At 41.5% G+C, this 136,744-nt stretch overlaps 6 protein-coding genes across 6 annotated transcripts; 5 read left to right on the plus strand and 1 right to left on the minus strand.

Moving 5' to 3' along the window:
* The first annotated feature begins 13,304 nt into the window (after positions 1–13,304).
* Positions 13,305–54,268, plus strand: arhgap21a (Rho GTPase activating protein 21a). The gene is made up of 24 exons (XM_070852630.1): positions 13,305–13,818; positions 18,414–18,602; positions 21,419–21,440; positions 30,333–30,425; positions 31,333–31,411; positions 31,761–31,815; positions 35,551–37,540; positions 41,754–41,903; positions 41,997–42,099; positions 42,363–42,399; positions 42,728–42,853; positions 43,206–43,505; positions 44,746–44,810; positions 44,923–45,071; positions 45,175–45,317; positions 45,458–45,616; positions 46,016–46,094; positions 46,221–46,294; positions 46,533–46,622; positions 46,707–46,832; positions 46,932–46,973; positions 47,243–47,348; positions 49,762–49,793; positions 51,380–54,268. Exons 1-24 carry the CDS (start codon positions 13,507–13,509, stop codon positions 53,060–53,062), a joined length of 6,204 nt encoding a protein of 2,067 aa, XP_070708731.1. The 5' UTR covers positions 13,305–13,506; the 3' UTR covers positions 53,063–54,268.
* Positions 54,269–57,362: 3,094 nt separating this feature from the next.
* On the plus strand, positions 57,363–60,066 carry apodb (apolipoprotein Db). The gene is made up of 4 exons (XM_070852631.1): positions 57,363–57,473; positions 57,566–57,687; positions 58,035–58,120; positions 59,289–60,066. The coding sequence occupies exons 1-4, from the start codon at positions 57,363–57,365 to the stop codon at positions 59,519–59,521; spliced, it is 552 nt and encodes a 183-aa protein (XP_070708732.1). The 3' UTR covers positions 59,522–60,066.
* A 628-nt stretch (positions 60,067–60,694) lies between these two features.
* On the plus strand, positions 60,695–61,742 carry otos (otospiralin). The gene is made up of 3 exons (XM_070853409.1): positions 60,695–60,757; positions 61,179–61,202; positions 61,427–61,742. The coding sequence occupies exons 1-3, from the start codon at positions 60,700–60,702 to the stop codon at positions 61,612–61,614; spliced, it is 270 nt and encodes an 89-aa protein (XP_070709510.1). The 5' UTR covers positions 60,695–60,699; the 3' UTR covers positions 61,615–61,742.
* A 431-nt stretch (positions 61,743–62,173) lies between these two features.
* Positions 62,174–67,045, plus strand: cops9 (COP9 signalosome subunit 9). Its single transcript, XM_070853235.1, has 3 exons — positions 62,174–62,329; positions 63,183–63,255; positions 66,853–67,045. Exons 1-3 carry the CDS (start codon positions 62,267–62,269, stop codon positions 66,888–66,890), a joined length of 174 nt encoding a protein of 57 aa, XP_070709336.1. The 5' UTR covers positions 62,174–62,266; the 3' UTR covers positions 66,891–67,045.
* A 2,556-nt stretch (positions 67,046–69,601) lies between these two features.
* Positions 69,602–75,892, plus strand: and1 (actinodin1). The gene is made up of 6 exons (XM_070853355.1): positions 69,602–69,674; positions 73,127–73,272; positions 73,940–74,362; positions 74,516–74,770; positions 74,891–75,124; positions 75,353–75,892. The coding sequence occupies exons 1-6, from the start codon at positions 69,602–69,604 to the stop codon at positions 75,890–75,892; spliced, it is 1,671 nt and encodes a 556-aa protein (XP_070709456.1).
* A 24,397-nt stretch (positions 75,893–100,289) lies between these two features.
* Positions 100,290–127,455, minus strand: tmtopsb (teleost multiple tissue opsin b). Its single transcript, XM_070853082.1, has 4 exons — positions 127,068–127,455; positions 119,575–119,903; positions 107,292–107,525; positions 100,290–100,586 (listed from the first exon to the last, which is right to left on the minus strand). Exons 1-4 carry the CDS (start codon positions 127,453–127,455, stop codon positions 100,290–100,292), a joined length of 1,248 nt encoding a protein of 415 aa, XP_070709183.1.
* Between the last annotated feature and the right edge of the window lie 9,289 nt (positions 127,456–136,744).

Genomic DNA, 136,744 nt, shown 5'->3' on the forward strand with positions numbered 1-136,744 from the left:
CAGATTAGAAACAGATTTAATGCTTAATCAGTTGCTCTAGCTCAGTCCCACCACCGTAACTGACTTCTTCTCCCACATCACACACACACAAACACAAACACAAACACACATAGCCTGCCCCTCCTCCCACCCACATAAGCAAGTGGCAGTCAGTTGGGTTTGCTTATGAAGCCATCTGGCCCTCAATCTGGCCTTGCAGTACCACCACCAGCAGCCCTTTCTCTTTCCCTCTTACAGTAACACATAAGCTCACACATGTGCCACAACCCAGTACAGACAATCACTGCTGAGTCATGGTTTTGGACCATTTCTGTTCAAGTAGTGCATGTCATCATTCTGTAGTATTAAAAACAGTTATGTCATATTCTTGTTAAGAGTAATTTAAAGGTAATTTTAAAGTTTTGGCCTCCTGCCTCTAGGTCTTCAGTGTGTTTGTCAGTAGCTGTTCCTTTAGGGGACAGGTTAGTGTCCCCTGTGTTTATTTGTATTCGTTATACATTGTATGTGTGCAGTGCATGTGGTCTGTTTTATTTCTAATGACTGCTGCAAGGCAAGTTTGTCTTGAAGGGACAAGCAGTTAAAGAAAATGATTAATAACCATGGAGAATTTAAATTTTCCACTTTGTTGGCTGCGGTGGTTGAAATATTTAGTATGTTGAAATCAGAAATTTGGTTTCCAGCACTGCTGAGATTGTAATGGTCACAATAAATTATATGTGCCTCTCTGTAGATGCAGTACAGTCTTTAAATACAGTGCAGCAGTGCATGTAATTGGCTTTAGCTGGTGATCTCACAGATGCACTGCCCTCTAACTCAGTCTCTGATTGTAAGTTAAAAGCAATAGGCACCTTTGGAGTTCCAAATAGTGGGTTAACTGATGTAGTAACAGTGAGTGGACAGTTTTGTTTCCCTGCTGTAGTTTTTTATCTCGGTCTGTGTCCTTGGAAATGATTTGGGGTGTTTGTAAAGCTGCCGTGTCTTGGATCATATGTGGTCTGTGGTCTTTGCTTAGACCTTGCAGATTACCCCCAGATCATTTGACAGGCTCACAAAACATTCATTCACACCAGCATGATGACAGCATACAAAACAAGAAAAACTCATTCTGGGAGTTGAGACATGACAGAAAACATCAACAACTTTATGCAAATGACCAGCCATGCATCGTAGTAATGGGTCGTTAGAGGGCATCGGATTTTCTTCTGCTGTAAAATGTCGTATGAGAGCTCTGATCATTCTGCTCTATGTCTGTAACAAAATCCAAGGCGTGTTAATGACACATTTTGTAAAGAAGCCAGCTCTTGGTAGGCTTGGCTATGAGGAACATATGGTACGCTTTCAAGCAACAGAAACGTACTGTATCAGCGACCAGAACCAGTCCATCCATTTTACTGCTGAGTGATTTTTGGCTGCTGTTAATGTCAGACACTTACATCAGGTAAGTGGACCTGGCTGAGTAAAACAGTCTGGGCTGGTGGACTGAGTCAACATTTTTTAACATTTATATAGACTTAACTAATCCTGCTTTGCCTGTCATGCAGACCACACTGTTTCGAATATCATCCACTGGTGCTGAGCTGTATCTTTACAGGGTGTCCTCAGGGGAGCCCATGATAATTTGATTAAATTCAAAATCCTTTACAGTCACACACTTGGCACTCTTAAGTTGCTGGACTAATCCGAAATGACTTAGTAAATAAGACTAAAGTGTCATGGTAAATAACTCATGACAATCTATGGATTTGGGGATGGTTACTTGTTTTTTTGCAACATGTCATTTTTGTGAGCTTTTTTTTATTCGTGAAGGTATCAAAATGATATTTATTGAGATGAAACTGCTTTCTAATGACAAGTAAACGAGCTGTACTTTGGATGCAGCAGTGATTTTTTTTTTTTGTGAAGGGTGTGTGTGACAGGAAAATTTGTCCCTCAAGAACTCTTATTATTAAGTGGTTCCTATAAAAGGTTACTCATCAGTCAACTTGGACTCATTTACCCCAGATTAAGAAAATACAGACAGACAGGCAGACAAACACACAGAGCACTGATTCGTCAGGCCTGCGGCTTCGGGGTCTCGGCCCCCCTGGACAAACATGGGAGGAAAACATTCCAGTGAATAATGGCTGAGCTGCTCCACGCTGCGGGGAGAGAGGTGGAGAGCTAAATAGTCTTTTCTTCAGCTCATCTGGCCCAGGTCCTCATTACATAACTGGGTTTTGTTGGACAGACACACGGAGAACAGGCTTAAGAAAAGCAGGGACTGTTGTAGCCGTAAAGAGCCTCTGATGTCAGCCGTTAAAGGAGATGCTGCTTGGGTAAATAGTCAACACTGACAGAATGCTTTGATCCAATTTGATATTTGTGTGATTGGCTCTTTTGAATGAAACAAGACAGGCGTTTCACTCATGACGATGCAAAGTGGCTGTCAATGCATCAAATGTGTCGAGCTACTTGTTAACACGCAGACAGCCGTCAAACAGCCGTAGAACTATTTTCCACCAAGTGACGCTAGCATTCAGCTGAAAGACGACATTCTTCTCTCCTCAGCTAATACAGGACATTACTGTTCGGTCACACCTGCCCCGCCCTGAATAAATCCCATGTCTGTCTGCATGTCTGCAGCAGGTCACATGAACTCGCTTGAACCCCACCCGGACCGGCAATGTTAGCCAATGTGGCTGATGTTAGCAACAGCTATGCACCATCCAAACCATTTTTCAGCTGAGTCCATCATCTCTAGGGGCTCTCAGATTATCTGCATTCCCCTATTTCACCCCGAATCCATTGCCTTATCTCACTCACTGCTCCTGGCACGCCTTCTTCTTCTGAAGACACTGACCCTTAGAGTCCAATTTTCTGTATGTATTTTCAGCTTCTTCTTGTCAAGTTCTTATCCCCATCTTTGTTCCCACCCATGAGCCCAGTCCTGTAACCCCAGTCTCCGGTCCCAGATCCTGCACCGACTTCAGTGAGAAGTACCAGCTGACATCAGACAGCAGCTCAGACAAGACGGGAAAAAAAACTTCTATGATTACAGTCGTGCTGATCCACAGAATTACTCTGGCCATAAATCAGACCTGCATCCCTCCGAGATGCTGCCAGATGAACTCAGAAGGAACGCCTTTCCCTGCAGCAACACGAAAGCAGATGAATGACATGTTTTTTTCTTCCATAAAGTTGAAATTAAACTATATGATCCCATCTCAGGAATCTGGTTGGGTTTTCTTAGGCCATGACATTTTAGTTTTTTACTCTCCATATCACAGTTGATGAATAGAGCTGCAATTATTTCTATCATCAATTTATCATTCAGTGTAAGAAATGTCCGAAAATTGTAAAAATAATGGCCCTAGTTCCCCACCGTCCAAGGTGATGTATTTAAAGGTCTTGTTTTGCTGACCAACCATCCAAAACCCAAAGATAATTAGTTTAAAAGACTATAAAACAGAGAAAAGCAGTATGTCTTCACAGTGGAGAAGCTGCAACCTTGTGTTTTCTCACTACTTTTGCTGAAATAACTTTCTGTTTTAATTTACACTTTGGCTCATCCATTGAACTGGATCTTAGCCACACTGCGACTGTGAGTTGGAAGAGTCATAACATCCAAACACCACCGTGGTCCATTTGATGAGATGCAACATGATGTCACTAAGTGAGTTTAGGGGCGTGCATGTCATTGTCTTTACTGATGAAGTTGCTGTGGCTAAACTCGAAGGTCTGATGAAGTGAAGGGTGCCTGCAAAAGGTTGGAGTTCAGAAGACACACCCATTGGCAGGAAAGTGAAGGATGAAAGGAAGTGGGGAGAGGAGGAGAGATCTACAGTACTGTATGTGCTCCAACTCAGGCCATGTGTACACAGAGGAAAGCACCATGGTGTTTTCCAAGGACCATCATTCCTTTGTCAGACACTACGAGCATCCACAATGACTCAGTGCACAGTTTCTTGAACTCGTCCTCTCTCTTTTTCTGTCTGTTTCTCTCATTTTCTTTCTCCCTCACACTCCCTCTCGGCTGGATCATAATAGCAGTGTAATTTACAGCTCTTGGTCAGCCCGGGGCTGTGTGTGTGTGTGTGTGTGTGTGTGTGTTGTTTAAAGGGCGTGTCCCACAGCCCTCATCAGTGTTGGCTCCAGTGCAGAGCGTCTCTCTTCATAACCAGTACCAGATATGTCCCATACCAAATCTGTTACAGTCTGCTGAAAGTCTTCAAAAAAACACAATGGCATTAATATTGCTAATTAAAATGTCTTTTGAAGTGGACTTGCCACATTTACCAAAACAGAATACATGCAGCATACCCATAAAAGCTAGAGCACCAGAACTCTGTGGTTTCTACACGAGAGAAGCAGGGTCTGAAAGACATAAACATGCACAGCGCAATTTCATAGAACCAAAGGCGATGCCTTCTAATTGCTTGTTTTGTCCGACAAATAGTCAAAAATCTAAATATATTCTATTTGTAATGATTTAAAACGGACAAATGCAGCAAATCCTTGCACTTTAGAATCTGGAACAAGCAAATATTGGCTTTTTTGCCTGATAAATTCCTTAAACATCAAGTAACACAATAGTTTTTGATTAGTTTTGTCCGACTGACTCATGAGCTCAGTGTTTAAGCACTAGAGAAAACATGAAAAAGTCACATTGAAGGTCCGAAAAGCCTAAAAACAGCAGTGTGACGTTCTTGAATGGAGACCCATCCTTCCCCTGTGGAGCTGTGTCAACCCTCTATCATGTGGGATGAGTTTCTCCAGTAATAATTACAATCAAAAGAATAGCAGCTGCTGTTTTGGCCGCAGTGTTCAGCAGCATACTGGAGCAGGAAGACATGCTAGAGCCACTGCACGTGAGAGAGGTAAACACCAGACATGGCGAAAGAGTTCATATCAACATGAATATTTCATATTCCATTACGCTGTAAAGAGTATTTATAGAGTTTGGGAGCATCTCTCCAGTCTCTTATGAATTTTAAATGGCAGCTGTGAATATTTCACCAGTCGACCAGAATAGCCAGACTGGATGCAAGAGATGACATGTTCGCTATTTCCTGGGTGGATGCAGTTAAAAGGTTTGCTAACTTCCCTGTACTAGCTTTTGCATGTCTGTAGGCCAGATTAGGATTGTTTTTATGATTGATTCATCTGTAGATTATTATTCACTTAATTTTTCAGATGTTTATGGTGTAAAATAAAAAGTAATCGTAAATAGATAGTTTAGCCCAAAGTTATTCCATTTATATTATAATAAACAGAGAAATGGGGGCTTCGTAGTGGTTGAGTTGTTTAGTACAAATGCGATTTAAGTTAATTGACACAGATTAAAGCTAAATGATGAAATCTCTGCCATCCATCTATTTCATTAATCCACTAATCATTTCAGCGGTGGGGGGAAGGCGAGAAACGGATTGAATCAAGAATCGAGAATTGGTTTTGAATCGATGGTATTACAATGTATTTTGTATTATCTAAATATGCTTGGGTGCCAAGCTAAATGTGGAAGATTAAATTTAATGAATGTTTTAATCTCCTTTCAATATTAATCCAGTTTTAAAAGGTTGTAATCACTGTAGAAGATCCCACTCAGTGTTAGCTTCACTTATATTCATACCACAGTTGCACTCATGGTCAGTGCATGTCAGCCATTCATTGAACCGGCCTGGTTTATTTTTCATCATGCCGCTCTGTTTGCATTCATTACATAAGTGCCTGCTCCAGCAGTTAGTACGTAGAGGTGACCTTGACTATTTAATCCCCTTTTTAATGAATAAGCATCTTCATAAATGAGGTTTCAACATGCTGAGCAGCACAGAAATATGTTTAAACTTCTGGAAGAGTGTTGTTCTCCCTCCATGTGGGCTGTCACCCATTCTACTGTAATTATGCACCCGTCAGGCATGCGCCTGGAATGAGCAGACCTTCCACCCTTTTAGCCTCCCTCCCAGTCCAACCTCAAACCCCAGCCAAGGGAACTCCAAGATCAACTTACAGTGCAGCTATATGGGCTCTTTATGAAGCACACTTTGGCTAACGGCTGTGTCACACTCTCTTAAAGGAGTCTTTTCAGATAGTTGGAAAGCCTGAGTGACTAAGTTTACATTCAGGGTGGACAGGTTAGTCTATATGTTCTCTTCTCGCACTTTAGTAGTGCAGCGTCTTGAATCAGGTGTGTGTCTGCCTGTCTCGGCGCCTGATTTATGACGCCAATGTGGAGTTTCCACACGTGGGCGGTTAATGGTGTTGGTGTAATGGGTGGTAGAATAGTGGTGTCTTTTGTAGGGTGAATCCTGCTCTACTACTTACTTTGGCTTTTTCAGCCTCTAGAATCACTTTAACACGTCAGACACAGGGTTTACGTGTTAAATCTGACCCATTCATAAAGACTTTTCCCCAAGGTTAATCCCTGGTCACTCACGCAAACACTTGCTCCTGCTACTGCAGCTCTGACCACTGCTAAATCAGGCCTGGTATAAATATATTTGCTAAACAGAGTTGTCAAATTAAAATTGGTTGCTACAGTGCTTACACTGGAAATAGCACATGGCTGACAGTGTGGATGAAACTGGAGTGTTAGGTGTTTATTTGAGGAGTTGTTAAAAGTTTGATACATCAGCGTACAACCTACACAATGTTCAGGAATATCTAAGATCTAGACGAGCAGAATCAGGGGTTTGAGGCGCTGTCAGTCACGATCTCTATTAGAGGGTCAGAGTTGGCAGGATTGCAACTAATGATTATGTCTATTGTCAATTCATCTCTTTATTTTTCTGGTTAATTAATCAAAGTGGATCTCCATTGATTTTAAACAGCAAAGTATATTGGGAGTCTTGAAGATTTAAGAGACAGAGCAAAACGTTTGTGAACGAAAATAATGTTTGGGTTTTATCAACAAGCCAAACCACGATGTGATTTGACTGTTCTACATTTATTTTGGTTACTATTTGGTTTCAATACATAAGATTTAGGAGTCAATGTTTTCTCTAACATTCTGTTGAGGGTTTGTTTTCAGTTGACTTATTTCCGCATGTATAAAAGTGATTAGCCATGATTATGGCTATTCTCCTGTCTGATGCCCAGCTGTTTTTCTGAATATTTTTCGATAAACCTACGCTTCAACAGTGTAATAATCATAATTATTAAAAATGACCATTCACTTCAATTCATTCATCCTCAAGCCAAAGATCTGCATTTTATAGAAGCATGGTTTTGAAGGCAGGTCAGATGATGCTCGTTGACCCTCTGAGATTGACCTCATCACATCGCTGTGTCGGTCTGACAGCAGTATGACTGTGTCTTTGTTAGTGCTTTCTGATGATCTGAGGCTCTTCCTTATCCTACCTCTCCTTAACCATGTGGTATTGTCCTGAGGGAAACCATCTTAAAGATGAGGAGAGATGCAGTAATTAAACATCAACACCTTTTTATTCAAGAGGTGTTAGAGATCGAGAATCGTTGCAGAGGGATGGAGCGGGGTACGGCTGTCATCAGAAACGTATTTTCTCCTATTTTTGCTGTCTGAGAGCAGCTGCTGAGGACTGAATGCAGGCTCCTGAATGCTTGATTGGCAGAGGCATTTGTGTGAAAGTGTCAAGGGACCTCTGGAGACAATTGTCCAGATCAAGCAGTGCTCCCTCACTGGGGAGCTCGCTAATACGCCAAGCTCATGCAGCCGCCCCCCTCTGGGCTTGGTGCTTTTGTCTTCCCCGTTAGTTTTTGGGTGAGTGTCCAATACACAACCTCTCCTCACTGCAGCCACAGCTCTGTCTTGAAGGAAATCCCCTACATTTTTTTTTTTTCTCCTGGAAGTGTGTGTTTCTTCACTGTTCTACACAGATGGTCTCCATAGCAAGCAGTGAATTTTGATAGTGTTTTTGCCAGTGGAAGAGAAGTGGTGCACTGGCTCATGAATATGGCGTGGACTTGACTCACAGGGAGTTAAACTGTTTGGTTTGAGTTGGAAACTTCTTCAAATGAAAGGAAAGCTGGTGCCAAAGTCCTGCTCACAATATAAGCATGCATGAGAAAAGATTACAGTCATTATTATTGTTAGTGATTTGGTGAAGGTTTGGGACTTTTAATGGTGGCTTTGAAATGTGTTGTAGCGTAATCCTTCTCTTTTGGTACATAGAGGGTTAACGCTGGTCCCCGCTTGAAATTAAATTTGTGTGCAGTCATGCTTCAGCCCGCACTAAAACATTTCAGGATATGTTTTGTGTTGCTGCTACAATATTTATTTTCTCCTTAAACTGACCAAAAGGAAAAGCTCTCCATACAACCTGTCCCGATTTCATATTTCTTTCATTGCCTTAAGCAGACTGTTTATAATATTCCCAACTGCAAACAGCTTCTCTCACTCACTTTCTCTTTCCTCATTTACTGTCTCTGTTTCTTCCCTTCCCTCCGGCAAAGAAAGTCTGGCATTGTATGTGTACACTCAAAACAACCTTCCCCTCCTCCTAAGAGTATTGGCAGACGAGAATGCAGTAAAATTATATTATATGCCCTCATATGCAGTACCTGACTCCATTATTTCTTCCCACATTGAGATTGAGGCACTTATCTGAGTCTGTAACAAGATCAGTGTACTCCAATATCTGCCTGATCAGTGCTGGGCAGCCTGCTACCTCCCCAGGGTAGTATGTGGGGTTCATACCCCTCGGTACCCCCTGAGGGCTGTATGAAGAAGGGCTTTATGGGTGTGCAGTGGTGTGGGCGCATAGTGGGAGCAGTCTGTTCCCTGGCCCTCATTAGCCAGTCCTTTGTTACAGTAAGCCATACCTCGCGGAGCCCAGATGCAGCATGTCCAGATTAGATCTTACACCCGCCAGGAGTCCTGAAAAGCCACCCTGAATCGAGCCTAATCCTCCTGCAAGACTTTCTCTTTTCTTCTCGCTCTCTGTACCACACACAGACACACACACACACACACACACACATGCACACATCCGCAGATACATAAAGTTTGTCACACACAAGCAACGATTGGAGACTTCAACATTAGTTATTGTAGTTTTTAGAGGCCTGTTGGTGCCTTGTGTCTTTAATCCCCCTCCAGAGATCCTGTCAGCTGCCTACGGACCACGGGCCTTTTTTTTCTTCCTTTGTTATACAAATCAGAGCTGTAGATAATCATCTAATAAATCTGAGACTCAAAGATTAAAATAAAACGGCATCATGAAACAATCTGAATGAATCAGTGTGTTGTGTTCTCCAGAAATGTAAACATCTGAAATGAGTTTCACATCTCAGAGAACACAACATTGACTGTTACAAGTTTTGCCGTACCACTTTCAGTGGAAATCTAAAAGACAGCAACTTTTCCTCTAACCAGTTTTGCTTCTTTAGCCTTTTCCAAATGCACAAACTGGACTTGTCTGCCTCGGTGTTTCAGCACACCACTAATGTAATTTCAGCTCAAAGATTCATGAGTGGTCTTGTCGATTTCTCCATCCTTGTCTTTATTTCACCACAGCCGCAGTCTGGATGTTGTCTTTGGCCCTGCATGTCATGTTGTGTGAAGCCACAAGGCCATTTGCAGAATTATCAGCAGGGGGACTCCAAGACTGATTTGCACTGTGTTGGGTCCAGCAGTGAGTGGTAACGGTGCAGTGAGAGCGACAAAGACCTCTAAATGTTACAACATATACATCAGTAAACCCTCCGTCTGTTGATTATTCACAGTGCCGCCCTCCACACAGACTGGTTGAATTTCACAGGCGGCTCTGGCCACACTCAAGTTGATGATATCTACTGCTCCTACGCCGGTTTTATTTGTTATTGCTGCATCATTGGGATGGACAGCATTGCTTATAATTTACACCTCTGTGTGATCTCATAAATTTCTTCAAAACACTTTCCTGGCTGGTGTTAAAGAGCTGTGGCCATTTTATTATGTGTCTTAACATGGCCACCATCCCATTAACCTGTTGCTGCTTTCCTCTGTTTTATATCAATCTAAACTGAATGCATTTGGATTTTGTGCTGCTGGACAGTCAAAATAAACAATTAAATGATGTCACTGAGAGCTCTGGTGGGCATTTCTCCCATCTGTCTTAATTTTAACAATTAGTCAACTCATTAAAAAAGGATTAACAGATAAATCGATAATGGAAAACATACCTCCACAATTTACCCTTGTTAATTCACATGCAGGTTACTCTTGTTTACATGTAGTCACATGTATGCATCTCTAACAGATGGATCTAATTGCATGGGTTTTCCCCATATCATTCAACTGTCATAGTAAGCAGAGCAGAAAAGTTGCTCCATCAATTGCAATTAAGGAAGCTAAACTTTACATACACTCAGTAGTGTGTGAACAGGGTCATAGTTGTTAATTGCAATTTACACTCTCATACAGTATATTTTCATACTGGCTATTTTCAGCATTTCCCTGATCTCTTGCTTACATCTCTGTAAACAAAGTTCTTGCATTGTTTACTCTGCTTGCTTTGCTCTGCATCTTAGGTATTTCTCTCATCTTAGGTGCTGCTTCCACCTAAGACGACCTGAAGTGTCCTTAAAGCTGCCCAGACATTAAAATGTCACCCAGTTTTTCCACTTGTAAAACAAACGGGGCACAGCTAAATCCAAAACACACACAAATCCTTCTTCTCTTATTTGCTTTGTATTTGCACATTGTCCTTCCTTAACTTAAGTAACTTGTTGCAACTCTCAAATCACCTCAACGCTGCTTTGTCGGCCTTCCCGACGCCCTTAGACACACTGATCTATACATAAACATGCACACTAAGACACACAGAAACCATGAAATCACATGGGCACCCACGGAGAACACCCCAGTCCAGTGGCCGGCATTGTTGTGGTCGGGTTTGTTGCTACGACAACGGCATAATATTTCTGGGCGGCATGTCTAGTTTTTGTGTCTGCGTGGCACCAAATCCACTTTCTAGCCAACAGGAATTCCATTCATGGATCGTTTTTCTTATCATGTGTTTTAGATTTAGAGGAATTTAGAGACGTATATGATGTGGTCTGAAACCTTATAACAGTCTGAAATGTATTAGTGGAGGTAAGAGGTATTGTTTGGCTGGAGATTTTAGCTCTAATGGTACAGTGGGATTGTAATGCTTTGTAAAAATGGAAACTATACATATTTTCACAATTTCTGAGACTCGATCCTTGTTTTGGCTCCCACAAGTCAAGTGTCTCAACCAGCTGTGTTTGGCGACTTCTATTTCTGCCGCCTTTTCCATACAGAATACCACATGCTATATCAAGCCGAGTGAATGTGGTAACAAGATGCTCATAACAAAACGCTGAGAGGGAACATTCCACGACTGTGTTCCTGATGTTGTTTTCATGGTCGCCGCTGTCTTGGATGGCAAATATTACCCTCAAAATCAAAATAGACCAGTGTTTATGTTTTCGCCATTCAGCAGGCGCTCTCATCCAGAGCGACTTTACAATAAAAAGCACACAGGCTGTTGACGGACGTGCATTAGCTGTCGTTGGAAGTTAACCAGTTAACTGAATGATTAAGGGACAATCTGTCCAACTAATAACCCACCCTGGAGACTAAAGATGGATCCCTTGTCCTTGAGCAATGTTACACAGACATAGTCAACATTAAGTAACAGCACAGGGTCCTGATGTTGCCGTTGGAGCAGCACAAAAGCTCTAGAGAGGTCTGAGATGAAAATGTGATTAAATATTAAATTGATGTTTTGGCCCTGCTCTCTACCAGAGAGATTTACTAAAAGGTATCAGGGCTGAGTCAATCCTGCTCCCAACCATTTCACTGCTACTAGGATAAAGGCAGTTGCCAAGCCTCTGTGGAGTTTGTTTACGTCGATGGATTGAAGAGGTATTCCCTTGAGGCACGGCTGGCCTCTTATGTAATACTAAAAGGCGAGTGTGAAGGGAGAATTGGTGGTTGCAGGTGGTGGAGCTTAGATTTACATGCTGTCTAATTCAGAGCAGGAGGTGGGGTTTCACTGTCATGGCCAAGGTGAGTTAGGTTTACCCCCTCTGGGACTGAATATGTAATCTTTGGCTTTGTGACAATTGTCTAGATTTGTTTCCATTGTTCCTTTTAGTATCTGCACACTGTCAACAGCAAAGTTTGAGATGCCAGAACTTGCTTGTAACAACTTTGCTGTAAAGTATCATCTGCAAACTTGTCGATGAAGATACATAATCTATAGTGACACATGAACCCTCAAAATGAGATTAAAAAACGGATGAAATTAGTCTAAATGTTGTTTCACTGTGCTCAGTCACTCTTATCAATTACACGTCAAGTCTGGTTGACGTTGAACGGAGCTATGATGGGGAAATAAGGTCGACGTCAACTAAACTCTGTGAATTTATAACAATGATGAATAGTATAAATTCTCCTGCTCTAGCAGATGCAGCAACACTAGTGAGGAAGATGTCAATCAAGCAGTCTGTAAGCAGGACAATCTTGAGAAAAGCCCTCTGTAAATTCAGTTAAAAAATCAAATGTCAGTTTTTTTGCTTCTCTAGTGGATGAAATACCACTTACACTATTGTAAATTGGTGAAAAGTCATGTTAGCATTAACTGGACTCCCTATATACGCTACATCTGCTGCTTGGCTTAGCATTACGTAACAATGTTTATCTGTACAGTCCATGTTAAATAAACAAGTAAATACGTAATACACAGGAGTTTGTGTGTGCTTGTGCAACTTGGTAGTCTCTCAGACCACAAAGTCTGCCACCCAGGCTGTAGTTCTTTGTAGCTGCCAGATGAGCTGCAGGCATGCAGAGATGACGGGGTCAACTCTACATTTTTGTGCCTTATGGATTTCACAGAACCCATATGCTTCCTTATCTGTATTAGCCCCACTTGACTTCCTCCACTGGCTGTGAAAACAATCCAAGTTATTCCTATCTGCTGGCAGAAAGCAGCTTTATACTGCTTGTGCTTCCTATTCTAAAGCTTTTTGAATGTTCCTCCTATTTGGCTTACCTTTGACTCGTGTGTGAGTCTTCTCTTCTCTTTTCATTTGTTCTTATGATTTATTGATTAGCCTCGACACGTGAGTCTGTTAGTGTGCGTGTGCTGGCGAGCGCACAACAGCTCAAACTTTTGAGAGGCTGGCAACGGGAGAGGTGAGTTAGAGAGATGGAGGAGACAGGAAAGAGAGAACTCACTTCAAGCTGCCTGGTGTGTGTGTGTGCATACTTCAGAGGGAGTTTTGTGTGGTGAGTGGGTGGGTGCCTTAGTCAGTCGGCCTAGGCTCTCTGCTGCGCACTCAGCCGCTGAGCTCTCCTCTCGGCTGAGTGGAAACATCATGTGTCTGTTGGACGCCCAGAGGAACAGCCCTGTTTCTCCGAAGTAAGACCAGAGTAAAGCTTTTAAGACGAACCGAGGGAGGAAGAGGTTGCAAAATGGACTAAACCAGAAGGAACTTGGAGTAGGTTATCTAGAAGAAAGGAGGAAGTGGAAGACAGAAGATTTTTTGGGGATAGTTTTCATCTATTCTGCCATTTGGTCTCACCACCTCAGACCTGGCTATGCCATGCTGGCCCAGAGGAACGGGCTACCGCCAGGCTGTCAGCCGGTTCCTCTGAAGGATCGCCCAGACCTGCGGGATGTGGACGTGAATGCCGAAGGGTGCTGCTCGCTCTCTCCCTCCCCGTCATCTGGAGGTTGTCCCTGGGCTCGGCTAGCTGGGGTGGATGGCTGCCTGTCAGAGCCGTACTGTCTTTGGTTCCAGCTTTTGGCCAGAGCGTACTGGGGAGAAGTGGAACTAGGGCTCACCAGCCCTAATCGCAGCGTGTCCTGGGCTCGGCTCAGAGAAGCCTCCAGGAAGAACTGTGTCCGATCTCGGGTAAGGAGAGTGATGTGTGAGGAAAGATGGAGAGCATCCTTGTCAACTGACATTTTAAGCAAGTTGTGTTAGAGCTTTGAGGCATTTAGGAATACCCTGACTGGCTGAAATGTGTGTGTAGGTCATATCAGTGTCTGGCAGAGGCATATAGGTTTACACAGGAAGCATTTGAGAGGGGGGGGCAGGTAGGGGCGCTACACTTTGTTGTGCTGTCTGAGGAATTTTGTGTGCGTCATCATGCTCTCCAGCAGTAGGGTAGTCCTGTTTCACTGACCGATATCTTTTGTAATGCGAGTGTGTCTGTGTGTGTGTGTGTGTGTGTTTGGGTTTTAGGTTTCGTTTATTGTTGCTCCATTCGTTTCAGAGTGACACTTTGCTGTCAGCGGAAGATATTGTTTATTTTCCGTGCAGCAGCCTCATTTTTTTAGAATTTCGTCAAGAATAAAGACATCCCAGCAGCAATTCAATATGGACTGTAGCTTAATGGAATAAAGTCATTGTTTAGTGATGGACCAAAGCAGTCAATTGAAGGCATTTTTTCCAGTGGTATAATGATTAAGGATGACTAATGTTAAAGTCTGTGGTCAGGCAGGGAGAGAAGTTTGGAAAGAAAAAGTGAGGGAGTGAAAGAGGTGCATCCATGAGGTCAGACGGCCCATGGGTGACTCACAGACAAAATAGTGTGGAGAAAAGCAGGGTCCACAAGTAATGCCATTCAAATTCTCATCTCATATACATAAAGAAGCAGGAACAGGCATGCAAATGCATCATCCCGCAGGCCACAGCACCATATGGCAGCACACAGATCAAACCCTCAGCCTGCACATAATGGTGACTGTTCTGATGAACAGACTGCATGCATAATTGAGTAGTATTTATCAGGTAATTGTGTGAGCCCGTTTGGAGCAGATTTACAGTATTGTACCTCTTTTGAATATGACCGTCTTTTACTGGAGACTACAGTAGCACTATGCAGCTGTACTCTCCCTTCACACTGTGCTCCACTGCTGCTACTCTTCCTATATTATTCAGCATGTTATATATATATATACACACACACACACACATACCTACATAGAAAGATGGAAAATGTGTGTGTGCAGTACCTCAGCCATGGTGCATTTGAACCAAATGGCTTAGCTATTGCATAATACGACATTAAAATTTAAGCATGAAGTCAAAACAAGCAGCTGAGTGGGACTGGCAGCTCTCCTCCCTCAGTCACATTGTGGACTATGGCTTACTTCCAGCTCCACACCACTGGGTATTGGTGGTGATTTCACCAGTCATACCATTAAGCCCACACCCATCCCACTCTCCGGAGGCCCCTACATCTGCTGCTCCCAGACACTCTGAGGAGAGAGAGAAGCCAGAGGGGCGACTGAGGAGAATGTCTTTGTTTTGGATCCACACCTAAGATGTATTTTGGTAGGAGAAGAGCCTGTGGAGAGATCTGGGTTGAGGCTGAAACTCTTGGCAGGCCCTCGTAGCCCGGAGTCACTCTGGTAGTGTTAGCAATAACCACTAACGCACGCCCTGTGGTGCAGTGGTTCAGCTCCATCATTACTTTGATGATGGATGTGACAGAAGTCTCACAGCTCAGAAAGCTCACAGCAGCAGAGACCAGAGTGCTTCTCAATAGAGAGTTGTGATAAAGAGTGATAGAATATGTGTCCTTTGTTCGTGGCTGTGATAAATCTGGGTTGCAAAGTTCTTTGGAGAGCTACAATCCAACAACAGTAGAGTTGAAGATCTGGATAATGTCTTGTGAGAGTGGTATTGGTATTCTATGTTTTGATTGTTGCAACACTTGACATTTTTTTGGCCTAAAACACCCAAAAATGCTTACCTCTCATAGAAAATGGTACTCGCAGGGCTGCAAGTATAGAGTATTTCCCAGAGCCTATTCTGACATTTTCATATTGATTGCTTTGTCCAACCAACGGTCCAGCAAATCTTAAATTTGAGAGGCAAGAACAATATTGTTTTGGGGTCAGTTTTGCTCAAAAAATAATAGTTGTAATTACAAATAGTTGATTTTAACCTCTGTTAAGCAACTAATAAATGAATGAACTAATAAAAGTATTTTGTGGCTTTTTGCTGTAAGCTAGCCTGATTTGTTTACATATGCGTTGTTAGAAAATGTGACTGAGGTCTCAAATCAATCATCAACTACTATAATCAATTAATCAGTAGACCAAATGTGAACACCTGCTGGGTTTCTTAGTCTTCTGTGGTAATAAACTGAATATCTTTGGTTTTGGGTGGTTAGTCAGAGTCTTGATGAATTATTAATGAAAGTAATTGTTAGTTGCAGCCCTATATCATACCATTGAGTGTTTAGATTAGATTTGGTATGTCACCACCCATACTCCCTCTGTGTGTGTGTGTGTTTGTGTGTATCTTTCCCCATCGTCAGTTAAACACGGTGTTAAATGTACACAAGAGTGCCTCACTGTATTTTCAGCTTAGCTACAGTTGCCATTTGAGGCTGTGTCTGCGTAAACACATTTTTTTTCCCCCTTTTGCTGTAGAAGTTGTAAAGTTGAGAGTTTTAAAGCACGTGTTGTCTTATGTAGGCATAACACGTAACACAACACAAAGTTAGGCGAGCTGAGAGCTGCCAGCATTTAAGGGTTGTTTTATCCTGTGTTAGTCACAGTAGGAATTTAGTAGATAAGTCTGTCATCATGCAAACACGCCAAATAGCCCAGCAAAGCTCCAAATGTGCAATAACTAAAAACATATGTATGGCTGTGTGGAGCTTTGGGCTGTACAAATGTGGCTTAAATGACAATCCTGATTATGTTGACAGATATTGTGATCACTGACATTAACCACAACTTAGAAACAAAAATAATTCAACTGCATTTTTGGCCTCTGTCACCAGATAACCGGGCGTGCTGGGTGAAATGATTATGGCATCGAGAGTCAGGGAATATTTAGAACTTTTTGATACTTAATGTATGTGAACTAACATTAGAGGTCAAGTCCAGAAAATAACAAAGTTATTACCAGCAGAATAACCCCCTGACAAGCTAATGATTGATTGAATATATCACAATAATTTTTTTCAGGGCGTTTAACCTTTCAAACATCCACTGTGATGCAGAAGTATCCATCTGCCGTACTGTCAGGGTTTGTATCCCTGAAAAGGTGGTGAAATTTGAGAAGTGCTTGGATTTGCTTGGAAAGTGCTTAAAACAGCTTGAAATTCTAATAGCACTACTATAATAGATCACCATCTGACAGAATACTTGGCTTTTTAGATAAATAAGTAATATAAGTCAGAGAGTAATTGATTTCAGTGCTTGTAATTTAGCACAGCTGTAATATGCTGGAAAAGCTTAAATGCACCTTGAAAATGCTTGAGAAGTGCTTGAATTTAACTTTGGAAACGGTGTCGGAGCCCTGTGCTGTTTGTGATGACAGAAATGGTGCAGCTCAAACATGTTCCACGTGTTTTTTGCCTTTTTGCAGCAGGTTGCAGTCTGCAACCAATATGTTATCATTTATTCATGCAGTCTTACTTAACCCAGAGCCACTCTACACGCTATCCTTTAACAATAAACCCTCCTGTTTACTCTCTCTTCATGTTCCCAAAAGTGTGAACGTTGAATACAAAAGGAAACTTTTGTTATCCAGCAGGAAGAAGATGACTGTCCCGATAACTGTGATAAACGACTAACAGGGGGATTTCTTGTGTTTTTACATCAAATTGATTATTAAGGTCTATGCTGAGCCATGGGCTGTTTCATCTGTGAAAACACTTCTTTGTTTTAGCAAAACCACAATTGCCAGCGGTGAGGTGAATGGAGTTACTATGCTTTCTCTGTTCCCGCGAGTTTGTTCTCAGCAGTGATCACGTGGAAATGACAGTTTTACTATCAGTGTGTCATTATTTTCACAACCACATTTGATTTCTTTGTTGTGGAGCGTTGCTTCATCTACATCGGTGGTTCCCAACCTCGGCTGTGGCAAGACATTCAGATGTTCTCCAAAGAAAGACAATATTATTGATGTTTAACAGCATTATGTTCTGACGTTATTTTGCCTTTTTCCTTGTGAAATGCAGGTTACTTTTCAAATGCCTTTTAAATAAAAGTCCCCTTAAGTAAAAAAACAAAACAAAAACGGAGAAAACTCTTGGGCTGAACTGCTTGTAACTCTTGTCCACACAGGCATTTCTTTATTTTAACTAAAAACAGCCACTCATGTCTTACGCTAAATATGGCTACAGTTTTTAACTATTTGTCGGACAAACTAAGACATTTGATGAGGTCACCTTGGCGCTAGAATATTGTGATGTACATTTTTCTCATCTTATAGACCAACGATTAATCGAGAAGATGATTAGCCGATTAATCAGTATCAACAGTAATTGTTAGTAGCAGCTGTGGTTTATTTAATCTGTTCAAAAACTGAAAACATAACTGATTCCTTCTGTTTTCAGTTTATATCGGCTTATATTTACTTTACAGGCATGAGTGTGTTATCAGTCTTCTCGTGTAACTCCAAGCAAATAAGCATATTTTCACTCTATATACGTTCTGCAGATCAACACTGACATTCCCTGCTTGTTTGTCTCTTTTCAGGCCAAGCAGAAGGATGGGCGCGACCAGAGCGAGGCGTCGGCCGCGGCTTCTCCCGCGGCAGACGAAGAGCCTTTTTCCTGGCCGGGGCCCAAGACACTTCACCTGCGCCGAACCTCCCAGGGCTTCGGTTTCACACTGCGACACTTCATCGTGTACCCGCCTGAGTCTGCCGTCCACAACTCTCTGAAGGTGACAGACCGTCATCTCGTACCACTCTGATGACACTAAACACAACAAAACAACACATTCCATCTAATGCGGTTTAGAGCTGAATGTATTTTAAAGTAAGAAAGAAATTCCAGCAGTTGAGGTATGAAAATTAAGTTATGTTTCCAAAGTAAATAAACTTTTGGTGAATCAAATGATGCATGCCTCAGGCCAGAAGGAGGACCTGACTTAAATCTTCGCTAAAAGAGACACTATATTAGAAACAGGTGAAATAATATCAGGCCACAGGCACATTTTTTTCAGTTGTTTAAGGAAATAGAATTTGATTGCAACTTAGGAATGCTTAGGAATTTGGACTGAATCAAGGCCCTTCTCCAAAAATGCGCTTTTCACTGTGGTTATATTATCCTCCTCCTAACTCTGGCCTCGCTGCTAAGAGCACAAAGGTTTTAACTACTAGTCAGTGCTGCAGATTGTTATCAGAAGATATGACGTTATGTAGCTGCATTCATCTGATTTATGTGACATAAGGGGAAAACATAACCAGAATTATGACTTTCATCTGCTGTTTGAACGCGGTCCTACACAAACAGCATAGTATTTAGTGCTCTGGGGACAAATGTGAAATGTGTCCCAGTACTATACTATTTACTAACTGCACACAGTAAGTACTCATTATCTTAGTGTACTTTATATTTCTTTCTGCTTTGAGGTCTTCCTGAAGCTGTTCCACCACTTGTTGTAATTTATTCCAGCTGTGAGGAGCTCCTCGGTTTAATTTGTGCAACAGAGTTGGAGGAAGTGTTTTCCCCATTCTGTGTCTCAGATTAGTCTGTTAATTATATCATCAGTGTTCGTAAAAACAGAGACAGGGACAGGGTCTTCTCCTTTCTTCGAAATCAAATTTCGTATGTTGTATGGAGCTGCGGCACAGCTCTGAAGTTAAGAATAAGAATGACTTTATTTATCCCGGAGGAAATTGTTGTGGGATAAATAAAGTCATTCTTATTCTTATTCTTAACTTTCTTAAGTTATTGAAATGGTATTTATATTAGACACTGCGTAAGCGCTTGGGTATATCATCAGTTTTTATTGGTTCAAGATTGCGATTACAGTAGAGAGTCACCATCACTGACACCAGTCTGTTATATTAATACTCATGTGTACTCTCAGTAATGTAGGAAGGGGTTTTCAGAGCCTGTCCGCCTTGTTTCATCCCACCTGGGAAGTCTGCCAGCCGTCCTCTGGATAACATCATTACCAATCTGCCCTTTGGTATTAATCCTGACGTTACAGCACTTCCGACTCCTAATGGGCACAGACTAAAAGGTTTTGGGTAAATACGACCGGGCTTCTTTAATGGGAAAATTCGCTGGTGTTTTGAGTCCGCTCTCTCAAAGCTTATCGTGGCCTCCTGGACTATCAGTTTTTCTAAGTGATAATTCAGGATAAGTTGGGTTTACTTTTCTCTGAAGTGTATTTGGACAACCTCTTCAGTTTACACAGAAGGATTTCCTACAAAGTTAGCATAGTGCCTTCTGTTTATAGCTTTTGGCTTTGGTGCTGCATGTTTAAAGAGAATCTGTGGTACAATAGTTAGGATTTTCAGACATTTGTGTAACTAAAAAGATAGAAGACAGTTTTTCCCAGAGGCCTTCTTGGGTATCACAGTGTTGTTTCAGCCACTTTTATGTCCGATCTGGACCACTTTGTGCTTCTGAGATCTTGCTATAACCTAAAAAAAAAAAAGGATATCCAAGTTTTGTTGACTTGAAGTGAACGGACATTAGCGAGTTTGTTCTCTTAGAAACTGGAAATCTTTAGCCCAGTGGTTTTAGATGCGTGTCGTGCAAAAAAACTAATGTTGTAAATTCATCTTAAAACACTGGCAGCTCCTGACAAAGCAGAATTGAGTCCCCTGCATTGGCATTTTTCTCAGTTCTTAATGTAATTAAATCTGAGACACTTTATTTATTATACAATTATAGAAATCTAACTAAAACAAACTGTCTTTTAGCTGACTGCCTTGATTCTGCTGTGGCCTTCTTATCGTAAGACATAAATCTGGGAAATATTCAAACTGAAGCCTTAAATGTCAATCTGTCAGGTCACACTCACTGTACAGCCTGACCAGTTCTCCCATTACGTAACCCAAACCAACAAGGGGAGGGCTAAAAAAATCCTCATCCTTGTACATTCATCACATTTCATTGTAATTACTTTTAGGGTCTTGGATTGGAGCTCTTGATTAATCGCAGTTTGAGGATATTGGGGTTAGCTTGAAGAGGGTCAGACCGTCTTAAGGAAAGCCTTGGGAGAGCAGGGAGTCTTAAAGGATACATGGAGAACATATGTGTCACTGAGGGGAGGTGGATTAAAGACGGAGTGAGTGGAGTTTAACTGGGGCTCTGAGGGAAATTAAGGCTTTATGTGTTGAGGAAATGGAAAAAACACAAACATGGCTATGAAGTGGCTTTTTGTCACAACAGTTGTATGTAGCTGTGTTAAAGGGATAGTTTGAAGTTTTTGAAGTAGTTGTTGTATTACTTAAAGTAGATTGTGGTCAGCACACCCTAATTTGGAAAACAACCCATAGCACAGATGCCAAGTGATGTACTGCTATGGACAGGGGCAGAAAACACACAGATTTTAGCCAAATGAAAAGGCCCACCGAAATAAAATCTAAATCAGTTTTGAGTGTATGCTTTACTTACATTGTTTTCACTGCTTTACATTGTCATCAGACAGTGTTTTCCTACGGGGAGCTGAAGTTCTCTCTCTCTCCCCCTCTCTTAAATCACAAATCATCTAACACTTACTTTATTTTTTTTTTCTAGGATGAAGAAAATGGCAGCCGAGGTAAGTGTTGAAAAATGACTTCTTGTTTTTTTTTAACTGCTGCATTCATTAGAGACGTTCTCTGAGATGTGGGACCTCAGGTGTTGCAATGACAAAAACACAGAAACCATTTACTCTCCAACTATTCCTCAGTAACTCCACAGAAAAGGGATGAAATTAGGATTGACAGTCCATTACTCTAATGTATTCTCACTGCTTACAGACTGAAATAGATGCATTTTAATGATTCTCTGTGCCATTGTCTAAACATTTCATTAGCGTTGGCAATTCAGGGCCATTAACGGCTCTATGAATGCTCTGATTTGGCCTGGTATTTGGTACTAGTGTAAACAGCACACTGCAGGTGAAACTGTCTTTTCTGCAGGCTGTCAGGCAGACAGGCGGTGTCGCGCTGCTCTTTAGTGTTTAAAGCTTTATCCCTCACTCTTCAGAGTCACAGTCAGAGCTGTGCTGCTGGCTCGGCAAGGCCTCAGCATTCCTCAGAGCATCCAGCTCGTCCTTCCAGTGTCTCAGTATTCTACTCACGTCTGCAGCCCAGCATGAATGCAGGAGGATTTCTCTGCTGCGTCTCATCTGAAGCCTTCTGAAACAGCCCTGCATCCCATGTCTGTGTGGGATATAGGAACATAAAGCACGTGTACACAGGCTCCCATAAACATTCACAGCAATAGTGAGGTCCTAAAGAAATAATCCACTGCGTTTTTTATTTAAATAAATATCCCCTTTTTTGTGTTTTCAAGTGATTTAACACAAAAGGGATGCTTCCTGTACCCCTGTTTATGTATCTAAGCTCAGGGTTTGGTAGATCTTTCTTTTTAAAAACAAACTGATACTTTTCTGGCAGAAGCACTAGTTTTTTTTTGTCTGTAATAAATATGGGAAAGGGAGAAGATAATCATCATTAGCTGTTTGTTTGTCTTGCAATGAACCCAAAGCCCTACCAGGTGTGATTCAGTGAATTGTTATGGCATGAGTGGACAATGAAAGTGAAGAGTCCACAGTTAGAGGAGGGCGATCGCAGAGCTTTGTGATAAATCTGACTGTTAAACGCCCCTCGACGGGAAATTGAGAGATTCCTGTAAGTGTCCCTCATCATCCCTCTTGGCCCTCTGTGTCAGATTCCTCACACCAGCCCCTCCCCGCCCATTTTAACCCCTCCGTGTCCATGAGCCTCATTCAGCGCACATTAAACAACTTGCACATGAGACACTGCTGAGGCTAGAGGAAACCCTGCAGGGAATTTGCATGGCTACACATTCTTACACTTTTTATGAACTCGAGTTCCTTTCTGTATGACTGTACCAGAAAGGAGTCATGTAAAACCCATGTGTGACTGTGTGTGTGTGTGTGTGCCTATGTCATTAAATAGTATGTGGTAAGTGCATGAGAGCCATTCATCGCTAAGCCCAATAGATGGTGAATAATGATCCTCGCCTGGAGAGAGCCCCCACCACTTTCAAGCTGCCACAGGAAATCATTTGGCTTGTTTCCAGCCTCTCGTAAATCCCTCTTCGCCTCTCGGCAGGCTCGGTGACCCAGCAGGGGTGATGACGCTGACAGGTAGTAGGGGAGTCAGAAATGGATATCAGGAACGGGAGGAATTTCCCTGCAAGGCCACAGCTGATGGCAACGAGGGCAGCAGAATTAATCAAGAATATCTATATTAGAAACAAGAATCACTTATTGAAGCTATCTGAAAAATGCTCTGCTTAGAAGCTGGAAAACAGGGAAGGATTTTTAGGGTAGCTGATTGAAATTTGACATTTTTGACATTTTGTAACTTGGTGAGATTGTATATCTCTGAGATAGAGATAGATATAATCAAAAACTGATCATCTTTTGCTTAATTTCCTCTCTATGTTGTTTAGTCAGTTTTTATGACCAGCTGTGGCAGAGCAGTTTGGCTATTTTTTCGATTACCATCTCCTCTCTCTCTACAAGCAATACGGTGAAAACCAAACTGTTCCTGATATGAGAACACGCCCCAAAACGTCATCGAACAACCACATAATCACACAGCATCTCACACAGACCCAGACAGATAATACATCCCATCTGCTCAGTTGTTTTAAAGTTTATTAAAAAAAAAAAAGTTGCATTCTGCAGCTTTCTCCAGTTGTCTGTGCCCGGCTCTGGTCTGTGATGTTCACTGCAGACTGCCGGCCTCCCCAGCGCAACTGCAGTGCAGTTTATTTGCTTGACTCCAGGCCAGTGTGTGATGAGGCTGTTGGTGTTTGGAGAGAGGGAAGGGGGGGGCTCCTGCCGACCGCATGTTGACTAGCTGGGTGTTGCCGCTGGAAACACTTCAAACCTCCAGAAAACACACACACTCTGACATAGATACACAGACAAACAAACGTAAACATTGATGTACAGCATGTAGGTTGACAGTGGGAACATGGAAACGGAGGATGATATGTACGTGCGTGTGCAATATGGATCTGTTTATTTCCTTTCACAGCAGTTGTCTACATACCAAGCCTCTGTTATCCCAAATCTTCCTCTCTATCTCACTTCCTCTCTTCCTCCCTCCCTCCCTCCTCCGTCTCTGTCTCTCTCCCTTTCCTGTATCTCTTTTTTTTCTTCATCTGTGTGTTTTAGCAAGTTGTTGAAGGGTAAAATCCGAATGAGGCGTTTTGTGCTATGCTTATGAAGCTGTGGTACCTCTGCGCAGTGAGAGAAGCAACAGAAAAATTTCTCCATCTGTTCAAATATTTGTTTTTCATTCGATGTGAAACTGTTCTCCACAGATACCAGCTTTATTTCCCTTTTTTTTTTTTGTCAGACTTTGGTTCGTTCCCATGAAGTCTGCAGAGGGAATGTAATGCAGCACAAGCAAACAGAATTCCCCAGTATTCTCCAGTGGGCTTTTCAGTGCCCCACCTTCTTTAACAAAGCTGTGTCCAAAGTTCTGTGTCTCTCTTCTTTTCTCCCTCTCTCTGCTTCTTCTACGTCTTTCCCTTTTCTGTTTCTTTCTGTATCTGTTTTTTAATGACTTGTGATAGCTCCCTGACCTAAGTTTCCAGCTTTTGCTACTCACAACTCTCCAGATCTTTTATACACAGATTTCTTATCTGACAAAATCTGACAACTTGTTTATTTCCTCCTCCAAGCAGGTTATGTTTTCGGTGCCATTTTTCTGTTTGTTAGCAAGATAATAGAGAAACTACAGGCCTGATTTGTCATGAAACTTGGTGGAAGGGTGTAGCATGGGCCAAGGAAGGACCCATTGAATTTTAGAGCAAGAACAAGCACTAATATTGACCAAATTGTAACACTGGTCTCTATGACAAAGTGCATGGTATGACCAAACATACAACATGTCATAGTTTGGGAAATATATCCATAAATATGTATTAGTCACACTTGCAGATTATCGTCTCATTGATTTCACTGATTTCACTGTTGGCCTTGGCGGAGGTCTGCAACATCTCAGAGGCCTTCTAGTTTGTTCTGACATAAACCCACCCACATAAAAGATGTTTAACATGAAGACTCAAGTCATAAAACAGTGCAGTGTAGCACTAGTCAGTTCTTGTGTTATAAGTAGGAAATAAAAGGGAAAATGCTCATTTAATCCTAATATAATCTTGTTTGGCTGCTCATTTTACATAGTTGTTGGTATTCTCATACAGTATGATTCACCTTGAGGGATATAAGAGAAAAGGCTTTTAGGACGAGCACTGTGTTTGGCTAAAACGCTATCTAGGTTGCTGGAGGTTAACTTCCCCACATCACCTAATCTTCGCCTTAACTCTCATAAAGTAGCTTCCAGGATCAGCTCCCACACATTGGATGCTCTGTTGCCTCTCCAGGTAGTAAGATGGTGAACATGCTAACGAGTGCAGCTAATGTTTCAGCAGATAAACACAGAGTATCACAGCAAGTTGGCTCATTTAACACATTACTTAAAGCAAGAGTTGAACTTTAGGCTAAACCCCCCCCCCCATCTGTTTCCAGATGTTTGTCACTTGTTCCCTGAGTTGAACTCTAACTCCCCTGGTAGATCATTGGGCTTGTTTTACAGAAAGAAAACAAAACACGATTGAACTTTCTTTTTTTTTTTTTTTTTTTGCATTTGTAGTCAGAGTAATGTCAGTGTATATATCCTCTTTCCCCTGGGTGGATTTTGGTATCTTGAATTCCTAGAAGGAAAAGTGATGGAAAGTACACCACCGCCTTCCTGCCTGTGTTGGAAAAAACACCAGGTGTGTGTGTGTGTGTGTGCGCGTCTGTGTATTTGTGTGTGAATCTGTTGTGGACGGGTGTAGCAGTGGCGTCGGGCATGTGTTTCTACATCAGTGCGTCTCTGTCAGGTTAGGAGTGCTACATTCATGGAAATGAATAACGATCTTAAAGTGACTGAAATGATGTATATGTATGTTACACATGACATATCTCATCACGGGTATATCGGGTAGATAAATAAGTACCAAGAAACTTGCTTTACAGACATGTAACCTTCAGATATAAGTTTTGGTATCAAATATTTATCTAAGATACATAGTTTGTTCATGTGAGAACAAAACCGTGACTAATAACTCCATCCATTGAAACAGACTGGGGCTGTAAGATTGAAAGCTCTGGGGGAAAAAAAATGGTCTTACATTTTTATGTATTTATCACTAATTTGATTTTAAACTAAAATTAATCTACAAAATGTATAAGCTGCCAAATCTGACCATTCACAGCTATTGCTGTCCCCGTGCAGAGGCCACATTAATAAAGTTTACTTACTTATTTACTTACATTCAGGGACAAACTCCTGACTTGACTCCTGACAGTATAGGTGATGACAGGGGCTTTAAGGTATATTGACATAACCCCCCTGAGTGTGTGCTCAGGCTTCTGACGTAAAACTGTGGCTGTTTACAAAGTGCAGCGATTAGTGAAATGAGACCTGTCCATCTGAGACTGGCACCTACAGGTCGTTTCGCCTTCTGACAAAGACTATTGACACAGTTTGTAAGGTTGTGGGTTTATTCAGTATTTCACGGAGGCCAGGACTGGGGTACGCAGGTGTTTTAGCTGAGTTTAAGCTTTCAGAGTAGAGTTGTGTTTGGACTAGTTTGTGTGTGTGAACTGTACAGTGTTTCTTCGTGGGAAAGGGAGAAACACAGACAGAATTACAGTATTTATTTTCACGATGTCTTCATCTGCTGTCTTTAAGCAATCCCGTTTCTTTGAGTTTGACAATGAAGCGCGCTATGCTTTTGAAGGAAGGTTGAGTTTATGGATTTATGTGGAGTGTACTTGTGCTTTGACCCTCTCACACTAAGGGGGAACACACTATGCTTGGATTATGTGTTTCCCATTTTCATATCTCTCTGCTGGAGGAGTCCTGACATAGATTGCCATCTAAACACATACACAATCCTCCTTCTCCTCCTCTTCAGTGTTTGATATGCTGAGAAAGTTCCTCTGAGTATCAGAGCGAAGAAGAAGCAACACATCTGCATAGGTTTTTGTGCACTCGTACATTCGTATGTGGGCGTGGTGCTCATGTATGTGAGAGCAATGCAAATGGTAAAGAGCAGCGGGTTGGATGGGGAGGTATTACGCCGGGGGTTAATGCAGTGAGCGGGCAGCGGGCCCAGCCCTCTGAAGAATAACATTATCTAACCCAAAACAACGGGGAAGCGGGGAGCTGGCCAGCACAACCGGGCCCAGCTGTGCAGCCATGGACGACAGCCAAACCAGAGCTCGTTGAGGCCAGAGAGCAGCGCTTACACCCCGCCAGTGGACGGCCATTGACTGTGCACTGCCAGAGTGGACCAGATAAGGTTGCATGTAAAGAAAACAAATGCCTTTTGTTGCGTCACATATAATTGGAATGTGAGTTATGGTTCACAGTGAGACATTCTTCTGCTTTCCTGTGCTGCAAAACTCCAAAAATGTAGGAAAAGCCAACAAAGCAGGTCAATCTGTGGCTTTTAGACAGAAGGTTTTCCGCATATAAGCTTTCTTGTGTTCCCTTAAAGTAGACAAACTTGTGTTATCGCTGCATTTTGAAAATTGCTGATATTCCTGTTCATAAGATTTTTAGAAGACTCGAATATTTTTGATGCTTCGTCACCAAATATCTTTGGGATTTTGGACTTTTGGTTGGATAAATCACTTTGATCTTTGAGAAATTATGCATTTTCTGAAATTTCTTAGACAAAACAATTAGTAGATTGATCGATGAGATTAATCCTTAGCTGGAGGGCTACTTGTGACACAACATTTAAAAATAAGTACTAGATTAGGCTCAGAGAGTGTTTTAAAACTATTTTTGACTTGTTTTAGTCTTTTAGATGCCAACTGGGAAAGACTTTGTCACATAAAAAAGTGAAGCAGGCATAACATACATTAGGAAATTAGTTTATTTACACTTTACTACACTGGCAGCTTACATAATGCTGTACTGAGTGGTGTTGATGTGGTTAACGCCACCTATATGCCATCTACTGAAGTCTAAAATATACTAATTATACTTTAAGACCAAGTTCTGGTTCAAGCATGTGCCTGCTCACCACAGTGTAAAAGCATGCAGTCACATGTAAAATCTTGAACATTGAGTATTTAGTGCTTTGTTCACTTGTGAAACATTTGCCCCCAAGAGTGGCTGTTCCAAAACACAGAATGAGAGTTGAGTAACCTCAGCTAAAGTCATTTTGAGGCAGGCTGATGTATTTCATTAATCTACACAGTAGTTTATGCTTTGGTGAGACTGTTGGGAGCATTAAAAAAACCCAAAGCTTTAGATTTCCGCATTTAATCCTGTTCATCCAGCTGCAGGGCATGGAAACTTCCCGAATCCAATTTGTGCTGCAGAGTTAGAACGCGGTGAGATTGGCTGGGGACTGGGAGTTTGCCTTGTACACGGAATGGGAGTGGGGGCTGTTTGTTGACATCTACAGCTACAGCAGGGCTCAGTCATGTCCTACCTTGTGTCACTGATGTTACACAATAATGCATCAGTGCATTTTTTGTTGTTGCCTTTTTTCCAGATCAACATTTCTGCACTTCATTTTTTCATATTTGTTGTCATGTAAACATCCACTAGGTCAGCCAGTAACATCATAACCAGCAAGAGTGTGAATGGAGATACAGTGTTACCCAGAACATTTTGACACTGTTCCTCACTAACAAAGACGAGCCATTTTATGTGCTGCACTGCCTTCTACTGGATCAAAAACATGCCTGCAACTGTTGTCCACCTCCCAGTCAAACTCCACATGAACTACAGTGCGCTTCATAATGATTTAACAGTAAATTACCAGGTTAGGAGTACAGTTGCACTTCAAAAGGGCACATTGGCTTTAATGGGTATCAAACCTGTGGCCTTTTTGCTAGAATAATACTTGCAAAGCAAAGATTTAGATGAAAATTACATGTATTTGTGTCTGTCAATGTCACGTTGGTGATGCTGTTGCTCTTAGAGGTTATTGGACAGTTAATCTCTGAATCAGATCGTTGTATGCCGCAAATTTAAGTTGTTTGCAGTAACATTTTCAGCCACGGGGGGAGGCAGTAGAGTGCACTGGCAAATACATTCACCATACCGTCAAAAAGGAAAAAAGGACATCTAAGGTGACATGCTGACATGACAGCAGGTCATACTGGAAATGTGGGCATGTTTCCCTGCCACAAATATACATCTGCAACCTGGCAATACTCAGGATTTTAAGGAATGGGGCTTGAGCCTGTTTGGTTACAGGTTTGGATTCCTGAACCATTAAAAGAAAAACTCTTCCTCACCTTTGAAGTCGCTTCTCAGCAACACTTTGAACTGACATCTGCTCCAGTCCAGCTGTTCAGGGCTCGACAGAGCACTGGGTCATAAATGCATATATCTGCTGCTGTGTACATGTGAAGCAGGGCATTCATGAAAAGAACATGCATAGTTAGTCAGTGTTCCCCGAGGGAAAACAGCGCGATGCTCCGATGTTGGTCTCCCTCAAACCCTGAGGCCTTTAGCAGGCAGCTGAGGCTTGTGCTGTCACTCCCTTTTTATCGCATACACATGCACATAATTGCCTCTTTTCTTTTTTTTAGAACACATGCACTTTAAAAAAAGCTACTGGTGATTTAACTTTGTCTTAATTAGCTGGATTTCCTCCACCAGCCTTCCCCGTGCATATCACACGACCGTGCTGTCTCTCCCTCTGTCGTATGAAACCGAACTCCCTTGTGGCTTGTTCTCACGCAGCCCTGTCAGCACGCTCCGACCTCGCCTGTTCTGCCACTCAGGACACATCTGACAGTCAAGCAGAGTCAGTGCATCATGGGACAGCAGATGTGATAGCAAGAGCTAAAGTGTGCTCGGGATGTAAAGGAATATTTTGAGGACTGGAAGAATGAGTTTCCCTGTTTCTTGTTTCATTAAACCTCAGAGCTTGTTTGTTTTAAATTACCAAGGCCACTGAGGAGGAGTGTGAGTTGACTGATTTCATTTAGAAATCATGTCAATAATGTTGCTTAGAATTAAGATTAAGGCGTTTAGCAGAGCTGTTAAATGTATTTATAAATGTAGGTTATAGAAATCCCACACAGCAGTGTAGCTGAAACAATTAGTTGATCAACAAAAGGCAACTATTGTGATTATTGATTAATCATTCAAGAAAATTCCTGAGTTCCAGCGCCACATTTGTTAGGCTTTGTCTTATCTTATAATAAATTGCATTTCTTTGGATGTCAACATCGTTTGAGTGAGAAAAGTGGTGTCTTCAGACAGTAAATTGCAGTTCATAGCACAAGCAGGAAAAACTGCAGAAAATATGTGCCACAATGTGGCTGCAGTTAAATTCCCAGTTCCAGTGCGTTGTGGCCTAGTTCTGATTCTGCCGCTGCTCTTCCTCGCCATGTGACCAATCGCCTCGGTGCATGTGCTCCCTCTCTCGTTGCCAGGGAGACAGCGCAACCGTCTGGAGCCAATGGACACCATTTTCGTAAAGCAAGTGAAGGAGGGAGGCCCCGCCCATGGAGCTGGACTCTGTACAGGTACACACACACACACACTCACACACTCACACACTCACACACAGTCTCAGAGGAGATCATAGCACTCCTTCTGATAACCGGCAGATCTTATGGTTAACTCTGCCTGCCTCACATCTGACCTCAAAGCGCTGTTTGATGCCAAGATTTCTTCACGTCTTTACTGTAGGTAATTCCACTTCCTTGTAACCTGCCAGGCAAAACAGATACAAGTTACAAAATAACAGATGGCTCCTTTGTGGGAGGCTGAACAAAGAGTAATATGCACACTATTATTCCAACCTTTCCTTCATTCTTTTTTTTTTTTTTTTTAAAACCACTCACACTTCTCCTTGTAATATATGAAACATTTCTAATTTTAAGCAGCAAGGATAAAAATACTTGATCAAACTCCCTTCTGGTGAAAAAGTAAATCAGCTCCTTCAATATCCCTGAAGTGGAGGTGACAGCTGAAGCTCTGCGCTCTGTGCTGTCAGCATTATTGCCAGGTTAGCACTCCGTATTACAGGAAATGTTAAGCGGCCTGGACAAGCCCTCTAAACTGTCTGCTTTTATCTGTTCACTCTCCTCTCCTGGGACAGGGGAGTGCAGTGTTTTCCCACAATTATCTAGTTTCTCCCCTTAACTCAACTCGCCTCTCTTCCTGTAAGATGGCCATCGTCAGAAAACTTGAATGGAGATGGATCCTAACATGGGGTTCTTCAAATAAACAAGTATTGGTATTCTGCTTTTGATCTAAACACAGATATGTGTTTGTGCTGGAAGGAGCTACTCCAGAGTGGTTTCCTTGGCCAATAAACGTATTGACTGGATTCCAGATCATTTTTCTGAGCAGAGTGCAGAGCTTATTTGTCATGTTGCTGTGAGCAGTAAACAGCAGGCTTGTAATTTACTCTCTAATTCTATCCAGGGGACCGGATAGTGAAGGTAAATGGAGAGAGCATCATCGGGAAGACCTACTCGCAAGTCATAGCCTTGATCCAGAACAGGTAAGAACGCCATCATTTCACTTTTGATTTTATGGCTCAAGAGACTGACTGACTCAGACTGTGATGCCTGAGTTTCCGTCTAATCCCTTCACAGCAGAAACACAGACGGAGCCATTGTGAAATTTCTCAGAAAAAAAATATCTCCAGTTTTCCAAAGAAAATCATTTCTTTATCGCTGACAAGCACACGTGTAACATTTATTCACACTTCATTAAACCATCAAAGGTTATATTTTACAAGGAAAACTTGCTGTCTTGAGAAGGGCCATGGCTTTCCACAATTCAAGCCCTGTGTTGTAACAATCCCTCTCTTTCTCTCACTCTCTCTCGTCTCGTCTCGCCTCCCTCAGCGATGCCTCACTGGAACTCTGTGTGATGCCAAAGGATGAAGACATTTTGCAGCTGGTAAGCTTTCATTCATCAGTAAATATCACAAGTGTGCTTGAAAATACTAACTAATTCTTTGTGAAAATGAATCCGTCCATCCAGCTGGCACTTCTGTGCTGGCTGTCAGATTTAGTCAGTGAGCACTGGTGTTTGTCTCAACCTCACTGTGATGACCTGGAGACTATTTATTGTTTTTGGACAGATTAAACAAACAATAAACAGCATTTTAATTGGTCAGCTTTTATGTTGTTTGTGTTTTTTGACTTCGAGCAGAGCCAAGATAGCCCTTTCCCCGTGTTACTAGGCTTTCTGCTAAGCTAAGCTAAGCTAAGCTAAGCTAAGCTAAGCTAAGCTAAGCAGGTCGTGACTCCAGAATGATGTTAAACTTCTCATCTCACTCATAAAGCAAGTGAATTGGAACATCTACTAAAATGTGAAACTATTGTTTCATGAGTAGCCCATAGAACTTTCTGTGACTCTTCGAAGCACATGGTGAGAAGGCTTTGACAAGCTTACCGTACCTTAGCAGATAAGCTTCATAATGGATACAAGCTTGAGTGAAACATAAACACGTCATTGGACTCCATTGGCCATGGTCACAGTGCAGCCCGACATTTAAAGAGACTGAAAGTCACAGGGTTGATCTGTGCAGGAACCCGGATGATGTGAACTTGTACTTTCAGTGAGAAAAAGCTAAAAAGAGGAGCAGCAGAGCTAGACTTCATGCCACAGCTCTACATCCCCTGAATCCATCACGCTGATGGGCTCAGTGATGCAAACAGCCAGCCCACGCCATCAGTCAGGGTCCAGAGCCCCACAGACGATAAAACAGCGCCTGGCTACGTCAAACCAGTCGCCACACGTTATTCACCTCCGTTTGGGAAATTCTCTCTTGGAGCAGAGAACTGAGTCAGATCCCACTGTGCTGCTAAATTCCACACATAGCTTGTTAGCTCGGCCGCAGCTCACCAAAAGCCACAGAAAGTTGCTTTTGGCGTTTTGGAATGAGTCTGAGCACTCACAAGGCTGAGGGATTGAAATGAAGCAATTAGCTGTTTCTCCCCATTGAGGAAAACAAGAGTGAAAATTAAATTCACTGCTTGATGTGTCAACCAGAGAGTTTTTTTTGTAACATTACAGTCCTTTAGAATCTGGCTTCCATTAGACAGATTTATGGGTTTAAACTGTTGCATTATGTGCTATGAACTTATGTATGAAAGAAAAATTAAGGATGGTAGAAAACAAGATGTGATTTAACTATAATTTAACAGTTTGAATACAGACGTTGTCCTCATATTTATGCAAGGAGAAATCAAATTTGGACATGTTCAGTGCCCCTGAGAATACATTAGGTGTCTACAGTATTACATTATTGCTGCAGAGTTCAAAATGAGATAATTCCATCAGTATTGTTTTAATAACAAGATGAATGGACGAGGCACCCCGTGGGGTTAGTAGATGTATCTATGTCTGTTTTTAAATGTGTTCATGTTTGTGTGTTTTGTGTTTTGGGTGATATCGAGCCCACTCTCTACCAGAGGGAGTGTAGCTGCAGTCAGCTGACTCCTCTCAGCTCACTGTTTACAGGAGTGAGTGAGGGAGGAAGGCAGTGCAGATCAGGCAAGCGTGCTGTTATGCTCACCCAAAAGTGAACATATGATAGAGCAGCCTCCTAACAGATGAGCGACAGGCTGACAGAGAAGAGGAAAAGAGGCTAGTTGGAGAGAGTGCCACTGAAATGCTTGAGAAACCAGAGAGGGGGAGGGGAGGTATCACAGTGAGCAGGTGAGAGTGACAGAGCAAAGGGGAGAAATGCTGAGTATGTTGAGGGAGAAGGAGGAAGCCAGGCGAATGTGTTTGCCAATGTGTTTTGACAGCAGCTGTGTTGTAGGTAGAGCAGGAAGTGGGGTACGAGGTGGAAATAATGGGGATGAGCACTAACGCAGAAGATGTTCAGGTCTGAGAGGGACACCAACACTGCTGAAGTCCACCTCTATTCTTCTTTCTTATTCTTCCACTCCGACTTTGAAGCCTCTGCTCAGCGTTCCCATTTCCCATAGCGGAATGTATTTTTAGCCTCTGCAGAAGGCAGAGAAGTTGCCTGTCTCACTTCCATCGGTGGCGTTATATCTCTCATGTCTTTATGCTCACCTGTTTACTTCTCTTTATTCACTTATTGCCTTTTTCCTCTCTGCTTGCCCCTCTCTAACCTGTGGACTGCAGTTTTCCAGGGATATCACTGCTCTGGTAAGAAGGGAAACCATACTAACTAATCACTTTCCTGTTAGTTCTCTTTCCAGATGATTCACAGCTCTCATGACATGTGTCACCGCCTTTAGAACCTGTATTTGCACACAAAGAAGCTGTCAAACCCCTAAAACCCCAAATATACTTCCCCTTGCTTGATGTTTACTGTGGTTTGGTATATTTAATTAGATTGTTTTTCCACACACATCTCTCTGAACCTGCTATTCAGGGATGTACAAACGCTATGACTTCATATGTTGGCAGCCTTGAAACATTTTGCTCTGTACTTTCCAAATTCAGGAAGTTGGTTTTTATTTGACTTATGTAACTTATGCAAATCCAGAGGGAGGCACCAAGCAGCAGAGCCACTGCGGCTGTTGCTGTCAGTGCAATCGTAACCTGACACCTCAGGTAGAGTGCTATTGATTAAAGTCCAACACCGCAACTCTCTCCCTTTCATTTTCTCAAGAGCTTCTACTCTGAAGGGATGAGGAAATATTGCGCGTTCGACATGCAACCATGAATTTTGTCTGAAGCCATCCATGGCGATCATTCACTGGATAGTGTGCAGGCTCATAACAAGCTAAACCTAAGGGTTTTTCTTCAAGTTTTAATCAAGGAAACTGCGTTAGTTGCTACAGTTACTGTACATTTCTGGAGCCATGCTGACAGAAGTAGCGTTAGCTGCCAACGGGAGACAGAGGCGTCCCCCGTTCACTCTCTCTTCATGCCTCAGGGCACACTCTCCAGTACCAAAGGTGGGTAAGCCACTGCCAGCTTATTGCTCACTCCTGGCTCCACTGGTTTATTCTGGACTTTCCAACCTCTCTGTCTACTTATTTGCCTTTCTGGCTCTCCCCCTTTGCCCCATTCTTCTTCACATGTATTGCTTCTCAGGGCAGTTCATTAGTTTCATGGCATACTGTAACATTTGTCTGCAGTCACCAAGGCAAAGACGGAGAACCTATTCACTGATAATTGTGTTTGATGTGGAGAAATAGTACAGCAGTTCATGCTGTTGTTTTATTGTTATAGACAGGCTGAATCCAGTTGTCTGTCACTTACAGTTCTCCAGGGGAATGCAGTAACTGTTTGTCTTGCTGATAATCTCATCAGCTCACACAAAGACTCGTGTCAATAAATGACACTATTGGATTACCAATCTTTCTGCTTTCAAAATGTGAGCGACCACATTGCCATGGTACAGTTTGTGGTATTTTAGAAACAAAAGACTGATACTGTAGTTGTCATGGAAGAGGGAGATGAAGTCATGTGCGAGATGTGGCTGTAAATTTGTCACTTGATAGAAGAGGTTGCCTCAGCAAATTCAGCTTCAAAGAAGTCTAGAGCACTCCCTGTCCCGTACATGTCTTTTAGGAAAGCCTAATGTGTCCTTTGACTGTCCATGGTTGGGTGTGATGTTCCCCCAGGGTTTAATGTGATCTATTTTAGCTCTCCAACCTCTCCCCAACCATAAGTGACATTACATTCTATAATCTCTTGCAGGCGTATTCCCAGGATGCATACCTCAAAGGAAACGAGGCGTACAGCGGAAATGCCCAAAACATCCCCGAGCCCCCTCCCATCTGCTACCCTCGGATAGAAGTTAAGGCTGCTGGCATGGCTCAGACTTCAGAGCCCGCCACAGTCAGTGAGACACCCCGAGGGCTGGCTCAGGGACCAGGAAGACGAGGGGGGGCAACAGAAAAGAGCTACAGGGTGGAAATCCCTGTCCCGCCATCTCCTCCACCCCAACAGGCGTTAAAGTCTCAGACAGTGGTGTGTGTGTGTAACGAGAATGTGAGGACAGTGGCCATGCCTCTTGACCCAGTTGACAGGGGGTCCCGGGTGGCTCGGGCTGGACCCAGCCACAGGACAGAGGAAAACCGGTACGGTACATCAGCAGATTCTGGCTCAGCTAGACCCAGACCCCTTATTCCCTCGGTACCTGGGGGTGCACAGTTGCAGTACCCCTCATCTCGTCCCACAGAAACCCAAGTCTACTCCCCTTCAAGTTCTAGACCCGGCCCCATCTATCCTGACACATTATCTCCGGCTGTACGGGCCCCTCTCACCCCTGCCTCACCAGACACGTTGTCCACTGCCATCTCACCCAACACCAACCACTACTCACCCTCTCCCACAGCATCCACCACCTCTCCACACCAGAACATTGACTGGAAAAACTACACCACCTATAAGGACTATATTGATGCCAAGAGGCTGCACACGTATGGCTGCCGCACCATCCAGGAGCGCTTGGACAGTTTGCGAGCGGCTGCTAATTCCACCTCCGCCTATGCCCAGCAACGTACACCACCTCCTCCTAGCAGCAGTCAAAGAGGGGCGCTGGGCTCCCAGGTGAGGCGGAGAAGCGCCTCCAATGACCGCGGAGTGGATGCAAAAAGCCAAGTTACTGCAGTGGCTCCGTTACGCAGCGCCTCCCAAGAGAGGCTTGGAGGTGGAACAGAGAGGACATTACCAGTCAGGAATTGGCCTCGGAGCGCTTCAGAGGATGCTCTACCTTTCTCCACCCCCACAGGAGTCACCAAACCTAGAGCACGCTCTTGTGACTACCTGGGGCAGCAGCCTGGAGAGCCGGGTGGGACTGTCTTGGGAGATAGGACAGGGGTGGAGGATAGGCTGCTGCTGTGCCGGGGAGAGGAAGCCAGAGCAAGCAGGCAGGGACTGAGCCTGAGAGCTTTACCTCATCTGAACAGGAGTCTCACTGGACAGGAGGAAGAAGGGCGAGGAAGTGGATTATCTAACTCGCCATTACCTGCTCCTGTGTTTACTAAAGGTACGACAGATTCTGCACTAACATCAAGGACAGCCAGTCTCATTATGAGGCCCTCACGTCTGCCTGTCAAAAACTCCATCTCAGACTCTCCACCTGCCTTATCGCCCATTAAAACCACAGACCCTCTTAAAGACCAAAGAGCTAACATCATGGGCAACCATCTGGGCTACTCTTCCCCTCTGCACCTGCAGCTCAGAAGCAGAGCTGACAGCCTGAAAATAGAGAGCAGGTCCGACGCTGGGTTAGCAGCCAGGTCCTCCTCTTGCTCTGGCCCCTCCTCTAAACTGCCCATGCAGAGGCAACTACAGAGTGTAGCCGTTGCCTCCTCTTCAGGTTCCTCCACCACTAATGGAGCTGTGACCCAAAAGCCAAAAGCCAACACCCCCGAAAGGACTAATGGCGGTCTTGCAGAGGGCGTAGAAGGACCGGATGCTACAGTCGTTGTCCTAAGAAGGGACAAACCCTCTGGCCCTCCCCACATTCGCCCTCCTTCCTATGCACTTGCTGTTAATGACAACCAGAGAGGAGTGACTCACAAGTCACCGCCACTGGTGAAGGCAGGCTCTGCGGATGCAGCTATGTGCTGGATGTCTAATGACAGCTGTAGGGAGATGCATCTAAGAAGGCATGGAGACACACGACAGAAGTCTGGTTCCAACAACTTGGATGACTCCCTGGATTCAATCCCCTTCATAGGTAAGACTGCACTCATCTCTTAATACCACCTTCCTGTTTCTATAGCAACAGCAGTGACAGGATAGTCCTGTGAAAAAATGGCAGCATGTGTTTGTGAGTCAATAAGTATGTTTATGCATGAAAGTATGGCCACCTCATGAGCTCAGATGAATTTGTACTAAATGAACACCAAGCTTTTAAATGGAAATTATGAATATTCAAGGAAAAAAAAATCAAGTACCAAATGTTGGCAGTAAAGGCTTGGCCACATCTTAACCTTGCATATACTGATCATCTTCTTTGTTAAAATCAGGAAATGAGCTGCAACAATCAATGGATTCATTTTACTATGACAGTATTTAGTAAACTGAATGTCTTTGGGTTGTGGACAAAACAAGACGTTTGAGACATCATCTTGGGCTTTGTGAAACATTGATCGACATTTTTCCTTTCATTTTATAGCCCAAACAACTTTATCGATTAATCAAGAAAATAATTGACAATGAAAATAATCGTTAGATGCAGCTCAAGCACCAAAACGTGGGTATTGTATTGGCACCAATATGGGAAAACTATTCAGCCCCATATACAATAGATGTACATATTAGGAATTATTTTCATAAGCTAGATAGTATTTCTATTATGAAATTCTGTGTGTGGTCTTCTATCATCATCTACATCTTCTAATATCTGCAGCTTTCACAGGAGACAATCAGCTGCAGTAGCAAAGGAGAGGGTGTGTGTATGTGTATACTGTGTGTGTGTGTGTGTGTATATATAGCATGTCGGAGGCAGTTAGGGCAGCTATGCAGTGTGCTATTTTCTGCAAACAAGGTGGAACTGGTGGGATTTTCTGAAGGAACTGGGCTGTTATGTTGACATTGTTGCGTTGCATTAATGTCCTATCGCAAAATCCTCTGTCTAAAGCGGCCTATCTGGTAATTCTGTCCAATATTGGCTATGTGAGGATTTGCACTTTCAATACCTCCCTGTTTTGTGGATACTTAACAAAAGATCTACAGTAATTGCTCCTCTCTCCATGGGAACCAAATTACAAAAAAACAACCCGAAGCTCCCATCCGCTTCAGGAGTTGGTGCATTCAATCACAAAAAATGCATTGAAAATCAAGTGTAAGCCTGTCCATTGTAGCCCTACTTATCATACTACAAGGAAATCTATTGTGTCCAAATGTCATCATGAATATGCTGCGGATCATCAGAAGGAATGGTTGGGTTATCTCTAACAGGAAATACCCCGGGAATTTTATTGCTTGTTGGAATTGTATTGGGTTAAATAAAAAAACAACAAGCCTATGTAATTTAATGTGTTGCCAGTGACACCGTGTGTCCCAGGTCACAGAGACTGTGTCATTTGAGGCACAGCAGGACCTGTTATATAGGTATTTGAATGCTAAAAGAAATTGGGTCCTCGTGGCATTTTGAACTCAGGATGACATCAAGTCAGGTGTGTGATTATGTGACACTGTACTGCAGGCAAGCATGACGTATTCAAACCACCCTTAGGCATCTGAGTAGGCTAGCACAGAAATATACAGTCACACTAGGTACACACTGACACACAGAGCTGCTCTTCAACTCTATACACCCCCCCACCCACTCCAAGAAATGTCTCATATTCCCCCCAGTGTTGTACAGCAATAGAAACCTAAGAACATTGTCCTAATGGACTGTGACATAACGGAGAAATAAGAGCATTCCTGCAGCCACCCACTTCCAATTAGATTTCATATCACCGTTCCAAACAATAAGTGGAACAACTGTTGTACATTAGGTGTCTGCCAAACATTTTGAAGTGGGAATAGAGCACAATTGGGGCTGTTAAAGTACATGCAAAATGTCATGTTCCCTTATGTGGTTATCCTCAGAAACTAAAAGTAACGTCAAAGTGAAATTGAGCTCTGTATGTACTTGTTGTGGGGTTTGCCGAAGTAGTTAAGGATAATTTTGTCTGTGTTGTCGCATCTCTGCCAGTTCATCAGCTGACATAATGTAGCAAGCTCAAACTCGACCTTGTGTCCTCATTTGTGTTGTCATTGGTGGATTGGTTGCCAACCAATGAGAGCAGCTCCTGTGTCTCCTCGTGCCTCAGAAGCTGCAGGGGTTAATCGTATCCTCTTCCAGCACCATTTCTCTCTTTATGCACAAACACACCTCAGCTCTCGTTTTTCAGTCCTTTACATCTAGATATAGATAAGAATGAGATTTTAACACTTCTCGCTCTGTGTTTAACACTCTTTCCTCAGAGGAATAGTTCGATATCAATCTTAACTTCCAGTAAGAAACACATTTGCCAAAATGTCAGTCTCATGTCAGTACACGAAATATGAAGCCACAGCCAGTTAGTTTAGCCAACTGGCTGCTAGTTGATTAAAAAAAATCCAACCACCAGTTAATGTTCTCTCTTTTTTTGTTTACTTTGTACAAAAGCCAAAGTGTAAAAATGTCAAGTTGTGCCTTTACGGAGGGATTATATGTTTTTATATATATATATATATATATACACACACACACACACACACACATTATATATCATATTATTATTATGCTGCACTGGCTGTTGGCACAGTAACTTCTTTGAGTTGTTACAGGTTGCCTGTCAACCTTGCGGCAATGGCAAAATGCCAGAAAGTCAAAGCTCTCATCTCAGAAACAGTCACTTATTTAGCACTTTATTCAGATTTTGTTACCTTTGGACTAAACCAGGCTGCTTCAGTGCACTTCAGGTCTTTATGCTAAGCTAAGCTAAGATAAGCTAACCATCTCCTGACTGTATCTTCACATTTAACAGAAAAAAGATATGAGGGTGGTATTAATCTTTTTATCTACCTCGCAGCAAAAAAAAGTGAATAAGACTAACTATCTGTTTGTCAGGACTGACAACCAGAAGCTGCAGATCCATAAATCCTCAGACGTCCTCTGAAAATGAATTGTTAATTGTTCGTTTCAGACATCACTGAGTGCCGCCGTTTTCCCAGAAACCGGTTTGGACATATACAAACAAGTGATTAAACGAAATGGGCATCTGCCTGTCTTGGCAGAAATGAGGTTTGCAGTGTCATGGGAGATGTGTTTGAGGTTTGATGGGAGAGAGATTTCACAGCAGTGATCTGTACACAAACAAGCAGATCAGATGTTTCATATTAAGTTGTGCTGTTGAAAGCTAAAGATTTGCATCAGTGCTCTGGCACTTAGATCTAAGTGATTTCATTCCTCCGTTTGCTGTAGATCTGTTTGACGGCAGTGTGAAGGCACTGTGGGGTGCTCACAAAGTTACATAACAGTGACTTTTCACAAGATGAATTTATAACTATAAGAATTTGAAACTATGTACATCACACAACAACAAGTATGAAGTGTTACATTTTGCTTTTGCTCTATTATATTCTAAAGACAGTATTAAAATGCTTGTTAAGAATAATAATAAATATATATTAAGAGTGCCAACGAATGTGTTATACTTTGGAAAGTTAGGCTTCTCTACCAAGAAGAAAACTGGAGTATTTGTGTGTATGTGTTTTATTTTACTAAAACTCCTGTGATTTGTTTCTTTTTGTGTGTGTGCTTGTGGAGGTAATTGTGACTGACTGTTTGTCTTTTTGAAAATCCTGAAATTAAAAAAACAAGGTTTGGTTTGGCCTGCATCACCACAGCCATAGATATGATTCATTCCCAGAGGTGTTTGTTCGTCTCTTAATTTGTTTTTAGGGCGTACCATCTTGCTGATATTGCATATCAGACTTTATGAGACGGCCCTATGTGTGCTGATGTAATGTGAGCTACCTACCCTGAATGTGTGTGTTTAAAAGGGAAGGTGTGTACCAGCTTATCGGAACACAAACGTGTATCTACCGGCTGAATGAGCCTCTGTCTGCATCACTTACTTTAACCCTTATCACATTTTATTGCTGTCTGCTGAAATGTTTATTCAAGCTGAGATAGCAGAGATGGACTAGACGCGGTTTTTGGACGATTTAATTCATAAAACGACTTTCTGTAGCAGACTACAGCTGAATGTATGCTGGAGTCTTGTAGGAGTTTAGTGCTGTTCACCCTCTTTGTCCCTGCATCCCTTAGTTAGTAGTTAGTTAGTTGTTGCTACGCCTGCCAGGCTAAACTGTCACTCAGACAGTCAGACAGTTAGCTTGCAAGCTAATTTATGTAGTTCAATGCATATGCAGTTGATGTAACTACGTTCCTCTGTTTCTGTCCTCAGATGAACCATCCAGTCCCAGTATTGAACAGGACAGCAGCGCACACATCCCCGCCTGTGCTGTGATATCTGGAACACCCATCATCACCACCATCCCGCCCAGCCCCACTTCTCCATGCCCTCTCATTCGCCGCCAGCTGTCTCATGACCAAGGTGCGTTCATGTCAAAGCAGCAGTTTAGGCCTGCGCTGATTACTGAGCAGGTCATGAACAGTTACAAATAATTGTTTAACCCTCTCTTAATAGATTCTCTCCGTCTCACAATTATTGAGTCAGATTCGGGTACTAAAACAGAGCGGTCCAAGTCGTACGATGAAGGCCTGGATAACTACCGGGAAGAAAGCAGAGGGTAAGATATCCCCACAACTGTGTCATTACAAATAGGACAAGGAAACAATAGCACTTATATACATTTTGATGTTCAAACTACTTTAAAAATAATGAAAGCTGTTGTTTTGAACATGTTCTACTCATTAAAGAACAAAACTTCAATTGTATTTCAACCATTTTTGTGATCCTCAAGCGTCTCTTGCCATCACTCATCTCTGAACACTTTCAGCTCTTTCAGTATGTTACAGTAGTAAGTATCATGTTTTTTTCTCTTCCATGTAGGAGGTCCTTAATACCGGGCCTGAAAAGTCTTAGAAAGGTGAGTTTGTTCACTGCCAGCTGTTCACCGCTCACCTGCCGCATGACAGGTTTATCAGCTAATTAGTTCACACCCAGAAGATAATGTGTCTCCTACTGAAATGTGAATATACTATGGAAATAGGGGCGGCTGTAAAAAGCAACATCTGGTAAATAATTAATTCAAATAATGTAGGAGTATATTTCTATGTTTTCACTGTTTCTTTGTATTTACATCAACCTGTATATATTCTTGAAATTTGACTGACCAGTACAACCCTCATCTTACACTGTTGAACCTTATACCATCCTAGATTTTCACTCTGGGCTTTATGTTATTTTCTTGTCAGTCACAGGCTGTGGACAGGTCGTCCGAAGACTCAGAGTCCAGGAGGGATTCTTCATCGGATGTCTTCTGCGATGCCAGCAAGGAGGGTCTGCTGCATTTCAAGCAGCTTAACACAGACAAGGGCAAGGTGTGGACTGCCTCTACATACGTAGCCTTGTATAACTCACACACTGACACAGAAAGCTGAGTGCACAAGCGTTACATGACCTACTGTGTAACTCGGTTTATAAACAGAAGCAGGGCTGCCCTTGTTTCCAGAGTATATCTTTGTCTGTGTTACTGTACGTTTCACCAGTTTGACCAGTTTGAACTCATCGCTAACTTTGACCTCCTTGTATACGCTCTCAAATTGTCTTCCATGTTGTCCTCAAGGCAGTGATTATTATGTGTTATAATGCCAACAATAGGAGAGATTACTGTTTAATTCCTTCCATTTTTCTTTTTAAAACTCGTCTCTTTCTCATGACCTATTTCTGCAGCGTGTCGGTGGGGGTATGCGCCCGTGGAAACAGATGTACGCCGTGCTGAGAGGCCACTACCTCTGCCTATACAAAGACAAAAAGGAGGGGCATGCCCACGCCAACTGCCAAGCAGTAGACGAGCCGCTGCCAATCAGCATCAAGGCCTGTCTGATTGACATCTCATACAGCGACACAAAGCGCAAGAACGTGCTGCGGCTGACCACGTCAGACTGCGAGTACCTGTTCCAGGCTGAGGACCGAGAGGACATGCTGGCCTGGATCAGAGTCATACAGGAGAACAGCAACCTGAACGAGGAGGTGAGGATCGTGCATTCAACATGCTGTTTCAGTGATTCTCACCGGGACAGCTGCTTCAGGGTCTGTAGGCAGATTGCTGTCCACACGAACGTCCTCTGTTATAACACCTGACAGGTAACATCACCTGCTGTGTGACTGTACTGTTGTCCTGCAGTGAATATCACAGCCTCTTCCTCACCTTTTCCCATCCGAGCATGGCCCACTTTGCTTTAGTAAGACACACTTTTTTAGTGCCTAACTTTATGTCCAACAGTTCCCTCTCCATGTGACAGTCACAGTACAGTGCTGCTCTGATTACACTGTTGGCAGCTGTACTATTAATATTTAATAATTGTTTTGAGCCCTCTAATACTGCTGACACTGCTAAATGTGTTTTGTTAGCATCTGCATTTCTTGACCTGAAGCTCTTCGGTGTGAAATTCTTCTACTCGTCCATCCATCCTTCCCATTCTTGTGAACACGATATCTCAGGAAGGATGAACTGATTTTAGATTTCGGTGGTCGATGGCTCAAATTCATTCACTAATAATGAGAGAATCTAAACAAATGTCTAATGGGATAAAGTGAAGTGACATAAAATGACATTTTATATCCCAAAGGTCAAAGGTTAACTTTACTGTGACATTATAATGTTCTGCAAAAACACTTTTCTGGCTGTTGTTCAATGACATTACTCAGGAACAGAAGGGGTAACTGTGATCAGCGTTTTCTGGTATTTTCGGACATTTAATAGACCCAACAATAAATCAAGAAAGTAACAGGCGATAATGAACTCATACAATCAAACCTAATGGAAAAAGTCAGAGAGATTTAGCATAAGAATACAATAAAAAAAACTGATATCAGGTGTTCATTGTTCATTCCTTACACTGCTGTTGCTTAGCCTTCTTCCACTGACATTCATAATAAGACCTAACATAACGAGCATATATATCAGCTCATTTGTGCTGTGTGCTCACTCCACTTTGTCCAGAAATAGGCAGCCCCCCCCCCTCCATTAGAAATTTGAGCCAGTCTTTCCTGTCTTTTTAGCACCTAACCACACTGTCCATACTATGCCATTCCAATGGTCTTACCTGTGTCACCTGATAGCAGCAGGTTACATAAAGATCCGTTATGTCCTGTGAAGGGGGGTGAAGGGAACTGCTGCACCCGACGCCTCAACCAACACCTATTATGTCCTCTGTCCATTCTGCTCCGCTCCCCCTTTCCCTGCTTCCTTTTCTCTTTCTTTTTTTAGAACGCGGCCTTCACCAGCCATGACCTCATCAGCAGGAAGATCAAGGAGTATAACACCTTGATGAGGTAAGGGAGGAAAAGTGGGTGGAGGTCCTCACACTTTGGAAAAACTTTACACGCTTCTGTGCTGGATAACGTAGCTCTGATTGGATGCTCATTCTGCGTTTTACATACTCAGCCCGACAGGCAGCAAGACGGAGCCGTCACCCAAACCTTCACGCCAGTCGCTGAGCATCAGACAGACGCTGCTGGGAGGTAAAGGAGAGACCAAAGCAACAAGTCCGCACTCACCCAAACCTGAGCAGGAGAGGAAGAACATGCACAAAGGTAGGAAAAGAAATTCCCATGTAATATGATTTAGTCTTCTCAAAGCATCTGATGTCTTTTGCAAAGGAAAAAAAACTGTGTATGTGTCGCACTGGGTATGCAGATGATACCAGCCCTCCCAAGGATAAAGGGACATGGAGGAAGGGCATCCCGGGGCTGATGAGGAAACCTTTCGAGAAGAAGCCGTCTCCTGGAGTCACGTTTGGAGTGAGACTGGACGACTGTCCTCCTGCTCACACCAACAAGGTCTGTACTGATAAAACCCCTGAAATGCTTCATACAGATGCAAAAACATATAAAAGATGTGTTGTGTTATGTACGTTAACAGTGAGATTTGGTCTTTTGTCCAACGAGCTTAAGGTTTTCTGTATTTCTCTGCATTCCAGTTTGTGCCTCTGATTGTGGAGGTGTGTTGTAAGCTGGTGGAAGAGAGAGGGCTGGAGTACACGGGCATCTACAGAGTCCCAGGAAACAACGCTGCGATCTCCAACATGCAGGAGGAGCTCAATAACAAGGGCATGAATGATATCGATGTCCATGATGATGTGAGTGTCCTTTATCGATCGGAGCTGCTTTAATTAAACTGCCCTTGGAGTCTCACATTCTACAGTGCCGTCCTCAATGTGTGTCTGGGACAAATAAAAAATACATTTAGCTGCAGTTTCATTTAAATGTGTGCAGGCAGAACAACAGTAAGCTACTCCACGCTGAATTAGGGCTCAACAATTGATCGAAATATGCACATGTTTTGATAGAGGTAAAATGTGTCACGACATACCATTATAATTAAAGCATTGTGATAGCATTGTGGCCTACAAGTCCTATTCTCCAGGCATAAATCAACATGCTTGTTTGGATTGGCCCCAGAAAAACTCCCATCATCATCATTTTTATTTCTTTTTCTGTGAAAATTAAATCTCATCTGATGTATCGTTATGTTACAGAAATGGAGAGACCTCAATGTGATCAGCAGTTTGCTCAAGTCCTTCTTCCGTAAACTTCCTGAGCCGCTGTTCACCAATGGTAAGTTGCCTTTTCCAGAAGGTTGGGCCTGCCATCTAGTGGTGAAAAAAGAGAACTGCAGCCCAGTAACACACAAACTGTGCTTTGCCTCCAGCAGTTTCCTAATTTTTTCATTTCTACCTGCAGATAAATATGCAGATTTTATCGAGGCCAACAGAACAGAGGACCCAGTGGAGAGACTCAAAGTGATCAAGAGGCTGGTCAGTTGCTGTCCTTTTTTCTTATATATTATTATTATTATTATTATTCAGCGTTTTCTTTTGGACAGCCTGTTCACACATGCATTGATGCACTGTAACCTCATCATGTCTTTATGAAATGCAACAAAAACTGATTATTTGTGTCATAGTTTTTGTCTTGGTGGAAATCTTTGATCCCTTCTTGCTCTTCTTGCCACCTCTTGTATAATATGTCTCATTCTTCTCTAATTCCCTGCAGCTCCATGAATTACCGGATCATCATTATGAGACCCTCAAGTTCCTCTCAGCTCATCTCAAAACAGTGGCTGAAAACTCAGAGAAGAATAAGGTATGTAACTTAGAAATGTCTTCATTTAGACTTAGTTTTAATTGTACACTTGCAATTCTCTAATAAAAACCTGTTTCTTGGTAGATGGAACCAAGGAACCTGGCCATCGTGTTTGGTCCCACTCTGGTGCGCACCACTGAGGACAACATGACCCACATGGTGACACACATGCCAGACCAGTACAGGATAGTGGAGACCCTCATTCAAAACGTGAGCATCAGTCTTTCACTGGCGTTAAAGATTTTGAGATATTAAAACCAAATTTTCACATTTAAAATACAAAAAAACTTAATTTTTTCTTTCCTCTAGTATGACTGGTTTTTCACTGAAGATGGAAATGGTGATCCAGTGGTGGGTACAGGCGTCACAGCCATTAGCGTATTTTCTAATGCCTTTGTCTCCAATTTAATTAAATTCAAAATGCCTTTTTGTCCCTAAAGGGGTAGTGTAAGCGAAGTGAATTTTCAGATACAAGTACACATAAAAACAGCCAAAATACCTTCCAGCAAACGTCCTTCGATTGGTTTAATCTAAACCCAATTTTCATGCAGCACAATGGAGGATTAGTAGGAAGTCGTCCATGTGAACCTGGTCCTAACTGTATCACATGTGCTCCTCAGACCGTGTCCCACGAGGAGAGTGCGGTTGAGTCTCAGCCCGTACCCAACATCGACCACCTGCTCACCAACATCGGCCGTACAGGCACGTCGCAGGGTGAAGTATCAGGTAACGCGCTGCCTTTGGCAGACCAACTCTTTGGTGGGTTAACCTTTCTCTACCCTTTCTCTGCTGTGGTCAAAGAGGGACTGGTGGTGTGTAAACTAGTAACTAATGTTGATGATAACGCTGCTTCTGCCCTACTAAGCCAAGCTTCCCCTTTTGCTTCGTTGGCTGTTGCCACTAGATAGAAATGTCTATGGCTAACCATGAGTCCACATGCCTGTCTCGGTTTCAGTGGACAATTTATTTGCATCTCAAGTTGAAAGGATGCTATAAATTGTTTTGCTTCTTCATTTGCTTTAAAAGATTTATCCCCCTTTCTTGGTATTTGCTAGTCTTTTGACTTTCTTAGATGTTCTTTTCCTTTTTAAATCATCCCTCTGCCAGTTAATACCTTGTTTTGATGAAACTCCACAACTGGGCTGTCCCCCTGTCCCCCCTTATCCTGCCTACTGTTGCATTAATACGGCATGTTCTTTCCCACGTCAGAAATAGATGTTTTTACAGTGAAAGGCGACCTCTGATTCCTCTGTCTCTAGTGAGGCTCTGTCGGGTGTCCTAAAGGCTTTCCCAGCATTCACACATACTGATCTTGACACAGGCCAAGTGGGAGGAGTCTATCACACCATGATGACACTGATGGACTCTATAATGTCCGTGATGGACAGCTGGAACTGTAGGAAGAAGGAGGATTGTTGCCCCCAGTGTAGCTGCCTAGTCTGCAGGAACCCGCAGTTCTTTTAAGTGCAAGAAATGCCAAAGAGAGAAAAAAAAGCATTAAACAAAGAAACCGTGACGAAAAGGGGAAGCGAAGCGGCTACACGGTACTGTACAGTGTCCGGTGTTGTGGGTTTTCTATCAGAGTATACCTAACACAGGCCGGTGCTACTGTCTGAAAGGCTCTCCGCTGTCTCTCCTCACTGTCTCGCAAGCTTGCCAACAGGAGAGATAGCATGGTATGGTTCCTACGTCACCAGTCAGTGTGCACTTGCATATTGTGCCATCATCTGTATTGTAAGGGGTGTATAGGGGGGCTTGGCTATGTCACACAAAAAACAAAATTTAGCTAGAACCAAAGGATGATCTAAGTAGATGTGATTACAGAGCAGGTGAGGACTGATTATAGGTTTTCCTTGCTGACACATTCTCTCATGTAGTGTCCCCTCTTTTCATATAGCTAGCCCCTCTGTGACCCCCCTGTCACCTCTCTCTTATTTTTTTTGGTCTTCTCCATAGCCGTCTGTGTCATCACCGTGTCACTGTTGCCATGGCAGCTCACCTCACCTCCCATCACTTTGTCAGTTCAGCTAAAAACCATCGTCAAAATCAGGAAAACAAGGATCTTGCACAGTGTTATTTTGGGGCTGTTTATCAAACCTTGTTGGTAATAACTAAAGTGCGTCTGTAGTACAGAGTACTGAAAGCTGGCATTGAAAGTCCAGACAGATACTGGAGTTACTTAATATTTGATCAGAAAGTTCCTGAATCAAAATGTAGTTCAGTTTTAAGTAGTGATTTCTTTAAGCCAAAACTGTTTAGAGATTATCTGAGAACTGTGGCTCCTTTGGTTCTCAGAACAAAAAGTTTGAGGAAACTTTCAAAATAAGGCACGAGAAACAGGGCTGCAACCAACTATTATTTTCACTGCATTTTTTGTTTGTTCTGTGAAGTGTTAGAAAATGTTGAAAAATATCAGTCAGTCCTCAAATTTCTTGCTTTAGCTACAACCCAAAAATATTCAGTTTACTGTCACAGAGCTGTAAAGAAACCAGAAAATAGTTACATACAAGTTGATTATATAATCAATTATATAATAATTCAATTGTTGACCACTGCTAGATTAGTTGTTGCAGCTCTGATGGTAAAAGGTGTTGTTGGCATCAGCACTAGCTTTTGAAAAGTTTAAAACAATCCCCAGTCTATTTGTGGTCTTTGATTTTGTGAAGTTAAAAGGGATATCCAGGTTTAGAGACCCTAAACTAACATTTATTCATAAAAACATCAGTGTCCATCTTTGTGTTGCATGGCACATTATCTACCTCACCGCTGTTAAATGTACTTGTTGTGTTTGTCGCTAAAGTTGCACTCAGTATCCCTAAGAAACAGATTTCTTCAGGTACTTGACCTTAGATGCTCGCTGTTGGGAAGAAATGCCAGGTGGATGTGGACCTGAGTGTAACGTAGAGCTCATCTGTCCCTGTGTGAAGCATGGCCTGTTGTCTGCTCATGTCTGTGCTCACTTCTCGTCATTCTCGTCTCTTCTGTCTTGTCACTCCACGCGATCCGTCTCATCAACGTGGCTCTCTTCTCCTTTTTTTTTCCCTCCCCAACTCATTTTCCCATGTCGCACCTCACAGATGCGTCCGTCTGGGTTGTAAAATCATCTAACCTGTCCCTCTCCTCTCTCTTTTCCCCACAGATTCACCAACTAGTGACTCGGCTAAATCAAAGGTGAGTGTGTGTGTGTGCCCAGCGTTAGTAGTGTAGCATGATAGGAGGTAGGTGACGAGCAGGAAAGGTGTCCACCTCCAGTCAAGACCTGCATCGAGACAAACTCATCACAGCCTCCATTTAAAGAGTTGTTCCACCCAAATCACAAAATTGCTCTTCTTTAGCTCCTGTGGTATCTTGCCATGCTGATGGCCTTGGTTACATGTGTCCAGCTAATATAAAGATTCCACTTTTCTCTTTTTCAATACAATGGGATATAATTTGTGGTGCATACAGCTTTGAAAAAAGTATTTAAGAATCAGCAGCAACATCTCCTCCTACCAAAGAACCCCAAACTTTCATCTGAGATAGTCCAAAATTGTTAACACTAATTTATAACTAATAATTCATACTAACTAATTAACACTATTCTATAAACATGGTAATGCTCATCATCTAAAATAGTGGCAGCTGGCAGTCAGAAATTGAAGAAAAAGTTCTGACACACTGATTCCTGCTACATCTCACATCTTAAAATGCAGCATCAGATGGTTCATGTCGTGTTGATACAGACATGACAGATTCTGTTTACATCATAGTGCTACAGTTCACCAAGCATTCATCGCACACATTTGCCAGACCTCAAATCTGATATTATACAGTCCAACACAGATTGCAGCTACGGTTTTATTAAAACTTATCTCACAGTGTGGTGTGCAACAGTCTTGCAAGATTGCTGTGATTCAGATTTTTTTTTACTCTTTAACCCATGAACGTCCCTGTGAGCAGTTGTCATTGGAACTACTTTCTTACTGAAGAAATAGTCCCAAAGAAAACTGCTGACACCCTGTTTAGTGGATCATCCGGGGTAACAGGACACTTCTCAACAGTGTGAGCACCATAAATTATACTTTATCCACATCCAAAGTATCTGGGTGGAAGCAGAAATCTCTGAGATAGTTGAAACAAATAAAACCAGCATTAACAGCATGGGTAAGCACCACTGCAGCTGAGGAAGGAAATATTTTTTCTTTGTAATTTGGGTGAACCAACCTTATAAGTTGATGCCATGAGCAGTATTGATCAGCACTGACCAGATAAATCCTCCTGCACATCCAGAAAGCTGCATCCTGTCTGATTTCTGTCATGGCACATTGAGTGTAATAGCTCAGGATTATGCAGTTGCTTGTTATGAGACATGAAATAAAGAATTCAGATTCAGGTTGTGTTATAAGTTGAAGCAGCTGCTTTTCATCATTGCACTGCTGTTCTGTGGCTGCTTTCCTTCACACCAGAGCTCAGGCTCGTGCGGGGATGCTTCAGTTCATGCTGTGCTACTGCTTCTCCTGCTTCTGCTGTACGGCCGGCATGGAAACAGTAATGTGCTCCCTGTTAATAACGCCGTTAATGTTCCTCTCTCTGTCCACTTCTCTGGTTTGTGTTGCCTCACGGGAGCAGGTGAAGTGCAGACTTAAGGTTCCAGGCAGGGGTGAAGGGGTTTTGTTCTCTTTGACGTGCTCCGTTTCTTGTGTTTCTCAGGGGCAGAGAGACTCACTTTGTTATCCTCCCGCTCTCTCCTTCTTCTCCCCTTCTTTCCCTGTCTGCAGGGTTCCTGGGGCTCAGGGAAGGACCAGTGCAGCCGAGAGCTCCTGGTCTCCTCCATCTTTGCTGCAGCCAGCCGCAAAAGAAAGAAGTCAAAGGAGAAGCCGCAGCCTAGCAGCTCTGATGACGATCTGGACGCTGTGTTCCCCAAGAAGGAAATCACTGGCCAGAAGCCGAACCACCACGGCCTCCAGACTGAGGCACAGAGCGAAAGTCGGCCTAGCCCCAACGCTAAACCCAACGCAAAGCAACCAGTACGAGCAGAGGAGAGGACGGAGAACGGGAGAACTGTGGAGCTCACGCCTAAAGCCAAGAGAGAGCACAGAAACTCCTTATTCCTGAAGGAGAAGCCTCAGCCCAGACACCCCTCACCTGCCCCCTCCCCATCCCCTAATATTTCTGGCTACCAACCTGCTCCTCCGGTGAAATCCTCCCTGTCGGATCCTCCATCCCAGCTGGACGAAAACACCTCAGACCTCGGGACCATGAGCTCTGGAGCGTCGGTGCCACGGTCAAGACCGAAAAAGTGGACAGCGGGAATGTCCCCTGAATTTCCTGCCGGAGCGTGTGTCGGGCCGGGAGCAGGTCCAGGGGCGTCCGCCGGCGCAGAGGTGAGCTCCATCACCTCAGACTACTCCACCACCTCCTCCATCACATTCTTGACCGGGGCTGAGTCCAGCGCGCTCAGCCCGGAGCTGCAGGGAGGGGAGGAGGCAGATGACGAACGCAGTGAGCTCATTAGCGAGGGACGACCCATGGAGACGGACAGCGAGAGTGACTTCCCAGTTTTTGCCCCGGGAGGAGGCAGCAGCCAGTCTACACCCTGCCCCGAGCAGAGTCTGGAAAAGACCGAACTAAGGGGAGGAGGGGCAGCTGAGGGGAGCACCACGCCAAAAATGGAGGCAAGGCGCCTTTTCCCGTCACACAGGATGATAGAGTGCGACACCCTCTCCAGACGGTGGTCCCTGAGACAGAAAACAGACAGCGAGTCATCGGTGGAGGGTGTCGCTGGGAGTGCGGAGCGTAACGAGGGCAGAGCAGAGTCTTCCACCAGGCTCTCCAGAGTCCTGGAGGTGATGAAGAAGGGGCGGTCCACAAGCAGCCTCAGCTCGTCCTCACGCAGCGAGTCGGAGCGTCCCGAACCAGCCTGGCACCTTAAGATCACAGAGCGGCTCAAATTCAGGTTACGCACGTCTGCTGACGACATGTTCACGCAGAAGAACCGCACTCCAGACGCTCACGGGAAGAAGAAGAACATCCGCCGGAGGCACACCATGGGCGGGCAGAGAGACTTTGCAGAGCTGGCGGTCATCAACGACTGGAGGGAGCAGGGGGGGGTGGACCAGGCGGCCGAACTGTCAGCTCTGGACCGCCTCAAGCCCAGATGCTCCTCTCAGGACTTCTCCATCCGGGACTGGATCGCCAGAGAGCGGTGCAGAGGATCTGACTCGAGCGTCGAGGTCGCTCCCAAAGCCGTCCCCGAGGACGATCATCCAGACGTCGCCTCTGATAGACCTCCTCCTCCTCTTCCTCCTCCTGCGTCACCAGGCGCACAGCCGCTAGCAGGAGAGCAGGTTAACGGCAGCGGGCTGCAGAGCAAAAACAAAGCCGGCCTCGGAGCAGACGCTCACCCACACAAACTGTCTGGAGCACAAGTTGTCCGCTCACGGTTCTACCAGTATCTGTGAAACAGCAAGAGTGGTCCTGTCTAACGTGTCTGTGAGGATTTAAAGAAAAAAGAGAAGCGAGAATGAGTGCGTAAATGTACGAATGTGGGTATTTTAGCTAAGGTTACTGCACAATATTTTTTCTACAAAGTATACTTTATGTATCTACTGTACATACTGTGTATAGGCTCTCGTGATTGTTACTGGAATAATGCTGAAGAGATGTTTATGTGTGTAATTCCACTGACTTGTTGGCCATACTGGAACAGACATGGAGCAAACCTGGACTTCCTCCTGCAAGACTGAACCCCGCTAATGAGAGAACGAGACTTGGCTGAGGATGTGCGGCGATAATGGGACAGAAATGGACTCTGTGGATTGTTACAGCACTAAAGGGGTCACTGGGACTATTGCAGAAGAGTGCAGGAGGAGGCCTTTTTAAAGGAATCATGGTTGAGTTCTTCCTATTATAAGTGGTATGAAGAATGTATTACTCTCTTTGGACTAACACTAGTTGCTTGTGACAATATTGTCATTTTCAAAACAATATGTATGTGTTTTTGTTTTTTTTTGCTTGTACTTGAAGTATGTGGATGTAACTGAGGGCTGCTTTCTGAGCTGGGTGCTGTGGGAAGTTTGTTTTTTCACAGTACACTCACAACAGCCAGATATTAGCTTGAGGGACTGGAGGATTATTATAGTTTTATCAAATAAAGACTGAAAAACAGTAATGAAATGCTGATACTATAGTATGTAATGCTTGGTACAGTAGTTTTTATTTCCAAACTTTGTCCAGTTATAGTCCAAAAAGTAAGTTTTTACATGTGTGCATTGTTTTTATCTCAAAAAGAAAAAGTGCCTCTTCTTTTTTTCTTTTTTTCAAACTGTTTTTACCAACAGTTGTCTAGACGAGAATAATACATTTGAAAGCATTTTTAGGAGAAAATAATCTCACAGGCATTCCAGAGATTTTTCTTCTGTTTCGGGGTCTTTCCTGTTTTCAGTTGAACTCACAGCGACATCAGAGCGTTCAAATCTACGTCAGTGTCTACGTTTGGTGATATTTTTAATGGGCACTTAAAACCTGGGAGAGAAGAAATGACTTTAAACTTTAAACCTGCATGAGACAATGTTTTCTGAACAGTGAACATCTCGCCTGTGTACAGCAACAACATGGGCGCAACGCCCTCCCTCAACAAACACTGGAAATAAATAATCTTTATTAGATCCTCCTGTCTGCTTGGTCTCATTGTTTCATGTCCCAGATTTGGAAAGAATAAAGGATTTTATTCTTAATCCGTGTCTGAATACACGAGTATTCATGATTATTGTTTCTATTTCTGAAAGTTATTTAGGGAAAGTAGCTCAGTTACCTACAATAACAGGAAAGAAAACGTGCAGATAAAATGATAAATGGAGTAAATGTGAGGCTGACAGGTGCGTATGTCACCTTGAAGTGTTAGAAATAGTCCACTTGACTATAATTTGACAACCTAATGTCTCGAGAGGAGCTTTAAGTTCAAGTTTTAATACTTTTACATACATTTTCTTGAGAACTGGATTTCTTTATCCACTTACAAGTTTGACAAGGAAAGCATGAAATAAATAAATAGACATTTTCAATACATCCCTGAGAAATGAAACAAACCCATCTAATCAAACATGTACATGTCTGACTGATGATGTTAAAGGGTCATTGAAAATCACTGCTTCATAGAATAACTTTCCTAACTTATCTAACATGTAAAATAAAGCTAATAGTGTTTTAGAGAAAAATTGTTTCAGCAACAAATAATCTAAAATTATAATAACAGAGATTATATAGACTTTGTTCTAACTTTGGCTCCACCTGGTGGTAACATCATGAAATACACCACGGCAATCTATTTCCAGAATAATAATATTATCATTTTTAAACAGCGTTACAAAAGTGCTTTACGTAGAAAATAGTAGATTAAAACAAGCAAATCAGAATCAGAATCCGCATTTCAGGGAATTTGCTTTATTGCTTTAAAAATTAGATGTTTGTAGCCCCATTTTCAGACCATTGTCTGATTGGACACTAAGGTCTGTACGTCAGCCTCCACCAGCCGTCAGTGTTGTCTGCGCAGGAACATGTTTAGAGAACAAGAACTTTGTGTTTCTTACAATCAAGATAGTACATCTGCTTCTTAAAACAATAGAGGAGATTAGAGGAGTCTGTCAGGCCACACTGACCTGTACAACGTTTAAGAAACATATGAAACACTTAAAACTTCTGATTAACTTTGAAACATTTTGTTGTAATATTCAATTCTTTTTTTTTTTCTCAAAGATATTTTTATTGAATTTTTCCACAAATGTATGGTACAGATATAAAGTGATGACAGGAAGTTTGTCAAAAACATAGTCAACTCAAAGAAAGACAGATAATCCTGTCCATGCACAGTAGGGAGAGAGTATATTCAATTCTGATGTAACACAGAGAAACAACACACATCCAACACGGAGGATCTGGGAGGATAAAAGTCTTTGTTAAACACAAACTCCTGCTCAAAGTTACTTTCTAAATGTTTCACGGGGTTTTTATTTTAATCTTCATCACTTCGCCTTCACCTCCCAGCGTGGGAATGTGCGCGTGATGACAATTCAGCTAACGAGCTGCCTCGTGCTGACGGAGTGACGTCACGCGGAGGTGAACACACCCAGTCTGTTTGTCCGCAGAGCTCGAGACACTTTCCACCACCACCATCATCATCATCACCATCATCATCACCACCACCACCATCACTAGCAGCAGCAGCAGCAGGTTCCCTCAGCTGAGGTAAGAGCGGCTTCATGTCCAACACATTATTAGAATAAGATGCAGCTTTCACAGGATACAAGTGTTTAAATTAAGTGACTTTTATTTAAAATTCACTTTGTTTTATCCTCTGTGGTCCTGAAGTTGTATTTTACTGGAATATTTCACCACTAAACCCTCCTCTGTAACTACTATTCCAATAATAACTATTATTATTCTTATTATACTACTACTACTACTAATAATAATAATTATTATTATTATTATGGTTGTTGCTGTTGCTGCACAGTAGCAGCCTCTGTCCTGCTGTAGAGAAGCAGCCTGTGTGGAGCTCTTACATAAAACCAGAAGAACAGGTGTGGCAGCATGTGTTTGTGTCAAGACACAAAAAGAAAAGATTTTTTTTTTTTTTTTCCACCAGACTTATTTTACAGAACATCTCTGTGGGGGACAAATGTAAGATAAAATGTAAACACTGTCAGGTATGCAGGCGCCAACACCCTCCTCACACGCCATTAAAAGCTCACTGTGCAAAGTGCAAAAACTACTTTGTTGTACTTTACTGTAAGTAAAAGTACTCATTATGCAGAATGACCTGCTTCACAATAATCTACAACATGTTATTGTATTTTTAATTACTGATGGCTGCTGAAGGTGGAGCTGATTTAAGTTTATATTAGTTTATATGGGTAACTTTTTAATTACCCATCAATAAAGATCAATAAAGCCTCGTTCATATCACAGGATCACAACTTATTTTGTATTTGTTAAATCTGGAAAGTTAACAAATGTACAAACTACAATATTCCCGTCTGAAATGTACTTAAGTACAGTGCTGAAGTATTTGTAGTGTACTTCTACTTTCCACCACTGCTGCTGCTGCGTAGTGAAGTTTTGTATTTTACTGAACATTTTCCCAAAAAAGAAACAGTTTTATAATAATATGATGAAATGTCTGTGTTTACTATGCCATACTAAGAAGAAAAGATTTTTAAAACAAAACACGATGAGGATGAGCAGGCGAACTGTGACGAGTGTGTGTGTGTGTGTGTGTGTGTGTGTGTGTGTGTGTGAGAACACTTTACAGACAACAAGGGTCCTGTAGCAGTGGATCTGGCTGCACGACCCTGAACACAGACAGCAGGGTTATTGTGTAAATGGTTCATAATGTGGAAGTTTGCAGTCGGTGCGTTTTAGTGTTTGCAGAGAGGAATGAAAACTTTATATCTGAAGGAGTAAACGACTGCAGTCTTCTGCAGATCAGGTTTCTCCATTTTCCTGTGATTTATAACAGAGTTCCTAAAGACCTAAAAACAAATTGTCACTCTGACAAAACAAAACACAGCTGGTTTTCTATGAGTTACTTAACAAAAGAGTTTTTTTTAATTGTCTAACATTGTATGCAGCGGCTTCCCCTGTATCATGTGACGTGTACAACACTTCATACTGGCAGACAAAGAAACGCTTGGACGTAGCTTTATGTTTTTGTCTGTCTGTCTTTGATTGGAATTGCCCTTTAATTTTCTTCCTCTTCTGAAGATGTCTGCCGTCTGCCTCCTCCTCCTGCTGCTCCCTGTGGTGTCAGCTCAGACCTACCACTGGGGTCCCTGTCCCGTCCCAAAGGTGCAGCCCAGCTTCGACCTCCAGAAGGTGAACTCATGAAAACATTCACACACACACACACGGTGACACACACACACACACACACACACACACAGCTGACGGCCCCCCTCTGCTCACAGTATTTAGGTCGGTGGTATGAGATCGAGAAGCTCCCTGCCTCCTTCGAAAGGGGGAAGTGCATCGAGGCCAATTACGCCGTCAGGAAGGACGGCACCATCCAGGTGCTCAACTCTCAGTTCTAGTGAGTGCTGACGGATTTTTACTGCTGATTCTGACTTCAAACATTTCATCTCAGAGCTTCACACCAGTCACAGCTCTGCACGTCTTTGCCATCAGACCTCGGCTTTTCTCTCTGCTTCAGATGAGACAGTTGACAGCACTCACATGTCTGTGCAGCATCTGAAAAGTCTGAGATATGGATGTAATGGACATTTTCTTTGTTAGAATAACCAAAACTGAAAATTAGGATTTGATGTGAAGAGTCGTATTCATATTTAATGACAGATTAGTCATGCATGTAGTCCTTAGGTTCTCCCTTAGACTGTGTCTCAGTGCACATAGCCAGATGTAACCGTTTCTCTCTCTCAGTAAAGACAAGGTGAGGACAGCAGAGGGGACAGCGGTGGTCCAAGACCCGAGAGAGCCGGCCATGCTCGGAGTCAGCTTCTCGTACTGTAAGTTCACTTCTGCGTCCTTATCCTCTTTTGTAGTCTTGTCTAGTTTGTTATTATGAAGTGTTGTAGATATATACATCCTGTATATGAGAGATATCTTGCTAAAAATGACAAAGTTCCTTATAAAACAGAACAAAAAAGACAGAAAATCGAACAAACAGTTGCTGTTCTGCGCCGCACATAGCAGACTTTCCACTCATCACATACCATGATGGTATATCGGCTGACTCACGATGCCTCAGTTCATTTGTAACATCAACGACAAAGAGTCCGTCTGTCCATCTGTCTGTGAATCATGTGATCATTTATTCTGGTCCACCTAGTTGTCAGTAGATATTTATGTTGTTTTTCAGCCAGCTTGAGCGTTACATCACTGGTGCAGCTGCTAAGGTGCCGGGGTTCACAGGGTTCGCACCAAGTCTTGGAGGTCGTTTGGAGAATTTAACCGTTTTGTTTTTCCAGGTTTGGACTGTGCTTCAATTCATGTTTACTGAACACAGTCTGGTGTTTCACCTGCACGGTTACTCATGTAAGCCTGAGGATCTTTGAAAGAAAACAATCAGGTGGTCATATTTGTGTGCAGCCAAAGTTAATATGAACAGCTGGTAAAATAAATAAATTACTGTGAGTATAAAAGGTATTCTGTATCTATATCTATCTATCTATCTATATTTATGTGATGATAAAGGCTTTGAGAGTCTGATCATTTTGGGTTGAGGTACCTTGAAAGTGCTTGAATTTTACTGCTATAAAACTGTATGAGTCCTGGTTTCCAGTGTGACCTCTCAGGTGAAGAGGAGTTTTTTATTTTTAGCCACACTGGTTATTTATTTAACCAGGAAGTCCCTTAAAATGAATTATTGTTTTTCAAGGGAGACCTGGGCTCTTGGTTGGTTGTTAGTCTGCTTTGGTCCAGACTGAAATATCTCAACAGGTTTGGAGGATTGCCATGAAATTGGCAGTGGATGAATCCTCGTGACCCTGGTGATCCCCTCACTTTTCCATGAGGCTGACGTTTGAGTCCTAAAATCACCTGGATCAAGATCAAGTTCAGCCAGTGCAGTGTGATGTTTCAGATCAGCTAATCCAGCTCTGATTTCTCTTGTAAATCCGTTTCTAAACTTCACCTTGTCACTATGGTCATTGTCTCTGTGGCTTTTGCTCCCAGTCACTCCCTACAGCCCCTACTGGATCCTGACCACCGACTACACCAGCCTGTCCGTCGTGTACTCTTGCACGGACATCCTGCGCATTTTCCACGTGGACTACGCCTGGATCCTCGGCCGGTCGCGCTTCCTGCCCCCAGAGACGGTGCGCTACGCCAAAGAGCTGATGATCAGGGAAGGAATCGACCTGTTCAGGATGAAGGCCACGGATCAGACGGGCTGCAAGGATAACTAGGGATTCATGGAGGCTTCCACTACCCAGACACAGCAGGGTTAAGAAAAGTGCTGTATAAAAAGTTTTATTATTGTTTTTTATCATCATAGCAAACATACTCGACTCATCACATCCCAAAGTTGCTGCCTTAAATTTTTAGCCTTTCAAAGATGCTGAAAAATAAATTCTGTTGAATCAAATGAAATAACTGATCCATTTTTCATCATTTGATTTAAACGTCACCTTGAATGAAACTTGGTAAAATGCAATTGTTTAGATTAAAAACCTTGTATTTTCATAACTTAACAAGGGACTTAGACCATCGTCATGTTGTTCCTCGTATCCCTGAGTTCACTCTGCTGTGTTACAGATGTGGAAACATCAAGATGTTTCTGAAATATATTTTTTTATATTCTAATCCTGTAATAACTGCTCAGTACTTATAAAGGTGGAGGAAATGGAATTTGTAAAATCTACATCAATGAAGTTACTCATCGTTCACAGTGAGTTTGTTGTATTTTGCTATTGTTCCATCATGTGATATAATGTTGTAAAAGGCAAAAAGTGGTGAGGTCTGTGTGTATTAAAACTGTGTTCATCCAGCAGTTGTTTGGTCGCTCTTATCATTTATCTGCTGAGCACTGTGCTGACTGCCTGAACAACAGTGAGGAGATAGAAGGAATCTAGGATTTTCTGTCCAAAGTCTAAAAGTACCAAAGTTACAGCATTAGAAACAAAAAACAGATACACGAGTGGACAGATTTCTTTTTACCACCTGGAAATAACAAGGCAGGACTTTACTGTGTAAATACAGTGCAATCTGGGCAAGGCTTAGCCAAGTGTGTGTGTGTGTGTGTGTGTGTGTGTGTGTGTGTGTGTGTGTGTGTGTGTGTGTGTGTGTGTGTGTGTGTGTGTGTGTGTGGAGGTCCACGGGCTCTTCCTGTGCTGAGCCCCACACACCACAGACCACAGTCAACCAGCAGATGAACAGCAGCATCTCTCTGCACGGCTCCACGAACCAGTTACAGGTAAACATCTGCCAGATTCTTAATAATCTTAAAATGTCTGTTTTACTCAAAACAAAATGAGGCTAAACTACAAGTTGTTTTTTAGGAATTAGGTGTGATCATGTTGCATAAACCTGCAGCCTGTACTGATAGACTGAACCCTTCGTATTTCTGTCTGTTTAGGAGGGTAAGATGAAGCTGCTGCTGTGGCTCAGTGTCCTCCTCTGCCTTTTGGCCTGTCAGCTTAGTGGTGAGTTTCTCTCTCTTTTTTTTATCTGTAAATGTTTAATATTCTATTGCTCTGTTGTAATTCAGATTTAGTTTGTGCCGTACAGACACGTAGAGGTGAAGTACTAAACCCCAGTGTGATATATGCAAGAATAAAAGTTCATGGGAGCAGCTGTGTGTGAATCGTGGATGATTCTCCCAGATGTGACGGTGCTGGTGGCGACTGCGTGAGCACAAAGAGGACTCTGTCTGTCCCACGATGAATTCTTTTGCTTCAGTGTGTGTGTGAGAAGTGGTCAGTGGTAATATTTGTGGAGGGAGCAGGTATCCTGCACTCCTCTGGGAGAAAGCCCAGTTTTCCGCTCTTGAATCCCGTCTTTGTGCTTGGGAAGTCTTGGAATGTTTGGGAATGTTAATTTTTTCTCTCCCTCTCGTCCTCACAGAGGCCAGAGTCATCCCCGAAGGAGGTACTGTATATAAATAACACCTCTCGCTTTAGATGCCTGCACATTTTGCAACAAATTGTTCAGATATCAGATAGTTTTCCATCTCTTGCATTTCCTCTTCTGCAGTGGTGGAAGAAATATTCTGATTATTTACTTTATTAAAAGTGGCAACACACTGGAAATAGTCCAGTAGAAGTAAAAGTCCTGTACTGAAGTCCTTCCCCGACCTGCTGTGTGTGTTTTAGTGCCATATGATGAACCACCAGCTGTCCCCTACTGGCCCTACTCCACCTCTGACTTCTGGAACTACATCGAGTACTTCAGATCCATCGGCGCCTACAACCACATCAACGAGATGGCCCGTGCCTTCTTCGCCCACCAGCACCTGGGAGACACCCTGGGATACGAGACCAATGCTGGGCATGAACACTGAGGGGAAGGCTGGACGGAGCCAGGAGGGCAGGAGGAGGGCAGGGAGGGAAGAAAAGCATTATGGGCAAATGAAACCATAGAGTAGCAAGTATATCAATGTCTGAAGCATAGCCATACATAAAGAATACAGATGTAGAGCATATACTAGCCCTTTTGTAGGATTGTATAATATCTTCACGTGATGTGCCACAAATAAACACAAGACTTTTCCACATATGTAATGTTGTCTATAAAGTTATTTAATTTTCTTTTATCTTTTTATTTACATTCTTCTAAATCTTCTTTCCCTTGCTTTCTTTTGAGGATTTCTTCAAGTATTTGAAGTAAGTAGTATTTCTACAATGTAGAATTGGCACATTTACTTGAGTAAATTCATCTGAATTATTCTTCCACCATTGATATGATAAAATATTTTATATTGTATTAATTTCCGGAATATTAATAAATAAAAACTGCTCCTGTCACACTTAAAATACTGGTTTTGCACTGTGTTTAAAAAGCGGACGCATTGCGAAAGAGCCAGTGGAGCGAGTCGAGCCCAATTTACTGTTGCACACCGTTGTTTTGTTTATGTGTGCGGAGAAGCTAAGTTAGCCTAGCTAGTCACAAACAGCAACATCTTTGAATTTAAGTGCTGCTGAACTGAAAACACAATGAAACCCGCGGTGGACGAGATGTTTCCTGAAGGAGCCGGACCGTACGTGGACCTGGACGAGGTGGGTTCACAGTTTCGGAGCGAAAATACCAACAAAAGTCGACCCCGAATTAGCTGGCTAATGCTAGCTAGCTCAGTAGCGTCAGAGTCGAGAAAATAAAACTCAGGTGAAATCGATTTGCAGCCTTTCAAACGTTTTTACCACAGCTTTTATAACAATGACAACATAATTCAGTTCATGTTTAGTTTATATTAATGTTAACTACATCAGGTGTGTCGAAGAACTAAGAGAATTCTAATAATTAGCATTAACAATAGATTTGGATTTAAAATGTATTCTTCCTTCATCATTAGACTTTTTGAACCATCAGACCATTAAACACACACAATGTATATGTGCACTCAGATCATTCACCTGATTAAAGAAATATCAACCACAGTTCAGAATTACACTGTAAATTATAAGTACAAAATATTATCAAATTGTACTTTAAGTAAAAGTACTTATTTTGCAAAATGGTCAGTTTAGAATAATGTGTATTATATTATTAAATTATTATTGATAGATTAATGTATCATCATGTGAGTATTAATGTGTCAGCTTGGTCAAAGTGGGGGTCACTTATTTATAAACTGCTGTGTGGCCTAATGTGTATTAATTCATGATTTTATTTATCGATCAGATGAAATTTACACATTTAAACTTGATCTCTGTACATTTTAAATGAACACATTTTACTTTTGCACTCTGCCCTTCAGTTCAATTGTTGTAATGTTGTGTCTCTTATTATATTGTCATATCCCTATTGTTTACATTGTGTGTGTGTGTGTGTGTGTGTGTGTGTGTGTGTGTGTGCGTGCACATACTGCTGATGCCATAAAACTGGCTGTGCTGTGTTGTGGTGTGTTAACAGGCAGGAGGCAGCAGCGGCCTGCTGATGGATCTGGCAGCCAATGAAAAAGCAGTGCACTCCGATTTCTTTAACGGTGAGCTGGAGTTTTCCTCAGTCCAATACGACAACCAGTCACAGGAATATGATGATAAATAATGCATTCCTTGATCAAAGCCACTCAGGTTGACATAAGAGAGGCAGGGAAATACTCATTTGTAGTTTTAAGGGTCACATGTGGTAGAAAAGAGTGAGGTGAAGTAAAACTCCTCAGTGCCTTAGAAGTAACTAAAGCAAGTGAGGCATTATGATTCATTTCTTTCTGCACTGTTGCTTTTTAAGTGTTGGGATCTCTAGAGATTTTAAACATAAAACGCTGTGTTTACATGCATGTAGTCTGAACAGATCTGTTTTTTTGGTGGTGATGTGACCTCTGGAATATCATGTATTGAGGACCCCAGTTCCCTTTAAAGAACAAGGGATTAACCTGATTGAAAGTCGGGCTTAAAGACTGAAGAAAAGTCTAAGCTGAAGCACATGAGTGAACTGTTCAAACACATGTACAAAGCAAAGTGAAGAAGCTCCAGCTAATAAAAAGTTTTACAGTTGCAGCATCGTATCACCATGACAGTTGTAGTGAAGGTTATTAACTTGAGGGCATGTAATGTAAATTATATTCCCGTAGTTTTCCAGCAATATGAAAGGTTTAAGTGGAGAAACCAGATCCCTGACAAACTAAATGGAAACTGGAGTTTCAGTGTGAGAACATTATCCAGTGTCTGGACATTGTCCTCTCAAATTAACCCTCAAAAATCCTGTTGTTCTGCTGTAAACACCAGTTTGAAGGTGAGCAGGCACACCCATAAACACATACAGAGGACGCTCAAAAACACCAAGTTAATCTGTTTTCCGTCTTTGAGCGTCGGCTGCAGGCAAAACAATTTTGGCTCAGCAGCACATGACCTAGAAAGAAAAGAGCTGATTGTTAAAAAGAAGGGAGCAAAAATGGGGGAAAAAGGAGGAGAGAAGAGGAGGATGTTAAAGTGAGTTTATAGCTTCTGTCTGACTGAAACTCAGCGGGACACCTCGCCAGTCAGCTGCTTTAAAACACACACACATACGCGCTCCTTTAGATCGCAGAGGTTGTTAACACCTAAAAAAACTGCCATTCGGTGAATTCACATGTATGGCACGTCCCAGCGAACAGGGATTTGAGTCCTTAAGGGCCCTTCATGCTAATAATGAAAGCACCCAAAGAGCACGCAACACTGTGTTTCTGTCAGGAGAATACACCGTACAGCCAGCACACACATGACCAGACTGACACACAGCAAGTCTCCAAAATGATTCAGTTATATGGTTTGTAATTTCATGTTTTTTCTGTGGACCCTTTAACCTTAGCCGCTCATCTCTCCATACATGCATACCAAATACTGCTGCTAATCAGAATCAGGATTAACACTATGGGGAGGACAGGCCTTGGGAAAGAGTGGAAAAGCACGACATGTGAAAGAAGTCTGGCTGATTATAGAACTGGTGTGATAATTTAAAACCATTGTTTGATTTCAACAAGACTTTGCCCTTTAACAGGGCACCGTTAGCTAATATAATGTTAATCCATGTTAAAAGGTCAACTGAACAGTGTGAAACATGTTTTTTTTTTAGATCATGTGGTGAAAATAAGGCAGCAGGAGGAAGACTCTTGTTCCCTGGTGCTGGAGTGGGTTGTGTACTGTGTTAAAAGTTGCAAGGGGTTATGGGTAGCCAAAGGGCAAGCTGTTTGACTTGCTGCCTGTCCCCTTATTAGGCAAAACATAGGAATGTCCTGTTCCTGGAAACCACAAGGACATGAAAGAAAGAGTTTCTCAAGCCTGGTGTCCTGAGTCAGTTTCAGCCAATGAACAGTTTAGCAGATTCATGTCAATATAAAGAATGAACGATGAATCAAGTCTAAATAAATGACTGTTAAATAGAGTATATTTTCGGCTGCAAACCACTTTTAGCTCATTCTGAAAAACCCTCAAGGAATAATTCATCTTATTCTACAACAGTTACTGCAAAGTGGACACAGCCTGCAGCAAAGTCCCCCACAACACATTGAGCTCAAAAGCTCAGGAGTACAATTTACATCAGCCATAAACTCACAGCTTTTGATAGAGGGATGTCAATGGTCACAGTCAGGGATGTGTGCAATGACTCACCTGGATGATTAAACGTAGGCTCGAATCAGAATCAGGTTCACTGCCGAGCAAGTTCTCACATTACAAGGGATTTGGCTCTGTGTATTGGTGCGTCATCAAAATATGAAATATAAAATATATTCACATTTCTCAATGAGAAATATAAAAAAAAAAAAAAAAAGTAAAGAGCAAGAAAAAGCAGTAGGAGGTGCCTTCACACTCAGTAGTCTGATATTTGGCTCAGCTAAGTGAAGAGTGAACAGATAATAAACAGAATGAGTCACGTATTGAAGTCAGCTCCAGAAATACCAGTCGTCTGAACTGGTTATTCATATTTAATGTACATCACCGGTTTACTGTTGGGTCTGAATCACACAGTCACACCAGCAAGCGGCAGCCTGGATGGAAACTTGGTCTAGAAAATAAAAACAAGGTTGTTTGTACAATGAATTGGCATGTAAGCACTCAGCAGACCAGCATGACATAGTTTAGACTAGTCTAGTCTAAATTTGAACTTCCATTCAAATCTAAAGGGGAAATTAGTCTCGAGAAACATCCCTGGCCAAATGACTGTGAACAGATCGCTTAATTGGTCGTCACACATCAGTCATGTAGGACAGGCAACACATCCTAATTAGTGACCAAAGAGAACAAATGAAAGAAGCATTCTGGGCAGGTTCTCTTTTATGCTTTTGCAATTCATGTTACGTCAGGAAAAAGTGTTTCAGTTGTCAGGATAAACTGTTAAGATTGCTGTTATGTCCACATATAGTTTGTAAACGTTGGGCTTGGGCAGCCATCTTTAATCCGGGCACTTTGGGAAAACTCCCCGTTGATTAAAGGGAAGAATGAACCAGCAGCAAACATTTTACAAGTGAGGGTTTTAGTGACCTCTGCACTCAAGACAGCAGTGGACCAAGCTGGAGCACCTTCCACATTCAGAGCAACAGAGAAAACCAGCAGCAGGAGTTCAGGGTGATGAGCAGCCACTTGTGTATTTCATGCCCTTACTTCAGCCAGTGCCATTGAGGAGAGCGCCCCCTCAGCTGGAGTCCTCAGATACTCTGTCGTTTGAAATGAATGCATTTATTTTAATTTGATGTATTTATTTATAGTGTGAGGGGATCAGGAAGATCCACACATCAGATGCAGCGTATAGTCAGCCCTCCGCACTCTCTTAGTTATACCCATGCTGCCATGAGAACAAGGGTCATAAAAAAAGGGGCGTTTATGGCTCTTCTCGGCCATCTTGTCTTTCTTAAACAGCAAAATCCAGTCAGAACCAGTTTCCAACAACAATATCTCAAGAAACAGACGGAGGTATGACGTATACAGGATCATACACAGGACACGTCAGTACTTTTCTACCACAGGCACCTTGTACTTATCAGAACTGCTAACTTATGTGGACACATTTTAAGCACAAAGTGAAAGGCACATCTGTAACATCTGGACTAATTCTATCCTTTTTTTTCCTTCCCCTCTTTCATTCTTTGTCTCCAACACACCTGCAGACTTTGAGGATCTGTTCGATGACGATGACCTGCAGTGACGACAGCATGTGACCACCTGTGTGTTTCTCTGAATGTGTACATATAATGACAATGAAAATTAGCTTTTTCTGACTTCTGATCATTTGTACAGCACTTCCTCCTCCTGAATGTCACCATACTGAAATAAAGCCTTTCTGTTTTTACAAAAAAAAAAAACCCTGTCATGGTAAACCAGGTGTCTGTGGATTCTGAGAATCCCTCACATTCCAGCTTCAGAGAAAATTATGAGTATAGTTTTGGCGGCGTCGTGTTTGAATCTGCTCCCGGCTGGATTGTAGGTTTGTGGGCTCTGTGGAACACCTGTTGGCAAACGTTAATTACATACGAGATACAGTGTTAACATGACTGCCGAATGCCCAGTCGGGGCACGATGGGACAGGAAAGGGGCTGCAAAAAAATGTGGAAATGCTTATTCAGGTGTAGACTTGGACAGTAAAGGCTTTTTTTTGTCATTGAGCCAATAACTGTAGAAATGCACTCAGGGATCATAAAAATGGAAACTCTGTGATGCGACTTTATTTTCACATTAGAATGACTTATGTGCTTTTACTATTTTTATCCATTTGTCCTGACTGCAGGGAAATTGAGTTAAATTTAAATGTACTCTGTGTACAAGTGTTATTTTCCCTGAGATGATGCAGGCCCACAAACCAGCTGCACGTGTGTAGGCTGTGATTCCAAAGTAGTGACAGTCCACGGCCAAAAGTATGTGGACGCACCTCATTCTGACTCTATAGGCTTTAATCTGCTGCTATAACAGCCTCCGGTCCTCTGGGTATGTTTTCCACACAATGTAGGAACCTGGCTGCAGAAATGTGGCCTCATTCAGACACAAAAGCATCAGTGAAGTCCAACACTGATGATGGGCGATAAGGCCTGGCGCCAGTTCGCCCCAAATGTGTCGGATGGGGATGAGGAGATGAAGCAGATTAGCTGAGTGTTGAACTGTGTATAATAACCCTAAACTATTATAAGAAACTGCTGAAATGAAGGAAAAAAAAAACTTAAAAGAAAGTGTCCTCTCTCTAAACTATATTAAGATAATGTTCAAAATCTAATTTGGTCCTCATGAGACATGATTTATTTTGGATTAAATCAGTTCAAAATTATCTTTTAAAGTGGAAAACACCAATTTCTGCATAAACTAATGAAACCTGCTCAGAATCCGGCGTGCACACAAACCTCATAGGACCGAGTGTCACGAAGGAACAATGGGCGTAATCAGACGTGCTGATGTTGCATCACACATCAGCGCTATATGGCTTTTTCAGAAACCCACTAAAAGTCACACTCTGTGTGTACGAGTGTGCGTTACAAGGCTGGCATGCCTGAACACAGTTAAACTGAGGAGGAAACTGTAGATTATCAAATTCCTCATGTGTAGACCAGCTGTCCCCGCATGTGTGTGTTCACGTTTAGACAGAAGCTGTGGTTTGGCCCTCATTGAGGGTCTCTTAGAAGTGCTTATGTGGCACCTCAGCTCCCCTTCATTATTTCCTGATGTTTTCTCTCCTCTGTCCCTTTCTATCCTTGTTTTTCCTACTTGGGATTGTTGCTTCGTCCCCTCTCCCGAAAACAAACATCAGAGTCTAATCCTATGAGTCACATTTAAGGTCAGAAATCAATTATTAATCATGAATTTGTCACATTCAACTACTTCAACTCGAACTTCTTACCATCTCTCCACGTCTCCATCCCTGCTCCAGGCCCTCCCACCTTCCCTCCTGTCCTGCCTTTAATTACGCCCTCCGATTGGCTGAAACTTTCTGAAAGTCTTCCGACCAATCAGGCGTCTTGTTGAGTTGGCCCTCGACCCCCTCAGGTGGTCTCTGTGTGTGTTTTTTTCCTGTGTGAGTGTTAATGAATACTTGTTGCGTGTGTGTTTTGGTTTAAAACCTTGCCCGATTCCTTCGTCAGGGCAGTCTGTCAGAAGGGCCGCAGGGACAGGGTGCACCAGGAGCCTCCATCATACTCACAAACACACATACTCACACACACACTTAGTGTTTGAGCCCAGGTGGACTGAGTCACCTGGCCTGTCGGGCTTCATTTGAGTCCACATCTGGATCCGCACACAGACACGCTGATAAAATAACCACAGGTAAGAGACTCTGCAGTGATTCTGTTTACTTTGGAAGATTTAGGTACTTATCGGGGATTCAAGGTCAGGTTGAAGTCAAGTTTGGCTGCTCGACAACACCTGGTTCTGTTTTACGATGACAAACCAGTAGCTTCAGCCCAGCAAGGAGCCTTGTGGCAACATGTTTGTTTAAAGCCTCCAAATCAGAGTTCACTTCCAAGCTGCAGGGTTCACTTCACCCACTGGCCAGGTGAAAACAAGCACAGCTCTGGGGTCTGGGGTTGTGATCGGAGTGGAAATACAACACCTTGCAACAGTGATTTATAAGGTTTAGATCTTTTGGGGCTCTTGGTCTGAGAGGACCTGCTTCTAAATAAGCAGCTGTGTGAGGAATTTGTGAAAAAAAGCCTGAACCCTAACGCAGTCATTGTAGCATTTATCAAAAAGATGTGTGCACATCCATAGAAAATACAACTTTACTGTCATTAATGTATATTATTTTGGCAACAATACATCATCTGCTGTGATTTTAAGACAGAAATGAAGGAGATGGCGTGGGGGTTTTGGGGGTAAAGCATCGCTCTGATTGTTGGTGTCTGTGGTGTTGGCAGGAGCAGAGGAGGTCAAGCCATGGCTGGAAGGAGGAGAACCAGCTTCTCCGGTGTGTTTGTCACCACTCTGCTGGCTGTGATGCTGCTGCCTGGTGAGTACACAGTGGGAGGGGGAAACTGGGCATCTCACATCCCGACTACCAACTGTGGTAGTGGGATCTATATTTATATGTAGTGCATGGTTTTCATGTCTGAGCTAAAAATGAAAAAGTATGTAATCTGTTGAAGGAGCATTCACATCATTTACTGAAGTAAAAGTAGCAGTACAGCTCTATAGATGAACACCAGCACACGTTTTTTCAGGGAGTAAAAATACACAATGCAGAAAAGGAGCCCCTGAGAGTGTTACGGCAGTAAAATGTCACACTGATTGATGCGTTTCTTCCTCAGATTTAAATTCAGTTATCATAACTGTTGCAGATTCATTTTCTGTTTGATGAGTGAAGTAATGGGCCGCTAGTTTAATTTTTAACAGTGAAACATATTTTACAAGCTCATCAAATTAAAAATCAAATAAATGTAGTTGGGTAAAAAGTACAATATTTCATAGAAATAAGGAGAAAGTGGCATAAAATGAATATTCAAGTGAAGCAGCACCTAAGCAGAACTCGTCTAATCAACCAAAGCAGAATAAAACAGAAACGCCTCTTTCAGGTTTCACTGATTGTAAAACTGAATGAATGGATAGAGAATGAATCATTAAGTGAGTGATGTTCCAAATTACTGCGCTTTTCTGTGGCCCAGCATGAATCACTCAAGTCCTGATGACACGGGGACGCATTGACGAGGAAATGTCAGCTATTACCTCTCAGTGTTTGCGGAGAAACAGCAGTAATTTTCTGTTTTAAACGTCCGTAATGTCGAGCTTTTACTTCAAGACAACATAGCCGCCATTCAATAAAATCCCAAAATGATAAGGTGCGTTTGTGGGCGCAGAATAATGAGCTTATGTAATGTGTTTTGGATTAAAAAGAAGCACAATTTAGTTTGCAAAAGGTATTGTGAATGAGAAGTTAAACTCAAACATGCACTAATTTCACATCATTCAGAACGACAACTGGTCAGCGTTAATGGTGATGTTGATGGAGCTATTCATTCCACAGTGCGCATGTTATAATCAGTTTTCTGCTTTTCAAAGCCACACTGCATAGATTTGGGAGACGGTGAAACATCAGAATTACTAAATCACACGTAATGATGGTTTTAGGTCGAGAAAAACAGCTTATTCTGTGAATTGCTTCAAGTTTTACACAGTGGTGGAGAAAGTGTTTATATCTTTTACTCAAGTCCTCATTTCAGAATCTTTCTTCAGTAGAGGTACAAAAGCTAAATGTACTTAAAGTATCAAATGTACACATTAAGCAGTAGAATCACCCATTTAGTGAGGTATTATATTACTGGATTTTTATTACAGATGCATTACTGCAGTGTTTTTTGGTGTCACTGGTCGAAGTAAAGCACATTTTATTTTACTGGGTGAATAAATCTGTTTCAGAGCATCATTTAATAAGCAGATCATATTGTTTTGTATGTGCAACCTTGATCTTGGCAGCAGCCATAACTCGGTAAATGTAGTGGAGTAAAAGGCACATATTTGCCTTGGAAATGCAGAGAAATGGAATTATAAAGTTGCATAAAATGGAAATACTGAAGTAAAAGTACAAGTAGCCCAAGTGCACATTTGCCCTCCTTTGTTACTTTTCTTTCTCCTCATCCACAAAATTATTTGCTTAACATTCATATTTTATGTCTGGCTTTACAGTCTGTATATTCTGATCTTCTGTTCGCCTTCCCTGCTTCTTTTTAACTCCTCATGAATAAATTCTCCTTGAGTTATAGCTTCACAATCAGCGTTTCAAGGTTTTGTTTGAGAAGGCTAAGGGTTAGTTGGATTGTAAAGGGTTCCTGCCCTTCACCAGCTCATGGATACAGACTTAGACTATTGGCATGCTTGCAAAGAGTGATTGTAACTCAATTGTGCTTGATGTAGAACATAATGTGCCTCTTTAACATAGCCTGTGGTGTTCATTCGTAAATCATCTGCAACGCTTCCATGTGAAGACAGGTAGCTCCTCTGCCACCTGTTTCCAGTCTGCTCTCTATATTATTGGCATATTTACTAAAGGGGCCAGGCTCAAGTCTCTTCTTTCCTTTAAAAATGGTTTTTAAAATTGCACCGTGTGATGTTAAACGAGAGTAGTGGGAGGAAGAGTTTCTTTCATCGTTCCTGGTCCTGTAAAAAATTAGTACCTGTCAGCATCACCTCCTCCTCTGCCCTCTTAATGCACTGCTGTTTCCAGATGTGCCAGCTAGTTTTTACAAGCTCATAAAAAAAAAAAAAATTGCAACGGATACACAGAGACGGCATCATTTAGCCCCTCCTCCTCCTCCTCCCCCAACTCGCTCCATCACCTCGGGTCACCTTCACGACTGTCTTTGATTCTGTTTTTTCCTGAAAATTCATGCCTTGATGCCCTTCATTTGTGACCTTACCCGCTCCAGTGCACATCACATCTTCCTGATTACTTCATCAAAGCTTATCAAAACTCTTTTTTTTTTAATCAGCAGATTGAGGTTCCCCCACCCCCATTTCTGACACGCGTCACATAACCCTGAATTATCCCCACTGGATCGCTCTTTTAAACCTGTCGTCTGTTCCCCTCTTATTCTTCCTCCTTCTCCTTCTCTTCCTCTCCGTCTGTAAGGCATTAACACCTTTTCCCTGTAGAGATGAAAGAAACCCGGAGCAGAGCTGAAACTGTTGTTCCCTCGTCTGCAAGGGGTTCAGAAAGCACATATACGCGCGCGCACACACACACACACACACACACACACAGCTCTTTGTAGATTTTATAGGTGAGCCTGTAACATCAAACCCCATGCTGCGTTTTCAAAGAGCTGCAGTCGCCAGCGCTTCAGGCAGAGCCAATTACCTCTGTCCTGTTTAATGAGTAATATCTGCCTGTAACTGTTTGAGGTTTAATGTCATATATTATCACTTATGTATCACAGACGTGTTTAAAAAGTCAGAACAGAGAGTAAGCAATTTCCACAAATTAATCTTGACTTCAGCAACTTTTAGATTTTACATCTGTTTTCGCTTTTCTCTGTTTTTGTAGCACTCCTGTCTGCTGGACCAATTGTGCAAAAGCCAAAAGGAGATGGTAAATATGTGACTTGTATTTTAGCATCGGTGTTTGTTTCTAGAAGAGTACACAGTGGCAATTTGCAAGGGGTGAAAGACCATGAAAGTACTTTTTGATTAACACCCAAATTCATCACCGCGTGTGCCTCACCTCACTTTCAATGTAACATCAACACTTAGCCTTGTGATCGATATCTAATGTGATATAGCTGCAATTTTCTTGACAAGTAGAAACTATTAGGGCCTAATGATGTCTGACCCCCAAATACGACAAGTTTGAGGCCTTGAATATCTCATTATAAACTTTAACAGTCAAGAGAAAATCCTTGAGTTTGTTGTCCAAGTGGGAGCAGAAGCCTCTGGATCAGCAGTGCCTTCTTTTCTCTTCTCTGGCCTCAGTGGGAGAAAGTATCCAGGAGAGGGCGACTGCTGCAGAGTTGCACAGGAGGCTGATCCGCAACCGCAGGAACATCAGCTGGTACAAACAGCACTCCGACTTCTGGGGCTGGTACAAGTACTTCACTGACAACGGCAACCAGGAAGCAGTAAGTATACAAGTCTTCAGTGGAATTGAGGGATAATGCTATCTGCTCCGCATTAACACCAGCTGTCAGATGAGGTTAGCAACACATGGCTGAGCATTTAGCTGCTAAAGATCCAGGTATTTTCTGAAAGGGGATTGGGGGGGGGCAATAAAGTAAAAAAAAAAAAAGACCTCACTTGAAACAATTTTTCATTTTTGTCATAGAAACCTGATACTTTCTGAAAAATATCATTTACTACTTCCATTTTATCTTTGACCTTTCTTTAGTAGATAAAAATAAAGAAAAGTTGGTACTCAGTAGTACACTCACAGGTATTCTCTCAGGCTGCGTATTCCCCAACCACCTCCACTAATAAGGTGGGGCAGCCTCAAAGGAAAATACCAGGGGAAAGAAACATCCACGAAGCACTCGGCTCACAGCACCCCTCGCTCCTGCTCATTAAAGCTCATTGCTATATAGTAATAATTATAGATTATTCTCAGATGAGAGTATAAATACTTTCATCAACTCAGATCTTCTTCCATCTGGACTACGGTGTCTTGACAGTCAGAGTACAGTTCATCTTAACAGGATTTCCGTAGCGTACTACTTCAAAGTCTTTGCTCTTTCATTTGTGCCCATGTATCATCTGAATCAGCCCACCAATAAACTCCTCCTCCTCTCTCAGGTCCAGGAGATGGATCGCATCTATTTGGCCTACCTCCAGAACAAGAACCGCGCTGAGGGACGTCGCTCCTACAAGGCCTACTTGCGCCACCTGGGGGAGATCTACAAGTCCTGTGCCGATTCTGATGACCCCAACTGCGTGGCTTCCTCCACCTCCAGGCCCAAACCAAAGCCAGAGCCCCCCAAGCCTGCCCCAGTGAAAACCTGCGACCCCACCAAGGACCCCTACTGCCTGTATGCTGCTTTGGTCCAGGGCAAGAGTCCATACCTGCCTTTGGTTCTCCCAGTGCTCCCAGCTGCCACCCCTGCACCAGCACCAGTGAAGGCCCCAGCCCCTCTTTACGTACGCTCTGCTGCTCCAGCCAAGGACCCGCAGTCTGGGTATTACTACTATGCTCCATCCGCAGTGCCTTTCCTTACCAAGGTATGCTTTCACACAGCTAAATGTTATCCTCAAATTTAATGAAGAATTTAGCGTTGTCACTTTTAGGCTCATCAATTTACATCTCACTTGTACAGATTTGTACCTAAAAACCCCCATATGTGCATCACATCCGTCATATTTGTCATGCTGCAGGAGCAGAAAGCCGAGCTGCTGCGTATCTGCTCTTCAGATGACGTAGAGTGTCTGCAGTACCACCTGAGAGCAGCCAACGGGTATGCACCCTCTGCTGGACCTCTGCCCTCCTACGCCCACCTCGGCTGTGACCCCAAGAAAGATCCTACCTGCAAACCCAAACTGGTGCAGAAAGCCCCGTCTGGTCTCTACCTGCAGTACCCCAACTGTGATCCACTGCGGGATCCCCTCTGTGCCTACGCTGCCTCCCTCGTGGTATGCTTTATCTACCAACCTGATTGAACAGATTTTAACAACTGCTTTAACTTTTATTTTTACATTTGAATCTATGAGTATCATGACTTATGGTGTTTCTACTGTGATGTGTTCCTGCAGGCGCCCCGTGCCCCTAACCCCCCTGTCCCCGCTGGCCCTGGATCCTGCAACCCTCTTTTTGAAGAAGGCTGCAACCCTCTTTCCGCCACCAGATTTGCCTCTCCACCTGAGGCATACGCAAATGAGGACAAAGATGAAGCTGCTGCCATTCGCGCCGCCCCTCCTCCTGCGGAGCAGAACAACGACCCCTATGCTATGTTCAGGGATGCTTATGCCAATGCTAATGCTAACAGAGTTACTGATCCTTACGCTATGTACCGCCAAGCTAGCGCCCCAGCTTCTCCTTCAGCTAGTGACCCATACGCCCTGCTGCGCCGATACATGGCTCAAGCTCAAGTTAATGACCCATATTCTCCACGCATGGAGGCTGCTCCAGAGTCTAACCCCAATGATCCTTTCTCTGCAATCCGTGAGGCAGCGGCTGCCATGCATCGCCGCGGCCCTCCCACTCCCAGGCAACAGTACCCTTTTTCTCAGCCTAATTATGAAGAGCCTCCCCGGGAGGAGCGCCATCCTCTGGGCCCCCCAGGTAAAACCAAGGAGGGCTATGACTGCTTCATTGGCTACGATCGTGAATGTTTCCCCGTGAAGCCCAACGAGCCTCGCTCCGGAGTTCACCGCCGTATCCCCTATCCTGCTGAAGCCTACGAGCCCCACCTGAACCCTGACGGTACCCGAATCGGGGTCATGGAGCCTGACAACCCACACTGCGACCCTGAACACGACCCCGACTGCCGTCTCCGCCGCTACGAACCCGAGCAGACCCACGCTGAGGCCCAGCCTGCTGAGGAGGACCACAACCAGGGGGCAGCAGAGAGCGAGACGGAACAGGACCCGTACGAGGCGGAGCCCTACCAGAGCGGCCAGGAGGAACCTCACATGTCCTACCAGCCCCTCTCACAGGGCATGCCCAGCCTCCAGGACATACTGAGACGCTACGGAGACCAGTACCCCGAGCAGGGTGACCACAGAGCTTATGCAGACGACTACCGCAAGAAATAAACATGCTAACACGCATGCATGCAGATGGACATGAATACACAGCTCCCTGCGTTCTTGTAGCTTAGCCCTTGACCGCTTTAACGCAGCACGCAGTTAGTCCTTCCTGGACCACATATGGGACTCAAGAAGTTTATGGACCCAAAGAGCGAGTACGTGCACGTACATCCGCACATAGCTTCCAGCTGTAGGAGCACGCTCAGAAAGCTGAGGGTGTTCTAGCAAGGTTTTCATCTCTTTAGCTGCTTTAGACCTGTTGCTTTGACCTATTGCTTTCCTGTTTCCACCTCCAAACCACTTGAATGTGTAATTACTTCTCAATGCTCAGCTTTGCTTCTGAATCTATGCATCTCACATTTTTTATTTGTTTTTTTTGCTTTATGTCAGTGATGGATTATGTAAAAAAAAATTTTTCAATTTGAATGTTCTATTAAAAAGCTCTAGAAAGCTGTTTTTGTATTTCATTCCCTGAATCTTCACGGTTGACTCAAAAAGCATAAATGTGTTTTGAATGTTCAGGCGTTACATTTTTCTGACAGGTGTAGGTTATTGTATTTCTTTCAGTTATTTTTCCACTTTCCTCGCAGACATGCATTTCCACAGTATGTTCACCTATATTACTCCAAAAATCTTCAGTTTCTTGCTGAAAAGAGCCAAAATGGAGACTGTCATGCATTTCCCCACCATGAAATGTTTTACCTTTAGAAAACACTAACTGGCACGAATTCAACCTGACCATCTCTGCTGCTCTTAATGCACAATTGTCACTTTTCTCCCTACAGAAGAGAAGTCTTTCATACAGAGGGATACATTTTGGGTGGTGTAGCACCTTCAAGCTTTTGACTCATTGCAAAAAACAACAGGAAAACTGGTAAAATAACAGTTGTGTATATGTTAGAGTTATACTTGCAGCATGAATTTTTGAACATCACATACAGCTTACACCACATACAGCAGGGCATACAGCTTGTTTTTTGAAAAGGGTTTCTCTTTCCCCTTCTGTTCTTGTCTCTGACTTCATATTTTATATATATATATATATATAAATAAATAAATACACACAGCATGAGCGAGGAGGGTCACAGAGCAGAGGCTTGACTTTATTGATCCAAGAGCTCTTAGATATTAACAGCAGCAGCCATTCAGAAGTCTGTAGGGAAGCTTTTGTAGTGCTTAGAATCTACCTTTGAAACGAATTCACTACAGTCATCATCGTCACTGTGGCTCCTTCTAGAGACACAGGTATAACTGGGAAACAAAAGAAAAAAATTATGTTAAGAGATGTGTTTAAAGGGTTCAGAGGGTCTTAGGGGTTGACTGAGTATTTTAATTGAGCATACATATTAGGGTGTTGCTATTGCTATGCTACATGTGTCTTTTTCTGGAGTCCGGATGATAAACTATAAAATAAACATGAAGACCAGTAAGAGGAAGTAAAATAACAAGGTTTTGAGAAGATAAGTCTTCTACTCCATTATCTGAAATGGAGGTTGTGCGGTTCTGGAAATGCCAACCAAATGTTTAAGGCAGCTGAGATATAGACATTCAAAAATGTCACACCTGACAGAAAATGACCTTCTAAAAGAAACTAAAGAAAAAATGTTTTCTTCAGAAAGTTCTTTGTGGGATCCAACTTTGCTTCAGTGACTTAAAAAGTTGACTCAATCATTTGTGAGGCTGCAGTTTGAGGCTTGATTTTCCCAGCCAGTGTTTACTCGGATGAACTTGTTCTCCTGTTTGTCGCTACTAAAGTCACATTACTTGTAGCATCACAAATTCTTCTGCCATCAGTTTGTGTGCAAGTGCAAAGCTATGCAACAACACTTCCAATAACAGGTTGAGGAGCGTTGGTCTTTGAGTTTTTTTTACTGGATAGAACAGTAAAAATTATCCGATTCAATGAAATAATAAAATACCACAACTAGGGTTAGGCCAAATCAAAATGATTGACCAGTGCAGTGTGTCACAGAGCATTGAGATATTTCCAGTGAAGGAAAACAACAACAAAGACACTAGATTAACAAATGTATAGAACAGCTGTCAACTTACTTACATTGCCAGTGATCAACAAGAGTAAACAACAGCCTAACAGTAATTTTAAGTATTAGATTGTGTGTTAGCAACACATTAGCCTCAGCCAGAAGCTCACTTGGTTCGCAGTAAACTGATCACATAAAACAAAAATAAATAAAAACCAAATCAAAAGTCAGTCATATATCATTTAGATTCTGTTGACAGGCGGAGAGGAGATGAAGCCTCACGCTTTCCACAGACTAAGACTGATACAACCACCATCTTAAATGGCATTTCTGCACCTTTACTATGTGTAATATACTGGCACTGATGCATAAATCATTTTACTAATGAGTTAACATGTAGTTGTTTCTCACCTACCCTATTTTTTTGTGAGTTTTATGTATGTTTTGCGTTAATTAGCTGTTGTAAAACTGATCTGTCCCTATGGGGATTGATGAAAAATCAGTCAATCCATCCATCCTTCCATCATCCAAGAGTGGGTCTGGTTGAGGGAAATAGTTGATAGGTGCACAAGGAAGCCTGTGAAATGTGGAGTCATTGATGATCTCATCTTGCCCCTCCTTCACAAATGTGCCTGCAGACTAAAGCTGAGCCCTGCAATTATGTCCTCTGCAACTTTCATCCTTATTTTTTTGTTTTTCTTTTTTTCCCTGGTGTGCCCTGCAGAAAATCCCTGTGAGTTACTGTAAATTTGCTCTGAGGAAGTTTCCACTGCAATTGATGTCTTGACATTATTGATGAGTCTCCTTTTTGTTCACAGGGCTGGAGACCGTCTGTGTTCTGCCCTCTCTTTTATCTGATTTTTGCTTTAAACGATGTGTCTTTATGAAATTAGCTTCCTGAAAATAGAGCCTGCAGTTTATCTTCAAGAATGTAAGCACAGACAAACAAACAATGTTGGAGCAGTTTAATCTGCTGTAATAAAGATAACTGAAGACAGTTTTTAAACGAGCCTGGCTTTGTCCCAACACACGAAAATTAACATTAAGACCTGTACATCCTGTGAGTAACAGCACGTACAAATGTTACAAACAATTTTTTACAGGCCCATAATAGGCTATATAATAAGTCCCAACAATGAACTACAAAAGATTAAATTTACAAGATAAATCTACTTACTGCTGAAGTTGTTTCAGGAGAAACACTGAGCTGCTCCATCTGTTAACTTATGTTAGCAATTTCTAGCTAACCTTATAGGTTGTCATTATATTAGCAATACTACCAAGCTCAAATGAAAAGTCATTAAATGAAGATTTAGTCTGAGCAAAAACCAGGTAAACCAAAAACCACTTGCTGTGCAGGTAAAAGAGGAATTTGTATTTCCCAAAAAGTTGATATGTTCCTTTGAATTTATGCTGAGGCAAAAGATGATATCTGTTATTTCCATTTGTATTATACAGCATCTTGTTCTGCTCTGATGTGATTAAAATGCACTGCAAAAAGATCAAGAGAAGGTTCAAGTTATTTAACGGTTTGGGTGCAGCAGCAACAATTATTTTTAAGTAGCATGAGGCTATAAACACAAATTACACTCCACTTGCATTTAAGTGACAAATTGAAATTTAGAGTCAGTTACTTCAAAACCTGGAGGTACAAAATGCATAACTAAGATTTTCTAGTTGTTCTCGGGGGCAGAAACAAGAATTATCACCCATTGGGCAACAGCGACACAACAAACAAAAACTTTTAATTACCTATTCAAACAACAAGAGGTTAGAACAATAAGAAAATAGCTGACTTCATCTGCTAATTCAAAAAGCAGGGCGGTTTAATGATTTGAGTCAGCCCATAAAATACTACATTTAGTCTCCGTTAAACAACGAGGGGCAGCACGGAGTCTCCAGAGAGAGGAGATAAACTGATGATTGCAATTAGAGCAGGCTTCTAGGACTCCCTTTGGAAATATAAAATACAACACAAACATAAATTCAGGGAAACTAATGGGTGTCCCTGCATTAAGTGGACCAGGTCCTGTGAAAGGTAAGTGAAGCATGCGTTTCCTTTATAGGCAGAGGAAATAAAAAAGCTATGTTGCTTTATAGAGAGAGACCACTGAGAGATGACAATGCTGTAAAAAGTTTTTTTTTAAAAAGCATGAGGGGCTGCATCTTTAGCTCTGTGTTTGGACCCCTGCAGGGCGAGACAGTTAAACTAATCAAAGAGAAGACAGCATGAGACAAACTCCACCTCCATCTATGATGGCATGTCTCACTAAAAATACACACAAGTGTCAGCCCTGAATATATCCATCTGCAGCTGGAGGCAGACAGACTCAGTCAAACCCCGTGGAAGTCAGGACTCCCTCTGGTGGCTGCTGATGCACGGGAGAGGGCGAGGTGGACATCAGTCACTCCTGTCAAGGCTAATTATTTCTTGAAGACTAACAATAGATTACACTGTCAAACTAATTACTGTACAGCCTTTACACCTCTGTCCTGTCGTTAGCTGTTAAACAAATGTGTTATTTACACTCAAGACATTTAATACCACCGTACATTTACCTCAAATGCAGACAGAACTACACTTTATTTGAAACCAGAGTTTTAATCTGCTGTTGATGCTTTTTAGTAATTGAACAGTCTCATCACACAGCATAACACCACATTGTTGCTCAAATCTTCAATTTTTTAACACAAACTACTGCGTTTTATAGAATTAAAGTAGAAGTACAATCATTTTTATCAACTCCATAGCACATGTAGGCTCATGTACTGGACATTTTACAGAATCAATCTTCATCCAATGACCTCAAATCTCATAATAAATCTTTATTTATTATTATATATTTTGTCATATAGTCAATATGTTATGTTTTCTTCATTTCAGATTAGGCTGAAATAATAAATACAGTAATTATGTTTATGTAGCTCTTTACAAGCCTAGTCACAGATAAATGCATCATCAATTATCCATTAAAAAAAGGTTAAAAAAAAACAAGAAAACAAAACAAAAATCTGGTGGGAAAACAGATCTAACATGCACAGCGTTAATTCTAACCACCACTTGAAATGAAAACTGAGCCTCCATTTGAAATAAAGATGGGGAGAGCAAAAATAAAATGAATTCTGTTGCTGCGTTGCCACAGAATCCGACAGAAATCAGATCCTCTACATGACTGGCAGATAGAAATGACTCATACGCTGTAATGGTATATCAGCATGATGCATCACCTAAAATAAGAGGTGTTACTTCTGTCACCTTGTGTTCAGAGCTGGTATCAGGTGGAATGAAGCCTCGGGGGGGTCCACCTCTGCTTTCATTTCCAATAATTGATTTAAAAAAAAAAAGTGAAGGAAGAGAAGCAAACACGGGAAGGGGTAGAGGAGATACCGGTGAAAAGAAGGTAAAAAGATCAAAAAAAGAGAAGAGGCAGCAGGTGTCTTGCTATAAGGCTGTTCAGTGTCTCCGTGTACAGAAATATTCCAGCACACGTCACAAGCATAAAAACGAGAAGGATAAAAAGGTTCACTATTGAATCATCGCTCCCTCATCTTCCTCTGCTCTCCCATACTGTAATAATAAAGATTGTGTAGCTCAAGTCATGCATAAAATGCAGCAAAAAGTGTTTCACATAAAAGCAGATAACCATAACAATAATGATAAGACAAAAAGAATAATAAATTCAATAAAGACAGCAGGATAAGATGAGATAAAAACCAGCACCATGTGAAAACACCTCAGGACAAAGCAGTGGTAAAAAGATTTATCTAAGATTTGTTTTGAAGGCGTCAAAGCCCCAAAGACCTTCAGGCAGATTGGAACCAAGTTTTGGGTGTGTTATGTACCGTAGTGATGTTCCTGCAGATCACTATGGTCAGCAGCTCTAAAGTAAACAAAGCTTAAGTATCACAATAAGAGCCAAGTCTGCTGGTTTGTACCTTCTGATTATTCAACATGTAATTTAAAATAATAAAAAAAAAGCATCTGCAGAGTAATTTAGTTCTAAATTAGTTTGAATCCCGTACTTCTTCACATGTACCCAGTAAGTATTTTCTTGGTATTGGGAACAAGGAAAATACCAGTCAGTCAAGTCCAGTCAGAGGGGGCAGTCTACCAGAACCCCTCTCCCAGAGGGACCTGCACTGGATCTCAGTCAACACAACGACACCTGCTGGACTGAATGATGATTTCAGCCTCAAAAGCTTTACTGAATTCATTTTAACTCAAACTATGTGATCACCTACTGTTCATCGTCATATTGTCAGACCTCAGGAAGTTAATTACCGTGTGACCCTTTAAGCCAATTACCGACTAACTTCTTTGTATAAGTGACATGATTTCCTCTTTCCTGAATGTTCTGATGAAGCAAACCCCCAGGAAGTGTGCCAGGCTTTGAAGCCAAATTTACATAGTGGCCAAACCGTGTAATTACAACAATGGCGTCGGTCACATGACACCATTGGGCCCAAAAAGACTTTTTTCATTACTCCCGTGAAATTACTTGTTTCACCATCAGAATTTAATCCATTCGTTTTGATAACATTCGGAAAGTCTGGAAGAGCCGAACGATTGAATTATTTTATTCCCATTCATTATCGAGGGGGGCTCCCTGAGACGATGTATTCCATTGGCCCAACAATGCGGAAGATCTGGGTAGTTTTACACCCAAGAAGTAAACATTTTTGACTTCATGCGCAACTTTCATAAGAACAGAGCTTAAAAACGTTGGTACGTTTTGTTTACATAGTCAGAATAAATTGGTTAAATTGAGCTTTGTCAGCTTTGTCCTGAAGATCTGTGTGTGCGCCTTCACCCTTCTTTTTCTTGGTACCTCATATGTACAAACTATACAATTACTATACTATACTAGTTTACAGTCAAACCTTTGTTTCAGGTTTGAGAGACAATTCAAGAAAAGTTTCGGGAACAAGTGGATTTATTTTGTTAATTTATTTGCTTTCTTGTTTTGACAGTGTGATGAATGAGACTAAATGACTGTTGTTAGTGGCATTCATTGCTGTGTTACTTTAACATTCATGGATGTGTGAGAGAGCCCGATGCATTATCACTGTACGTAGATCCATCTGCATTCACAATCAGGGGAAGAGAGGTCAGAGGAACACAGAGTCAGCGTTTTTCACAGGCAGATTTACCCAGGCTCTATATCTGCAGGATTAGACTGAAGAAGAGTCCACAATATTAATATGAGGGGATTTGAGGGAAACTTTTACCTCCTATATTATTCAGTATTCTCATTCATTACCTGCCCCCCCCCCACCTTTACCAACTTTATAGCAGCTTGACTTTGCTTTTGTTCTTGGTCAAAGACATCATAGACTCTAAGAGCATGGGTCATTTTACATAAGTCAGCCTTTGATTCATGCAGTTTTTTACTTTGGGTTACTTGCACTGAGTTTATGTTGCCGACATTAAGCTGTATGCAAGTTTCTACCATCTCAAAATCTTATTTTAGGGTGATGGATATAATATTTATAATTCTTTTGATTTTTAATTTTAGAGATTTAATCTAGAACCACCAAGAAACACGTCTGATAAGCAGAGTGCATGGTTGTTACAAGACACTGCTACTTCTGCAAAGGCGTGGAAACAATTCTAGCAACACAGATGTGTTGGAGCGATACCAACTAAAGATCAATCTGAGTAAGACTGAGACTGTGTTCCCTGAGTGCCTGCACCAAGGCCTGTGCATCAGCATTTACAGTACCGAGGTGATGCCAAGCTAGAGATTCTAGTTTCATTCTCAACCTTGAAAATATATCAGTTTAGTGGTGAGATTGTTTCGTAGAGCGCTGCTATGAAGGTCGAGAATGAATTTCACTTGCAACTTTAGAGCAGACATGGCTGAGAAGTGCTTATGTGCTCTGCCACCGGACCTCTGCAGTTTGTGTAAACTGCTGCTGCCCGTCTGAGTTATCCTTCACCGTGGGTCTCCGAAAAACAAGTCAATCTCCATGTAGCTGCACTGTATCGACTGCAACGCTTCAAATTTTGAAAAGCAGAGGGTCTACAAGCCAGTCAAGAGCAAGAACCATGCTGCAGGTGACCTACACTCTGCCTTGATTGACCTGAGGGGTCATGTGCCACACATTGACCAATGGTGGCTGAAAACTTAAGGACACAAAGAGAGCCCATTTGCTCATTAGACAAAGAAACATAGTCTCCGCCAATTTGAGATGGTAGAGGTCCCAACAAGAGTCACTGCTCACCTGCTGCTCGTCAAGCTGCAGATGATCACTCCATGCTACCACTTAGTCGGGTCTCATTTCCTAAATGAATTAAAATAAACCTCTAACACATGAAAACACCCTTAGCTTGTTTGGAAGTGTGCAAATACAGTTAGTGCAATGGGAACAAGACCTAGATGTCATCGAAAATTGTAAGTTAGAGGAATATCTGCTAAATAAATTAAATGTGAGGGTTTTTTTTTCTAAATTCCAGAATATTTTACTACTACTGTATGTTGGGGATGGTTGGCTTCTCTTACTGAAGACATACAGTAGGATCTTTTCTCTCTTTCTAATTCACTCATTGAAGTTCTTGTTCCCCGAGGAAACAGAGAAACTGTTAACAAGGACAAAGAAGAGAAAACTATAGAGAGAGTTACAGAAGGAGAGGTGGGGCGGTGTTGTCTTATCATTGTGAAACAGGGTCGCTCAGAGACAAAAACCATGAACTAATTTCATACCAAATTTACATGAAAATTACTATTAATTACTCAGAGATATTAGGTATGTTGGAAACAATTATATGATCCACATGCGCACATTATCATGTAAATGTGATTTTGTTTCTGCTCCCAATGTGAGGCGACGGTTCATCTTGTTTTTCAAAAACAAACCAAGACTGAGCTCTTGAAGGCCAGATGTCACCCACCCCCACTCCCTTTCTTGAGTGTGTGTTTCCATTTTGGCCCCATTCAAAACCCCCCACCCCTTTGTTTCCTCCCCTTCCTGTTGTATAACCTGGTGATTAGTTGGATCCTATGCTGTGTGTGTTGTTTGAGGGCCACGGCTCTCTGAGGCAGGCGGCTCAGAGCGGTCGCCTGGCGACAACCGGCGACAAGTTGTCGTGGCAACCTTGGTGTGATAGATGTCCCCGCCTCCTGCTGTCGTCTTGGCGATGCTCCGGTGTTTATCTTGCCATCCTTCGCCGTGAGCCCTCATTCATCATCCCGCCGCTCAAAGGGGGCACATCCTTCGCTAACAGCACGTCTGATTAAATATTAATCACCTTTTTAAAAACACTGCCAGACATGTGGTGTGTGTTCATGTACTAAAATGTGTGTGTTTTTGCTCCTGGAAGTCCAGCTAGGTGATGATCGTTTTCCAAACTTGCTTCCATCAAGTGCACATAAGTAGCATTTGGTCTGCTTCCCTCTGTGGGTCTTCTTTTCCACATTTAATTAAAGCGAAGTAATGGAACTCTCAAAATTAAATCTGAAGGGCCGTGAAAGTGGAGCAGCCATTTGTCGGCGTGACAAAGTCCATTCTAATGAAATTTGTCTGAATGTGTAAGCGTGTGTCTCTGAATTATGTTCGGGTGTCTCTTTCCATGTACGTTTTCCAAACTTTCATGTTTGGCCGTGAAGCCGAGCCATCTGGAGCAACAATGCCATGTGTGTGTGTGTGTATGTGTGTATACATACAAACATACACTGAACAGCAGATGTTTAAAAACGACAGATGCCTCCTCCTCCTCTCTGAGGACCTTCACATTTAACCTTCGATGGAAAAAAGGTAAAGAAACAAATTCTGCATCTCTCATACTTATGAGTTACTATTTCAAAATGCTAAGTCCTCGAGGAGTACAGGTGAAGCTAAAGATTCATCTACAGACGACATCTGTACAGAAGCCAAGGTCTCAGCTTCTTATCGTCATGAAAAACTGAAAACACATGCTACAGTCTATGCATTTGACATTGTTTTTTTCAGCACATCAAGACATGTGCTTCCCTTGCCACTTGGCCTCATCCCATCCCCCCCACCCTCTGTCAATGATCTTCAGTTATCCAAAAATAGATAGTGCTAATAAAAACACACATTTATAAACCAAGTTAGTCAACAGCCTAAAACAATAAATAGAAATGCAAATAAAACTTGCATGAATAAACTAAAATTAAGTACTTTTGGATCATCTATTGATGGTTAGTTCTGTGCGACACAACCAAGCCAGCTTGAACAGGAATTTATATCCATGAAGCATCCAGTATTGATACAACAGCAGGGAGAGAGACTTCCAGCAGGTCAGACCAGGTTTTCCACCTGATCAACCCCAACAACAACAACACCGAATAAATAATGCCATCCACATTAAGTGACCTTTATATTCCTCAGTGTCTCCTACTGAGAGGGAAATAAGAGCAGTTTAAAATGGAATGGTGCCATCATTGCCTACCATGTTAACCTAAGTTAGCGATGACTGATATGAAATGTTATTAAAAGATCCTCTCATCCTCTTTATACTGACTAAAATAACCATAGTCAAGATCATTGGATTTGCTTGAAGAGGTAAAATTGTTTTTATTTCATTGTATACACAGTAAATCTGCTCTGCTGAGTGAGAAACAGGGTGAAAACAGCCTTCTTCATCTTGATTTTACCAGAAACAAAAACAAGCCATTACACAACCCTCACGTAGTCACTACGTCACCACGCTTCAAGTGCCGCCTGAGCATCTATTCTAGTATCTGTTCGCACAAAATGCTTTATTAGGGGGTGGCTGCTTCCTGGTCTGATCAAAAAGGCATTATGAAATGAATTATTTTCATTGTTACATAAGAATACGTAAAAACAGACAAACAACAACCACAGCTGTGAGCCTAAATACCAATAACCAGAATCAATGTTCCAATGTTTTTTCCTCTCAATGAAAAGGTGTCAGTATGCAGTGTGAACTTAAACATGCAGTAACAAAACCATCCTCAGTGAAAAACAGGCTTAGTGATACACACCAAGTTTTAGGTGCCCTTCATAATAACTTTAAATGTGTAAGTCAGATTCTTGAGTCAACTTTCTATAAATAGGAGAACGCATCTGAATGGTCTGATGTGTCTACAGACACTTTCAGCGGGTCATTATATTCAAAATGGTTTTGTTTTACAACATTAGTTTCGGATGAGTTTCATTGAAACATGCATACTTGAAGCTGAGGAGTGTATTGAAGTGTAGGAAAGAGGGCATGACAAAACTGTGTCATGATATATTCAGACTGATGTCCTGATGCTTCCCTCTGGAAATAAATTGGCCTTGTTAAATAGTGTCTTCATAAAGTGAGTGTTCATCGTTTCACTTCACATCTCTTGTGTTATATTACATTTTGTCAGGAACCTACTTTCAGTGCCGCATACTGACAAAAGCCAAAAATCATCAATCACAGCTTCTTCTGTCTGATTCTAACAGCTTTGCACATCTGGATTTTGGCAGTTTCTCGTGTCCTCCACGAACACTCTTAAGCTTCACATCAGATTTGACACCTCTGTTATTAAATCTAAATATATTTTCAGAGAAAAATAATAATGATAATAGTAATAATGAGGTTTAAGGCCTTGCTTTGGGTGTTTGATTCAGACCATTGTCTTCATTGCCCGGCTGATGATGGCAACGCTTTAAAGTGTTTTTAGTCCAATGCCAAATGCCATGTCTGGGTCTCGCTCATTTTTTGTTTCATTAAATGACACTTTTTGATCACTCTCACTTAAGTGCTTTAGATGAGCCGTCATACCCGTTTACTCAGGAGGTGCAACAGATTATTGTTCTGCCATTTCTGCAGAAGAAATCTTGACTAAATTTAGGACCTTTTCAGACATGCTCCTTATTTCCTAAATGTGATGGCAATTCAACATGCAAAAAAAAATAAAAAAACAGTCATTCTTATATAAAAGTCACATCAGCAATGTTCCACAGCTCTTTCTGCAACACTTTCAGTAACACAGCACGAGTCTGAATTGCCTTGTGTCTTCACCGTGGATGTGTGTGCAAACCAATCGAGAGTAGGGAAGTGATGCTTTAAAAAGTAAGGAAGTTTTTAAACCAACTACACAAAATATGAAATATTTTTCCAAAAATGTCTAGAAAATGGATTCTGACTAGAGAGCTGCTCTTCCCTCACATTAGCGATGTGATGTTCAGGCAGCTTAAAAAAAGGAGTCAGCCATGTTGTAGTCAGCACAGGCAAAGAAGGTGCACAGAGATGAAAAGTTTACTTATAATTTGAACGTTAGAGTTTGCTGAAAAAGAACCTCGATATTTAAGACCACCGCAGAAAAGTGGCCGTGGGAAACTGGGACTGGAACAAATGCTTGTGTGAATGCAGAGCAGTTAGGAGCCAGACACCTGACTCCTACATCGGCTCACTGCTTCATCACTCCCATTACGCCTCGCAGTATTTATGAGCCCATCTGCTCTTTGTCTGATCGTCAATGTTGTTTTAAGCCTTTACTTTCCAGCCTCTGTACCTTGAACCCTGAAACCTTAATCTGTACCTACCTGCACCTTTTGCCTGCCCCGTCCATGTTGACCTGTGGATTCTTGACCTCCTGTCTGGACTTCCTATCCTTACTTGCATGCATCCTTCCTATAAAATCATTCCTGTCTGCCTGGATTATCTGCATCTGCCTCGTACACACCCGTGTGACATTGTTCTGGTTTGTCTGGTTGTGTGAAGTGAGTATCTGAACATGCTAAGGCAGGAATGTGTTGGAGGCTTTTCAGCCAAATTCCCTTTATCCACAGTGTAAAACATGTTATAAAGCAGGCTGGTGTATCATTTTGTTGCAGTGATGGTGAGCAAACCATCTTTGAAGGTTCACATTATGACAGTAGGTGTGCTGCATTTATTTACAAGCTCTTCCACGTAGAAAAACAGGCTACACACAGTCATCCAAAGTGACTCCAAGCTAAAACACAGCAGCTGTTTCAGAGCAGAGGATACTCACACACTCTGAGAAGTGAGGAGGGATCTTCCGCAACTTACGTGAGGTGAGGCACAATTAGTCTCTGACAATTTCCCCCACAGGATCCATCACAGTCCAGCTGAGCTTGGCTCGCCTCGTCTTGTTTGCCAAAATGTTCACAGCTGGTAAGCTGTGAACAAGCAATAAACTCTCTAAATTGTGTTACTATTCATAAAAATGATATATTTATGCAGGAGCACTGTCAGTGGTCCTAAATAATGTAGAAATTAGCTGCAAATTTAAAGAAATGAATCTCAAATATATAAAACTCAAGATACTGCTGGAAGCTTTCCGGCCCAATTCTAATTATATTTTGCCTCTTCAGCAGCACCAAAGCTTTTGTGTTTTGTTCCTTTATTCCTGGAAGCCTTGTTGCCAATTTTCCATTATATTTTTTTGCCTCGAGCGGCACAGCATCTTTTGTTTCCACAATATTCCTGTGAATCCGAGCCACACAATGCTTAGCGACACTTACGTAAGGTTAACAGATGAGAAAGAGAGTGTAAGAGCAAAGGGCAAAGACGGAGGGAACGTCCACATTCAGGCTGGACCCAGAGAACAAGGACACTGGTGAGGATGAGCAGCAGTATTTGTCTTCATTGTCGTGATCAGCTGCAGGATGGAGAAAAAGGACAAGAGGTGGGAGATGATGGATGGAAGTGAATGGCAGCACAGTAAACAAGTGTCACATGGCTCTGTGCTCATGTTGCATGTGCGCCCAGGTGTACATCAGACTGTATGTGTGCAACTGTTTGAGTCTAATTTGCTGTGATTAATATTCTCATTACTCAACATGCCCTCTGACATTTCCTTTGGAAGCTCACTTTGCACAACATAAAATGAGCGAATGAGCGTGCAATAATATGTATGTGCATGTGTTTAGAGCGCAATTCGACAACCTTTAAGTGTTAACCTTGCCCAATGGTTGATGTACATCCTTTGCGCTGTAAATCAAGCCTTCATTTTCTTAGGAGATGATGCCCATTGGCAGACAGAGCCGCATACTGAAAGCAATCTTATAGTGAACCAGTCTGAACTCTGATGGTGTCATTATCCTATAGCCATTACACTGTGCAATCAAAGTTTACTTGAAGCAAAAAGTTGTCTGCTTCCACTTAAAAGTCTTGTTCACAGCTGTGATTACAGACGAGCAGTGAATAGCCATTACAACAAAGAGGGAGGATAGGACAGTGAGAGAAATATATCCACAACATATAAATATTACCTGCTATTAAATGACATTTTAGCTTGGAGGCTGTCTGAGATAGAAGCTAACAATCAGGAGGGGAATGTGGTAAAATCTTTGGTGTCTAGGATTTTGCTGCAGCTTCTCTAAAAATCACCCGTTACATGACAAATCGGACAAAGTGTTTTTTTAGCACCACATTCTTGCACTGCAATTGCTGCAGTGACTCTACAAACCAACCAGAATATCACAAAATTATACAGAACACAGGCTGGCATAACATTTTTGATGATCATGATTCACACAAATTCACATACCTCTAACTGATGGATAGTCTGATAAAGATTACAACAAAGATTTTAGCTCACACAGTGTGACATGCAATAAAGTTGGTGTGTCGCACAGTATAAAGCCACCTTAAGCCACCTCATCTTTTTAGCATTATGGTGCTTATATTCCAAACTTAAGCTTTTTAAAATTGTCTCCCAAGTGGATTATGCAGAGAATTCTCAGACATGTTTTAGAAATGAGACAGTCAGTGGAAGTTTAAAGCTTTCTGTTGCATGTTGCTGTTTATAACCAATTTTATAATGCACTGGACCATTAAGTGTAAACTTTGTGATCATGAAAGTGATCTTAGTGTAGCTGCATATGAATCACAATACATCATTTTGCATGCTTAACGGATGGTACTCAACTTGTGAGCAGTCAAAGGAGGAGTGGGTCAGAGTTTGGCTGCATGAACACACAGAATAGGTGATGACAAACATCCACAGGTCCCCTCTTCACCACATGTTGGCTGTGGTGTGCTGGACCAAACTGTACAATGTAACATAAGTGCTATGTTAGACAGTACAGCTGATGGCACAGGTCATCAGAAAACCCACGAGATTCGCGTTTGAAGAGAGAGTTTGCCATTATCGCAGTCAGTGAATAAACTTTTCTGCTTCAGTAAAATATGGCAGGATTTAGTTATAAAGACCTCTATTGTTCAGTGACATGTTGCTGCAGCTGATCGGATTGATCCAAGAGATCACATCACTCACACAAAAAGACGGAACAGATTAAACTCTGAACTTAATTCATTAGACAGATCTTTACGATCTCTTATTTGCCCAATTAACTTTTATTATTAAGGATGTAATTTAAGATCAGAGAGAGTCTGTCAGCAAGAACCACATTACATCATTGATCATTTCTATTCAGTCACATGTGAGGCTGATCTTTCTGAGCATCTGGTTTGACGACTTACATCATTTCAATTTTCACTAAAACATTTATATTAATGCGTGAATAGTTTCCAGTGTTCAAATTGCACCATAATCACATTCGGGATTGTGAAATAATAACTTCAATCATAATCTCAATACAGACTATGATATAATGAATAAACACATTCTACCAGTAGAAATGGTATTTCTTCTCAGTGGGAGCAACTTTGATTCAGTGGACTCAGCAAAAGCTACAATCTCACCCCCAAACAAGGTGGACAATGTCTTTATAGTTGCTTTCATGGCCTATGGGTGTCCAAAGTTGTGCAGTTATTTGGAGGAAATGCAAGACCAGGTTCTGTAGTACAGCCAGTTTGATCCATGTCACAGAAGAGAGGGGATGATGGTCTACAGAAATTTGCAGTGGCGGGGCCCAAAAGTGACGCTCAAACCAAAAAGAAACTAATAATGATGTGTGTGACAGGCATCTCACAGACGCATGAATGTAGCAAATGGGTCAACTTTGGTAGCATCACATAATCGCACACATTGAGGACGAGCCGCATGATGTTTTGGTGTCCCCTCAGTTCAAGTTCTCTTGAACTTTAATCTAGTGCCTTGCCAGTGATCCAGTGCAGGTTTAGGGTTAATGAAGCCTCATACATGACATAAGGATTAGAGGTTGGCTGAAATGTTAAGGTTAAACTGTCCAGGTCAGATGACTAAGACAAAAATGAAGGGTATTAAAAACAAAACTGTGTCCAATGCGTATAAAAACATTAAGTCAGTGCTCTGTTGCAAAGATACCTCACCTTGATCAAACAACAAGATGAGGAGGAATGTCCTGTTCCTCTGACTCTGCCTAAAGACTCTGATGTGCTTGAAGAAAGGAGGTATTAATACCCAACAACCAAAAAGGTTTTACAGTTGTTTCTAATGTTCCTGTGTTTGAGGTTAAATCAGAGCCTTTTGAGGGCAGGTGGTGATGAATTTTGTCTCCAATAGTTAAGAAATGTAGCATTAAAGAAGTTTTCACCACTGTGCTCTATAGGAACACATGGATCAATACAGCTCTGGCTCCATGTCAGCCAGGCTAACATACTGGAAAGGAACCTGGGGCTGTTTTTATTTTCCTTAATTAATGATGAGTGACAGACAGCTCCGACACTACAGAGAGCCTTCCCATACGCTTTAAGACTCTTGCCAGACTAGGCGAGATTCTTTAGTGGAACGCCATATCGTCTCAAGTGTCATGTTTGCAGGTTTGGGAGACATATCAAGGAGCTAATCTCTTCTTTAATCATTTTCTTGTTTAGAGGGGCAATGGAGTCGAGAGTCATTAACAGTGAGCCTGCAGCACTGTATCAGTTTGAGAGGGACTGAAATTCGTAATGTTGTATTGAGACATAGCATTGAATTATATGTTGATGGAACTGCTTCCTTTTTAGCTACGGCACTATCAGACATCTAGAAAAGACATTTGTCTAATGACATGTAGTCCAGCGGTAAGAATTCATTTTAGTAAAATTACCATAACTATTAAATGTTTTGATGCCATGTGCCAGCACAAGGTCGAGGATGTGGTTAAAACAGTGAGAGGGTTTATTTACACCCAGAGAAGCCAATTGAGTCAAATAAGATAAATGCAGTGCTTGGCCATCATTCTCAACGTCCACATGAATATTAAAGTCACATGCTATGATTGCTTGATCTGTACTAAGGACTTAATTTGATAAATTGACAAATGGCCAGGACACTGTAACAAATGGGACTTGGCTGTGAAGTTTTCCAGACAGAGTGTGAAAGACTAAGAACAAGTTTTTCAGATGAGTTATAATTAAGTTTAGGTCTAGGCTTGATTAATAGGCTAAGGCTGAAAATGGCAGCAGCTCCACCTCCTCGTTGGGAGTCTTGAGGAATGTGAGTGAGTATCAATATGACTGGGGGGAGCGGATTAATTCAGGCAAACATATTCTTAATGACACAGCTTGGTTTCAGTGAGATGGAATAAGTCAATATTAGGATCTGATATTAGACCACTTCCTAATAAAGCTTTGATTGTCAGATCTAATGTTTAAGAGTCCATATTTAATTCTTCCTACAGACAGTTTTTTGGGGGTAACTGTTCTAATTGAAGTGCAGAGAAGCGTGTAGGACTGCAGCTCTGCCTCCTGATCTAAACTCTGGATTGTCATGTTTTGGGACTAATAAACTCAATTTAAGACCGCTGCTCCATCCAAAGTTAGATGATCATCAGACCATGTCTTCCCCAGAATGTCTGCTAGTTATCTTTGAAGCCCACATCTTTTGCTCCTTGACCAGCCAGCAGTTGAATGACGACATGCAGCTATATTTGTCATCACTGGTCAGATTAGTCAGGGGCCCAGAGAAAACTAGAGGCCAACATTGTCTTTGCATTTGAACACAGACTCCACATTAATCATGAAAGGGGTGATGTAGGGCTTCGGTCACACCCAAGATGGTGACTGAGACCACGTTTTGTCCTGTGAACAAAGAGAGCCATTGAACTCCTTCATGTGTGCACACAATTCTCTAGTTAAATGTGAAAACACTAAAACATTGTTTTCCCAATTCACTACTGTAGTGTCTTTTATGCAGATGATACCATGATGATTATCTCCAACTGTCAACGTTCAATTTCCAAACTGCACACATTTCACAATAATTGTTCTCACTCCAATCCAGACACTCAAGTCAGAGCTAATTGGTACAGTACAGCTTTATAAATACTTGAAATTCAGCCAATTGTCTAACAAAATTCAAACTGGACTGCTTGTTAAACAAAAAACTCAAATTGGGTTCTTCTAAAGACAGAATACATTATACAATACACTGCACCATCTGCACTGGATTATGGAGATATTCTGTATTTGCTCATGCTGCCGTCACTGTTCTCAGTTCTCTTTTGCCAAAGAGATCTCTGAATAGTTAAAGCTTAAATTAAACAGTCCCCCCCTCCCCCATGTTTGTTGATCTCCGTCCTCTCTCCCCTTTTAACATCTCAGTCATCAGTTCCCCCTCTCTCCCTCCGTCAAACACCTTGATGTGAATCATTTTAATTTTTCATAATTATTTTTTTTAAACCAGAAATAACCCCATCACTTACTTTTGACAGATTTTAAGCATCTATAATCCGACTTCCCATCAAGCACTAATGCGCTCAGGGTGGAGGAATCAATTATCTCCCCCAACAACATAAACCATAAATTTTAATTGCAGTTCTGAGTGAGCAGCAGCTTTGTGATGGATTCTCCAGCCGCAGCTGTTGGAGTGTGTGATCACTGTTCCCTTTTACACTATATTAAAACAGTGCAGGTCATGGGAATTAATTTGTTTTCAAATTCCTTTAGGTAGACTTCCTTTTTCACCAAATCAGTAAGTTAAGATAATTCATTGTCAGAACAGAGCCTACTTTCTCTAAATTCATATGACAGATGCAAAATATATATAAGGCTCTTTGGTGAGCTTAAAATGTAGACAGTGTATGCACTAAACACTCACATCCTATTAGATCAGGTCCTGATTTAATAAAATCTGACTTCTTTAAATACATTTTCTGGATAACAGTAGCTTATCAAGAATGCTTTATAGGCTGCAATCATGACAGCATTTATGGTTTAACCAGATGGGCTAGAATTCAGATGTAAAGGCAGATTCAGAGCTAGTTTTAGCCACAGAGTTCGGTTCAGTCCAGGGGTTTCTAACCAGGTAAGACGATAAGTTCTGAGGCGCAAATCTCTAGACATTTTGACTTCATTACACTTCAAAAGCTGTTAAAAACCAAAGTTCAGAGCCATCAGATAGTGTTCATACAGAGTGAGCAGCAGCTTTGTGATGGAGCGTTCCCCTGGTGTTTTGGTTGTGTGTCAGGTGACATTTTTAGAGCCTTTCAGTACGAATTCATTTAAGAGTTCATGTCAGTATCCTGCTGAATGAGGGTCAAAATGTAATAAAGTGCTCTCTAGGGGTCCCCTTCAGCGTCACACAGGCTGCTCTACATGCTAGAAGAGTGTTTTTTGGGGTGATTTAAACAAAAATGCATTATAACCGAGTCTGCTGGTTCCCTTTTTTTAATTTCCCACCCCTGCCCCTCAGACAGCTTGTGTACTGCCACAGTTCAGATCTTTAGTTGCCATTCTGAGAAAATGAGGAATACATCTTAATTCTGGCTGTTGTATAACCCTAGATTGTGTTTGTGTAGCATAATAGATTTAGCTTCCCTGGAAGAGGCAGGGTGCAGAAAATGAGGTCTCAAAGAAATTGGGTTCCCTGAAACTCATGTCCACACAAGCAACCAGTTTCATTAAGAAACAAAACCAAAAAAACAGAGCGCTATTCTACAAATCATTAAACAACCCTCCTGCCCACAGACAGTCTAAAAGATACTGCTGTCAAACACTGAGTTTAAATACATTTTGGAACATCCCATTAACATTAATTACTGGGAAGATTCAGTCAAAAAGGTGAATGTAAATAGTAATTTCAGTGACAGGTGACTTCAGTCCATCATTTAGAACATCACTATTTAATGAAGCCCTGCTCCCTGCTGTCCATGTCAAAGGAGTTTAAAAAAAAAAAAAGAAGAAGAAAAGAAAACAATAACTAATTAAACACTCTTTCTAACTCCCCTTGAAATACGACCCACTTGACGGAGTCGGCTAAATCCAACAAGCAGCAGCTGCCACACAATGAGCACCTGGCTGATTACACTGCAGCTCACCTGGCCTTAATTAAGAAGTGGAGCTCACAGAAAAGATCCAGTTTGGAAAAAGCAAAAGCACACACAACAGATTCAAAAGGTCTCATTTAAATACAATATTTTACTGAACCAAAGTGGGACTTTTTTCCAGTTAAAACTGTTTACAGGCTTGGTCACACTAGTATTTAAAAAGATTACATTTCATGGTTAAAAACTAAGCTGTCTTGATAGTGCTGACCATTTGGGGATCAGCTACTTTTATTTAACCTCCTCAACGGGAATATGAACCTCTCCAGAGAGAGGCAAGGATTTCAAATAGTTATGGGATGGATGCACAAAGGTGGACAGCAAATAAGTACGTTCATTCAAGTGCTGTACTTAAGTCGAGGCAACAGGTTCCTCTTCTCACGCTTGTGGATTTAAAAAGTTTTATTAAGAAATATTTTCTAAATCCATAAAAGACAACCCCTCAGTTGAAGTTAAATTTGGATTCATGTACCGGAGGATCCGATCACTAACGTCTCTGTAACTTTTTGGCCGCCTTTTCCCCACAAACGGCTTCACTCACTCGAACTGACGTGGACATTCATCCTGCAAATGCAGCGATTATAAATCCAATTTAAACTCCTTCTCTTCATTAAGACACTAATGAGGATGCATGTAGCGATTTAGTGGAAGAACACACTCACTTTCCCAAAACGGCTCCCAGTAGGATTGGACTTGGTCCAGTTACGAATGGGGCATCGATATGATGAGAGGACATGTCTGCTCAATTCAATTACGACAGAGTCAGAGCAGGGACATGCTGAGGACGTGTCAAATGATAAATTGTTAATAATGGAGGTGTTTTTGCTATTGTTTCTGCTTTGCTAAGTGTTTTCTGGCAACAAAGGGACACTGGAAATGAGCTCATTTATCTTTTCTGACTCATCTTCAGTGCATGGATCAATGTTTATATATTTCTGCAGGTTGTTGTAATCACTGTGGTGAAATTAATAGTTGAATGAGTGAAAGGCTATTTAAAATTGCTCAGACCAAAAACAAATATGTGCATCTTTATTGTTTTGATGTCTCAAGAGTGTCCTGAAAGGACCACTCTACCGACTCTATGAAGAAATTAATCAAATTCAGGGTTGTTTTCATTGTTTTCTTGTACATTTCTTTCTTTTTCATGTGGGCAACTGGGAAAATATTGATGACTTTTGACAAACTCATGTCCCATTAAAATAATTATTAGTGCTGCGGCAAGGATTGCTCGGCAAGGCAGCTTAATTATTTGTGTGTCCAGTTGTCTTTTGCCATTTCTGCCTCCATGTGTATGTATGAGCTGCAGCTGAGTGCAGCCTAAAATGAGGTTGAGGTAAAACAGGGACAACATGCATTAAATATCATAACCTGGTAATATTAAAAAGCATCCAGCTGTGAAGTTTTTCTTTTAGTATAATAAAAAAAAACGCATTGCCATTGTGATAATTATCTTGCTCTGAACCTATCATATCCTGTGTTACTTCATTATTTGGATCTCTCAAGCGGAAAGGGGTCCAAGGATGGGTGGCAAATCACTTTCTGCAAAAAGTTAAACTTGGAGGCATTTCAAAAACACACAAACCTATATACAGTCACGAAAGGACACACATACGGAGCAGTTTTGAACATCCATAGGCAGAAATGTTGGCACAGAGAGCAGAGCAGTAATTTTGTAAAGCATAGTCATCATTTATTTTTAGTTGTTTGGAACATGTTATAAAAGGGTCGTCTCAGTGGCGTCCAAAAGACATGTGTTAAGAAGTTAAACATGGATGCTCTCCACTTAAAATACAAAAACATTATATAACCGGTTGGAGCTGAGCAGCATTAGGTCTGCTACTCTGATATGTAACGTTCATTCCCTGCAACTTCTCAGTACAATTTGATTAAAATGTGAACCCTGTGTCCTGACATTCCATCACATAACAATGTATTATACAATATTACACAAAGGGTATTGCTGGTTTTTGTTTTTTTTTTCATTTTTCATTTTTTTTTTTTTTGGATGTCTGGAACTGATAATCAGTTCGCATTTAATCTCTTTGATTATGTAATCTGTGTCTGTGTGAAAAGTGATAAGACCATGGCTCGTTCACTCCTCAGTGTTTGTAATTGCATTCTAGACAGACAGACTCTCTCTCTCTGTCATACACACACACACACACACACACACACACACACAGATACACAGGACAGCCCTGGTCTGAAAGACGATAGTCATGGTGAGCAAAGCTGGGGCCAGTTTGTCTAAAACGTATAAAAATACTATTAAAGGGTCAGTTCACCCAAATTACATCATAATATAGCATCATCCACATCCAACAACTCACCGCATTGACAGTCACATATGTGCAAGAGGACCTTCCAGGTAACAGAAACTCATGGATCTTTTACTCAAAGTGGATTTGCTGCAGCCTCATTCGGGTCTTTGGACGCAGAGCTGTTTTCCACCTGAAAGCCCTGTAAGTTCTTAGAAAATGGCTTAAAGTTTGAGATATAAAGTACAAGTTAGGACCTTCAAATCGTCGTCCTACTGGCACTATTTAATAAACGCATATCCATATTCAGACTTATATATCTAAACTTTAAAAGCTGTGAGATGACAGAGCAAGTATTTGATTGGTTAACTGCAAGAGCAAAAACATGAAGAGAGTGAGTGAACATACTGACTGATGACTAGACTTCCTGGTCGAACTCACGCTAAGCTCCATTTGTCACATGTTTGAGACAGTAGCTGCGTATTCATCTATATTTTGGACAAAAACAGAACTTTGTGGACTCTATGGAGCATACGGATGGACAGAGGAGAGGTGGATTATGTGGCCGGTGTGGTTTGAAATGTTTATATACACGTATCTATTCTGCTGAAACACCTTGAATTCAAGTTTACCACAGCCTCTGCAAACGAGGAGCAAACATCAAACCTTTTACAGCTAGTTTTAATACCTACAGGATTTGAATACCTAAAATATAAATACTTCACCCAAACTCTAAGACTGAAAGTTTATTCTGAGAGGCTGCCCAGAAATGCAGCCAGACCTGTATTATTGACTTTTTGCCATAGCGTGTGTGTTTGCTGCTCTCAGCTCATTATTTATTCATAGCCGCCAGTTGTTATATTCTACTCTAATGCACCAATTGCTGTTTGTTTGTCATTGAGACGAAGGCTGTAATTTAGAAGTTAATCTGCTTCCCTCCCTGTAAATAATGTCTGTGTTAATAATTCATGGATTAATCAACACATGTAAATGTAACCAAGAGGGAAGAAAATGCTAGAAAATGACAGCGAGTTCCAGTTTCTGAAGGAAGACACACACACACACACACACACACACACACACACACACACGCTGACACAAATTTGGGTGAAGTAAATAGAAGAAGATTGAGACACTCATATCTGTTTGTGACATGATTTAATTTATGTTACATAGGCAAAAAGAGAATACATTAGAAGACAACACAAAACCACGTCTCCACTAAAAAAAAAGAGAAACTGCAGAAACATCAAGACAACTCAAACAAGTGAGATGTGTCCCTCATAACATCTTGAAATGTCCCTTTAATGGCTTTCATAACAGTCCCAGCATTGATGACAGCGGGTCTATATGCAGCAAAGTGTAAATAAAGCCATAATAAAAACCTTCTCAGTTCTAAATTGCAGAAAATTGTTCAACAAATCTTTAATACTCTGTATCAAATCCTCAAACATCAGGCATGGAAACGGGGTCAGGAAAAAATGCTTACCCCCTTCTTCAGATAAATTATCATTGAAAAAAGAATAATCCTGCTAACAGTAGCGACACACTCGAGCCAACAAAATACCTCATTGCCCCGTTTACCAAAAACAGTTAAAAACAAATGGAGGAAAAAAAAAAACACCAAACAGTTTATGAAATGTCTGCCAAAGAATGCTGTGCTTTTCCAAAATGTTCCTGAATAATTTCTCAGATTAAGAGAGAACATTATTTAGCTATGTAACAAAGATACCTCGACCTATTTATGTGGATTTTTTCCTGTAAAGGAGTCTGTAATCTTAGCATGAAGCCCTATGTTTATCCCTAGTCTCCTGCTTTGTATACAGCTCCTATGGTAAGAAGGATGAGACTGTCCGCTGTTTGCTGTCTTCACAGAGCAATGATATCCTGCTCTGGGATTAAAACATCCCAGCTTGTATTTAAAACTCCCACTGAGCCACTTTGGGCTCGCTCTTTTCTACTATTAAGAGGATTAGGTTCTTAATTGGAGACCTGCATCCTGCTCATTGGCCATTTCTGCAAATGTTCAGCTCCCATAGTTCTTTGTTTTTATTCCCTGTAGTGAGCCACCAGAATCAGCTTGGGTTTGGGGCTGTTGGCAGCAGGGGTATGGAAAGCAACAGAGTCTGGATTTGATGGAGAAGGAGCTACGTGGCTGGCTCGCTGCGAGGACCCGTGGATGGAGTTTGGCGAGGCCATGGCTGAGGAGGGGGCGGGAGCCGACACGTGGTGCTCTCTCTCCTGGCGAGCGGTGCGGACCGTCTTGGTCGGCCGTGAAAATGTCTTTAAGGTGGAGCCGTGCTCAGGAGTGGAGCAGTTCAGGAACGCCCTGAAGCACCTGTAAAACTACACAAAGATGCACACAGGATTACTGACAATATTAAGCGTGCACTAATAATACTAGCAGCAGTCATGATTATGGGATTTATTGTAAGGCAAGGCAGCTTTGATCATGTAGCCCATTTCAAACACAGACACAGTTCAAAGTGCTTAACATAGGCAAAGAAAATATTACAGCAACAGTCTGTTTTTTATTGCTTATTGTTTAATAAGCAATAAAAAACTGAATAAATCAATTCAGAGAATTCAATTGAGACGGAAAAGAACGAGTTTTAAATCAAATAAAAAAATTCAAATGAAATAAAATACATACAATTATGTACAAAAGAGAAAAGAAAAAGACCAGAAATAGTTCCAGTGGGATTATTATGAGACTTAAATCAAATAAAATTGGATTTCTTTTAAAAAAAAACAGACCATAAACACATCTTAAGAATGCAGTAAGTTGTAAATCTCCTCAAATGCAACAAAATAAAGATGCAATAAAGATTATATCAAAAAAAACATTCATGTTGACCCTGTAAATTAGATCAGTTTATTGGGGTAGTATCCTGCAAAAAATAATGACACTGCTGTACATGATACAGCATCAAAAGTAGGACATCTAATGGTCGTATTCACATAGTTATAGTGTCTGTAAATGTAGTAAAAAGCAACAGAAAAAAAACCATGATAACAGAATCAGTGCTGGGAGCAGAAGGCCTGGAAAGTACTAGTAGTTACTGAAGACCTTGTAATCAAATAGTGGCATATGAAACAGTATGAAAACTAATAGACTGAATGGTTTGGATGGTTTATGGTTCTGTAGGAATAGTAACGACAATTACAAGTAGGAGATATTAGGGAATAGAAGAAAGTAGTGGTAGTACAGGACTTCTGACATTAAAGAATAGTAGTAGCAGGAGTAGTGGCAGTAGACAAAACGTTGTTGTGGTAATCATAGTGGTACTAGTGGTAACTGTAAAAACAGACCTTGTGGTAGCACTGACAGTAAAGTACAGTACAGTATACGTTGTAGTGTTAATAGAAAGAGTGGTAAAAGTAGAAACTTGCATTAGTAATGAGACAAAGGAGTGGTTGTAGTAGTCAGTAATTATAGATGTACAGTAGTAATATCAGCAGTAGTAGCACTGGTGTTAGTGATCTACTAGTTCATTCTTATACAAATATAATATGTACAGTCACACACAGATAAATAGAAAGAAAGATCTAAAAAGGATCTAAAAATGAGATCATTTCTCCTCCTTCTTCTTCCCTCCATGTTGGGAGTCCAGCAGGCAGCGTGCCCCCCTGGATAAACGTAGTGTACTTAGTATACTCTCTGGTTCCACACGTATACTTAAAGTCTACTACATTTCCCCAGGGCGCCGCAGATCAAACAGGCGTGCTGCACAAAACAGTTGGTGGTGCTTTTTTAAATGAGATACTTAAGCAGTTGGCTGACAATTCATCATATTTGAGCCAATTAATATTTTGTTACCCCGAGGAAATGATGCAGCTTTGAAAATTAGCACTCCATTTTAAATCTTCTAGTGTCTCAAATCCCAGTGTAGTAATCTACCGCAGAGCTGTGCTCGGTTCAAAAGCAGTATCTCAGGGGAAACAAAAAGGGTGGATGTGTGAAGTGGGAAGTGTGAAGGAGAAAGAGATGTTTGAGGTGAAAAAAAAACAGAAGAGGACAAGCTGGCGTCATGAGGGATTATGGTGAAAGATTGGCATCTCAAAACTGAGGAGTGACCAAATCCTCACCTGCCACTTCAAATCTGTCTTTGTGTCGTCAAGGCAAACAGACATGTGATAGTACTGTACACTGTTTAATCCGACAGGAAACACAGGAAATTGCAAAGGAAAATGTTTTTGGCTCGGCTGAGGAGGTAAAGGTTTGTGTTGGGGAGGAGAGGATGTGATAAACGCTTACAGGTGTTTAGAGCACACATTCCTGCTGCCTTTACTGTAGATGAAGCTTTCATGCCATGTTTTCACTCACTGTTACATCATTTCACCAGAAAGCCCCAAATACTTGGGAATACTGGGGTTACATACACCCTTGATACCTTTTCCAGTCAGAAAAAGCTCTCTGGTTGCATGTCAGCACCTCCTCCACCGCCATAGTGTCTGATTTAAAAACACCACAAGGTATCAGAACAAGCATTCAAGCAGGGGACAAACACCCACTAATAAAACATTAAAATACTAAAAATAAAGAGAAAATGAAAAGGTTGCATTCATTAAAGATGAAAAACATCCAAATTAATATAACATTTCTCTTACAGGTATCTTAAAATACTGGCTGTACAATCCTGGGTGTGATTATGTAACTATGTCAGTGGTGGAAGAAGCATTCAGAGCTTTTCCTTTTGTATGAACAGTATTATTATACATGTAGTAGAAGTATATGGGATTACTCAAGTTAAGCATCTTAAATAAAGTACTTAGTTACTTTCCACCACTGGATTTTGTCAAGTCTTATGCTGCTGTTAACACTGATTCACATTAACATTTTCCTCAAATTTCAAAAATGTGTTTGAAATCATTTCAGTTCCAAGGCGAATGTTTTCTTTTTCTTACGTCCAGTTACGTCTCTCACACAGTTTCCTAACCAGACGCTGTCTGTGGTGCTCAGAAGACTTTCTCTCCGTCTCACCCTTCTGTCAGATTCATTATAGATATTTTAATACTCTTTAAACTATATACATTCTCAGTTGTGTACCCTATATACTCCATAGAGTAGAACAGATCATAGAGATACACTGCTGTACAACTCACCTACTACTCATAACCAATATTCAGGTTTTACATGTCACTAACCTCTCTGGCTTCATGGGCTCAAGGCTCAGATCACCTGTTACCTGTTCACAGGCCTCAGGGGGAACAAAGGGGGGGGCATTGCAGATCCTGCAGGTTTTAACTAAATATAAATATTAACAAATATAACTTATATATTATGTGGCTGCTGGGAAGACTGAGCTGACAGACACTCCATCGGACATTATTTAGGGGGTTGTTGTTTTAACAAATTGTGTGATAAAAAACTTTCATTTTAAGACAGACTTGTCAGAGGTGAGTCACGTACAGTACAAGCTTCAGGCTGATGGGATTAAACCCTGTGGACCACAAACATAACAAAAGATGAAGTGAAAATAAAATAGTCATCCCAGCTGTAAAGGTGTAATCCTCATGACGACAGCTCGGGTCCGCGGCTGGAATCTGTGCAGCGCTTTAAGTCTTCAACTCGCCTCAACACACTGCTGCCATAGTTATGGGCTGGGAGGAACTGAAGACTGAAAGCGCCACACAGCGCGTCCTCCCGCAGGTTTATCTGTGGCCCTGAAAGTGCAGTTAGTAGCTTAATCACACACACGCACACTCACACACACACTGGGTGGAAAAATTCAGTCAAGCGCACCCAGACAGAGTCAATCATCAAAGAAAGTTGAACGTCATCCGAGCTCAAAGTGACAGGCGGTCCAACAGCAAGAAGCCTGAGAGACAGGACTGAGGGAGGAGCAGATAAAAAGAGACGGAGGCAGATAAAAGTGTGTGTGCGTGTGTGTGTGTGTGTGTGTGTGTGACAGAAGCAGGAAAGGTCACACTGATAGTGACAGCACATGCTAATCAAAATCAAAGTTACCTTTCAGAGATGAAAGGGAACTTTCTTCCTTCTGCCCTCGTCCTGCCGTCACCTTTCTCATGAAAGATGAGAATCTCTCTCTCTTTTTCTGCCCTCTGTCAGCTTCGCTCTGTTTGTTCATTCACTCACACTTTTACCGCCATTTTCTGTTCTTCATTTCTTCTTTCCTAATTTCTCCTTTCTAACATTTCCTGCTTCATGCTTCCTGACTCTCTGTCTTTCTTTCTTTCTCCTTAGTAATAAATATATATCTACATAATATACTTAATAAGATCACATTTCTCAGCCCTCTTAACTGAGTTGTGAACAGGCAGAAGTCGCTGGTTTTTTCTCCTTTCTGTCGTCCTATTTTGAATTTTTCATTTAATGTTACTCAACTTATGTAAACAGTGCTAACATAATGTAACTAAGTACATTTACATTTTACTTGAGTATTAGTATAGTAATATTAACCCACAAATCTTATAATAATAATAATATGAAAACACTGACAGGAAGCATTTTACCACACAATAATGTTTTGTGGGGCTTTTACTTGTAGTGGAGTTTTCATAGTGTAATATAAAGTAAAGGATCTGAATATTTCCATCACTGATATTAACAAAAAGGCTGAACTGTGCAGGTAGAAAATAGAGCTACTTTCTCTTTCTCTTCTCGTAGAAGAATAAAAGTTGGTGAAAATGTCCAAAGCAGTGTGGAGTCACGCATGAGCCGTCCTCACTGTGATGCTCATATTCATTTACAGTCATTAGACTAATCTACTAATGACTGTGGTAAGGATTTATTGATTGTGAAATGCTGCACAAAGCACCTTGAAGTTTGTTTTAATGCCAATTAGGAAGGCCAGTAGCATCAACCAGATTAGTTCCTCTGTATATTTCATTAGTTGTCTATCTTCCTGTGTCCTTGAATGTCAGCGATGTATAACACAACCTTACAGTGTTTTGCTTTGGCTTTGACACCATGACAATAACATCGCACCTCTGTCTTGTGTGTGTGTGTGTGTGGTTGCATTGTGCATTTACAGCTGTGTGTTTGTGTGTGTGTGTGTGTGTGTTTGAGTGTGTTCTGTCTTAACGTGTAAATGAGGACAGCTGTGTGTGTGTGTGTGTTCTGTCTTAAGGTGTAAATGAGGAGCAGGCAGATGGAGAGTAGAGATATGCTCGCACCCACGCTGACCTCCTCTGGGTGTGAATCTCATGTAACTCACTGGTGTCTGGATTCGTTGCTTAAATAAAGACGAGCAGATAATTAGACGCAACCTGTTGTTAAACACAGAACAGCTGATCTGCAGCAGTTTGGTCTAGTTTGATTTAGGATATCGACCCCCATCTCCACCACATTTTGCATTTACAAGCACCACAGCATGTAAATGTTTAATGAACGGCCTGTAATGTAGTTGTAAGCAGATATGAGGGTTTATCATTAACATACAGTATGTGCCAACTTCTCATATTATTACAACTGTTTTACTACATTGTCATATAGTATCTGATTTCACACCAACCTCAACTTCTGAGGAGTTACAGTTGTTGATAATTACATTAATAAATACTTGAATGTGTATTAACACATACTTACAAACACATTAGATGGTTCTGCTTACAAATGCTAAATAGAGGAATTAAAGTAAAACACCTTGAGGAAGATGGAAAACATGACGATGAAACAATAGGACACAGTGGTCCCTCGTTTATTGAGGGGGTTACATTCTAAAAATAACCCGCAATAGGCGAAATCGGCGAAGTAGTCAGCTTTATTTTTTACAATTATTATATATATTTTAAGGCTGTAAAACCCCTCACCATACAGTTTAGACACTTTTCTCAGACAGGCATTAACATTTTCTCACATTTATCTCTTGTTTGACTGCTAGCGATTGAACATTTATGTAAATTTGGCAAGCCAAACGCATCCTGTACTGTACAGAGACACTTTTTGATTCTATTATTAAATGCTTTCGGGTTGACTTTTAAACAAATGTAATGTAGCTGTTCTTTTTCATTATACAGTTTCTTTCTTTAAAGAAATCCTTTGGGCAAGGGCAGAGAGCACATTAACTAAACATGTTCAACTTTCATGTTGTGCTGCTAACTTGCCTCTTGTACTCTCCATCCTTTTTGTTTTCAGCTCTTTTCATTCTTGACTTTTGCAGTACTTGTCTAGTCTCTTCTCTTGCTAAGCTTATTTACAGTTATGCACCAAAATGTGAAGGCACACTCCCTGTATGTGAAAACCTACTCAGCAATAAACCTGATTCTGATCCTGATCTGCTGCTCGTAGTGATCATTTACACCAGCAAAGCCGACAATCAACGCCGGCTAAAGATGCCGAGTTTTACGCACTGCTCTTGGCTAAAAACAGAAACACAGCCAGGAGGCGGTGAAAAGGTTAAATAACAGATTCTTGAGACTTGAATCTTAAATACAGGAATTTTGCATAATTTCAAATGGGATCCAAAATGGAGCCGGCTGTTGGAGCCCAACCCCACATATAACATAAAGATAATAGCTGTGCGTTTATAGCTGGTTATTGAGCACATTGAACATGTACACTAGACGATGGGTTCACTATGATAACGTCAAATTCATGCTTTCAAAACAAAAACTACAAAGGTAATTTATGCAGCAGTTTGCATGAAAAAGCAAAGACAGACAAAATGTCAAGTGTGGATTTGATGTGCGATGGTACATGGAGACTCGTGGGAAAGCAGGAGGTGAGTGGCCTTCATAAGAGTGATGTAGCAGCAGCTGTAACATGATCAAGATTATAAAACCTCACATCACACATTTCACTTAGCGTTTAGTCATCATGTTTGTTCATTAAACAAAACAAACTGTATGGTTTTATCTAAAGCCTAAATCTGAACCACTATTATGTGTCCATCTCATGATAAAATAACATTTCAGAGGAAAATCTAACAGACTAAGATGGATTACAGTTACATACACAGAAAACAAGCAGCAGATGCAGGGGCAGATACAGCAGGGAGACCACAGAGGACCAAACAGTCAGTTAGACAAATGAACCGAGCAGAAGAGCGATAACTCGGAGGAAAGCAGTGACAGAGGACACCTCACCTGTCTGTTCATGAATATGTAGATAAAAGGGTTGACCACGGTGGAGAGCTTGGCCAGCAGCGACGGCGTGATGCTCGCCTCTGGGGTCAAAAGGTCCGGGGGGCCAAAGGTCGCGAGCAGGGCTGCCACTCCATAGGGAAGCCAGCAGACCAGGTAGCACACCACCATTGTGATGACCATCACCAGCACCCGCTGCTCCCTGTGGCGGTTCACCACCGAACTCGCACTGCGGACCTGGCAGAGGAAAATAACTTCATCAGTGAATCAAAGCAAACTAAATAAGGAGCAGCTTGTAGAGACTCTTGTACCCAAACAAATGGTGATCCATCTTCATACTGTCTTTTCTTGGTGGATTCATGGATGTATTTATAGACAAACAGCACATGCATTTAATATCCTGCAACTCAACATCTAATCAAACAAGACATCTTTCAGTATCCATGGTGACAGATGTTTCCTTTCTATTGTGCAGAGCGATGAATAACTTCCTCCTGATACAGAGGCCTCCAGCGCTGAGGGAGTTATTAGGGAGGCATCGGCTTGTGAGGAGCCAGGACGTGACTGAGTGGGTTTGCAAGGTGAATTCTGGGTAAATTAAGTCCTCTCAAAAACATCATGAAATCAGTCAGCTTCCTTAACTCCAGCAGAAAACGTTAGCCTCCTGGAAGAATCCAACAGCTACAAGAACATTGCACTTGGAAAAGCGTACGAATAGAAAAAACATCAGTGGCATCAGGTTTCAGAGCTGGGGGGCTGTACTTCCTCTAACTCATCAGTCAGACTCAGGATGGTTCCCCTGAACAAATGAAAGTGACTGACAACGTCCCCACCGCTGTACATGTCCAACAGGTTTCTGCACTGTCGAGACTCTTTTCTTTTCTCATTGTCATCCACAGCATTGTTAGCAAACGTGCCACCGGTCAGACAAAACTTCTGATTTTTAAGATGATTCATAGAGGCTTATCTACACTAGATAGAATCTCTGTAAAGTGTAACTCCTACTGATTCCAGCAGTGTCTGGATCATATCTGTGATCTGACTGATTTATGACTCTGAGAATTAAAGGGTGCAAGTGAAGAGCTTTTCCTAAGTCGCCTATACAACAAATCCCTCCAATAACTGGTAAATCCAAGCTTGCAACAGACTCCTAAGCAAGGGATAAATTGACTGTATCTGCCTCTGTCAGTCCATTATTCAGTAGATTGACAGATAGCTAAATCTCCCACAATAATGTCAGAACTGAATCTATTATTAAATTTTTCATTTCCAGGAGCTGCAAATACTCATGTGGCATTTGCACCCAAACAATCACATCTTCTTCTGCCAACAAACTGTAAATATTGCATTAAGAAACTCTTAAATATTCATAAATAGAATAAAATAATACAATTCTATAATCTCCATTAAACAGATGAGGGTATGGAGGAGGTAGAGTGTCCTCGCTCAGATTCAGTCCTTTGTTTAGGTTAATAATGTGGACTCATGCGTCAAGGACAAACTCCACGTTACAAGAAGAGACATAGGCAGCACCACTGATGCCAGTTCTCCTCTGAGGGAAGTGGCTGCTGGCTGCTCAAGCAGTCACCACATATCATGTGCAATTTTGCTCACACATGACTGCTCATTTTTCATGCAAATTGTGAGATAAAGCTACACATCTGCATGTGCATCAGCCACAGTCTGCAGTGTCTACAGACTGAAATCAAAGCATGTCGCTCACATTGACTCATCTCATCTCACAGTTTCTCATCTTAAAGGTCATGAGGATGCTTTTGATGTTTTAGCGTGTATATATATATATATATACACAGAAACCAAACATTGAGCTCAGCAGAGCGGCTGGCGGCACAAGACAAGGCATAATCATGTGGCGAATGCTAGTCGATCAGAGAATATTTTGTTGTTGATGCAACCAAAGCATTAGCTTTATGTTGTGGTCAGTTTTTAGAGCCCAAAGGTTGATCTGACCAGTATTGCATGTGCTGTGACACTGCCAAACAAGCATAAAAATGATATTATCAGTTTTCTCAGTGAAGGCATTAAAACAACTGCGTTCCTAAACTCACGGTGAGGAGATTTTTCAGAACAGTCTTGATTAATACAACTTCACCAATAACACATTAATGCAACTGACAAAAATGAAAGGTGACAAAAATGTTTGCTGTGATGGATTACTTTTTGAAAAAGGCAGGTTTAGGAGTCTAAACCTGCCTGGAAATCTTCAAAAAATGAGTAATGTACACTTTGGAAACATTCAGATAACATTTCTAAGTGTTTGTAAGGTTTGAATCTGAACTGTTGCATGTTTGTTTAATAATTTATCATAAAACAGACCAGAAGTGATATTATTTGTGGATCACAATGTACGACCCAAAATGTGTCCTGACAGTCTTAAAGTAAAACTCACAGGTGCTAGGGTTACGACAGCTTTTCCACAAGGTTTCAATCTTGAACAGCAGCTTGCCAAACTAAATATTCCTTTCCATGTTACTCCGAGCAAACTCTCAATCCTGGTGACAGGTGCTGTGTCAGCTAGACGTGTTGTCGAGGATGCTGTAAGAATATTTCAGACCTCTGCACCGACAGCCTGGAGTCATTCTTGGTGGCAGAGTACAGGGGATGTGGCAAAAACTATAATATGTTATGACATGTGACAGTGTAAGGTCAATAATGGACCAGACACTGTCACATGATCAAGGACACGTTCAATCATCTGGCTGGTTTGCCAAATGTCAGGGATGCTGCACTTCAGGCTACCAAGAGAAGAAGAGGAATCAGAAAAAAAACAACAATCCATGCAATTAATACTGTTTGTAATGCTGATATGGCTCCAAAAGATAGAAAACATTTGTGGAGAAAGAAATAGTAGGAGTTAGATGAGAAGACTCTCATGTCTGTTTGCTAAATATAAAGCTAGAGACAGCAGGCGATCAGATCAGATTAGATTAGTTTACTGCAAAGGTGTTTTTTTTCCTTTTAGATTAAACAAAAGAGTCACAACATGTTAATTAGTGAGCTTTAGAGGAGCTGGTATGCAGATTTTTAAATCTTTTGAATTTTGCTCAACTTCATGCTGAGCTAATCTGACTACTTGCTGTTTCTAGCTTCATCATTTCCCTACAAATATCTCCTTGTCGTCTGGCAAGACAGCAGACATCTACATCTATATAGATATGAATAGTAAAATCTGTTTACAAAAAACCTTCTATTGAATATATGAAGCAAGCTGTCATTACCACACTTATCCTTTTATTTAAGACATATTATCATGTGTGATTTTTCAGTTCCCTTCAAATGTAGTTTGATCAGTTCCTCCACGTTTCCAATTCCGTCTCTATGTGCAGCCGTCCAAAACGAAACAAATTAGAAAAGCAGTCTATGCATCAGGAGAAAGACCTGCATAGGTGGAAAGTCTGCGGCCTGATTGTCCATCATGCTGAAGGGAAGGACAAAGGAGACAAAATTTGTAAATTTGTGTGCAGAAGTGAGAACTGAAAGTCCACTGTGAATCCTAAGTCTACACCTTAAATTCACCAAACAAAGGGAGGAGACTGAGGCATCCCAGAGCTGCACAGGGGTCCTGAGGCATGGTGGAGATTATAGATATTTATTGTGTCAGAGCTGCTGTTGAGCTGCTTTCGGGGAGCCTAAAACTTTTTGCGGTGAATGAGAAGTTACGGCTCAATATCCACAGGAACTGCAAATCTTGGCAGTAAATGTTCCCCAAACCCTCCTGAGAGAGAGAGAGAGACAGAGAGAGAGGGGGAAAAACTAACTGCCGTTGCTGAAGTGAGCTACAGCCAGGATTGGTGTAAAGCACAAGGACAGACACAGAGAGGAGGGGGGTCCCAGAATGAGGTGGTGTCAGTTGCAAAGGCTTTGTCAGAAAAATATAACTTCTCGGTTATTAGCTGCGTCTAAACCCCTCATCTGAGCAAGCGTACAAACCAGTGATGGGTCCTGACATGACTGCTAAAAAAGCCTGATTGAATTCAGTGTTTGTGAAACCCCTCTTCTGGGTGGCGATGGTCCAATCATAGCTAAACAATCGAAACTACGCACAGCAAGTCCGCAGAGGATGTTGAAACGATGTGTTTGGGGCTGCAGCATGAATGATTCTTGAGAGAGACAGAAGGAGAGAGAGAGTTGTGAAACTGTATCTCAATGCGAACACAGATTTGTGATTGTGTGCACGAATCTCTGATTTGCACATCTGTAAAAGAATCTGCAAATATGTAAATGGCCTTTTACTGTTGAGCTTCAGTTTGTGAAATGTGTAAAAAGACAATTAACACACAGACTTGATGTTTGTTTTCCCAACACATCCAAAACTAGATTAGTATATAACATATACGTATATCAATATATCTATCTCATCTATTTTAAATGGTCAGTAAGTACTGTAGTTCATTTACACTACTATGGAGCAAAATTTGAACGGATCAACTTGTGAGACGGTGTGTGAGGCAGCCTGCATCATTCGGACTCTAGATAACTACCTAACACTGTCTCCTGGCTGTCTAATCAGCCTCCAGTTTTTTCCCTTGATGGACACTGTGCACAATTTTCTAACTTGTCAGACATCAAATTCCTTTACATGTCCACCTACTGGTTAAAGATTCTCTATAAAATCCTGGAGTGATTGCAGCAGCACACGTGATGTCTACATGCTGTGGTCTGGTTTATGCTGCACAAACAAAGACAGCTTTATAAGATTCACATAGCTGAACATAAGACTGCAACACGCACACAAGACGCAGACTAAACTATTGCTATGTATTGTGTACATGACTAAGCAGCGGCTCTGCAGCATCATTAGAGTTCTGGTGAGACATCATCAACTCGCCGCTCTGCAGAGATGCACACTGGACTTACACTTTTACACAGAGGAGCCCTTTGGCCTGAGAGAGAACTGGCTGCTTCCTCTACCGTTAAAGGAGACATATTACACATTCATACTTGTATTTGGGAGTCCTACTAGAATATGTTTTTCTCGTACTGTGCAAAGTGCATACTCCTCTTTTCAGCCTCTTCCCCCTCCTGGAAAAGCTCAGTCTGCTCTGACAGGTCAGCTCCCACAAACCTGAGCAGGTGCTGCTCACCAGCTCCTGCATTTCAGCTCTGAGCCACAATTTAGCAGAGAAGCTAAACACTTTGCTAAGACTTTGTTCAATAGACAATCCTGAGAAAAATGATGCTACACACACATACGCACAGCCATGTTTTGCAGTCATTGTTAGAACATTTCCATCACATTTCCATCCCAAATTAGATAAATCCTCTGGTGTTCACTTCCTCAGATGGTGGGAGGACATGATCATTACTAAAAGATGGAACAGGAGAGAAGGAGAGAGGATGGTCTTTTCACATAGTTTAAGGGTGTCTGGGGACACACACATTTATTTATGTTGAAAAGATTAAAATTAAAGTTGTGCATTTAAAAAGAGCATTTTGTTTCTTTTGTTTCTTTGTTTCTGGCACGGCGTTGCGGATGTGGCACAGTGACCGTGGCAGCTCCCACCATTGGATTCTTTCTCCATCAAATTTGAAACTAAAATAATTCTACACCTTTTGACTATACATGTTGTTTGCCTCATTTCTTGGTCTGTTTTGACTCTGACGGGGACACAATATTGTCAAAACCTTGGCTGTGAATGAATCGTGCTCCAGTCTCTTTTGTCCTCTGTAAGGAAACAAATTAAACCATGTAGACGGAGAAATATGCTGATGGATGCATAACTGCATAGTAATGCGCATTAATGCTGAAACATTTTAAACAAAGAACACCTGTAAGGTTTAATAAGAACAATAAGATGATGATGATCATAAAGTTCACAGTGAGAGTAAAACCTGTTAGCCTGAAGAAACTCGCCTCCCCTCAGGTACTTTCTCTTATACAGTGTCTCAAGTTTCAACATACTGTATACACACACACACACACACACACACACACACACACCAGAGATTTAATCACGCTCTGCAAAACTCTGGGAATGAGTTTATGTGGTTGTGACCTGCAAGTGAGAGAAATGCATGCTGTGTAAGCAGGGGATTGCATTACCCCCAGGTAACCTTACACCTTGGCTGCACAGAGACAACAGTACACACACATAAACCCAAACACACACGTATGCTCACACACACACACACTCGTGCATATATACGGTAGGCCTATGCAGACAGCAGAGCAAAGTTAAGTACACTCCCTGCCTGATGCCAATCTTGGTCACCTTGAAATTTTCTCGTCTTTCTCCACAGAAAGTTGTGGTTAATTAACAATTTGTCTTTGGATCTTCACACAACATTAGATTATAAAATTATCACATCTTAACAAAGCTGTGAAAATAATTAGGATGGTTATCAGTTCATTAACTGAGGTGGTTATGGCTATACCATTGTTGTCCTCAGAATCAGAAAACATCTTAATGAGTTGAATCACTCATCGTTTTGGTAATTTGGATGATAGTCTAATTACCCGGAGTAGATTGCCAGTAGCTATGAGTTCTGTGCTGCACACAGCTCTGAGCAAGCTGAAGCACTTGCAAATGCAGGATTAATACGTACGACAAAGATAATTATCAGTCTGTCCTCAGGCTCTCTGACAAGTCTGCAAAAGTCAGGCTTTATCAGCAACAAAATCACAAACAGCTCCCCTCCATGTCATTAGTATGTGACATCAAAACTGTTTTCATTTGTTTATTTTGGTTTAGTCAGCAGTTAGCAGGTCAACTGACCTATACAAGTTACAGTGACAATACAAGTTACAGAGTTTATACCTAAAGAAATTGATATGGCTATTATATTATATTATATTATATTATATTATATTATATTATATTATATTATATTATATTATATTATATTATATTATATTATATTATAATCCAGATACCATGCAGCACAAAGTCCTGCTAGAGGCCAGAGAGATTTATACAACCTGCCAACACAAAAGGTCTTTCAATAATGGCTCCTAAATTATATATGAAGCATTAATAAAATATTTAAAGACACTTAATAAAGTTATCACCTACAACTTCTAACCCCCTTATTAGGGTCCTTTCAGAGAAATCAGAATAAAACCAAATACAGTTTTAAAAGAAAACATTTACCTTTGTGTTGAAAGTATTCAACTCTGCAGTTAAAACAGATGGGAAAAAATAACTGATGAACAAAATAATCACAGTTGTAACTCTTCCACGGGCCTCCTCTCTCTCAGTCGTCACTTCTCTCTGTTTATTGCTCTATCTCCACTCCTTCACGCCTACGAAGATCCGTCAACTTAGCTGCCACCTGTCCTAATCTGACACTAACAGGAAGCAGGATGCTGAGAGACTTCGCACTACATCTGGCTCTGTTTTCCTCAACTTAATTAATTCAGAAGGCATCACTGGCTGAATAAGTCTAAAATGAGTCTGCTGTTCCTCCTCCCTCTGTTTTATGTAGATTTGAATTGATCTGCCATCCTGAAAACTGCACCAAATGAGAACATCACTCTAAAGGTCAAATTCAGGCTGTGATGGAGAAGAACATCCCATCCTGAGTGAGTGAAAACTGCCTAAACGATTATTGATGGGAAATCATCTTGTGTATAAGGACTTAAACTAAACCTAAGAGCAAATCCTCTTCTACACCACAGGAAGCTGTCGTTCCTGTTTGTGAGAAAACCCAAACCACCACTGGTTGGTGTATTTTCTTTGATTGTCAAATGAATGTCCTTCAGGCTCTTTTCATCACAGCTGTTTCCCGTCAGGTGATTTGACTCTTTTCCACCGACTCACACAAAATCTTAAAAATAGTGCAAGGAAAAAGTTTACTCTGTGAATTCATATCAGTAATTAGGGGCCCTGGGGTCTAATAGGAAATGATTCACCAGAGAACTGAAAAGGATTTGTAAAGGAAGACCAAGAGTGTGTGAGGCTGAACTCTTTCTTAGTACTTCTATGGTGCTTAGACACTCCAGGCCTCCAAGCGAAATGCTTGGCATGCTCACACTGACAATGCTAACATGCTCATGTTCAGCAGATATAATGTTTACCATCTTCACCATCTTATTTTGGCATGCTAGCATGTTTAAATTATCCAAATTAGCAGAAAACACAAAGTACAGCTGAAGCTGATGGGCGTATCGTTAGATCATAAACCAAAATACTGGAGAAACCGAAATTTTGAGCTGATGAAGGAGTTAAAAGGGAAAAAAACATTAACCACAGTGGATATTCAACCTCAAGGTGGTACTATTCAATTAGTCCTCCAAGAGCCATGAATGTTTGAACCAAATGTTTCACCGCTCTATCTAGTAGATGCTGAGATATTTCACAAGATGAGTGAAAAGTTTAACTTGTGGTGTAAACAACCAGGGGACATCAAAGTCAGGAGGATTCATCCTCTGGGGATCATAAATGTCTGTAGAAAGTTTCATTGCATCCCAGTCAAAAGTTGAGATTTCAGTGTGGACCAACCAAACAATAGACCAACGCTGTCATCCATAGCTGAACAGGATTCAGCGGTAGTAAAGTGTTTGCTGATTCATGCTTTTATCATAAGAATACAAGAAACGCACCATTTAATATTCACACAACCATAACAGGATCATAAATAGGAGGGAAAGGGGTAAAACTAACAACCATCCAAATAGTCTTCTTTTCCACTTCCACATTTTAACCGATTTTACACTTTTTATTCAATTATGTGTTTATAGTTTAAAATAATTGCCCTGTAATTGAGACCCTGCAATAAAAAGTCAAGTAAAATAAAAAATCATTGGGCTTGCAGGCATTTCGGAAAGCCACACAAGCATGGGACATGAACCAGCAAATGGTGTGGCAAATTAAACACCCTGGGCCCACAGACACGAGCGCAGTGTGGTTCATAGCTGCAAACAAACATATTAACCATCCCACACAAAGCTAGGGGAAGGCACATGATGCACAACCAAACACTGGAGCAAGACTAATTCTCAGATACACCCGGTGTGCATGTAGCTGCCAAAAATCAACATAAAAGAAATACTTTATCTCCAGGGCGAAGGCAAAAACAAGCAGCCACGCTTTTATCTGTCAACATGGCGATCAATTGCTTTTTCAAACCCTTTATCACAGGGGTTCCCAACCTTTCTTGTCAGATATACGCCCCCCCCAGCCTTGTCAGATGAACCTATGTACCCCTTCAGGAATACCACCCACCATGATCCAAATGCATTCATTTAAATAGGTGTTCTTTAGAGAAAAAAACCCAAACTTTTATCTATTTCAACGGTCTCAGTCACAAGAAGTGTTCACATTGCTTACAGCGGACTCGGCATGTGGTTACATATTTTTAAAAGCATAATTTCCTGTTTCTTTTTTTTTTCAAGTCAGTTGAGCTGAAATCTTTCTTCGTAACCTGATAACTGCTGAAGTGCCCCATGGGGCACAAGCATTCCTGGTTGGGAATCACTGCTTTACCACATTCTTATTTTTGTCTAAAAATACCACAATCAATTTATACTGTACAAGTCCACTGTGTATAATTTGTGTGTAATTACAGGATATGAACTCCTCCTCAGGTCATTAAAGCCCCCACATTACCAGGAACAATTTGAAGGCACACAGGTGGTGTCATCCGCGGTGCGCTGCATCACCACACAGACGTACGTGTTCACAGACACACACGACTAAATGAAGAGTTTTTGTCCCTTATGATTAGCTGACAGTGGGTGTGAAGGTCTGTAGCCTTGAGGTTTCATCAAGCGTGAAAGTAATGATGACAGTCGTCTGTAATCCTGTCATTAGCACCGGCCTGTAGACTAAACTGCTGTGTTGCTCTCGATTCCCTTCCCTTAACTGCTGCTTTCTAACTCGTCTCTTTGAATGTCTCTCGGCTCCCACCAGAGGGTACCGCTCTTACCTGTTTTTCTCGACTTCGTTTCAACTGCAGTCCCACACGTTCACTTTGTTATTTCAGACACTATAGCTTCACATCGACTTAGCAGCATCCTGCCAACAAAAGCAACACTTCAGGCGGTGGTTATAGAGTTATAGACTTGGTGGCAAAGAGAAAGCTAATTCCCCTTTACTAACACATATATGAACTTTTGTCATAGTATTATTATTTAGATTGATTTGGCCATACAAGCTAATTTTCATCCACAGTCCCTGACAGGCTAAGCAGAAATAAATAAAGTAAAAACAATGCCATGAACGCTGCCCCAGATTATGTTGGTATATCTGATTGTTCATTAGCCACTGTATTATAGATCTGGTGAAAGAGTTGAGAGATGTGATATTCCTTAGCTCAGGTGGTATAGTGTTCCACGTATGTGCTGCTCTGTAGGAAAAGGCAGACTGTCCAAAGGTACTTTTTCTATAACACACACACGGTGAAGTCAATATAAAGGTCAACACGTAAGAAAGAGGTTGTGTTGGTGCTGGGAGCTGCAGCAGCAAACAGTGATATCTGCAGAGTACGTGGACATTAATCAAGCATGCGTTTTGTTTCATGGCAGATTTGGAGGTCAGAGATCATCTTTTTTCATCTTAAGACCAAGAGAAACACTAATGCAAACAATGCACTGGAAACGACCCAAACGTGCGTCATCACTATCTTTAGTACATTATCGCAATACTAGACTAGTGCTCTCATACATCAAGGCTGCTTGGAGAAACCCATCCCAGTGAAGCACAAAGTCCGGCTGGTACAGAACAGGGAGAGCTCACACACCAAAATCTATCAGGATTGTTTTATGCTTCTATTATTTATCAGTTTCTGTCAGCGAGTGAGTTTCCATCCACCTCATTTTCAAATAAAAAGTCCAAAGAGGAAACACAAAAACGTGTTATACGGCTAGCTGAAGTGGGAGAGTTGACGTATCAATAAAAAGAAAACGCAGCAACGTGCAGTGGAAACAGACTTGGCGAGTAAATCCTGACAAACACGTAGCGTTCAGCTTGTGCTTCACTCGTCACTGAGGACACAAAAAGACGTCAGATCTGAGTGGAGTGATGAGGAGACTGTAGCCTTCCTCAAATGAATACACAATATAAACAAAAATGTCATGTTTCCATCAAGCCTGACAAATTGTTTATCACTAATTGAAATGTATTTAACTCCTCCTCTTAAGTGGTCCAATGGCAGCCAACTAGAGAGTTAGCACCGCCAGCTGCTCATCTCAATTCACAGACTCCGGCTGCAAAACAGTAGCAAATGGAAATCTGCATTAAATTGCATTCTTGTCTTTTCCCACTTTCCTCTAAATGTTATTAATATTAGCACTAGATTCAGATGGAAGCTTGTGCAATTAAAGCAAAACCCAAATGTCTGTGTATTTTACTGCCCTGTGCTCAACACAGAAATATCCTCAATGTGCAAATTATCTTTTTTTTTTTGTACTTGTTTGATCTCCAAAAAGGCTGCCATGACTCCTATTTAAAGCTAATTCAGGAATTTCTCACGCAGCTTCAATTTATCTTTCTTTCCTTCTTGTCATCCATATCTTTTGATCTGTCTCTTTATTCTACTTCTCTCACCTGACTCATGAACTGGCTTGTTCAAACTTGTGCTTTTGTCGTAGAGGAGAAGCAGAAAGACAAAGCACACATTATATCTAAGCCACCACATGTACTCGGATAACTAAACTGCATCTTGTAATGTATCAAACTCTTCATCCCTCATCCCTCGTGTTTGCATAATGCTGGTTCCACCATTACAGTCTTAAAAAAAGAACCTAGTTTTCCCACAATGAAGCATTCTTTAGCACAGAACTTACTTTTAGGAATACATGACGCAAGCAGACATTACTTTATACTGGTTCAAAGTTAAAATATCAGGGTACAGTATTTGGCTGTCATCCAGTAACTGGATCATGTCGTAACCTCTCTTGTGTCTACTAGTCTGGTATCAAGGTCACGTTCCAGCAGCCAGCAACAAATTGGTGTTGACAGCATTAACAGACTGCTTTGTTGAGATGTCAAACCTGATTGGAGTTTGTTGAGATCAGCTGATGTGTGGCTTTACCGCTCAGCTTTCAAACTCAAGTCTTTGACACACACAAACTCATATTCTTTCCTCTCTCATCAACTTCACAGCTCCCGATCGAGCGTTCAGTGGATCACTTAAGGTCGCAGGTAAGGGAGCGCACTTTCACTCATAAGTACATTTTTCCTCCTGGTGTATTATATCAAATCTACCTTGAAGTGTATTTGCTGGTTCAATAAACTCATTACAGAGTCAGCATTATGCTTTTTCCCAACGGGAAATTTCCTAAAACAACCTCTCTCACATAACCTTCACATTTGCAGATTCATACCTGTCTGATGGCGTGCAGCAGTTTGCCATAGGAGTAGAGGATGACGCAGAACGGCAGGACCAGGCAGAAGGTGAACAGGCAGACAATGTAGGAGATATTGTTTGGCGTCTGGGTCCTCCAATCCACCGAGCAGGTGGTGCCAGGACCCTCTGGCCCATATCTGCTCCAGCCCAGCAGCGGGGGTACAGTCCAGGCCACAGAGTAGAGCCAGGAGAAGCAGATCCCTCCGAGTACTGGGCGGTAGTTTCTGCCGTCAGCTATAGTGGGCGTCATCATGGTGCAGTAACGCTCATAGGACAGAACGGCGAGGGAAATCAGGGAGACGATACCTGGGGAAGGGAAAGCACAGAACAAGTGGTCAGTAGGTGTGGGACAGAATGTGTTGGCACAAATGTGGTAAGACACATAGAAATGAATGAATCACAACATTGAGTCAGTCTGATCAATATCTGAGCTGGAAGTCAGGGCTACACTTTTCTTTCTGCTTTCGTCGCTGTACATTTATGGAGTGGTACAAATCTTCACAAAAGTTGCAACATTTTCAGCTCAGGCAGGAGTGTTGGCCTCAGTTTGAGCAAATCAAAACTTTTAGCCCACATTTGCTTCTTTTCCTTTACTTTGTTTTCATTGATAATGTATAAATAAAGATCGCAGCACCAAACATACAAGCCAATTGACGTCCATATGTCATATATTTCAGATTATTCTGGTTAAATGTAGTTCGAACGTTGGATTTCTGACTGCCTGCTACTTTTAATAGCACCACTAGGAGTCGCCAAAGTATATAGCAAATAACAAATTAAGATTTTTATTTTTATTTTTAATTTACATAGGATTAAAGGTGGAAACAGTGGTGTGATTTAGAAACCCCCACCTCTATCCTAGTTGTTCATTAAAATATGTGATGCAGCATTTGCAACGTCATGACAGTTAAGATTGTGAGGATCCAGGAGCAGGATAAAGAGATGGTTCCCAGCCCAGGGATCAGGCATAAACATTTGCATAAACATTTGGACTTTCCTGGTGAAAAATGCCTCTAAAAACAATTAAAAGGGAAATAATCTGAGAAGTGGACATCACTGAACTCCTGCCAGCCTGTAACAGGGGGTCACAAGCTGGGAACCAGTGGGCTAAACCTCTAACAATGTGCTCAAGAAATACCCTAGAGTAGCCATTATTTAAAAACAGCGTTCAAACCTGACCAAATGCAACCTTGAGAGGCAGCTGGATCTGTGAGATCACCATCACATTCAAGTCCATCTTGTCAGGCTCCAAGTTTTGTGTTTGTGGCTGAACAGCAGCAGTTCGGACCAATCAGCGCTAAGCTTCAGGCGGGGTTCAGGTGTGACAAGAGCAAGAAACAAATGTTTGTTCCAAAACAACCACGATGCTGCTAAAGCATCAGTCATATCTGGACTGGAAATGACTTCTGCACTGAAAGAAGAGCAAAGAACGACACTGAAGGCTTTTCTCGATGGAAGAGATGTTTTCACTCTTCTCTCGACTGGTTTCAGCAAGAATTTCACTACGTCATTTGGTTCGTTGATCTGATTGGTTGAAGTTAGCCTGTGTTAGATGTGATAGACAGATGGTTCCACCTTTTTTTGAGTGTGCCTGCCCCTTTACAAACAGCATTGTATGTTTTCTAAACTTATATATGGTGACTGCCAATGCATTTAAGAGTTAAGTGTTATGTGGCGGCCATTCTCGGGCCATTCTTTCTCTGTTGAGAGTTGCAGTACTGATCAGACAGGTGGATGATTTAGGGATCGGGTAGCAACAGGCAGCACTAGTTTGCGAAAAGTATCAAAACTCAGTTCAATACGTTACAAAAGAAACAGTTCAGTGAAATGAATCATTGCTACACTGATGAAAAATCAAAATCAGTGTCAAAATTACAAACTGATCGTATAATCATGAATAAACGGCCTCTCCAGCCTAATTTAGTGGATTTTTTTTTTTTAAACGTGAATGATCTGCTTCCTCAGCAACAGGGTAGCTTCTCCTAACACCGACTGATTTTCCATTCATTCCCTGTAATGATTGCACAGTCTCTACTCTGAGCCTGGTGGGGATTCGGGGAACGTATCAGTCCCCGACGTTGGCTTTGATTCAAACATGGCCCACTTTGCTTCTCCACCATGCATTTTAATAGGTTTTTCACCTGAGGCCTGATTCCTCCTCACCCAACTCCAGAGTGGTGCGGAATAGATTTATGGTGAAATGAACGACCCAATGTCCTACAGGCCTGAGTCAGCACAGGCGCTAATCATCTTTCATTATCTCCTGCTTTTGCACTCTTTTCTCCCTCCACCACTTCTCCTTTGTCTCTCGCTCGCTCTGTCTGTCTTGATCTTTATTGCTCTCTTCCTCTTTCTCCCTGAATCCCTCTTTCTCTATTATTTACTACCTCACCTCTGTCTCCCTCTTTGCCTTTCTCTCTTCCTTCTTGTTTCAGGTCCAACTGATGGCAAAGCAAAAAACACTCATGCCAAATCAGACCAGTTCCCCAAGTGATACCAAGAGGCTGCTCACTCAGAACACACAAGACTGCGTTAATGACACTAATGTACAATTGTGTTTTTGCAGTAATCTGATATTCTAATCGTCACGTGTGTAGTTGGAAGGCAGGGGATTACTGAAACCTGATTTCTCCATCTAGATTTGTCCTGGGGAGAGATCGTCTCTCAGGTTTCTAATCGATCTTTTACATGTGTGCATGACTAACGCTTGCAAGAGCAGCAGCACAAACAACAGATTTAAGAGCAGCAACGCTATTTCAGATAGCAGAAAAAAATTATATATTGGTTCATTTACGTAGGCCAGCATTTAAAGGTTAATTTCATTAATGTTTAACTTGCAGATTATTTTCTTGTATTATCTAATAATTGTTTAGTTAATAATAAATATAATAATCATTGAAAATGTCAAACGTCAAAATGTTAATCATAGTTTCCTAAAACCTCATGAAACATTTTTCATTGCTTAATTTCCTGGACTGACTGTCTAAATAATCAGTTTACAATGATGTAAAACAGAGACAAGCAGTTTGACTCACATTGACGTAACAGGAACTCTGGCATGTGTTGTATTTTTGACTGAAAACTGAATATCAAAATAGTTGCACAACATTTTTCTGCTGATCTATTAACCAATTACCCAAAGATCTACAAAGAGTACAGCATACTTGTATTCAAAATAATACAACTTGAAGTGTGACTGAAACTGTGAAAGTGCCCTTAATATGTCTGAATGAGGAGGTTTTCACAGCTGAGCAGTGCTCAGAAAGTAATGTCTTACAGAATAGTCTGACCACTGAATCGCTCCAGATTAAGGTTGTGATAGGTGAGAAATTATTTTACTACATGTAGAGATATGCAGGTGAGCATGTCTCTGATTTCTCATAGTAGCTCGGTTCCGTGTATGCTCAGTCAAGATCAATATTCTCTTTGTAGCTGTTTAAAACATGCAAAAATGCCCAGAAGACTCATAACTAACATCTGTCTTCCTTTCTGATATTACCCAATTTTTAATGCCCTCATATCCTCCACCTGCTGTGCCACGCAGCAGTGTTATAGTGGACAGCTAAAAGACGATAGCAAAGGCAATAAAAACAGAGAAAGTAGGAAGGAGACTTCTCTGTGACCTCGTGAAGAAGATGTTACTTCAGCAATAGTGACCTGATGCGGCCAATGAGCTTCCTAACAGTCCCAGGCTGCACGGTACAGTAGCTCCGATGTTGTCTGGGTAATTGCAGTGGGGCGAACAATGTCTCATTAGGGAATTAACAAATGAATTGGATTCCATCTTGTAGGCAGAAAGTGAAACGAGAGGTCTCAGTTCTGTTCTCACTTAGCTCCTGCCCATCTGAGGAAACCCATTCCTGCTTTATGGGGCCTGTAAGTGACCCAGTATCTATTCAGACGGACTGAACAGAGGAATGTGTATTTTTATTATCACTGTTATTATTATTACTTTGCACACAGGTCGAGTCCGATGCCAAACTCCCCTCACTTTGCAACTTTCACTAAAAGTGTAAAACGTGCCAAAGTGAGCAGAAATCTTCAGATGCTTTCAGCTGGCAGGAGTAACAAAGTCCATCACTCTGTTTTTCTCCTCCCACATTTTCTTGTTTTGGATTCATTGACACTAAACTTGCTCCACTGCATCTTCAGACTGTCCTCCACAAATGATCCAGACAGATTTTGACAGTAGTTCAGATGTACTGGGCTAACTTTCAGAATTGTATCTCACAAACAGATATTTTTACACTATTTTGAATTCTATTCTTATTGCAGTCAGTGGAAATGTACCATCTTTAAACACCAGTTTGTCTCACTCAATTGTTGTCATACTAAATTACAGACTTGTCTATGTTGTCCAGATGAAGCACACAAATTCTCAGACTTTTGTCTTGATAGCTTCACATGTGACCGTGGTGAGGCAGAGTCAAGACTCACCCCTCATGTCTAAGGTTGTGAGTTTGAACCCTGGGTGGTGCAGGGTAAACGTACAGTGCCCAGTGCATTGTGAGACATGTGATTTCAAGGTTTGACGATCAGTTGTGCTGTTGGACCCTCCTGTATTTCTCATTTGTCATTCATCTTCCTCCAGATTCCTTTTCCTCACTGCTGAGCAGCAGCTATGATTAGAAATTATTATTTTATACTGCTTGAAATGTGATACACTAATAAATAATTCTGGCCCAAATCCTCCCCACTGGTTTTCCATCAAACTTTTGGAAGTATAATTGTGAAACAGGTGTTAAACTGCAGTCTGTGTGGTATTTAGGTGTAAACTTTATCTCTGGTGAACCCCACAGAAACGCTGAATAGGTCATTTTAGTTTGTACTTGACTGATGCAGTGCACCTCAGCCCAGCTGGTCTCACTTTTTATCCAGGATGAATTTCTCTTTACATAAAAATCAGATTCAAAACCCACCGAACGGGAGAAATTTACTTTGTGTTGCTAACTGATGTTCTAATATTTGTATCTAATGGACAAACAGAGCAAAAAAAGAACACTAGGAAGCCTCTTGCATGGAAAACATGTGCTCAGCTATTGCACAAATAAGATACTGTAGCTAAATATGCACTCCAAAGAGGCTCTGAAATTCAAGTTAAATCTCCTCCTCGGGCATCATTTTTTTTAAAAACACTGTCTTGTTTGAACTCTGCAGAGTTCAGACCTGCGACTGAATGTGTCAGGATCCAATTTAACTGATCTCTCTGCTCTGAAATGTGACTCACTGCCACTGAAGGTGACTAATCAATTTATCTATTGATCGTTTCAGCTCTAATAGTGACTGCTACTCCCTCCACAATCTGTGCATCTGTACATCTGCACACTGTTGCTTAAAAGGCTTCCATCAGCCAAAGTAGTTTAAGAAATAACTCCACCCTTTAGCTTATCTCTGGACATTTTCAAACTGGGCTGCATTTCTCCTTCTTTCAATCTGATCAATTCCTCCCATACTGTCATCAATCATTCACTACTCATATGAATCCTTAATGCTAGGCACTAAAATAGTTTGAGAGAGCCAATGACAATCTCTAAAGCATCTCACTTTTTTCAACAGTGAGTCTGTGATCCTATCACGTACCCTGTTGATGTTTTTGGACATTGTTTATTCTACTGAACACAAACCACAGAGAAACATTGTGCAAAATTAATAAGTGAGAGTTTTCTGTCATATAAATTGTTCATGTCTCATTACAGAGTGGATGTTGGTTTGTTGAAAGGTGTGCTTGTAGCGGCTGGGTATTGTATTGGAAAGCTGTCTTCACATGACATGGTCAGTAGCTGTATAGTGCAGATATTGTGGGAGTCAGACCATGAATTTGATGAGAAAAATGTAGAAAACAAAGTCTAGGTCGAAAGTGGTCTAAGGAGAACGGACAGCTTACTTCAAGTCCAGCGTTCACAGAGAAAACAACTGGTTTAAGAGCAACAACAACATCTTGCTGCACCCTGCTGCACCATATTGCAAATCCAGACTCCACAGAGAAGAAAACTGATTTAAGATTAAACATCTTACTGCAAGTCAAGACCATAAAGAAAAAGCAATAGACTTAAGAGCAACAACACCTGACTGAAAGTCCAAACTATATCGGTAAAACAAGAGATTTAAGAGCAACAATAACGGCAACAAGACTTATTGAGTCGTACTGCAACTCCAGACTCCAGAGAGAAAACAACAGATTTAAGAACAACACCTTATTGCACCTTACTTCAAGTCCAGACTCCACATAGCAAACAACAGATTCAAGTACTAGTAAGACAGAGAGATAATGAGGGGTTGAGTAAGGGAGGAGACGTCTGTACGTTTCTTAACAGATTGATTATTCACTTTCATTTGCACTTAAAGAGTCCCTTAAGTACAGAAATAAAACGTCTAAATTTAGTGAGAGCACGCCAACACAGCAGGATCATCTCCAATCATCGTGTCTCTCCTCTGGTTTTCTTCGCTCTAATGGCTAGAAAATTAGGATCCTGCTTTCCGAGCAGAGGAGTGACACTAATTAATACCTAACAGTGATTAGAGTGATTGTCCTGAAACTGAAAGGTCATGGGTTTAATCCCAGTTTTGGTGAAGAGCTCTGTCAAAGGACCTGTGTGCACTAATCTGAACACCTGACACAACCTCTGAGGATCACAATAAGAGCCTAACAAGAGCAGATTTATTATGCAATACCATCAGAAATGCTTTTTCCATGTTTTACGCCTTTTTAGTGCTCATCTTGTGCATCTTATCTTCTTCCTCCCGAATTGTAAACTTACCTCTGGGACAAAACCTCAAAACTTACTACACATTAACTATCATATTATTCATGTCCCTGAAGAAAATTGAGTTTGCAAGCTTAGCACAGCTGAACATAATCAGCAGTGAACAGCACATTACCTTCACCACTTAATGGGATTTTAATTGAAATTAACTGCAGACTGAAATTAGTTAACAGGAATTTAATCATGTTAATGTTTGGAGAGGGTTTTATGTTGCCCTTGCTGCAGGCAATGGAAGCATATTTCACCACGCTCTTACAAAGCTGCTACAGCAAGGCAATTAACTAAATACGTTATAGCAGAGCAGATCAAACATAATATTAGGCAGCTAAACCTGAAAACTTCGAATTTTGTCCTTTTTTCATGTACAACTTGCCGGTGAAAGATGAAGAACTGATGAAGTGCTGTGACTTTTGGTGCTTCTGAAATCGTTTTACATCGTTTCGGATAAAGGGTCCAGAGTCTTCAGAGTTTTTGAAGAAAAGGACATTTTGGAGACATAATCTTCACAATTTCTGCAACATTTGGAGTTAATATGTTGAGAAAACAAAGCAGTGTCCGAAATTACACACAGATATGTCTCACTGGCGGCAGAAGTAAATAATTAGATGTACATTTAGTGATTATATTATCTATTAAATAACCTGGATTGATTTGCACATTACATCTCCAGTGACTCATACCAAGGAAAATGAAAACAGCCTCTTACCTAAACAGGCGTTAACGAACCCGTACCAAACGCACCCAGTGCGTCCGATCAGCCACCGCCCCTGGGTGCTGGCCGCGAAGCTGAACGGGGTGCCCAGCACGCTGACCAGCAGGTCGCTCGCAGAGATGCTCACGAGCAGAAGGTTCATGGGCGTGCGCAAAACCCGGTACCTGCTAAAGAGCGCGAGCACGAGGAAGTTAGTGAGGAACCCGAAGGTGCCAATGAAGCCGAGGCACACCGCCACCACCAGGTGCCCCCTCGGACTCAGGGACGGAGGAGGGAGAGAACCGGACACCTCTTCGTACGCGTCCGTCGCCGTCTCCTCCGTGGCCCCGGCTCCTACCCCGGGACAGTGCGCACAGCTCAGGCTCACGTTGCAAACGATCATACCGGGCTGAGCCGCGAAGTTTGGACCGGCCCGAAGTTTGCACTGTTTGCAACCATTTGGTCTCGATGCAGTTCACTCGGTCAACCCATCTGGAGAAGCGAGGGCGCGCGGGGGAGCCCCTCGTTGCACCGTGCGCGCATGTTGCAGCTTTTAATGAAGATCGAATAAACGCTTTGCGATCCAGTTCAAGAGGGCTACTTAAAGAGTGGGTGAGGATTCAGAGAGCAGATGAAGGTGCCAGGTTGGACCCGCCTCCTGCGCTCCGGGGCCGGAGAGGTGCGCTCCTTTTCTTGCGCTCTAAGTGCGCCCGAGCTTTTATCACCCACAGAGCCTTTTAACGCGCTTGGGGACAGAAACCCTCAACATGAGGCAACTGGGGTAGTGCATATATGTGTGTATGTGTGTGTATGTGTGTGTGTGTGTGAGAGAGAGAGAGAGAGAGAGAGAGGGAGAGAGAGAGCGCGCATTTGTGTAATAATCTCAAACCATCACTAGACTCCATTTGTGGATGAAACAGGATGTAAATGAGGGGAAACTGCCCATGAAGCTGTGTGACAGTTACATGTGCAGAGCACGATTCCACTTCTCCCCGCAGTGAAACCCCTCATGATCGATCTAAAAAAGACTGCTGTACTACTTTGCATGCATTTAATTAAAAGAGATCACCGATCTCTTAAGTCAAGAGTGGAGCAGAGAACCCATAAGGTGACTGACAAGAGATCAGTGAGTTTCAGCCGGAGGGATCAGGACTGATTTAATAGATAGATTGATATTCCAGAGTAGGTATCAGCTTGGTGTCAGAGGATGGGTCATGTAATTAACTGTCAGAAGCTTGGGGAATCAATGGTATTGGCTCGATCCCAGCCTGTTTGTACAAGTATTCCTGTTGCTCTCTAAGTCTCCAGCACTTGTTGCTCATTTCTTACAGGGGCATTTCAAGAGGAGTGATTAATATGACCGTTTGGGGAAGATAATGGTCTTGGTTAGTCTCCACCAGCCACCTCTTCTATATTGTTTCTAATGAGGTACAATATCACACTTTCTATTGCCAGTGAAGGCACTGGAAGCAGCATTATGTTTACTCCAAACTTGCAAATGTGTTGCATATGAATGCATCTTTTTGGAAATAAGGGTACTCAAGTGATTCATAAAATTACATCTACTGTTTGCATGAGGGAATTTGTGCATTTTTGATGCCAAAAATGTGTAACAACACTAAAATGCTCTAAATTAAAAACCCGTCCAAGCATGTCAAAGTGTTGGTTGTTGTTTGAAACTGTGAATTCACTTCTGAATGACATCAGCGTAATAAGTTTCAAAGTGAGTTAAGCACTTTAAGCCCACAGGGTTTTGGATTCAATCCCTGGAAATACTTTTAATCTATGAGTTGATTTTCAAAGCTCAAGCAGAGTCACTGCTCAGAGAGGAGCTCCCAATGAGGAGATACTCAGACTGAACGCATCAACAAGCATTCATTGTCAACTCTTCTTTTTTTTTTTTTTTTAATAGATATGTTTAAAACAACTGTAACACTTAAAGGTACCCTGTGGAGTTTTTGACCACTAGGGGTGCTATGGAGCAATGAGGATGCATGTCTGCAGTCATGTTTGTGCCAAGAACTGCACAGCCTGCTGTAGAAATACACGAAACGACCATGACTTCTTAACACTGCATTACGCGGAGGTGTCATGTAATGTGTTAAAATTACATGCCAGCACTTAGCGATGGACAGACAAACTCCCTGGTTCAACAGCGTCACATAATGTGCAGTGTTCACCAGGTCATGTAGTGTTAAGACTGACGTAGGTTGGAGTGGATGGATGGGAATTTATATAATGTATGTATGTACCAAATGGATCCGGCCGGTAGCGCAGTGGATAATTGCGCATGCCATCGGCCTGGGGAACCCGGGTTTGACTCCCTCCCAGTCCCGGCTACCAAAAATGGGCGAGGGTTGTGTCAGGAAGGGCATCCGGTGTAAAAAACTAACGCCAAAATCTACAAGCGGATCATCCACTGTGGCGACCCTGGAAGGGAGCAGCCAGAAAAAGGACAACAACATGTATCTACCATATGTCACTTGTCATTTTACGTACTTATTTCACCCTAAACCGTCATCTCTTCCTAAACCTAACCGAGAAGTTTCTGTGCCCAAACCTAACCAAACTGCAAACGTTTCACATATTTAGCCACATGTTTATTTTTGTTACCATGACTACAAAAGTCTGGTCCCCGGTACTCTCACACAGTCATGTGATGTATCATATATAACAGTTTCTGGGATGCTGTGGATGTAAAAATGTGGGAAATATTTTAGGTAAAATTCTGCTTTATGTTTTATGGGGGAAGAAATTAATTTCATACATTTGTTAGAACTCAAGGATTGTGTGTAAACAAGAAAACTCCACAGACTGCCTTTAAGGTTCATGGTTCAATTTATGAATTAGACTCTTGATTATGTTCTAGATGATGTATGTCACCTATAAAATGTGAATAAATAGTGCAAAAGCTGCAGCCCGGGGTAACGTACTCAAATAGTTTTCTCTGTTCAACCAACAGTCCAAAACCAAAGACATTCAGTTCAGTATAATGTGAGAAAAGGAAACAGGAATGTGTCACATTAAAGAAGCAGGAATCCTCATATATTTGACATTTTTGCTTTAAAAAATTGCTTTAGGATATTGTTGCCAGGCAAGAAAGTCAATATTGATAAATTTCAGAAAAACCTGGAATTGAGTTCACTTTTTTATGTCCAGTGCCAACTTTCAAAATTATTTCTCTCTGCAATATTTGCAAATGGAAAAGCATTAACATAAGTGTTTTAAGGCCTTAAACAAAGGACCAATTATGAACTTTTTTGTGAGAGCACATAAAGTGATAGGCCTTGCATACTTATTATATAGGTAATGCACTGAAACACATGTTGCTCCCCGGCCTCACACGCCTGCGTCGTTTCCTTTGATTTCAAACGTAACCTTGCCTACAAATGCACTCTTGCACCTCCAGTGAGAGATGAATTATTAATTAAACAAAATGAATTTAATGAATTTCACTTCATGAAAAATGCAGCTGTGTTCATAAAAACTTCAACATAGGACCCATTTCCACCACTTTTGTCCCTCAAGAGACCAATATCACTGTTATTAATATGTCATTTTAATACAGGCATTATACAATCAGAATTATACAGTAGCATGAACTTTTTAAAAGTTTGTACTAATAATCAGATGTTTTCATCATGTGGAATTAATTTATTGTAACAAACATGAACAAATGAAAAGGAACTTCGGCTTTTACATGGATATTTCATACTTTATAAACCACCAGAGACTACATACATACATAATGTCAAAAGTATTTCAACAACAAGGTTGGTTGTTCTTCCACGGATAGGGCCAAGACTTTTTATGTCTTATTTAAATATTCTATGACATTTTGTTTTCGTTGCAAAAGGCACAAAATCAGCCCAAGTAAAAAGACTGTCTCCAAATTATGAAAGTATTATTGACACCACAGCATCATAGGACTCATCAGAGGAACAAAAGTGAGTTTATCAAATCATTTTCAACATTTAATTTCTTAAAGTAATGTAACATAAAATAAAATGTGTGTGTGTGTCCTGCCAGATATAATCCTGCTATTCCACTGGCCCACAGTTGGTGATAATGTGCCAAGAAATGCAGCAATGCACCGACAAGGGCAAAGAAGAAGACTGTGAGTTAGCTTACATGGACATAAATAATGGCAGCTTTTCATTATGTTGATTTATGCTTCCTCACGCTCTCTGTCCTGCGTGATTCAGAAAACAAATTCTTTAAAAAAAAAAAAAAAAAAGGACAGAAATACATTCACCACATTTATTTGGTGTTTTGGTGAGGATCTTAAAAAAAAAAACTTTGTTTACAAAAATACCATGCAACAATGTCCACCAATCAATGTGGGTTTATTATTATTTTGCATTCAAAAATACCATTAAATGTATTTCCTGGAAGAGGGTTTAATATGTACTTTATGCTTCTTTTTTTTTTTTTTTTTTTTTTTTTTTAGCAGCCTCAGGCCTCAAACAAAGACAAAACAAAATCTATAAAAATCTTACAACAAGTAATGGACTTCAGTTTACAGTGTCATAATTCATAATGTCGCCACAAAGTGAGCAGGAAATACATTCAAACCGATGGAGATTAGGGTAAAACTTACATGCAGCCAGAGGAGGCTCATCACTGGCATCTCTAGGTCAAGACATGAAGTGGTGTGAATACATTACAGCTGATCTCCTGAATCACTTATCAAATATAACCTCAACAAGTAGTGGAACACATCATAGTAGTTTTGATAGCTGAAGGCAAAATGAATCCAAACTCCATCGACTTTTTGACAAATCTGCTGTTTTATGGATGCATAATGTTTGAGGAGACATTTTCTAAGGTCTGACACACACACACATGCAGACGTGTAGCGAGGGTAATGCTTTTGTTTGGCTATTTTATGTAATATTTATCTATTTATCCACGTGACCCTTCATAGACAATGGATGGATGGATTTATCTATTGGGTCAGCTAATTGTTCTGCTAAACAGCAGCATTTGGACATGTCTCCAATAATGTCCATGTGCAATTAGACAGAGAGTGTCTCAGGAATGAGGCAAGACTGCAACAAGTACAACAATAAAGGTGAAAGGGCAAAGTCGGAGCTTGACAGGATTCATCCTGACACCACGGTGTTAGAATCTATTGTAAAAGCTTGTAATATGAGCTTTCCATCTTGATACGCGTGCCAATTGAGCTGAAAACTGTAGACAGTCATGTCTTAATGAGAGGGCGGCAGTGGCCATTTAAACCTATTTGTAGCGTGGCGGTTTCTACGGCTACTGAGGAGATATTTATTTGAAAGAGGTATGCCGCATAGGTGGTGAGGCAGAGAAAAGGGCACAGGAGGAGGAGGAGGAGGAGTCAAAGAGCTGTTGTTTCCAAATAGAAAGGGCCAAGAGGAATGACGGAGCCGGGCTTGTCTTCATTGTAAGCCCTCCGGCATAGGTTCAGGTTCGGTATGAAAGAGCTGCTTTATTTCACTAAGCTGAAAATACTGTTTAAATGAGCCTGTGAGGCGGAGATGCAAAAGCGGGAAATGAGAGAAAACAAAGAGTTATGCTGATTCACCGAAGCATTAATTATACTCTAAATCAAAGCCTTAATACAGATTTAAAGTTTCTTTGATGTCCGTGGCCCTGAGAAATGTTTACAGTGTGTGCACATAGAGGACAGTGTGTCAGGTTGGAGTTACAGGATTCATATTAATGGCAGACAGCAGGAGGAACCGAAACATCTGAGCTGGGCTGAATATGCCTCAGACAAGGCTCAATTAAAATCAGGGCTTAACGCTGTGCTGCAGATGTTGTAATTTTCACCATCTGCTCCTCCTGTTTCTGCTGCTGCCGTGTCTTCGTAGATGCCGATCACTTCGGCCTCGGGCGAGATGTCATCTTAAACTCATCAAGATTAGTGACAAGTGTTGTGGCGAGGGAGTTCACAATACTTCCCGCCTCAGGGCGAAAAGGTTTCTTTGATCAATTAAAGAACAAGGATGGAAAACACAACCGACCAGTGATGTCCAATCTGTCTTTTTTCTCATTCTTCTTCTTTAACCCTGAAGCTATGCTCAGTAGGATTTTGATTGCTGTGTGCATCAGAAAGAATTGCATCTTGTTGGTGTCTCAGTTGAATCCTTTCTTTAATTACCTTGACTGTTTGTCCTGTTGTTAAAAGTCAGTGTGGTATTTTTCTGTTTTGCAACCACCAGCTGTGCTGTGAGCATCTTTCATGAAACTAGAAGGCATCAATTACGTTACCTCCCGCGTCTTCTATGACTTACTTTAAATTCACCTGAAAATGAAACAGATGTGGATGTAGACGTTTAAATTTAGGAGAAATATCAGTTTACCTTAAATTGTATTACGTCTTTTACTTTTAAGGTTGTACTAGTTTGTCATTTCTGTGTGTGTGTGTGTGTGTGTGTGTGTGTGTAGGTTAGAGTGATGTGACTGAGGACAGAGCAGAAGAAAAATATGGAAAATTAGGGAATGATTTTTTTGAAGATACAAATATCATTAATCTCAAGAGGTGAAATAATTAATAATAATTGCAGAAAATGTATATATTTTAAATGCTCCTTTAATATTCATCCCCACTGTTCTACTCTAAATGGCATCATCTCCACCTGTCTGGAAAAGCCTTCAAACCAATCTTGCTTTACTGATTTGGTCCCCCACACCAAACACATCAGTGTGTCATGCATTGTGACTAACCTGATTTAGATCACTACAACAATCTATTCAAATGCACTAAAGTGGGCTGGCTATTCTCAGTTTCTGTAGTAACCTCATTCATGAAACCTGATTTAAGTGGCTCAGCATTATTGTATTTTGGTCTAAGTGTGTGCAAACTGAATGAAAAAATAATTTCTAAAGGGTCAGGTTATTGTAGGGCATGTTTTAAGAATACTCAGAAAACTTAAAGTCAACTGAAAACATAATTTTCCAATAAACTGTAATGATGCATCTATTTTACAGATGTCCATTTACTTTCTTTTCCTTTCAAAAGATGATATGGTAATTGGTGCAATGTAGGTACAGAGTACTGTAATTATGTACAAATATGAGTTGCTTGTGCCTTAAGCTGTGCTTCAGCATGTGAAGCACCTGTCAGCATGTGAATGGGTGAATATGAATGTGAATGTCAAGTACAGGTGTTCTGAGGGGTTGAAGAGACTAGAAAGGTAAATTGACATACAATACTCACAAAAAGTTAGGGATATTCAGCTTTCAGGTGAAATTTCAGGATGAACCTAAAATGCATTCTAACCTTTCCAGGTGAACTTAATGTGACCTTCTCTAAACTTTTGAATGCATATGTCCAACTGTTCAGTGTCTCAGTACTTTCTGCACCAGTTGCTGTTCTCTAACAAGAAGCTTAACAGCAACATTCACAACAGGTTTGATCCATGAATCCACCAATACATTTCCTGCTTCAGTTAGAATTGGTATTTAAACAGTCCTCCTCATCCTGCTGTTCACATTCTGACATCATGAGACCGTTGATCAGAACAGTTGATCAGCAGCACCTCAACACTGGAGGCTTCAAACAGGAAGTCCTCAGATTTTATATATATATATATATATATATGTCAATTTATCATTTTTCCCCATGTCCTCTAGAAGCTGTTGTCTGTCTGCCATCTACATTCTGCTTTAGTCTATGTGAACACATACTTGCGTTACATACAAAATAGTTCCAAATGAGCTCCACCTCAACCAACTATAACAGTAAAATCCTGCCTTTACACTAACACTAATGCATGGGGGAAAATAATCTAGTGATTTAAGAATTTAATAGAATAACAGGCTCAGAGGACATTTTTCGGCAGCAAGTACTTTCTTTTTAATACTTTATGTACATTTTCTTGATTATACAAACATACTTTAACTTTGGGACCTTTTGCAATGCAGAACTTTTACATGTAACAGTATTTTAAAGTGGTGTGGTATTAGTACTTATGTTCTCATCAGAAAAGTAGACTTGACCTGACCTGACCTGACCCTCTGACACAAAGAACAAGATGAATTGGCACATGACAAAGGGAGATGTGGACTATACATACACACTAAGTGAACCCAGGTGGAAACAATCAGGGCGGGGCACACAATCACACAGGTGGGAAAAACACACAAAGACAGGAGGTAAAAGCTAACAAACAAGAAAGAGATGTAAACGACAAGGTAAACCAGGAAGTCAAAAGACAACATCGGCACGAGACAAGACTAAACTAAATAAAACATAATTTACAAGACATGACATGGATACATAGGGAGCTGATATATACAGCTAACAATGCTTAACCGCCTGTGAGGCCGATGTTATTTAAAGGCAGGCTCTGTGTGTTATTTTCAAAGCACTTTTTGTGATATTGGTTGAAATTATCATATCAGCCCAACAGCAATCACTGAATTAAATAGTTTGTGTGTGCTCACTCTGCCCATGGACTCATTGTGCACAAAGCATCTTCCACAAGGCTAAACCCAGCGAGCTAGCCACACAAGAATGACAGAGAATGACATTAGCATAAAGCACAGCCTCTGAGTGGAGTGAGAAATTGCTATGAGCTTAAAGTAATGGTGCGCTGATGAAGGGCTATAATGCTTGTCTTTATATAATTGTGGCAATTATCAGAGGTGTTCATTCGTCAGGCTGAAAAGCTGAGAGCGACTGTCAGTCAGCAGTTGTGCACAGAACAAACGAGGGACCCAGTGATGGTGACATACTCCTCATCGCTGTCATGTTGTCCTTTTCCAGCAGAAATGTTGGTCAAGCAGTGCGTTCATGTGTTGTGGGGGAGTGGCTTTGGGGGAAATCCTGAAGGGAGGGGGTGGGAAACCTTCTGTTGGATACTTTCAAAATGTTTCTAATCTTGCTAGTCTCTCCAACATTGCAGACTCTGCCTTTAAGTGATATATATGACAAACTATTTCCAGAGATATTGAACCAATCAAACTACCAGTTGGAAGCAAAGGATGTCTGCGTCAGTGTTAAATATTGATGTTAATTTATTTCCATATGAAAAAAAACATGACATTTAGCTCCCTAATGGAAAATTCACCAATCAAAATACCTGCAAGGCACTTCCTTAGGGTATGGATCCTTCCACCAACCTTATCAAACTGACCCAGCACCAAACTGAGAATGACCAAAGACATTTTTCATCAAAGAGATCAAAGTGAACTGCTTTTGATTTTCTATTTAGATGATTTTCTTGCTGTCAGGCAAATAAATTGATGATTGAACAGGAAAGCAAAGGAAGGGTGGCGAGGGAAAAAGAGCTAGAAGAGACGAGGGCGTACTAAATATGCTTCAATCAAAGGTCTTTTTTATTAATTCTCATTGAAGAAGACAGGGGAAATTGACAGTGGGAGATGAAAGGCAGTTGTGTTTATTTGTGCACTCTCTCTCTCTCTCTCTCTCTCTCTCTTTCTTTTCGTCCTTCTCAGCTTCTTTTCTCTCGCTCTGCCAGGGGACTCGTTTTGGCCGTGAGTGGCTGAGTTGGGAAAAGCATCAGTATCCATTTATCCACATCATTACCCACATCTAACACCACACACACACACACACGTACGTGCACGCACACACACACACACACACACACTCAGACTGATTGGAGTTCGGTCTCCAATCTCAAGTCCACAAGATGACACTTTGACCTCTGGCAAGTGCTGGCATGTGATTACAGAAGAGGAGACAG

Source organism: Pempheris klunzingeri, chromosome 21, assembly GCF_042242105.1.
Source record: "Pempheris klunzingeri isolate RE-2024b chromosome 21, fPemKlu1.hap1, whole genome shotgun sequence".
NCBI lineage: Eukaryota > Metazoa > Chordata > Actinopteri > Acropomatiformes > Pempheridae > Pempheris > Pempheris klunzingeri.

Excerpts from the sequence above, each read along its gene's own strand:
- and1 (XM_070853355.1), top strand. The coding sequence starts at position 69,602 with ATGGCTGGAAGGAGGAGAACCAGCTTCTCCGGTGTGTTTGTCACCACT. Across the intron at positions 69,675-73,126 it reads GGCTGTGATGCTGCTGCCTG|TGGGAGAAAGTATCCAGGAG; the intron begins GTGAGTACACAG and ends CTCTGGCCTCAG. Across the intron at positions 75,125-75,352 it reads CCAATGCTAATGCTAACAGA|TACCCTTTTTCTCAGCCTAA; the intron begins GTTACTGATCCT and ends CCCAGGCAACAG.
- arhgap21a (XM_070852630.1), top strand. The coding sequence starts at position 13,507 with ATGCTGGCCCAGAGGAACGGGCTACCGCCAGGCTGTCAGCCGGTTCCT. Across the intron at positions 31,412-31,760 it reads ATAGCCTTGATCCAGAACAG|CGATGCCTCACTGGAACTCT; the intron begins GTAAGAACGCCA and ends CGCCTCCCTCAG. Across the intron at positions 42,854-43,205 it reads TTAACACAGACAAGGGCAAG|CGTGTCGGTGGGGGTATGCG; the intron begins GTGTGGACTGCC and ends CTATTTCTGCAG.
- tmtopsb (XM_070853082.1), bottom strand. The coding sequence starts at position 127,455 with ATGATCGTTTGCAACGTGAGCCTGAGCTGTGCGCACTGTCCCGGGGTA. Across the intron at positions 119,904-127,067 it reads GTTCGTTAACGCCTGTTTAG|GTATCGTCTCCCTGATTTCC; the intron begins GTAAGAGGCTGT and ends TCCCTTCCCCAG. Across the intron at positions 100,587-107,291 it reads ACATATTCATGAACAGACAG|TTTTACAGGTGCTTCAGGGC; the intron begins GTGAGGTGTCCT and ends ATCTTTGTGTAG.
- otos (XM_070853409.1), top strand. The coding sequence starts at position 60,700 with ATGAAGCTGCTGCTGTGGCTCAGTGTCCTCCTCTGCCTTTTGGCCTGT. Across the intron at positions 60,758-61,178 it reads TTTGGCCTGTCAGCTTAGTG|AGGCCAGAGTCATCCCCGAA; the intron begins GTGAGTTTCTCT and ends TCGTCCTCACAG. Across the intron at positions 61,203-61,426 it reads CAGAGTCATCCCCGAAGGAG|TGCCATATGATGAACCACCA; the intron begins GTACTGTATATA and ends TGTGTGTTTTAG.
- cops9 (XM_070853235.1), top strand. The coding sequence starts at position 62,267 with ATGAAACCCGCGGTGGACGAGATGTTTCCTGAAGGAGCCGGACCGTAC. Across the intron at positions 62,330-63,182 it reads CGTACGTGGACCTGGACGAG|GCAGGAGGCAGCAGCGGCCT; the intron begins GTGGGTTCACAG and ends GTGTGTTAACAG. Across the intron at positions 63,256-66,852 it reads GCACTCCGATTTCTTTAACG|ACTTTGAGGATCTGTTCGAT; the intron begins GTGAGCTGGAGT and ends ACACACCTGCAG.
- apodb (XM_070852631.1), top strand. The coding sequence starts at position 57,363 with ATGTCTGCCGTCTGCCTCCTCCTCCTGCTGCTCCCTGTGGTGTCAGCT. Across the intron at positions 57,474-57,565 it reads CCAGCTTCGACCTCCAGAAG|TATTTAGGTCGGTGGTATGA; the intron begins GTGAACTCATGA and ends CTCTGCTCACAG. Across the intron at positions 58,121-59,288 it reads CGGAGTCAGCTTCTCGTACT|TCACTCCCTACAGCCCCTAC; the intron begins GTAAGTTCACTT and ends TTTTGCTCCCAG.